The sequence below is a fragment of the Gadus chalcogrammus genome, chromosome 15 (assembly GCF_026213295.1).
Source record: "Gadus chalcogrammus isolate NIFS_2021 chromosome 15, NIFS_Gcha_1.0, whole genome shotgun sequence".
In the NCBI taxonomy this organism is placed as follows: Eukaryota; Metazoa; Chordata; class Actinopteri; order Gadiformes; family Gadidae; genus Gadus; species Gadus chalcogrammus.
In genome coordinates, this window is record NC_079426.1 from 16,938,501 (window position 1) to 17,080,227 (window position 141,727).

At 43.9% G+C, this 141,727-nt stretch overlaps 12 protein-coding genes and 1 pseudogene across 13 annotated transcripts in view; 6 read left to right on the forward strand and 7 right to left on the reverse strand.

Moving 5' to 3' along the window:
- Nucleotides 1-3,932: 3,932 nt before the first annotated feature.
- On the reverse strand, nt 3,933-6,442 carry hmx3a (H6 family homeobox 3a). The gene is made up of 2 exons (XM_056609702.1): nt 5,876-6,442; nt 3,933-5,495 (listed from the first exon to the last, which is right to left on the reverse strand). Exons 1-2 carry the CDS (start codon nt 6,165-6,167, stop codon nt 4,834-4,836), a joined length of 954 nt encoding a protein of 317 aa, XP_056465677.1. The 5' UTR covers nt 6,168-6,442; the 3' UTR covers nt 3,933-4,833.
- An 18,634-nt stretch (nt 6,443-25,076) lies between these two features.
- LOC130404767 (zinc finger protein 239-like) lies at nt 25,077-28,241 on the forward strand. The gene is made up of 4 exons (XM_056609661.1): nt 25,077-25,541; nt 26,399-26,679; nt 26,830-26,893; nt 27,285-28,241. The coding sequence occupies exons 1-4, from the start codon at nt 25,532-25,534 to the stop codon at nt 28,046-28,048; spliced, it is 1,119 nt and encodes a 372-aa protein (XP_056465636.1). The 5' UTR covers nt 25,077-25,531; the 3' UTR covers nt 28,049-28,241.
- A 731-nt stretch (nt 28,242-28,972) lies between these two features.
- Nucleotides 28,973-33,570, forward strand: ikzf5 (IKAROS family zinc finger 5). Of its 2 annotated transcripts, none has more exons than XM_056609920.1 (4): nt 28,973-29,354; nt 29,490-29,656; nt 30,314-30,487; nt 30,594-33,570. In XM_056609920.1, exons 2-4 carry the CDS (start codon nt 29,518-29,520, stop codon nt 31,589-31,591), a joined length of 1,311 nt encoding a protein of 436 aa, XP_056465895.1. In that variant the 5' UTR covers nt 28,973-29,354; nt 29,490-29,517; the 3' UTR covers nt 31,592-33,570. The 2 variants fall into 2 exon arrangements, with proteins under 2 accessions (XP_056465895.1, XP_056465896.1); XM_056609921.1 differs by having other exon boundaries at nt 29,490-29,650; nt 30,594-33,561.
- Nucleotides 33,571-33,637: 67 nt separating this feature from the next.
- cuzd1.2 (CUB and zona pellucida-like domains 1, tandem duplicate 2) lies at nt 33,638-42,040 on the reverse strand. Its single transcript, XM_056609759.1, has 20 exons — nt 41,961-42,040; nt 41,503-41,601; nt 40,702-40,743; nt 40,280-40,424; nt 39,945-40,138; nt 39,662-39,760; nt 38,866-38,907; nt 38,438-38,582; nt 38,102-38,295; nt 37,881-37,979; nt 37,529-37,573; nt 37,321-37,419; nt 36,454-36,489; nt 36,088-36,232; nt 35,683-35,888; nt 35,224-35,399; nt 34,869-35,099; nt 34,482-34,642; nt 33,941-34,185; nt 33,638-33,832 (listed from the first exon to the last, which is right to left on the reverse strand). Exons 1-20 carry the CDS (start codon nt 42,016-42,018, stop codon nt 33,765-33,767), a joined length of 2,529 nt encoding a protein of 842 aa, XP_056465734.1. The 5' UTR covers nt 42,019-42,040; the 3' UTR covers nt 33,638-33,764.
- Nucleotides 42,041-43,774: 1,734 nt separating this feature from the next.
- Nucleotides 43,775-47,814, forward strand: LOC130405039 (zinc finger protein Pegasus-like; annotated as a pseudogene).
- Nucleotides 47,815-47,988: 174 nt separating this feature from the next.
- On the reverse strand, nt 47,989-71,750 carry LOC130405211 (deleted in malignant brain tumors 1 protein-like). The gene is made up of 31 exons (XM_056610244.1): nt 71,655-71,750; nt 71,503-71,559; nt 71,295-71,393; nt 70,406-70,447; nt 70,198-70,296; nt 69,327-69,365; nt 68,785-68,929; nt 68,449-68,642; nt 68,227-68,325; nt 67,875-67,919; nt 67,667-67,765; nt 66,809-66,847; nt 55,255-55,399; nt 54,919-55,112; nt 54,698-54,796; nt 54,346-54,390; nt 54,138-54,236; nt 53,268-53,306; nt 52,840-52,984; nt 52,504-52,697; nt 52,283-52,381; nt 51,931-51,975; nt 51,723-51,821; nt 50,856-50,891; nt 50,490-50,634; nt 50,071-50,276; nt 49,601-49,776; nt 49,246-49,476; nt 48,839-48,999; nt 48,290-48,534; nt 47,989-48,181 (listed from the first exon to the last, which is right to left on the reverse strand). The coding sequence occupies exons 7-31, from the start codon at nt 68,847-68,849 to the stop codon at nt 48,114-48,116; spliced, it is 3,012 nt and encodes a 1,003-aa protein (XP_056466219.1). The 5' UTR covers nt 68,850-68,929; nt 69,327-69,365; nt 70,198-70,296; nt 70,406-70,447; nt 71,295-71,393; nt 71,503-71,559; nt 71,655-71,750; the 3' UTR covers nt 47,989-48,113.
- On the forward strand, nt 56,924-61,913 carry LOC130404863 (zinc finger protein Pegasus-like). The gene is made up of 2 exons (XM_056609800.1): nt 56,924-56,947; nt 60,898-61,913. The coding sequence occupies exons 1-2, from the start codon at nt 56,924-56,926 to the stop codon at nt 61,894-61,896; spliced, it is 1,023 nt and encodes a 340-aa protein (XP_056465775.1). The 3' UTR covers nt 61,897-61,913.
- A 26-nt stretch (nt 71,751-71,776) lies between the features above and the next one.
- On the reverse strand, nt 71,777-74,220 carry LOC130405040 (proteoglycan 4-like). The gene is made up of 8 exons (XM_056609994.1): nt 74,127-74,220; nt 73,957-73,971; nt 73,669-73,767; nt 73,332-73,373; nt 73,124-73,222; nt 72,983-73,027; nt 72,775-72,873; nt 71,777-71,904 (listed from the first exon to the last, which is right to left on the reverse strand). Exons 1-8 carry the CDS (start codon nt 74,218-74,220, stop codon nt 71,777-71,779), a joined length of 621 nt encoding a protein of 206 aa, XP_056465969.1.
- Nucleotides 74,221-77,071: 2,851 nt separating this feature from the next.
- Nucleotides 77,072-81,912, forward strand: agt (angiotensinogen). The gene is made up of 7 exons (XM_056609326.1): nt 77,072-77,173; nt 78,438-78,912; nt 79,175-79,544; nt 79,917-80,041; nt 80,179-80,327; nt 80,723-80,879; nt 81,286-81,912. Exons 2-7 carry the CDS (start codon nt 78,487-78,489, stop codon nt 81,460-81,462), a joined length of 1,404 nt encoding a protein of 467 aa, XP_056465301.1. The 5' UTR covers nt 77,072-77,173; nt 78,438-78,486; the 3' UTR covers nt 81,463-81,912.
- A 404-nt stretch (nt 81,913-82,316) lies between these two features.
- Nucleotides 82,317-94,190, reverse strand: cog2 (component of oligomeric golgi complex 2). Its single transcript, XM_056609325.1, has 18 exons — nt 94,003-94,190; nt 93,429-93,590; nt 93,267-93,332; nt 93,092-93,172; nt 92,589-92,692; nt 92,025-92,133; nt 91,501-91,680; nt 91,096-91,220; nt 90,450-90,576; nt 90,011-90,150; nt 88,791-88,852; nt 88,555-88,706; nt 87,972-88,157; nt 87,815-87,887; nt 87,286-87,428; nt 86,456-86,595; nt 84,705-84,888; nt 82,317-83,232 (listed from the first exon to the last, which is right to left on the reverse strand). Exons 1-18 carry the CDS (start codon nt 94,057-94,059, stop codon nt 83,134-83,136), a joined length of 2,190 nt encoding a protein of 729 aa, XP_056465300.1. The 5' UTR covers nt 94,060-94,190; the 3' UTR covers nt 82,317-83,133.
- A 637-nt stretch (nt 94,191-94,827) lies between these two features.
- Nucleotides 94,828-115,347, forward strand: pgbd5 (piggyBac transposable element derived 5). Its single transcript, XM_056609791.1, has 7 exons — nt 94,828-95,618; nt 102,600-103,030; nt 107,523-107,657; nt 111,873-112,053; nt 113,588-113,785; nt 114,144-114,249; nt 115,152-115,347. The coding sequence occupies exons 1-7, from the start codon at nt 95,255-95,257 to the stop codon at nt 115,345-115,347; spliced, it is 1,611 nt and encodes a 536-aa protein (XP_056465766.1). The 5' UTR covers nt 94,828-95,254.
- Nucleotides 115,348-132,043: 16,696 nt separating this feature from the next.
- klf5a (Kruppel like factor 5a) lies at nt 132,044-141,436 on the reverse strand. The gene is made up of 4 exons (XM_056610056.1): nt 140,577-141,436; nt 138,007-139,306; nt 136,710-136,769; nt 132,044-133,794 (listed from the first exon to the last, which is right to left on the reverse strand). The coding sequence occupies exons 1-4, from the start codon at nt 140,739-140,741 to the stop codon at nt 133,616-133,618; spliced, it is 1,704 nt and encodes a 567-aa protein (XP_056466031.1). The 5' UTR covers nt 140,742-141,436; the 3' UTR covers nt 132,044-133,615.
- A 76-nt stretch (nt 141,437-141,512) lies between these two features.
- pibf1 (progesterone immunomodulatory binding factor 1) overlaps nt 141,513-141,727 on the reverse strand; it is a 19,428-nt gene continuing 19,213 nt past the window's right edge. Inside the window, exon 18 of the mRNA XM_056610050.1 lies at nt 141,513-141,727. This exon is cut by the window's right edge and continues 806 nt beyond it. The gene's annotated coding sequence lies outside the window, so the exon portion shown is untranslated.

Genomic DNA, 141,727 nt, shown 5'->3' on the forward strand with positions numbered 1-141,727 from the left:
TACGTCTGTGCAGGACAGCTGTGGGGCCCGGCTTGGCGGTTCGACCGCATTATCCCAGTTTACAGCTTTCCAAGGGACCTGAGACACATTACAAATGGTCAACTTTAATCATCATGGTGTCAGTACCCTTCTCTGTCGCTGGGACGCAAGTGAGAACATTATTAGAGGATAATGACACCTATCCCCTTTTTTTTCTCCAATAGACCTGATATGAATGAAGAAGTTGACAACGGTGATCGACATGGCTTACGACGGTTACGCAATTGTTAATGATCACTGGGGCTATTTGGCGTTGAATGGCTGATACATTCGGGCAAGCAGCTGTAAAATAATCTATGCAACATGTGCCCATTGAGAGGCCATTTAAATGGGGGATATATGGGGCCAGCCCGCGACGCGTGCTGGATGGATGGTGCCATACATTTAAGGCGTGAAATCCAAAATGACAGTTAAATGGGGATATTTTATATTCCGCACTTTTTAAACAAAGGCTTTTGTCAATAGCCCCATCTCTATGCCTGCCTTCCTCTTCACAGTTATATTACTCACCATTCTGTTTTTAGCTGCAACACAACTGAGATATCGGACTATTATTGTACCTTGCACTGTGAGAACGAATGGAATGGTTTGTTTTTAGCCATACCTTTATGGCGTTTTGGGTCCAGCAAAATGTCCTATAGCCTATTACTATGGAAATGTTCTTTCTTGGTCCATGTTTCCCCATTTTTCTCTGGATCACTGGGAATGCATGCAGTGAGCGGCCAGGTATAGGACCTGGGATCGTGCTTCATCACGTTGATAGGCCTACCCGGTGTTTGGCAGATCTACCGCAATAACAGAACAAGATCTTTACCAGGGCGAAGGTCTCGGGGAAGACAGATGAAGTTATGTGGAGCTTTGATCCAGGACTCAAGCTTCGATAAATATCACACAAAGACCCTTTACACGCGTGTATTATGATATATGATGTGTCCAGCTCTAGAATAAGGAAATTACCAGAGAAAATTATATCAATAAATTTTCTAAGTATAAACGTTGATTATGTTTCGATTTTCATTCAAGAAAGCCGGGCCCACGCATTTCCACCGCGCCCTCCTTTGTGTGTGTGTGTGTGTGTGTGTGTGTGTGTGTGTGTGTGTGTGTGTGTGTGTGTGTGTGTGTGTGTGTGTGTGTGTGTGTGTGTGTGTGTGTGTGTGTGTGTGTGTGTGTGTGTGTGTGTGTGTGTGTGTGTGTGACTGTATGTTTGCCTGTCTGTGTTTGTGTGTCAGAGAGAGGCAGAGAGAACGAGAAAAAGAGAACGAGTCGGAGTTTTAAGCGCAAGCAGAGAGCGCAGACCCTGGAGGTGTACAATTTATGTAATCTGAGTGTGGAAATGAACTGGGTAATTTATTGGAAAACAGAAAGTCAAGAAGATTGGATCAGTATAGCCTTTCCAAGGGCTCCTATCCATCAAGTTCCAATTAACAACCTAACCATTGAGTTTTAATGGCTTTCCAATCTACTGCCCTGATAGACTCATCAATTCCTTTGGGAGAAATTAAGAAAATCGACCGCCCCTCGGCGTTTCACTGTCATTCCTCACAGCAACTATATGTCAAATTAAAAACACAATTAAAATTTAAACTGTTCCAATCAGACGGTGCCCCGCAACCTATGTTTCACTTAATAGAACTTTGATGAAAATCTGATGCTCTCATTCAATCAGCCGGCCAAATGAGTTGGGGTAAAGAAGATTTCCCTCTCAAGCAGTGTCACAAGAGTGTGTTGTTCAAAACCGTAAGTGTTTAAATGCATCAAATTTGAGGGGACGCGTGTTCTCACGAGAACGGTCCCATCGATACTTTTTGTTATACACCCTAATTTACGTTATGGGGTCAAAGTTGACCTGGGACGCCCTACCCTACAAAGTGGTACAAAGACAGGTGTGTGTGCCAGCTATCACCAAGTCTCAATGCACTCGGTTCACAGCATCGTTCAGCTGCACGGTATACGGTTATATAGCGTGGAGCAAGGCACTCACATGAGTTTGGCTCCAGATCCGGTCTAAACTTGAGTGGATTTATAATCACCCACTCAACTTGGGGATTTTATGTAATATGCTGCGGTTTTCGTGGCGGTCACTAGTGCAACATGTACCCCCTCCCGGTTTAATCAAATATGCTTTACACGAAGAACCAGCTACGCTAAAATGGAACCCTGATCGAGTGCAGGTCTGTTTGTTTTCTTTGGTTTTGCGCGCGCAAATGAAGGTCATAAGCTGGGTAAAAATGAGTGCTGAAAATGAACCCTTACTTGAAACCACGTGCTGCGGACGCTCCCGGATCGATGGGAGGCCAGAGGAATAACGCCATAATAATCATTAATGCGCCATAATGGGGCCGTGCTGCGTTTGCATGGATGCACGTCGATATGTGGGTCATTGGATGAAATTTGAATGAACCAGTTTGTCTCGTGTTGAGGTTATCTTGGAGTAGCCTAGGTAACTGATTCGTTATCAATGAATTTGCTAGGCTTTGGTGACACGCGGACTTTTAGGGCCTACTTTTTTCGTAAATTATTCAACGATGTATGTGAAGTAGGCTAATCGATAGGTCGTCATCGGCTGTTTTGGCGACTTTGTGTGTTTCTTTCGGGATGCCATTTCTAATTGAGGCCAATAGAATCAAATGTGATCAGATGTGTCTTGTAGGCCTACTGTAAATCTAGGAAGCCATTTTAGTTGTGAGGTCTTTCCTTGCTATTAACATTATTATTAGAAATTTTCTTTGTATTAGGGCCTACTTTAAGTTATTAAGAAGTTGCGATTGTTTATGAGGATTATTTGAGGCTATACCCTAATGAAGACAACTGTCATTTTACGATGAAGACGACAAAGACGAATAATTGTTCATTAGGAATCGGGGAGTTGTTTCTTGTTGTCTTATTTAGACAAACAAAAAACATATGGGTCTACTATTATTCATTTTTTTATATTCCATTGCTTTCTAGCATACTGTAGGCCTAGTAGAAGCTACTTTGAACGCCTATCTAAAATCACCAATCCAACTAATCCGCTTTATCCAATCTATATCTGCTTCGTCCCTGTGTCCGATAATTAAACGTACTTATTCTGTAAAACATTATCTTCTCATTTTTTGGATGGGGGTCCTGATGAATACAGGCTTATTGTGGAGCTGAAAATGCCAATAATTTAAGAAATCCCAAATGGTGACCACAACGTCACAACAACTTGTTGTGCATGGATCCTTAACAATTGATATAGGCCTACACCAAATAGAACATTTTAAAGGATAATGTTGGATAGTTACATCTAATTGCTATTTTGAATTAATATCGATTCTGAAGTGTATAGTCTACCTGCTGCACAAGTCGACGACAAAAAAGCCAGCTATGTTCAAATGTTGATTTTGCTTATGTGTGTGTGTGTGTGTGTGTGTGTGTGTGTGTGTGTGTGTGTGTGTGTGTGTGTGTGTGTGTGTGTGTGTGTGTGTGTGTGTGTGTGTGTGTGTGTGTGTGTGTGTGTGTGTGTGTGTGTGTGTGTGCGTGTGTTTGCCTGTTTGTATATGTGTGTGTGCGTGTGTGCGTGTGTGCGTGTGTGTGTGTGTGTGTGTGTGTGTGTGTGTGTGTGTGTGTGTGTGTGTGTGTGCGCGCGCGCGCGCGCGTGTATGTGACTGTTACTCGGTCTGTAGTGTGTATCTATTCTGTAATTGCTTATCCATCAAGCATCCTTAGAAATCGTATACAATAATTTCATAAATTGCTTCTCGTGAAGTCTGGGCTTATTGGTGCATTGTACAACAGTTAACTATTTTGAAGAAAAATTATGAAATTAATAATTTAAAATAATAATAATAATAAGAAGAAGAAGAATGATAATAATAATAATAATAATAATTTACAAAAGCAGAATTCTGTAAACCATACGGAATATTATCAATTTATTTCACAACAATTCAGCAATACAATATCAAAATGTTATTCTTACTGTACAAGGCAAATAGTAGCTCCCCTACCCAACTAATTAAATAAACATTTACATTTATACACCAATGGTTTTCTTAAAAACAAACAAAGAAAATAAAAGAAAACGAATAGAAAAATAAACATAAAAACACACAATATGGCCTGGGATCTCATTTGTGCTTTGAAGACGTCCCCATTCGCTGCACAAACACCTAGGAGATATAGCCTAATATTATTAGTGTCTTGATTGTCCCCGTCCAGCGCTCTTCTCGTGAGGAGTCCATCGTTACAAGCTCGGTCCAGAGTGTTCATCACATCAGATGAACCGCATCCCGCACGAGGCTCAGCTGAGGCGCTCTGTTTGGATATTGCACATTGTCCAATTCTCCGTTTGCAAATCTAAATAATGTAATAAAGGGAAGTCCAATAGGACATTTCTGTCAAAAAAAAGGCCCGAATGAATCAAATTATATTGATATGACTATTGGGTTTTGAATTGTTGTTGTTTTTTGTCCATTTGTAAAAACTGTTTTGAATTAATAAAACACTCAACAGGCAGGGCAAAACTGACTCCTGAGGTGAATATATCATTAACAATAATAATAATAATTATTATTAATTATTATAATTAATGACCAATATTTGTCTGAATGCTCTACTATTTTTGATTGCCATATAATAATAACCGTGCCCTATAAATTAAAACGGAAAACAGTTCTGAACAGGCCTATGTCCCCCGTCGCTTATTTATTTTCTCTTTCTTTCACATGATTTTATTTTACTCGTACAAAAATATTACGTCTTATTTTACACTTAGATGGTCTGATAACATCTGATCAAGATAATATTGTTTTTCTTTCTTTCTCCCTTTCAAACAGGTCTGAGCAGCGGCACTGACGTCACAATGGGGTGCGAGTAGTACACGGGGTGAGGGAAGGTGAGCAGCGGCTGGCTCACGGGCACGTTGCCCCCGCCGCCGCCACCGCCGCCGCCGCGGTCCGACGCCGAGCTCTCGTGGTACAGAATGGGCACGCGCACTATCCTCTGCGCCGCGGCGTGGCTCAGGTTCGCCGCCTCAAGCTCCGCGGCGAGCTGCCTCTTCCACTTGTTCCTGCGGTTCTGGAACCAGATCTTCACCTGTGTCTCCGTCAAGTGCAGCGAGGCGGCCAGGCCGGCGCGCTCCGAGCTGCTCAGGTAGCGCTTCATGTCGAAGGTGGACTCGAGCTGGAACACCTGGCTGCGGGAGAACACGGTGCGCGTCTTCTTCTTGCGGCACGGCTTCTTGTCCGCGCCACCTGCCCCCCCGTCGTCCTCGTCCCGCTTCGTCTTCCACTCGTCCGGCCGCTCGTCGTGGTCCTTCTTGGCCTCGTCCGAATCGCTCTCCTCCAGGATGATCTCGTCGCCGCTCTTGTTGTCATCGTCGTCGTCGTCGTCCCGCCGCGCGTCTGGGTCCGGTTTGAGCAGCAGGTCCGGGGAGTCCCGGTCGGTGCCCGAGGTCGGGGAGGACTCCCGCACGACCATCTTCTCGGAAACTTTAGGGTGGACAGAAGAAGAGATATATTATTAAACTTGTGTTTGGAGGTGTTGTATAATCTTCTTGAGTCATACAGGCCATGGGGTTTTCAAACAGCAGACATCTTCTATTCACGTGCTACACTTTATTGATCTTTCTATCAATAATTGATAACTGCTCATATAATATTCACAATAAAAGCGACATTAAAGTGCAAAAACAAAGTCGTATTATTCGGGTAGCCTCTATTTTAAATCTAAATGACACATTTAAAGCGGACGTGGTGCACTGCACTGCAAATACTTTACAAAACCACCGCGGTCCAATCAATAAACAACTGTCGTCAACCAAAAACCATTGCACCTAAATACATATAGATCTTCATAATAAGAAACGTACCATCATGTCGGTGCAGGTGAGCGGAGGTCCCGAGGGGGAAGGGGTACCACCAGGCTGAGGCGCGCTCCAGGTAGTGCGCGGGCAGCGCGAACCGCTGTGTCGGCAGCTCGAATCGCGGGAAGCTGAAGTCCCCGACATGGGAGGAGAAGGAGAAGCCCCCCTCCAGGGCCGCCCTTGCTGCCGCGAAGATGGGCCGGGGCTTGGACGGCTTGCTGTCACAGTTCAACAGGTTCTTGATGAAGAACGGAGAGTCCTTGGCCGGCGCGCGCGTCTCGGGCGTCGTCTCGGGCATGTCTCTCGCGGAAGCGGTCTGACCGCCGTTGACCACAGTGGGAAAAAAAACTATAAAAAGTAGAAGCCTGTAGCAGGAATGCTACCTGGTGGCAAAGGACCGGACTACAAAAAAACTTGCAGTGTTTTCTGCAATGTCTGAATGTTTGATTACGCCGCGGAGGTCGATACTTTTAAAAACAGATGCGGGCCAAAAATGTTAAACGTAAAAAAAATATTAGAAAAAATAGCTAAATATTCATCATCCCAGGCTCTTGCATGGCGTCTTGTTCGTAACGCAACCGTGTCCAGTGTGTCAGTCTTGTGTCTGATGCTAATGATGAAATAAAAATGTCATCCAAGTTAAATGCGGAAAGCATAGGCGATTGGGCATGTACAATGGCAAATGGGATTAAGGGAACGACGGCGAGTTGAGAGAGGGAGGGAGAGAGAGAGGAGAGAGAGAGAGGGGAGAGAGAGAGGCAGAGCGACTGGTGGAGAGAGGAGCCGGGAGAGTGAGTAAAAAAGATCCTACGCGGAAACAAACTTAAGTCCGCCCTCTCCTCACTTGGCGCGCTAGCTGAAGGCAATAAGCGCTCGTCGGTTATTGGTCTTATATAGTCCAATTAGGGAGCAAATGAGCACGCGCTCTGTTTTGCGAACGATGACCCAACAAGTCTTGTACACACACACGCGCACGCACGCACGCACGCACACGCACACACACTCACAACACACACACACACACACACACACACACACACACACACACACACACACACACACACACACACGCACACACACACACACACACACACACACTCTCACACACACTAACACCCCTAAGAAGAACAGAATATACAAATGAATTCATAAAAACACCTGGATTGAGTTCGTAAGTTTCCCATATAGCCTAAGACTATTGGAATATGAAATGCGATTTAAAAAAATGCGGGCAATCTTTAGGCATCATTCTTTAGGGTTCTTTTTAAAATTTAATTTTGGTGTTAGAAATTAAGGGAAATGACTGTGAATAAAGATGGGTGATAACACATACAGCATATATTGTGTTTCAAAATGATACTTCCTTGAATCAACAGCCACAAGCTCTTTTATAATAATAACATACCTTTTGAATTAATTTATTTCAGGAGTTTTTTCGACTACAAACGGCGACATATTCGTCGGTCTAATAACAACACATATTAAAATGAATACTACTTTCACGGTTATAACCATGAAAGACATTATCTATAGATGATGTCTTTATAGTGTACAAGTGTATGCCGATGTATTTGGACTTTCCTGGCCTTATTTGTTAATACGGGAGGATGAGGCCTTGTTAACCAAATGCGTGGCTCCGAATCGAGCCATGGATTTTACTAATATTCTAGGCTGAAAAATACGCTTTAAAAAGTGCAGAAATATCTGTTCCTAATCTCAACAATAGGATAATTACATGGGCATTTTTAATTCATTGATTTGCCACTTGTGAAGTTGAATCATTTATCCACCCAATTTGTTTGATTTATTTATCAGACTGCACTATTTTTAAATGCATTACATATGCTCACTCATTGGTATTAATTGACTCGTTACGCTAAAACATGTCTAAAATAGGAGGTGGAGTAATAACGAGAAGACAGCGCTCTCTATGGGCTATAAAGGGGTAAGACACCAGATTCCACACATAGTGTGTATGTGTGTGTCTGCGTCTGTGTGTTTCTTTGTGTGTGTGTGTGTGTGTGTGTGTGTGTGTGTGTGTGTGTGTGTGTGTGTGTGTGTGTGTGTGTGTGTGTGTGTGTGTGTGTGTGTGTGTGTGTGTGTGTGTGTGTGTTGTACTGTATACTTGATTCTGAGAAAATAGATGGAATGGATGGGAATAAAAATATATTTTAAAAATATAGTTAACATTATAGAGCCCATAAAATCCTTCAAAAAACATATTTTGGGTGTTTAAAACCCCTTAATCAGACACCCTTTTCTTTAAGAATTTCCACCTTAATGAAACAGTTAAATGTAGCAGTTTGTAACTCAGTCCCTTTGATGACCACACTCATGACAGCATATCTTTGGAAACAATAAAGGCCAATAATTAAAGGGGTCATTACAAATGAGAGAGGACGTATTGGATGTCGTGCATTAGAGGATTCTGTTGATTGTATGCTGGTCTTACCTGTTCAAGCATGTGTGGCTTATTAGCACGTGTTGGTTTATTTGGTGGCAGCCCCAGTGCAGAGCTCGTGTGACTCTGATGTAATTATTGTCTATGGTTTCCTGTTGATCGTCGCCCCAGGTGAACTGGAGGGCCATCACAAGATGCCTCCCTGGCTGTTTAAAGATGAGATGATTGGCTGGTGTTGGTGAGGCTGTAAAGGTCCAATATGTTACACATTTATTGTACTAAATCATAGAATGACGGCTATTTCATCAGAGAGGATCATTAAAGGATTACTAAATCGAAATACTGGCTACTCCGACCCCAATGCTACAGCCAGTTTTCAGTCCTTTGAAATATGGTTCCAATATCGTGTTATGATTCACTATTCTCAGAGTACCCCGGGTTGCCAGATATAAAACAAATTGGCACACAAACACAGTGGGATGCAGTCATGGAAGCAAGGCTGGATTTGTACCCCCAGGGGCACTGGGAACTGGAGCTTATATGGGCACCCTTCCCTTAGTCTTTAAATTAGAAAGATATTGGATACTCAACTGATATTAACGCTCTGAATCAGGGATGTAATGCAGGGAAATAAAGACGCCATCACCTGCATGAGTCCCGGGATCGCAAGCTTTTTGATACAAACTTGGCAAGCCGTTGGGCCGTGGCATATCTGTCTATAGCTATCGTTTGGTCAACAATTGCCCGAACTTGAATGCAATTCAGTTCGATACATCAAGTGTCCAAATTTCGACCATTGGATACAACATCAAACCTAGTGCTTCCACAACAGTAAAGAGCAGGTCAGAACTGCCTGAGCAGCCGAGCTCCAGCGTGGGAGTAAAGCACATGGACTGTATAAAACACTGATTAAAACAGATAATTATCCAACTAATTGGATAATAGAATGGGTCAAGCTTTGTGTCATATTTCCATGGAGCCATTTCTTTTTTTCTGTTTTTTCTTCGACGAGGGCCCTCTCCCGCCAAGGCGGCCCCTGGGCATAGGCCAATGTTGCCCATATGAGTCCGGATGCATTGAAGAAAGCAAATACAATGGATTAACTGAGATGACCTTAACTCTGACCGAAAGAGCGTTGTCTTTGAAAGATGGAGACACATTAGAGCCCGGAATGATTTCAAGACGGAGACCACATGAGCTGGTTTGTAATTCATAGTTTTCAAAGTACTAACAAAGTATAAATTAATTGAAAAGCTAAACATTAGCTGATCAACCAGTTTCAAAACAAAATGTTGCGATCAGCTTGTGTCTTGCTCAAGTGTTTTAATGTCTCAAACCTGGCAACCCACATGAGCTTTGAGTCTGGGAAGGAGGTCGGAGACCAATCTCTCCCATATTGTGGGTTTGGACTGCAGTACCCGTTTTAAACGCTCTGTATCAATGCTACATATTGTACCTTTAATCTAGAGGGAAATTATTTTATTTGTGTGATATTTCTAGTTCTGTCCGTGGATACATTACATGTGCATACATGTTGTTGCTGCTGCTGTTCTGCTGTTATTATTAATAACATATCATATTATATTACCAATTGGGTTATAACTAAATTGGGTTGATATTAATTGCAGCATTTAAAACATATAATTGATATGGCCTCAGCAACATTGAATGAAGTGTTCTCTGTGATTTATGGGATCAGGGATGACCTTATGATATTACAGGCTCCACTAAAGACTTGAAATCCCCCTCAAAGCATTGAATACAGATTAAGAATAAAGATTACATATGTTAATAAATCCACCCACCCACCCACATGTATCCATATTTTTTGATGCATTACTTAATCTATTCTTTATTTCAGCCCTTCATTCAACCACTAATAAATAAATCCACCTATATTTTCATTAAATATTTATTTAATTCCTTAATTCTTTAGTTAATCCAGTCAATTTGTCATGCCTTAATTTCCTTCCCCTGTATAGGGCTACAGCCTGTCTCAGTGTCTCAGTTCACGACTGAGTTAAGGGACTGTTAGACCCTTTATTGAATTTGATTCTATCAAGAACAGATAGTAGTCAATAATAATAGATTTGGAAGATCATGGTCTTTGTGCAAATGCATTCAGGAAAAAAAAGCATAATGATTTCATTATCTATGGAATTAACGATGAAACAAGTTACGGTGGATTTGCCTGAGAAGAAACAGAAGGCATAAAAATCTGATTGACCACATGTAATGGGAATTTAAAATCCAATATTGTACTCCATCGTCACATTCAGTACTTTAAACAGGTAAAAACAGAATACTTAACAGTACAGTAGCAAGTGTACATATTGACTCAAGACATACTTGATCCTCATGAATTGTACTACAGCCTGAAATAACTTGGGTTTCTTAGCATTCAGATTTAGGGTCATAAATATATGCTTCTCTAAACTATTTCAGAAATACAGTGATTTGTGTGCATTGATTACAAATGTGCAGTAGCTCTTCCCCTGGAGCTCTATTGGCTTTCTGAATGCTCTATGAGTCTATTTTTGTTGGCCCATTACATAGGTGACTCTGACTTTTATATTATTTATTTCAAAGCACCCCTATATTGATTATTTCAAAAGGAAAAATGACAAATGGCAGCGGCAAATGACACGGTCAGCAGGTTCTATTAGAGAAATGATAGTATTGCTCGTGGTTTGTTAAAAGGTCCAGTTTAGATACTTTATAGGTTTACATCCATCATTGTCTAATGACCTCTTTGATGAAAAATGTGCGCAGGTGACAATGGCTCTGTGCAGCCAACTTCGCTTTGTAATTGCTCCCATATTAAATATAGATTTTTGTTTTGATATCTTGTGAGAATTCCTTCTTTTTTTCGGGCCGGTCAAAATTGTGATAGAAGACATGGATGTGGTATTGGACAAAGCTTGGGGGAGAAACGCACTGAGGCAGAATACTAGAAGCACCTATAAAATGGTATTGGTTTGGGGATTTTTTTTTCTTTTTTCAAATTATGCCTCATATATCTTTCTACTGGTTTAGGAATTAGTGAAAGGCCACTTTAACTGCTATTTCTCCTCGCTGGTCCTAGCATGCAAACCCAACCGGGGCCTTTCTGTGTGGTGCCGGGATGTCCTCTTCATGGCATCTCCTCATGGGCCTTCCACCCATCTGACTGGCACCCTACACCTCCTCCTCAAAACACACACAGCCGGGGGGTTATCATGTGTGGCCATGCCAAGGGAACCTAACCCATGGTAAATAAAAACACTGCTGCTTGCATTATTGTTTTTTCTAGTTCCAAGTTACATTGCATAACAGAAATATAAAAACAGCAAGGTAACATGTACATAAAGTCCAAAAAATAAAAAGATTTTTCATCCCATCCTATACAATACTACTACAACACTACTATAATACTTGTTATTCGACTCTGGATTTGAATCAAAACAGCAGCAATGAGCCGGACAACACCCTGCAGTGAAACTAGGTGAGACCCTTTTAGTCCTTGTGTAAAGCGTGTCCACCTCTTGAACTTTCGCGCTTTTACTGGCTGGCCGCTCCTGTTGGCTGGAGGGACGCCACTAAACCAGTGAAGGTCACTGCAATTGTCTGAACTTAAACATTACATTTACCATGTAAAGAAATTGGTGGCCCTCCGTTGACCCAGAAAGCCTTAATTGGGATTGTGCAGGTATTGATTGGCGAATGGCTCGGGTAAGACTTGAATTACGGCCTGATTAGGAAAGAGGCTTTGGCGATTCCCCGATCCACCCCCTTGCATCAGCCAATAGAACAACGGCAATAATATCTAGGCTGAAACACTTTACTGTAGTTGTAAGGAATTGTATTAGCCTCTGTCTAAACAGGAAATCAATCAAGGTTTCAAACGAGTAAGACAGACAGAGGGTAGCTCTGGTGTGTCCTTCCATAATATACTCTAAAGGGAGTAGAATGGGCCATTTATTCCCTCAATGAGAAGCAATGCGCATGGAGGTAATGGCCACCAATTCATACATCTAAAAAGGCATCTAGAAGAGGAATTTAGAAACATGTCATTTAAATTGTGCTACAGTCCATAAGGGTTACATGTGGCCAAGTATACTTTATACTTCTACTTCATCCTTTATCTCTCCTGTGCTCATTTTATTCATCCATCTATCCCTTTATCACTCCTCCTGCTCCTTTGGCGAGCCTTCCCTGCAGAGGAGATTACCTCTTTGGGGGTTGAGATGGAAACAGTCATAGGGAGCGATGTAGTTTTACTTCTCCATTATGGCCTGTTTGGTCGCGGCCCTTCAAGCGCCAAGCCTCTGTATATACTTCCTGTACCATCCAACCAAAACTGCCCTGAATCGTCAAGCTACCAAGACTTTTACCTGCCCGTGCCAGGGCTCCTTGCATGTGTCATTACAACTGGCTTATCTAGAAGGAAGGGGGGAGGGGGGGGGGGGGGTTCTCATCAGTGTCAGCCTGAGATATAGATATGGGCCGTGTAACAAATGGCCAAATGCACAGGCAGCAGAGCAGACCATCAATAAAGCAATTTCTTGTGTCATAACAGCCACGCTTTTGCTAAAGCCAACCTTTCAAAAACTTTTTCCTCTGCAAATCGCTGCAGCCGCGCCATTAGAGTCCTGCCTTGTGAATTTAATGGATTTCGTACAAATAATATTCCACCATAATGGAAAAGGTTGAAGTCACTGAAGACAGATGAAGTCATAAACACATATAATTGAGAATCAAAGACCGATAAATTTTAAACTGCTATCCATTTTCTCTCTTTAGATGATGATATATGTCATCGCAGCGGCTGGGAAATGGAAGAGATTATGGGGGAAATTATAACAATAAATTTTCTAAACATACACCTTGATTATGCTTCGATTTTTTGGAACGCTGAGGGACAGGGAGGGCAAGAGAAAGAGAGAGAATGCGAGGGAGAGAGAGACAGAGAGAGAGAAGGGAGGAAGGCTGGGATTGCTGAAAGCTTGCTGGCTAAATGGCACCATAAAATAGGTTCCCTGCTCTTTTGCCTGCAGAGCACGGCTATGCCTGGAGGTGTGCTTTCCCCCCTACTAAATGGGGGAAATGAATTGTGTAATTTATTGCAAATGCGAGCACACTGAGATTAGATCAGCATATCCCATCAAAGGAACAACAATCAATCAGCCTCTAGTTAACAGCTTGAAACACATAAACCAGGCCACCTAATGGCTTTCCAATTTAACAGATTGATAGACTGATCCGGTCCTCAGGGATGAATTAAGAAAATCGGGTCCTTTCACACAACCCACTGCCACTTTTGACAGGACCTCCTTAGTTTACTTATGCCATCTCAGGGTTTTAGCTGGAGATTTAAGAGTAACCTGGAAACAAAAAGCATTTTAACCCCCCCCCCCCCCACCCACCCCCCCCACCGCTAGCCGTTTATTTGGAGAAACCTCTCTGCAGCTGATTTGTTGGTCGGGCGAGGAAAGTGTGTCAGATGGAGTGGAGAACGGTCCCATTCAAATGACCTAATTACCGCAGGTCGTTTGGAGGAGTTGAAAGCGGCGAGGAGCTATTCAGTGGCCCCTCGGCACTATCTAACAGTGACCGGGGCAGCTCGTTCAAATACACAGACAGATAGCTTTGAAGAAACTAAACGCATGCGGCTGATACCATGTCCGGTTGTAACAGTGATTCTGCAAAAAACAAACAACAACAACAACAAACAACAACAACAAACCCCTTCGCTTGAAGATCCACATGAAAGCACTGTACAGCAACACGGCAAACAAAGGTATAAGTCATATCCGGTCAGGTCAACATGTCCCTGCTGTATCTATAAATGTTCAATCAACACTACCGTTCGGCTTTCTGATTGACACCCCACTCTACCAGGGTACAGGTTTTTTAATCCACATTTAAACAGCAGTGCTTTGCTATTGGCAGCACTGTCCGCTGAATACGGGGGCCATGAAACCCGGGCCTTGACCTGGTGAAATGCACACTGCTCCTCACCGCAGCGTCTTGTCCACATCCTCCATGATCTGCGTTCGCTACATAATTGAAGGAAGCTGTTACCGTCGAGGACCTGATCCCAAAAGTGCGGTGGGAAAGTGTTACCCTAGACCCGGACAGGCAGAACAGAGGAGGAAATGAGTCGAGCAGGTGAGCAGAACCCTGACTCCCGCCCCCACCCCCACCCAAGCTGGGTCTAATGGACAGAGACAGCAGACAGACAGCGGGACCGGTCCGGTTCAATCCGGCAGACAGGGAGAGAGAGGGCGAAGGCAGAGAGACCTTGCAGGGCCCAGTGGGCCATGCCATGAGGGATGTCTGCTCACCATGGTAATGCGACTGAAAACATTAAAAAAGAAACCAGATCATCCTGTTCATGCTAAGCACGCCAAGGGGCCGGGGTTAATTTCTAAACTCAGACACTTGAGGAAATGGATTGTGATGCAGCTCATTGGCTGGAAATGAGCCTGCATTGATTACTAATACGTCAATACATTGGACAATGAATAAGCACCCATTACGAACCAATAAAACCAAATAGCATTTTAACTGCCGCCCCGGATTTTGCTTTACGTCGGCTGTCTCCTTGGTGTAACTGCAAAAATGCAACTATCAACAACATTGAGAGATAAACACAATATCCCAAAGACAAAATGTTAAATTAAGCACTGAACTAAATGTCATAAATTATTTAAATAAACCAAAAAATGAATAATAATGTGTCTAAAAGAGCAGCACTTGCTGCTCAGCACTCGCTAACTTTTCCTTTTTTGCGGATGTGTCAGGCAACAAATAAAACGCTGTTGGCCCACTTGACACCAATACTTGTATCTTTCCCCCACGGCCACGCCCCCCGGTGGCCCCATCCCCTGTGGGGCCCCTCTTGATCGGCAGAGAAGCCAAGGAACACCACTGCACTCTACCACTGCTGCCCCCCCCCCCCCCCTCTTTCCTCCTGCTGACAGACAGTAATTGATGTTTGTTTGCTCTCTTCTGTCCCTCTCCTGTGTCCTGGGGTGGTAAATAGTGCTATTACAATCAGCTGATTAGTATGACTCCTCAGCCTCTTCCAGCAGCTGCCAGCACTGCCTAATGAGAGGAAACATGAGCAGCAAGGCCGGCACTGAGAATCACTCACGCACACACACACACACACACACACACACACACACACACACACACACACACACACACACACACACTCTCACACACACACACACACACACACACACACACACACAGACACACAAACACACAAACACACACACACACATACACAGACACACCAACACGCATATACAAAGAGAGAGACACACGTATCCACATAAACAGATACTACATACACACATGCACACACGCACACGCACACGTACACACCCTCTGCATTACTGCATGGAAAGGGCTATGTCTAAAAGAACTAGCAATCACACCACTGCAACATATGTACACAACGGCCTCCATTTACACTCAACTGTTACCTCAATCTCCTGACACAGCGGCAGAATTCGCTCCACGAGCCCCCAGAATGCAACTCTTCCGTCGGCAACATTATGTATTTGGCTTTCTATTTCACTTTAATGGGGTAAAAATTGGCAACGTATTCTTTTTACAGCCCCCCAGTGCCATTAGAAGGCCCGTTGTCAGTTGGATTATTTATGAAAACTATTTCATGCTTACTTACATTTGCCGCTTATTTCCCCCCAGTGCGACCCGCGACTGATTTAGGCCCATTTTGAAAGCCTTAAAGCCAATTCTTTATGTCTTGCGGGTCACCCTCCTCGATTGAGATAAGATTGAAATGCCGGTGTGCAATGGGAAAGGCACAGCAAGCGGAAACCAATACTGTTTTATGATGCTGGCTGGGGGACAGGTGCAGCGGAGGATGTGGAGCCCAATGACAGAGCGTGGAGCAGGACACCCAGCAGGGGCCCCCAGCAGGGGCCCCCAGCCGGGGCCCCCAGCAGGGCGACCAGGGCAATGCTTCAGCAGGGCGCAGGATTTACGAAAGATGGAGAGAAGGTGCGGATATGGTTGAAGACATTTTTTATCCAAGAAATATTTTAATCACTATCACACATAAGAGACAACATTATTCCCAAACATCTTCACGTCATGTGAATGCTAAAACATTTCCGGGATGTCAAAAATAGCAACTTCCCCTATTTAATTAACTGATGTTGCAACACGGGAATTGTGTTTGTGATGTTTTGTTCCTTCCTTCTAAAGGGAATAATACTAAAATTGGCAATCTTTGTTTTCCGGCTCAATGAAATCTATCAAAATAAACTCCCTCAACAACGGCCCGGACAGGCCAAAGACAGAGCAGTGGACACCCTCCCCTTTAGAACAAGCATCTATACTCATAACATGCTTACACACACACCCCACATCTCAGACAATACTGTATGAAATGTGTGTGTGTGTGTGTTTTTGGGGGGGGGGGGGGGGGGTGCAATATAAACACACACAAACACACATAGGAACCGTGCGTGCACAAGCTTTTCTTTATTTATTTATGTCCTCCGCCTCTGCCTCATACAGTGACCCTAATAAAGTGTGGCGTGGCCAGGCAGGTTTGTCACTGTCACAGGTAAATGAAGTAAGTAATGAGCATGTAGCAGAGTGGATGTGGAGCCTTTTTAAACACCTCTCCAGCTCACTGGCTTTCAGGGGGGGCTGGGCCCAGCTGGATGCAGCGGGGAGGATCAATACCAGAGGGTCAGGGGTCAGTCAACCATCCCATTATTATCATCTCCTGGCTAACGATGCCTGCAGGAGCAGCAGCGCCCTGGCCTGCCTTGGGCCAGGGGAGAGGGAGACAGGCAAGCTACGTTGCGCAAGCCCAAGGAGGTCCTGCATGGGGTGGTGGTGGTGGTGGTGGTGATGGTGGGTGGAGGGGTGTTGGTATGGATGATGGGGTACTGGTTGTGTTGGGGGTTGGTGGTGGTGTTGGTGTTGCGGGGTTCGTTGAGTGGTGGTGGTGTTTGGGGTACGGTTAGGGTTGGTGGGTGATGGTGATTCCTGCTGGTGTTGGGGATTGTGGTGGTTCTGGTGTTGATGGTGGTAGTGCTGGGGGTGGTGGGGGTGTTATGGGGGCTGGTGGATGGTCGGGGTGATGGTTGTGGTTGTGGTGTTGCCGGCGGTGTTTTTGAGGGTGGTGGTTTTTGGTGGGGGGTGGTGGTGTTGGGGGTGGTGGTGTTCGGGCTGGTGGTGGTGGTGGTGGTTGTTCTTGGGGTAGGCGATGGCCAAATGGGACTGTGGTATCATCGTGAAATGAGGTTTATATGGTTTAATGTAGAGTGCTGCAAAGACAGTTGGGGAAAGAAATGCAACCCCTGAAGAGCATCCCTTTAGCACTGAGCAGTGGCTCCAGTGGAGATGTTATCAATCTACTTGGTCTTTAAAAGATATTGGAAAAGGCAATATTCCAATTTACTATTGGTGTCATTATTGCTATTTTTCTTCTTTTTTTTTTAAAAATGCATCGCCATTCAGAGGAGAACCTAAATGATACTAATATCTTGACAATGTCTAAAGGGTAAAGTCTTTGTCTGATGTCATGAGTCATTGGTTCGAATGGGGGACAATGGGGAGCAGCAGCAGGGAGCATGGAAATGGGGCCTGGCCAGATTGGGGTTTGATCAATAGTCACAAAGGGCAGAGCGTTCATTAATCTAAAGCTTCCTCTGCATTTAGAGAAGCGCCGCCTAATTCAAACCACAACGTCCTCTCTACCTCTAGATCAACACTAAACTGCTAACTTTCACTTGCCATAATGAGTTGATTCATATAAGGGTGTTTCCTTGATAAAGAGATAATAAGGTTGTATATTGCTGAATATCTATATATAGAGAGAATCATATTCTTTATCTATTACAGGAAGATTTGAATATGAGAAATAATAATAATATGATAATAATAATAATAATATTAACAATAATAAAGGTGCATCATGCATAAACTAAACTCATGCCTCTGCATTAAAATAAATCGCGACAACATACTAAATTCAGCTATTACTTTGTACTCAGATGAAATGCAGGTGCAATAGGATCACACCCAAGTGTGGCTTAAAGCCGTCCTCATTGTGAGCAGTGTGTCTTGCTGCGGGTTGATGCTTAAAGTATGACCAGAGCTCAGCAGAGCATTGGCGTTTAAAGATGTGCCAATGGATACACTTTATTATACCCCAATGGACAGGCTAATCCATTACGGGCCCTCGCACACTCAGACTGCAGTGCTCGCATTAGGGCAACTGTGCGTTCAGAGGCATCATTCAGGACAATGAGCTATAGCCGCAGACTGACAAGCTAGAAAAATGTCCCCACTTTTCAGGCTGTACAAATGACGTTTGGCCACAATAACTCACGACTGGACACTTCATTTCAAGGCGAGAGCGTTGCCGGCCAGTCTAAAGCTATTATACCATCTTCTTTATTTGTTGCCCGTGGTTTTTGTAGTCGGGGCCCAGCGAATAAATACCGGTGAAATGCCACTTCAGTCAAAAATATTGGCCAATTTCTTTCGTGCTGTCCTGATGGGGTCCGGACGGCAACCTGTTTCTGATGTTATAAAGCTTTAAGAGACAGGTGGTCAGGCGCCGGTCGTTCATCAGCCGACAAACAGCCCGGCCAGTTAGCCGAGTGACCGTCGTTGGCCCGGGCCCGTGGGCTACTCTCAAAGCTAGATAGTCAAATGAATTGATTACCAATTTATCACAGATGAACTGCCCGCTTTGAGGAATAATCACTCAGCGATAAAGAAGAAATGGCTTTGAATACATTTCAAGGATGACAGTCTTTGAGGAGTAATAGTATAATTTGTCACTGGTGACAGTCTATTTGATTGTTTCCAATATTTCAGCTGTGTGCAGTATTGGACAGAACCGCGTGGAGCTGGAGGACCAAGGAGGAGGGATTTATTTTTTCCCAATGCTGCTTTAATGTGGTAATAAGGCAGTCAGAGACACATTCCCACTTCTTAAGGTGACAGCAGCTTTATAGCGCGTCGCCTCATAAAGCCCCATGATATCTGTTCTCTACTATTATTAAATGGCTGTTTAGCGTGCCTATCTGTATGAATGTGTGTGTGTGTGTGTGTGTGTGTGTGTGTGTGTGTGTGTGTGTGTGTGTGTGTGTGTGTGTGTGTGTGTGTGTGTGTGTGTGTGTGTGTGTGAAAGTGCGTGTGTGTGTGTGTGTGTGTGTGTGTGTGTTCATGTTGCCGATGAGGTTCTAAGATCAGCACTTAATGTTGTTTGATCCTGGAAAAAAAATTACGTTTTGTTTCTGTATGACGTCTTGAATTGTCTGTATTCTATGTTCAGTCCTCACCTGCAGTTCCCTCAGCTCTGGTCAAGCTTGGGTCAATAAAATGTCCATCTCCAAATGTCCATCAGTTCGCGCCATCTATACAGAAAAAAAGGAAAAAGGATGAAAGTTTGCCTATAAAGAAGAGATAAAATTCAGCGGGGCGAGAGTGGCCCATTCTTTTAGGGCGTGGAGGAAATTAATCACGGAAATTGGTTTTTGGTGTGTCTATATCATATCTAATCTATCCTTTGTGCACATGTAGACAGTTCCAAGCATCGCCAATTGAGAGCGACACACTGGCTTTATGAAAAGCCACTTGTTCTCTGCATAATCGGGGGGAAGGTGGTTGTGGTGGATGGGGGGGGTTTTGTCGGGGTCCTCATTGCCAACTTAAATAGAAGGCTGGGAGGAGCGGGGGAGGGGCGGGATGGGGCCGGCTTGTTTGCCTGTGTAAAGTGTGATCCAGATAATAGCATTCTCATCAAAGGCGGCAATTACATTCATTACTGGGGCCGTGCGGCGCGCCGGCAAGGAAATTAAGTGGTGAGGAAAGAAAGCTTAATATATACCTCCTTTATCCTATTTCCCCAGCCTCTTGGTTCTTTGTCAAATGGTCCACGTGGAGCAGACGCCCCAAGAAAGAAACAGTCTCCGCAGGGGAGGAAGAATACACCTCTTCCAAGTCCTCCTTCACCTTTCTCCCTCTGTCTGCCGTAACTGTGGCTGCACTTGTCTGGGATTAAAAATACTTTTCTTTAAAGCTAATCTCCATGATGCAGCTTTTTTATATATGAGCCTGAAAACATGACACAACGTCATAAAGCATCGCTGAAGGCCTTCTCTAAATTAAATCTCAATTAATCTCCGGGAAGGAGGAGAAATGGAATTGCACAAAAACCTACAAACGGCCCAGATCAAGCAGTTGATTGTGGGATGGGAACCTTTTCATTGAGGTCTTTTAATGTGAATTAAGACAAGTGGAGGAGACTGCAACCCCCTTAAAGGCAGGTGTACTGTGAGGGGCCGTCTAACATGTGTATAATTGAAATCTACTTGTGTTATGGTGCCCAGCCCTTTATTTTTTTTGGATAAACCTCTATACAATGAGCACTTCTTGCTTTTCAAAGACTTTTTGTATTTTTCTTAAATGCACATGTATAGAGGAAGTTATTGTGAAATGCCTTACTCCTTAATAATACGGAACAACAGTGAAGGATTCTTGAAGCTTCTCAGTCCTCGTCATGTCATTTGTTGTATATGTTGCCAAGTGTCCAAAGCATTAGTCTCTGTCAACACCAGGCCCAGGTGTCACTCTACTAGAATCTCTCAGGGTTATTTATAAGTAAATAATTACGTTTTACTCTATATTTTAATCTCTCAATCGACATAATATGAGAAGAAAATGTAATGAATAAAAGTGATAGGCCATTATATATATATATTTATATATATATATATATATATATATATATATATATACATACATGTGTGTGTTATACTATATTTTTTAAGTATTTAATTGTTTCCTATATCGTCATATGTATTTGTCTATAGCTAGCAGTGTATAGACCTATATATTTCCCCGCTAACAAATCATTTTGGCCTTTAGTAAATTATTCAGACGTATCTGGCCCCACTGGAAACCTGAGCATAATTAAATTGCAATAAAATAACATTAGTGTCAACAAGCTATTCAACCCGGAAGATTAACTGCCAAGCCTTTATTCTTCGTTTTTTACTATAGTCCATGTCAGCTGACCCAAAAACACTGGATGTCTGCTCACTGAGCAGATCAAGTCGTGCACAACACCCAATACCTATTTAAAAAAGGTTATTTATGATCAGCGACTCTAACGTATTGCTTTTAGGGCCACAACAATGGAACAGGAACCGGTTTCATTAATGATACATGTGCGCCATCTTGTGGTACAATAAGTCATGTTTATCATAAGTAGGCCTATATAATTTACAAAACATTGCTCTGCCATAGCATGTGTAGCCCTCAAGCATTGCTTGAAAGATAATAATAATCAAAATTCTTGGAAAAGATGAATAAAATGAGTCGTGGAAATATCAATCATAACTATAAGATACAATTATATACGAATTATATTAACCTTGTTTAGTTAGTATTCACATTCAAAGTAATTGTATGCATTCTCCCTGAGAAACCTCCCTTCCTCTCTCTGACTGAGAGATATTAAAATTGTTGTCATTTGCATTCCCACTCGAGCCACGAAGTCAGATACTCAGGCCAATCGTCTTCCTTCTTTGTTGTGGAGATTCCTTTTACTGTTGCGGCCTTGCTTGCAGACTTGCAGACGTGTTGAATTCCCCCATTTCAGTTTAACTTGGCCCGCAAATCCTAAACTCTCCACGATGGTCACTCCCACTCACGTTTGTTACCTGTGTATACCCTGGCTACCCACATTGCAAACGTATCCCTAATCTTGTTCTTGTCTCACTGAATGTGTCCTTGGTAACTTGGCTGCCTGTACTTTACCATGATCATGCTCTAATATTAAATCAAATATTTCGCTGGCCGACGTGTCTTAAAATAAGTTTCTCTTCATCAAAATGCCCAAATGATTTACAATGCATTGAATTTTGGTGCTTCATAGGCTTAATGTTGGTTGTTTAATTAATCAAATAACTTAATGAATAGGCCTATGTTTAAATCTATACATTTTCTCCACTTTAACCTCCCCACTGTTAGTAAAAGTTTCAGTTTCCATCATAAAACTGTTGGAGATATATGAGAGGTTCCTTGTCTACCACATCATAGTTAAAAATAAGGTTGCGTTGTGTATTCGTTTACTATTTGCTGTTACAGAAGTAGCCTATATGATATTCCGTTTGCTTGCTACTTTTTGAGCAGGTTTTTGGTTGATAGGGCAGTTTTTAGTTTACAGTTTGGCTGGAAGTTGAAAATGCGATTTGGCCACACATACACAAACCGACAAACGATATGCCATATGAAAGCGGAGACTTAAGGGAGTCCAACGGTATAAGCCTCCTCATTTACCGAGCTTATCTCGATAGATGTGGAGGAATAAGGTCAATAACATAGCCTGTTATTGTCCATGTCCTACAGCCTGTAGGACATGGACATCTACATCTACGTCATAAATCCGTTTCAAGGCCCCTAGTACAGAGCGTTGTGATTGGCGAAGTTCGTGTTTGGGGATATAGATACCGGGGCCCTGTACCACGAAGCTCGCTTAGAGGGTTAGCGAGGTATGTTGAGCTCCAAGCCTGGGTTAGTTGTACCACGAAAGTCGATCTCTTTTAGCGTCGCTGTATCACCATGGTGACTTATGCTCGCAACCAAACCTGGTCGGGAGCAGTTTTTCGGCTTAGTCTAGCCGGAGATCGGCTACTTAAATCGGCGTGCGCAGCTTCCTAGACCCTCCTCTGACAATGGCGTCACCATTTATGGGTGTTCCCGTGGACCTCTGCGCACTTCTCGTACAGGCGTCTCTCCGGAGACAGAGGGTTTTACGGGACAGAACCGATTCCCTGGCATTGTCTGACGATATTCAGATTTCAGACTTTATTGTCATTGTGCAAACATCGAAATTGGGGTTCTTCATGAGAGATACAGATTCTCATAAGAGGGTGTTCGTTATTCGATCGTCCTTTTGGACCTTATGTAGACAATGCTTACTGTTGCGCATTTTGTCTCCGTGACAGAGTGCTAGAGTGGAGGTAGCGCGTCAGTCTTGAATATCTGCGCGGGGGGTTCGACTCCCAAGTGACGCGAATTTATGTGAAGCTTAAAAAGTCCCAATTATCATGCATATGGAATGCTTATTCACTAAAGCTTATGGAATTATATTTTTGTGCTTATTTCGAACTTGAACCCATATTTTAAAGGCCGTGCTGGCACCACATCTATGGGGGTAAAATGCATGATGATAGACCGGCGAATTTGAACCCCGGTCGCTGGCGTTCGGGTCTTATACTAATCCACTACGCTACAGCCGCTACCTCTCGGCGGTTGAAAACATGCGATACATTTCTTACATAGGGTGTATTTAAAGTGAATTCCCTAAATGATAGAATAAGGCAGGATGGACGTTGCTTATGCATTTTTAAATCATCATCATTCTATTTGGATTAATGGCGAACAATTCTGCATTTGGCATAGTTATTTTACAGACAATATGCAGAATATTTTCACTTATACGCATATAGACTGCTTGATCTATCGTAAAGGTGAGAAAAATGACGCAAAAAACGCCCCTTTCACGTGAACGCGCACTGAACCTAAAGCGGAAAACCTGGTTCAACTAATTGAATCTAAAGTGAGCTTCGTGGTACCATTTAACTCTGATTGCGAGTTGCGGCTCTGTCGAGCCAGGTTTTCCCAAGAAAGCCTGGGTATGTTCAGCGAGCTTCGTGGTATAGGGCACGGATGTTCTTCAGTGTTTGCATACCATCACAGGTTTTGTTGTTATTACCTTATGTATGTGCTCATAAAGCCTTAAAGGGGTAGTTCGGAATTTTGGACATAGGGCCTGATTCCGAAGTGAGCATTGGTATTCTATATCACTGGAGACAGTTTTCAACACATTTCATTCAGTCCTTCTAGTTGCAGAGTTCGCTCGTGCTAGGCTAGCGCAAGTCAACGGGCAATGCTAGCCTGCTATTAAAAACAGTCTTACCCACTCCACAGTACACCCGAGGTAAATCAATTATAACGACAGACTATACATCTAAATGTCTGTTTATAGAATAATGTTAGAAATAAAACCAACCTTGCATTGCATTGCATTTTGAGGGAATTGCGGGGTCTCAGCAGCAGTGTTTATATTCCTGTACGTAGGCTACGGCAGCGGCGGACTGATACCTAGGTTACCTGCCGCTGTCATTGCTACAAACGCAGAGTACAGTGAACGAAGGAATTCTACAAGCGTATTAAATTAACAAGATATGGCCACGTTTGGAGGAGTTAGCGATGCATCTGCTTTTGAAGACGATTATGAGGAATTTGTTGTATCCAACGACGAACCGTACATGTACGAGCCGGTGTTTTGATGTCAAAGCCAGCAGCAACAAGCCACAGTTGAGTCCTTTCTGGATCTCGCACTGGAAATTGGTGGAAACTTTGTGGTGCCCATCCGTACCGTTTATTTCTACAATTTCTAAAAGCACACTGAACCATCATGTTGCCTATTCGTTCAATTGCGCTTCTGTCCCACGCTTCTCTGTTTACGTTCTTCTGTCGTGATTCGGTTACAAACCTAACCAGCGCATAGTAGAATTCCGCTTCTGCTGAGAAAGTAGTCCCTCGATGATTCATGCGATGCATGGTTAGTTTTATTTCTAACATTATTCTATCAACACCGACATTTAAATCTATAGTCTGGCGTTATAATTGATTTACCTCGGGTGTACTGTGGAGTGGGTAAGACTGTTTTTAATAGCAGGCTAGCATTGCCCGTTGACTTGCGCTAGCCTAGCACGAGCGAACTCTGCAACTAGAAGGACTGAATGAAATGGGTTGAAAACTGTCTCCAGATAGAATACCAATGCTCACTTCGGAATCAGGCCCTATGTCCAAAATTCCGAACTACCCCTTTAATCTTTCAAACCTAGTCCTTCTCGACCTCTTATTTCTTAGAGTATTTGTGGGGTTTTATCCACAACAGAGTAAAATATGTTAATAAACATGAAACCGTGCGGCTCAACTTTGGGAGAACAGCTTTCGTCCATAATGGACGTACTTACGAAAGCAGCCGTATCTGAAATTAGCCAGCTGTTCTCGGAAGACTCGGCTACTCTTCACTTACAAATAACTCGGAGCCTGGAAGAAAACGAGACGCTGAGGACGAAGATGAAGGTGATGAGGAGTGAGCTGTTTACTTTGCGGCTTCAAACAAGACCAAATGCATCGCGTGCAAGTCGGCCCTGGCTCGAGCCAACATCTGCAAACCAGGGACTACATCAATGGGAAATGGTGAGTTGAGTCCCGGCTGTAATGGGTGGATAAAAGGACGGTCCAAGTGTTCAGGGGGTACTGTTAGTAGTTACAATTTTAGTAATTGGACAAAGTTATAATAATAATGATTCAAAATAAACATTGAATAACTATTTCTATCGGAGAAGCAGGCTACCTCACATGGCTAACACATGCCAAAGATAATTTGACGATATGCCAGTTTCCTTCACTTTGAATGGTCTTGGTGTATTCTTCATCATCATCATCATCATCATCATCAGGCCTAAAGCCCCTGAAAGACACAAGGTGGTTGGAAACCCCCCTCTTCTTACACCACCCTTAGATTCTAGGCAGCTTCGATTCGAGGATGACTGCTAGATTGTACCTGTGCTAAAAAGTCTGGTGCTCTTTTGTAAAGCATCGTGACCCGAGCCCTTGTAAAAAACGAGTCAAACTTGAGATTAGAATTTCAAATATTGAATCAGTCAAGCCCAGAAAGGTTTCAAGAAGGATACCACATGAGCTGGTTTTCATTCTCAAACATCAATAAACTCCAAATGTATACATGTTAACTAATCATCTTGCAGGGATTGAAACGTTGATGCTTGTTATTGTCAAATAGAATAATTGCGCTTGTCTCGCATGTAATGTTGTGCTCAGATCATTTTGCGCTGAGTTTCTTTTTAGTGTCCTGGTCAGCCGCTTGTGCTTTGAGTTTGGGGACCAAAACTCAATCTGTTTCTGCAGTACCCATATTTAACCCTATGTGTTACATACAGACATTTAAATAGTTTATTTCACGTGTACAAATACACACTGTCTCCTTTTGTGCAAATAATGTATCAAAACCATTACCTTGTCCCCTATCTCTGCAGAAGACTGCGATGACTTTGGAGACCGCAGCACACAGCACGTCACCCCGGAGAGTCTGCACGGGGACGCCCCTGGTTCCTCCCGCATGTCCAGTCACAGAGAGGAGCTGAGGATCCTGAACGTCTACGGAAATGGGGAGGGCCCACTGGCGGTAGACTGCCATGACACCCTCTTCACTGTGTCCGAAGTCGAGGCCCTGAGCTCACTGTCTGCGGATCACAGCGTGGCCAAGAGCCTGGAGTGCGGCGAGCGACTGGTCCGCCTTGAGGAGCTGACTGGGCAGGTTGGAAATCATCTTCTCATTCATGTAACGGATGCTTCCAACTCCAGCACACACCTTAATGATTCAGTGTGTCGTTAGTGGGGATTGACCACTATTCTGTGCAAATTAAAGAATGTCTAATGTGGGTTTCCTTCTTTATTTGGAAAGCAGCAGACCCCAGACCCCATTTTAATCAAGGAGGAAGAGGATATTGGTGGAGGCATGCCACCTGTAGGTTAGTAATACACATTGCATCTATGCAAGCAAGCAAGCCAGCAACGACCTGGATCAACTGAAAATGTACTTGATTCTACCAGCGCTAAAAAGCCTGGTCCTCTTTTGAAAGCGCATCATGACCAGAGCCCTGCTAGAACACAAAGAATATCCTTAAAAGGGGGAGACGTAGCAGTGCCTACTCAGCTGGAGCCTTTGACCCTTGACAACCTCAAGGGGGACAAGGAAAAGGCATATTCAACAAATAGAAGCTTTAAAGAAAGATTGTCAAAATCCATCGAATTTAAAAGTGTGTACAAAGGTATCCCTTTGTGCAAATAATGAATGAATATGAATATTATTAATTAATTACTTGAACAAATACAGTACTCTCTTTGTTTTCCTCTCTGCAGAAGCCTTTGACGTTGGAGACCGCAGCACACAGCGTGGCGGCACCTCGGATAGTCTGCATGTGGACGCCCCTGGCTCCTCCAACATGTCCAGTCACAACGGGCATACCCACACCGACGAGAAGCCGTACGGGTGTGGCCAATGCATGAGGAGCTTCAAACTGAAAGGCAACCTGAAGCTCCACATGATGACTCACTCCGGGGAGAAGCCCTACAGGTGTGACCAATGCGTGAAGCGCTTCAGTCAAAAGTTCAACCTGAAGCTCCACATGAGGACTCACTCCGGGGAAAAGCCCTACAGGTGTGACCAATGCGTGAAGTGCTTCAGTCAGAGCTGCAAGCTGAAGATCTACATGAGGACTCACTCGGGGGAGAAGCCTTACAGCTGTGACCAATGCCTGAAGCGCTTCACTCAGAGCTGCAAGCTGAAGATCCACATGAGGACTCACTCCGGGGAGAAGCCCTACAGCTGTGACCAATGCGCGAAGCGCTTTAGTCAGAGCTACAACCTGAAGATCCACATGAGGACTCACTCCGGGGAGAAGCACCACAGGTGTGACCAATGCGTGAAGCGCTTCGACCGGAGCTCCGACCTGAAGTTCCACATGAGGACTCACTCCAGGGAGAAGCCCTGCGTGTGTCTGCAGTGCAATGCCAACTTCAGCAACCAGAGCAAGTTGCGTTTGCACATGCGCAAGCACACGGCAATTGACACGGGGCAACGGGACACCTTGGGTGATACCGCAATCCTGTATTCATTGAAATGACTGCTGTAGGTTTTTTTTTCATCATGATTAAAGACGCTTCACATCACAACTTTTTATTGTCTTTTTAATTTTATTGTTGTAGTTTTCTGGCAATAAAGGTTCTGGTTGGGATTATCGTTGATTGGGCAGTTTTTCGTCTATAGTTGGGCTGAAAGTTGCCAATCCGATCTGGCAACAAATGCTATCTACACAAACAATATGCGGTATGAAAGCTGAGACTCATGAGTCCAAAGCTATAAGCGTCATCATTTTGTGAGCTTATGTCGATTAACTAGCAAGACCGTGCAATGCATAAATTGGTGACCAAAAGTACCAATGTAATCAATAAAAGCATTTAAAATCTACATTAAAATAACCAACGTGATACAAATACAAAGAAAATACATCTCTACGGGCGCAGCAATTTTTTTTCGGCCTCACTGAACCCGCTCTACTTTCAAAGCGACGAGGTACTACGACCAAAAGTGGGCGTGTCTCGGTGAAATTCCGCAAGAAAGCTGGGAGAGTTGCAATTTACAACTTGCACGTTCCGGCGTACCATCCAAAAGGATTACAGCAGGTTCAACATACTTTTCCAAGTTACTACCAAACAGACACACGCCAGCTTTTCTATATTTTATTTCGAAAGTATTCAAATGATTACATTTGCTATTTTATAGTGAGAGCTTCACTTTATTTGTTTCCAACCATTTGAAATTGTTTAATTGGTGTGCCTGTTTACATTGTTTACTCCATTTAGACTTTGCTCTAATCCCTTCACTATATTTAAGCCATTTAGCATTTCTTTACGTCTATGTGGCTTTACTGAAACATATATTCAACCTCACTTTGCACTAGAGCACTCACCGTATTTTCTGCAGGAAATTCAGTGTGTTTTGTCCTCGGAACTTTTCTTTGCGGCCGAATGATCCGGAGGGCGGTGGGGAAGGTTTAACCGGGGGACGTGGAGTGAACTCTGACACCGTGATGTGACTATTGTTTTGATATGGTTTTCGTTACCAAGTATCAGCCGTAACGTTAACTGAAATTATCAATAGCTTCACAAAACATATGTTAATCAATCGAGGAACATAGAGTTAAATCAACCATGAACTGTCATGTGCGAAATCCTTGTTTGTTGACTAACGTTATAAAGGATGCTGTTAGCTGAGTGGCTAACGTAGCGGTGTTGACAGTCTACTATGGAGATCAATGTGAAGTGAGGGACAGGGCAGCAGATCGTTGTTTGTCCGGGTTTTCGGTCTCCCTACCTGCGTAGTAAATATTACCACTTTCCAAAAAGTGTTATACTACACGTGCTAAAAGGGTAAGTGTCGATCACAGCGAAACAGTCGGTGTTGATTTGTAACGTTTACTTCTATTCCATAGTACTAATTGCAAGTGACGTGGCTTCTTTTGGTAACGTTACTGAAACAGTTGTACATGATTCACCTCCCTTTAGAACCATACCCGTACACCAAACCATCTCGATGGGTGAAGAAAAGCCGGACACGTTGGATTTTGTGAAAGATTTCCAAGAGTATCTCAGCCAGCAGACTCAACATGTGAACATGATCTCCGGGTCTGTGAGCGGCGTCAAGGAGGTGGACGACGTTCCAGCTGGTAACTGTAAGACCCTACTTTACATACAGGCTGGACTGTCACTCATCAATATATCACGTCATGGCAAAGAGATTGTGTTCGGGTTTTTTTGCACAAAAATCCGGCGTATTATTATTCCTTATTCATTATGTACCGTCATTATTTAACAATGTTCTATGGTTCACACGGTGTTCTTATCCGCTACGGGCTTTTGACGATATGGTTCCCTCTGTTGCGCGTCGGGGTAGTTGGCTTGCCCAGGTTGAAACAAAGTTTAAAATGTTTAAATGTTTAGGTAAACGTCTGACTTCAAATGTAGTAGTCTGGAGTCTCTGGACTCTTTGCTGCTTTTGCACCTGTTGCAAATAGTTTTTGGTATCAATGCCTGCCGGACCTGTACATTTTGTATCAGCGAAGACACAAGCCAAACATGTTTTGAAGTCAAGCGTTGACCAAACATTGACAAACGCAGACAGGATATTTTATAGAATAAAAAGTTAGATTCACCGCAACTAAATGGGCCGAGCTCATTTCATCACATAATGATCATCATTACACTTGCTTAATTCGCTTTCAAAATAACTTATGCATGTCATGATAAAATCACCCCACGGTCTAACCCTGCATATCCCATGGCATGGAAAATGGTCTCTTATTAGCCCACATTTTGTCCTTTGTGTGCAGACTGCGGTCAAAATGGCCTGGACCACCCCTCGACGGATATGTCGCTGGTCGACAGCTCAGGGATACTGGTGGACGGCTTTGAGAGGACGTACGACGGAAAGCTCAAGTGTCGCTACTGCAACTATGCCACTCGAGGAACGGCCCGACTCATCGAGCACATCCGCATTCATACAGGTGATACGCTTTTCGTGCGCAAACTAGATAATAATATGTTATTCGTTTTGTGTTTGTATGTAAACGGTTGAACTCAACCTTGCGGCTGTGCATCCTCTGTCTTCAGGGGAGAAGCCTCACCGCTGCCACCTGTGCCCGTTTGCCTCCGCCTACGAGCGCCACCTGGAGGCCCATATGCGCTCCCACACGGGGGAGAAGCCCTACAAGTGTGAGCTGTGCTCGTTCCGCTGCAGTGACCGCAGCAACCTGTCCCACCACCGCCGCCGCCGCCACAAGCTGCTGCCCATGAAGGGCGCCCGCTCGCTGGCCCACAAGAAGATGCTCAGTGTGCTGCAGAAGAAGAGCAGCGCGCTGGGCTACGGCCGGCGCCTGCTCATCAACTTCAGCCCCCCTTCCATGGCAGCGCACAAGGCGGACAGCATGAGCGACTTCCCCCACGGACTGCCCCACATACGGCAGGAGGCCTTCGACGACCAGGGCGGGGCGCCCGAGGACGGAAGCTCCAGGGACGACGAGCTCCACCACCACCACCTCCATCAACACCACCAGGATCTGGTCATGGACAACCCCCTGAACCAGCTATCGACGCTGGCCGGTCAGTTGGCCAGCCTTCCGGCGCACGTCCACTCCCAGACAGCCCAGCCCCCCGGGTCGCCCCGGGCCCGGTCTCCGGTGGACGAGAAGCCCTTCCTCGTACAGCAGCCCGACCCCGCCGACACGCCCCCTGCGACGGCCTTGGCCAACACGTCGCACGCCTCGTCTCCCACGGCCCCGGACCCCAGGCTCCCCCCTCTCCCTCCGAGCGAGGGCAGTCCCGTGGCGGGGCCGTGCAGCGAGGGCAGCGGCCGCACCAGCACCCCCAGCGTCGGCAACAGCCAGCCCAGCACCCCGGCCCCGGGCCTGCCCGCCGCGCCCCAGGAGCTCGGCGCGCAGCACCACTGCCAACACTGTGACATAGCCTTCCCCGACAACATCCTCTACACCATACACATGGGCTGCCACGGCTACGAGAACGCCTTCCAGTGCAACATCTGTGGCCACAGCTGCATCAACAAGTACGACTTTGCGTGCCACTTTGCCCGGGGGCAGCATAAGCAGCCGTGATGCTTATGAACACCACAAAAAACGAAGAAAAAAAAGATGTGTCATATTATTTCAATGATTTCACAGGGACAAATCCCGCCTTGATGTAGCCTAGCCTTTGTTGTGAAATTTGCCGGGTTCTGGAGAGGCTGAGACTGTCAGCTTTGGGTAAGGGTTATTTTATATACGCTCACATGGTATAAGCTTACAATGCGAGGGAATTGTGTGCTATATCCAAGTGACACAGGTTTTAATGATAAACATTCCTTGAGTAATGTCACTCGGTATCAACTATTTGTTAAATAGTGGTTTACCAGGCACCATGTTGGAATCAAGTGCTCAGTGCTATTCAATTCAATTTCTTTACAGTGCCTGATATATATTTACTTGCTTTTTTTACTTCTAGCTAAAGAGTATTTATTTATATTATTACTAATAGACCGTATTATATTATTTCCACTGCTCTGTGTATAAGTCCAGCACAGTTTAAGAATTTATCCATTTTTTTAATTGATTTCCTAATCAAGGGGAATTTTGGTGTGTTTGACAAAGAAGTCTCTGTGCACAACATGTGATAGTCATCGCACAAACTTTAATGTCCACAAATGGAAAAAATCCACAAATGTCTTCAGTGCCACGTTATGACCATAATGCAGGGCATGGTTCTGTCATTGTCCTGCTGGTGAATGTCCTTGTACGTCTGCGGAGACGGTGTAGCAAATGAGTAGGCAACGTGACCGGCAGACTACACACAATAGTAGGCGACGCACAAGATGGAATCAAAGATGCAAGTGTTGTGTGTATGTGATTGTTGGCAGGGTTGTAGCTGTTGAACATCAGGTGAGTGGAACAGGCTAAAAACTGGCATGGAGATCAGATTCAATTTGCCTTATAACTAACTCCAGTGGTGTCCTGTAACTGTCCGAATGTGGAGGAACCTCCAACCACTACCAAAATAAGTGGTGGATTAGGTGGACGGATATCTCGCTGCTGGTCATTATACTAAAGTATAAACATTGAATCACACGTGCTCACCCTAAACTATCTGACTGCTGTGATGGGGTTATTGTTTAAGTCGTCAGCCACTAAACTAGGAAACGAAACCAAAGCCTCGCCTATGTCGTCTGAGCATACGCTTGATACAGAATGCCCTCTGCATAATCCTGGATGTTTTCTGTATCTGTATTGGCAGGAGAGGCCTAATCCTATCTTATTTTACATCCAGGACCATGTTACTTAATTAAGCGTACACACATTACGAGTGAAGAGTTCCAAATGGTTGGCCTGCAATGGGGCATCTATGGTGCAACTACGTTTTCCTCAAATATTAAGGAGTTTCCTTCCCTGCGTACAGAACCCTTTGCATAAGGCGATTCATACGGCGGGTTGTGGAAAAGCTAATCCTAGACCCGTCCTTGTAACACACCATGACCGGACCACATCCTGACCTTTTTGATATTGTAATCGTTCACTCTGATGTTGGCCAGCACCCCTCATATGTAGTCTCCTTTGGACGATGCTTGGTTCAGAATTGCCACGTAGCACCAGAGATGCCGGGCTCTTATCCTTTTCGAGAACACATGCCTTGAGATGCTCATGTGGTGATGTGGGTCCCTGCTTTCCTCAATATTAACGGGGTATTGTATTCTGATTGTTTTGATGGATGTTAAGTGTCAAAAAAAGAATAAGGTGAAACTCTGTTACATCGAAGAATCCTGCTTAGCAAGGTTGTGCAATGTACTGAATGGTGTTGTCTGTTGCTTAGCAACACGTGTGGACAATTTAGTTACTGTTGCTAGGACCAACTGCTTGAGACTGCTGGTACTACAGGCATCCGATGATAATGGCCTTATGTTCTGTGTGTCCTTGGTCGATTGGTAGTTGTGAATGTGGAAGATTTTTGTAAACCCCCCCCCCCCTCTGAGGTAACAAATTATTTTATTGTGAAATGAAATTAACGCTAACAAATGAACGAATAAAGTGTTTTCTAACAATCTGTCCCTCCCTAGTCTCTTTTTTTTGTCTTTTTTTGTCACTATAATGAGTGCAAGGACATTTATTGTCGTTAGATATGCTTTTAATCGGAATGAAGATGAAAGGAGAGTCTTAACAGTGTTGGCCGTACAGCAGATAACACAACACAAAGAGCAGAAGTACAATTGATTAGAAACAATGGCTGAAAACCCATGATTAATCAAATATCAATGGTCTTCTCGGGCGCCACCTCCTCCTTCACACTCGCTTCACCCTGGCTCCCCAGGTCTAGTGGGAAGGGGGGAGAAAGTGGAGGAAAATTATTGATGAGAATAAAAAAAAGCACAACATTTCCATGGCCCTCCCCCATGCAGAAAGAGCCCAGCGGGCTGGTACCTTGCAGCGTGAGCGGCCCCAGGACCAGGGTGTGGCTGTCCTCGGAGGCCCTGAGCGCCCGGGCCTTACGCCTGCTGCATCCCCGGCGGCAGCGGGAGTTGGAGGCGGAGGCGGGGCAGACCACCACCTTGCACTGCAGGTACACCGACTCATGGGTCCGCAGGAACTGGAAGGCCCTGAAGGTGAAGCGGGCGTAGCTCTTGGTGCCCGAGTCGTAGGCCTGGTAGGTGCTGTCTACGACGCATCTAGTGGGAGGCAAAATAAAAGAGTTTGTATGTCTTGACAAAGTCAAGACCCATACCGGGCGTAGTTTTCTATGAGTTAAAGAGTTTATATACCGTTTATTCGTTATGTGTGGGATCAGGCCTGGTGAATATGTTTTTTTTTATCTTTACTACTAGAGAGGTAGATTGCAGATATTTGAGGATCGAACCCACAAAGTAGCCTGTAAACTATCATGCCCCCCCTTCTATTGAATGAGACGAGGATTGTGCGGTACTAATTCAAAGTTTAAACAATGATCTCCTGGGACAGTGCATACCCGTTGCGGACAAGGTCGTAAGTGTTGTTCTGAAAGTCGTGGGGCGAGGGCGAAGCCACACACGTGTCAAGGAAGAGAACCAGGCCTTTGTCGTCCCTCCTCAGGTTCACCTGGACGTACATGGACTGGTTCACGGTCACCATGTATGGAACCTGGGTCACCTGATCCAAGAAAGGACCCACATAAACATCAGAAAGAGGAAGATTTACACAACTAAAACAATATTTTACCTTTTGGAAATGATACTCGTATTGCATATGAGAATATGAATACATAGTGTGTAGGTACATAGATATGTATGGCGTGTTTTACTTTTGTCCCGTTTTTCTTTTGTTGTCTGGGCGGGGGGGGGCCCGAAAAACAAAGCTGCTGTCTTCATGACCCTACCATATATGTAAAACTTCTGGAGGTGTAGAAGGCCATGGTCCCGTTGAATCTGCCCATGCCCGTGATAGTGTCATTTACCCTGGCCCGGGCGATATACAGGTTCTGGACTGTGGTGTCCGGCTCCATGTGACAGTCCACGTTCAACTTGAGGGAGGGCTGCCGTGTGATCAGACCGTAGTCGGACTCAAAGGCGCGCACCGCATTCGTATATACGATTCTGCCACTCTCAAACTGTTTCAATAAAAGAACACATCGGAAATTAGGTAACATTTGTGAGCTGCTGGGATGTCAACAAATGCTGACAATGGAAAGATGTCACTCGGTGATTGCTCATAGAAAGCGATTAGATTCTTACCTTTTGTTCTGTGCCACAAGTATTCATCGGGAAACTGAAGATCACTTGGAATGCAGAGATTTGGGGTCTGCAGTACTGGTCATTCAAGTACAGACTGTGGCCATCGTAGCCCAGAGATTCGAGGTAGGACTTCTCAATCACAATGTTCATGTTGTCTGAAGAACACTCCACTCGACCTGGTGGAGACACAATACGTGAGTTTCTTTTTTGAAATTTCTAACCGATGTTCTCCACTTATCTTCAATGCTATAGTATAAAGGCTGAAATCTTCCTGACATTGGTATTGCATCTTAGTTTTCGAAAGGGGATTCTGAATGACAGCGATTGTCTGCATTGATTTTCAAGCGACACTGAGATGAAGGGCTGGATTGGGCCGACCCGGTGACTTTGTTGGGTCAGGTTTAGCCATGTGGAATAGCATAAAACGTCCATGCTGGTTGACTTGAAGTCTATACTGACCTGCGCCTGGTGGAAGAGAGCTTTTGAATTCGGCGTTGAACCCTCGGCCGGTCACTGAGCCGTCCGTCCGGAAGAGAACAGTGAGGTACGTGGAGGAGGACTGGAAGAAGTTCAACGTGTTGTTGCACAATTTCCCCAAAGGTCGCGAGTTCACGCTGGGTCCATCATAGACGGCTACGTAGTCACAGGAACAGCAGTCCTCCAACCTGGATGCACAACGGATCATCAAGTCAGCTGAAGAACAGCTTTGTTAATAACTCAAATGTTGTGTGTGTGTGTGTGTGTGTGTGTGTGTGTGTGTGTGTGTGTGTGTGTGTGTGTGTGTGTGTGTGTGTGTGTGTGTGTGTGTGTGTGTGTGTGTGTGTGTGTGTGTGTGTGTCTTCATGAGTGGCCGATTAGACTCACTGGAGGTCAGTGAATGACAGGTATATCTTATGGTCATTCGATGCTCTCAGCTGCCACACGCAGTGGCTGTTGTCGTGGTAGTTGCCAGGGTAGCCCGGGCTGGAGAACGACCCAGAGATGGATAGAGAGCCTCCGCAAGGTGGACCTGTAAGAGGTTAAGCATCAGAATTGGGTTGTTATGCTCTATTTTTCAATTGAGGGGATCCTAATGCAATATGTGTAGTATTATCCATACAACCTGTTAATTTGATTTTGATGTGGTGAATGGAGAGATATTGTCTCACTGGATGGTTTTCACTTCACTTAAAATGTGCATGTCATGTAATGTAGATGTTTCAGTAATTGATGCCAGAGATGGTTCATTACCTGTAACATCTGGTGATGCTCTATTGTAACACTGAGCTGCAAGACGGATGAAAAGGGGTTTCAGTTTTTAAAATCACTTTCATTTGTCATGCATTAGTTCTTACGCTGACTAGAATGAAATTGGGACCAACTTATTTTTTTTAAATGTCTTTCAACGCATACTCTGAAATAATATTTTCACCGTGACTGTTTACCTCAGAGAGCTACATGATATTTTCTGTAGAGCTTCAGTAGTAGACTTAACGTGTCATAGTTACTGTTAAACAGACACTTCTCTTCAAAGTCTTACGGTACATTCATGTACAAGTCATTAAAGCATTTAAGATGCTGTCTGTAGGATTTAAGAGCTATTATTTGAGTGTAATTTTTAAGAAATGGCCTCGCCATCGGTGAGTTATTACTGTGTCAAATGCTCTGTGAGATTAGCTGTTATGAGTTGACTGCATCTGCCACTGTATGAGCCCATTTCGATTGAAGACCGCCCCCAGCTCATTTCTGACCAATCAGGGAAGGTCTCCCCAGATTGGTTCCAGACTCCATATTGCCTATCAATAACAGGTATATGAATCTAGAACTCTTAAATTAATGGCTGAGAAACGTATGAAGGGAGGGAGCAGAGAGGAAGGGGGCTTTTGGGTGGTTATTTAGTTTTAAAAACTTGCTCTCTTCTGCTCTCACCCTTTGGAACTCTGAAATATTTACTAGAGCAGCTTTAATGCACAGATTTACATCTATATTTTCATATATATTTTTCATGCACACGTTTGGACTAGCCTGTCATTGTGACTAAACTTTCATGCATCTGCTATAAACAAAACAATGCAGCATTTTACGACGACTTTTGATTTTACAGGCCTTGTAACTTACAGTAGTAGTCATAGCAACAGTTGCCGTCGTATTGACAGGAGACGTCGCAAGAACAGCTTCCCAGGTGGTTCCCACAGTTGTAGAGACAGGATTCTTGAGCTGGGAAACAGGGAGATATTGTCTCACAGGATGGTTTTCACTTCACTGGAAATGTTCATGTCATAGAATGTAGATGTTTTAGTAATTGATATCAGAGATGGTTCATTACCTGTAGTAACATCTGGTGGGTATGCTGTAGTGCCTACACACTGAGCTGCAAGAGGGATGAAAATATGTTTCACTTTTTTAAATAGATATTTTTTCATTCATGCAAACATTTCAATAGAACCAATATTTTCATTTCATTTGTCATGCGTCAGTTCTTACGTTGAGTGGAATGTCATTATGAAAGACCTTACGCCTTAACATATCTTTAAACTGATACTTTAAAAATATATTTACACTTTTCTACACTGAGCTGCAATACAGTTGAAAATCGGTTTCAGTCTTTAAAGTAACCTTTTTTTCATTTATGGAAACATTTTACGGTAGATTTTGTGTTTACAGGCCTTATCACTTACATAAGTAGTCATAGCAACAGTTGCCATAGGATTCACAGGGGTATTCGCAGGAACAGTTTCCGACCAAGTAGCCACAGTTATATCTGCAGGAACCGTCCGCTAATAAAAGATAAAAATCAAATCACACAAATAGCATTTAACTGTTTGCCTTCATGTTTTCTTTAAGTAGACCGAAAAGACGTTCAAGTTGATGCATCGTCACTCTTGTTTCTGCGACTCACCCACAACTCTGTATTCGGCCCGAAATCCTTGGTATGTCTGGCTGAAGTCAGTGGTGAAGCGTACGGTCAGATTCTTACCAGTGGAGTGGAAAGTAGACCTCTGATTACCACACAATCTGCCAAGCTGCCTTTGGTTAATACTGGGGCCATCATAGACCTGGATGCCATCATATCTGCAGTCTGACCCCTCTAATCTGTGGATAGCATTTGTGTCGCAGAAAATGTAAAAATTGACCATGAGCCGAAGACAACTCTTCATCATGTTCAAATGCAGCAGGAAAATACGTTCCTCATTATCAAATGATGTCAGATTGGTGATTAAATGATGATGCTTACTCAACATGGAGGAACTCCAGTTCTATAACTTCAGAGCCTGGACTGATGACCCACACACAATCCATGTTGTTAGGATACTGTTGTGGGTAGTTGGGGCTGGTAATATACCCCTCAGTAGAGTACAGCCACCCACCACAGTTATTAACTGAAAGACGATCACAGAGAACGTTGGAGCAATGGTTTCCCATCACAATGCCTGGTAAGTACATGCTGACAAGTACAGTTTGCAATATTATTATAATAAATTTACATTGATGCAGCTATAGGCCTACGTAAAGCTTTATCAAGCACTTTTTGAACTGGAGTATGAATGGAATTGCTGGGAAACAGGGAGATATTGTCTCACTGGATCATTTTCACTTCACTGGAAATGTTCATGTCATAGAGTGTAGATGTTTTAGTAATTGATATCAGAGATGGTTCATTACCTGTAGTAACATCTGGTGCAATTGTAGTGTATGGACACTGAGCTGCAAGACAGATGAAAATAGGTTACCCTTTTTAAAACACTTTTTTTTTCATTTTTGCAAACATTTCAATACAAACCGATATTTTCATTTTATTTGTCATAATCAGTTCTTACGTTGACTAGAATGCAATTGTGACTAACATTTTTCTTAAATATGTCTTTCAACACATACTCCAAAATAATATTTTATTTTTTATATTAATAATATATTATATTTTTCTGTAGAGCTTCAGTAGTAGACTTAACACGTCATAGTTACTGTTAATCTGACACTTTTCTTCAAAGTGACTTACGGTGAATTCATGTAAAGTCATTAAAGCATTAAAGGTGCTAAAGGTAAGATTTAAGAGCTATTATTTGAGCGTAATTTGTTAAAAATGGTCTGATCAGCGATTATTGAGTGAAATGCTCTGTGAGAATATTATTTATGAGTTGACTGCGTCTGCCGCTGTATGAGCCGATTTAGATTGAAGAGCACCCCCAGCTAATTTCTGACTAATCAGGGAAGCTCTTCCCTGATTGGTTCTGGACTCCATATTGACTATCAATCACAGGTATATGAATCTAGAACTTCTTAATGGCTGAGAAACGTATGGAGGGAGGGAGCAGAGAGAAAATGGATTTTTGGGGGGTATCTCTTTGAACTCAGTAATCTTGTCTTCAGCATCTTTAATGCACACATTTATTAATATATTTTCATATTGTTTTCATTCATCAATTTTCATCAAATGCTTTTCAGAGGCCTGAATACTTACAGTAGTAGTCAAAGCAACAGTTGCCATTGTATTGACAGGTGTAGTCGCAGGAACAGCTTCCCAGGTGGTTTCCGCAGTTGTATCGACAGGAGTCTTGAGCTGGGAAACAGCGAGATATTGTCTCACTGGATGCTTTTCACTTCACTTTACAGGCATCCGTGCTAAATAACTAATTCATTCTAAAATGATGCTGGTATTATAACTGTTTGCTTTCATGTTTTCTTTAAGTAGACCGAAAAGACGTTCAAGTTGATGCATCGTCACTCTTGTTTGTGCCACTCACCCACAACTCTGTATTCGGCCCGAAATCCTTGGTATGTTTGGCTACCGTCAGTGGTGAAGCGTACGGTCAGATTCTTACCAGTGGAGTGGAAAGTAGACCTCTGATTACCACACAATCTGCCAAGCTGCCTTTGGTTAATACTGGGGCCATCATAGACCTGGATGCCATCATATCTGCAGTCTGACCCCTCTAATCTGTGGATAGCATTTGTGTCGCAGAAAATTTAATATTGACCATGAGCCGAAGACAACTCTTCATCATGTTCAAATGCAGCAGGAAAATACGTTCCTCATTATCAAATGATGTCAGATTGGTGATTAAATGATCACGCTTACTCAACATGGAGGAACTCCAGTTCTATAACTTCAGAGCCTGGACTGATGACCCACACACAATCCATGTTGTTAGGATACTGTTGTGGATAGTTGGGGCTGGTAATATACCCCTCAGTAGAGTACAGCCACCCACCACAGTTATTAACTGAAAGACGATCACAGAGAACGTTGGAGCAATGGTTTCCCATCACAATGCTTGGTAAGTACATGCTGACAAGTACAGTTTGCAATATTATTATAAGAAATTTACATTGATGCAGCTATACGTAAAGCTTTATCAAGCACTTTTTGAACTGGAGTATGAATGGAATTGCTGGGAAACAGGGAGATATTGTCTCACTGGATCATTTTCACTTCACTGGAAATGTTCATGTCATAGAGTGTAGATGTTTTAGTAATTGATATCAGAGATGGTTCATTACCTGTAGTAACATCTGGTGTAATTGTAGTGTATGGACACTGAGCTGCAAGACAGATGAAAATAGGTTACCCTTTTTAAAACACTTTTTTTTTCATTTTTGCAAACATTTCAATACAAACCGATATTTTCATTTTATTTGTCATAATCAGTTCTTACGTTGACTAGAATGCAATTGTGACTAACATTTTTCTTAAATATGTCTTTCAACACATACTCCAAAATAATATTTTATTTTTTATATTAATAATATATTATATTTTTCTGTAGAGCTTCAGTAGTAGACTTAACACGTCATAGTTACTGTTAATCTGACACTTTTCTTCAAAGTGACTTACGGTGAATTCATGTAAAGTCATTAAAGCATTAAAGGTGCTAAAGGTAAGATTTAAGAGCTATTATTTGAGCGTAATTTGTTAAAAATGGTCTGATCAGCGATTATTGAGTGAAATGCTCTGTGAGAATATTATTTATGAGTTGACTGCGTCTGCCGCTGTATGAGCCGATTTAGATTGAAGAGCACCCCCAGCTCATTTCTGACCAATCAGGGAAGCTCTTCCCTGATTGGTTCTGGACTCCATATTGACTATCAATCACAGGTATATGAATCTAGAACTTCTTAATGGCTGAGAAACGTATGGAGGGAGGGAGCAGATAGAAAGTGGATCTTTTGGGGGGTATCTCTTTGAACTCAGTAATTTTGTCTTCAGCATGCATCTTTAATGCAAACATTTATTAATATATTTTCATATTGTTTTCATTCATCAATTTTCATCAAATGCTTTTCAGAGGCCTGAATACTTACAGTAGTAGTCAAAGCAACAGTTGCCATTGTATTGACAGGAGTAGTCGCAGGAACATCTTCCCAGGTGGTTTCCGCAGTTGTATCGACAGGAGTCTTGAGCTGGGAAACAGCGAGATATTGTCTCACTGGATGCTTTTCACTTCACTTTACAGGCATCCGTGCTAAATAACTAATTAATTCTAAAATTATGCTGGTATTATAAATAATTTGGGACAGCCATAGAGAATATCACTATTGGTTTCAGGAAAAAACATTTAGAAACACTGTGTAAAAAGGGGTGTACAGTAACTGGTGTGGTAAAACCTAAAATTGTCATTATAAGAGACAAGGAGACAAACACCTTTGTTCGATTTTGCACACAAAGTGCAAGTTACAACTTGCATGTTTAATACAATGGAAGGTGAGATTCATACATTTCAGTCCACGACAATGACAAAATGTGTAACATGAATTCCTACCCTGAACACAATGTGAGAACATCACACTGCATAGCACCAGGAATCCCAATGCCTCCATCTTCTCGTTTTGCTTCTGAATGTTTTTCAGTGATGGCTTTATACCCATTGGTTCCCATGATGCCTTGCTTATAGCAGGAAGGCATCAAAAACATGCAAGCTGGCCAGTATGCAAATGAAATGATTAAAGGCCTACGTGCACGTTAAACGGAAGTTTTGGTTAATGGATACATAAAGCAATAAAACTATGTGTATCATTTATAAAATGTCTCCAAAATAGTGTTAAAGTCCAGTTTTTGGCTTTTTTGGCAGTAACGGGTGTTTTCTAACGCCATTCGGCGATGACGTCACGTTGGGTAGACGTGGTGGAAGGTAGCCTCAGCCTAGTACTAGAACTATGGCGTCTAAGGGGTGGCAAGAAACACAAATAACATGTATGATGGCCCACAGCAGTATAATTTCGAACCTGTCAGACGTGAGACGGCGAATGAGGAATTGCCGAGAACTGATCGCGGTCAAAGCTAATTAAATGCATGGTCAGAGGAGAATGAGTGGCTATCATTTAGCAACCAGCAACGAGCGCTGGAGCTAGTCAATGAACAGCAGTGCATACAATAAATTTTATTTATTTTTACTGTCAGTGAGCGGGTGTGCTCTCTCTCTCACTCTCGCACGCCCGTACAACACAATCACTCCAACATATCCAACTCCAAGGCTAGGCTGCTTCACTAAAAAGACCACAACTAACCACAAAGCCATGCAGCATTCCGAAGCCGGAAAGGACGCATGCACAGTCGCACATCTTGCAAAACAATCCGTTTTATCATCAACATTCAGTCACTGCAAAGATTTAAAGACTTAGCCTCAGCCTCTTACCATAAGTTAGAATGGACCCAAAGTATGTGATTTATACAGTCTGGTTCGGCTTTCGCTTGCCATCCGTTTTTAGTAAGACTTCTCAACATTACGTCTTTCTTGTGTTAGGCACACATGGCTAATTTGCATATGCGCACAGGGTTGGCTGGCTCCTGCAAGGCAAATAATAGAACATATTTAATCATCTTCAATCTGTCTATCTATCTATCTATCTATCTATCTATCTATCTATCTATCTATCTATCTATCTATCTATCTATCTATCTATCTATCTATCTATCTATCTATCTATCTATCCATCCATCCATCCATCCATCCATCCATCCATCCATCCATCCATCCATCCATCCATCCATCCATCCATCCATCCATCCATCCATCCATCCATCCATCCATCCATCCATCCATCCATCCATCCATCCATCCATCCATCCATCCATCCATCCATCCATCCATCCATCCATCCATCCATCCATCCATCCATCCATCCATCCATCCATCCATCCATCCATCCATCCATCCATCCATCCATCCATCCATCCATCCATCCATCCATCTATCAACGCATTGGTCTAGTTTGAATGTGATGTTTTTTGTGTATTTCCAGTCAGACATGTCTCCCCTGTGTGGTCTTGTAGGCTATAGGCTATTGTGAGCCGAATCACCTAAATTAATTCCCAACGTGTAGTTTGGTATTAAAGGCCGTGTTGCAGGGTTTATTTTCCAACGAATTTGTGCAATTTGCTTGTTGGTATTTAAGATTTAAACTTATTTATTGTATTTAATGTTGTTAGGTATCACAAAACGGAATTTTATACGAAAAAGTAGGTACTATTTTAGCGGTTTGCGGATTCTTTCTCATTTCCCCCAGAATGCATTGCATGACGTCACGTTGGGGAGACGGACCAAAACCGCATTGAGACCCTTGAGAGTAGAGACTAATGGCCGGTTCAGACCACACGATTCTCAGACAGTCCTCCACGATTTACCATGTCACACCATACGATCACAGAGTCAGGAAATCGGGCCTTGTCTCGTCGTAAGACTGGCCACACTACAAGATTCTCAGACATTCCTCCACGATTTAACATGTCACACTATATGATATTACGGTTATTTCTCGCCAGGCTGTATCCCTTTTCACCCTATCATGAAAGTCCTTCGAGGACACGTCGAAAATGCAGGGACGTTGCTGCCACATTTCCACCACAGTTGTCTCCATTATATTGCTCCATTTTCTATAGTTTTCTTTATTAGCATTCTTCTTGTTATTGATCGCATTCATATTTGCAGTAGTTACGTACTCCTACTCAGCGTAGTGCAGTGAAGTCAGTTGTTAAACACTGCCCGTGAGCTCCAGCTTCCCTCACGCAACTGGGGGCGTGGTTCCCTCATGTCAACAATGTATACGTCATGCGATTCCCTAAAAAAACTGACATGCCAAACATTTCGTCGTGGGGTTTTCGAACGTCGCAGACGAAAACATCGCAGATCGCAAGCATGTCACATTACAAGACCTCGTCTCGTCGCCGACCTGTCAAATCGTTTACGATTCGCAATTTTGTCTGTGACGAAAGAAGCGGGGCAAAATCGGGCTGAAATCATGTAGTATGAACGGGCCAGAAGAGAGTATTCAGCAGATCATACAGATACATAGATAAATACATTGATATTGTATATAGTTCCTCCTAAGATGGCGCAATTTGACTGGTTCGTTATCTTGGGATATTGGGCAATATCCCATGTTTGACATCTCAAAGTCGATATTGTTTTCATCGCAAAATGTCAGCTGATAACAACAAATCAACCTTCGGTCTCGGGGGCTATTCCCCACTATTCACTTCGCCTTCGGCGAATAATTGTTGACTAATAGCCTAGATAGATAAATAGCCTAGTCAAGTCTTTATTAAAGGCCTACGTGCAGGTTAACCGGAAGTTTTGGTTAATGGATACATAAAGCACTAAAAATATGTGTATCATTTATAAAATGTCTCCAAAATAGTGTTAAAGTCCAGTTTTTGGCGTTTTTGGCAGTAACGGGTGTTTTCTAAGGCCATTCGGCGATGACGTCACGTTGGGTAGACGTGGAGGAAGGTAGCCTCAGCCGCCTGTGCATCCTCTGTCTTCATGGGAGAAGCCTCACCGCTGCCACCTGTGCCCGTCTGCCTCCGCCTACGAGCGCCACCTGGAGGCCCATATGCGCTCCCACACGGGGGAGAAGCCCTACAAGTGTGAGCTGTGCTCGTTCCGCTGCAGCGACCGCAGCAACCTGTCCAACCACCGCCGCCACCGCCACAAGCTGCTGCCCATGAAGGGAGCCCGCTCGCTGGCCCACAAGAAGATGCTCAGTGTGCTGCAGAAGAAGAGCAGTGCGCTGGGCTACGGCCGGCGCCTGCTCATCAACTTCAGCCCCCCTTCCATGGCAGCGCACAAGGCGGACAGCATGAGCGACTTCCCCCACGGACTGACCCACATACGGCAGGAGGCCTTCGACGACCAGGGCGGGGCGCCCGAGGACGGAAGCTCCAGGGACGACGAGCTCCACCACCACCACCTCCATCAACACCACCAGGATCTGGTCATGGACAACCCCCTGAACCAGCCATCGACGCTGGCCGGTCAGTTGGCCAGCCTACCTGCGCACGTCCACTCCCAGACAGCCCAGCCCCCCGGGTCCACCGGGCCCGGTCTCAGGTGGACGAGAAGCCTTCGTCGTACAGCAGCCCGACCCCGCCGACACGCCCCCTGCGACGGCCTTGGCCAACACGTCGCACGCCTCGTCTCCCACGGCCCCGGACCCCAGGCTCCCCCCTCTCCCTCCGAGCGAGGGTAGTCCCGTGGCGGGGCCGTGCAGCAGCAGCACCCCCAGCGTCGGCAACAGCCAGCCCAGCACCCCGGCCCCGGGCCTGCCCGCCGCGCCCCAGGAGCTCGGCGCGCAGCACCACTGCCAACACTGTGACATATCCTTCCCCGACAACATCCTCTACACCATACACATGGGCTGCCACGGCTACGAGAACGCCTTCCAGTGCAACATCTGTGGCCACAGCTGCATCAACAAGTACGACTTTGCGTGCCACTTTGCCCGGGGGCAGCATAAGCAGCCGTGATGCTTATGAACACCACAAAAAACGAAGATGTGTCATATTATTTCAATGATTTCACAGGGACAAATCCCGCCTTGATGTAGCCTAGCCTTTGTTGTGAAATTTGCCGGGTTCTGGAGAGGCTGAGACTGTCAGCTTTGGGTAAGGGTTATTTTATATACGCTCACATGGTATAAGCTTACAATGCGAGGGAATTGTGTGCTATATCCAAGTGACACAGGTTTTAATGATAAACATTCCTTGAGTAATGTCATTCAGTATCAACTATTAGTTAAATAGTGGTTTACCAGGCACCATGTTGGAATCAAGTGCTCAGTGCTATTCAATTCAATTTCTTTACAGTGCCTGACATATATTTACTTGCTTTTTTTACTTCTAGCTAAAGAGTATTTATTTATATTATTACTAATAGACCGTATTATATTATTTCCACTGCTCTGTGTATAAGTCCAGCACAGTTTAAGAATTTATCCATTTTTTTAATTGATTTCCTAATCAAGGGGAATTTTGGTGTGTTTGACAAAGAAGTCTCTGTGCACAACATGTGATAGTCATCGCACAAACTTTAATGTCCACAAATGTGTAATGTCTTCAGTGCCACGTTATGACCATAATGCAGGGCATGGTTCTGTCATTGTCCTGCTGGTGAATGTCCTTGTACGTCTGCGGAGACGGTGTAGCAAATGAGTAGGCAACGTGACCGGCAGACTACACACAATAGTAGGCGACGCACAAGATGGAATCAAAGATGCAAGTGTTGTGTGTATGTGATTGTTGGCAGGGTTGTAGCTGTTGAACATCAGGTGAGTGGAACAGGCTAAAAACTGGCATGGAGATCAGATTCAATTTGCCTTATAACTAACTCCAGTGGTGTCCTGTAACTGTCCGAATGTGGAGGAACCTCCAACCACTACCAAAATAAGTGGTGGATTAGGTGGACGTATATCTCGCTGCTGGTCATTATACTAAAGTATAAACATTGAATCACACGTGCTCACCCTAAACTATCTGACTGCTGTGATGGGGTTATTGTTTAAGTCGTCAGCCACTAAACTAGGAAACGAAACCAAAGCCTCGCCTATGTCGTCTGAGCATACGCTTGATACAGAATGCCCTCTGCATAATCCTGGATGTTTTCTGTATCTGTATTGGCAGGAGAGGCCTAATCCTATCTTATTTTACATCCAGGACCATGTTACTTAATTAAGCGTACACACATTACGAGTGAAGAGTTCCAAATGGTTGGCCTGCAATGGGGCATCTATGGTGCAACTACGTTTTCCTCAAATATTAAGGAGTTTCCTTCCCTGCGTACAGAACCCTTTGCATAAGGCGATTCATACGGCGGGTTGTGGAAAAGCTAATCCTAGACCCGTCCTTGTAACACACCATGACCGGACCACATCCTGACCTTTTTGATATTGTAATCGTTCACTCTGATGTTGGCCAGCACCCCTCATATGTAGTCTCCTGTGGACGATGCTTGGTTCAGAATTGCCACGTAGCACCAGAGATGCCGGGCTCTTTTCCTTTTCGAGAACACATGCCTTGAGATGCTCACGTGGTGATGTGGGTCCCTGCTTTCCTCAATATTAACGGGGTATTGTATTCTGATTGTTTTGATGGATGTTAAGTGTCAAAAAAAGAATAAGGTGAAACTCTCTTACATCGAAGAATCCTGCTTAGCAAGGTTGTGCAATGTACTGAATGGTGTTGTCTGTTGCTTAGCAACACGTGTGGACAATTTAGTTACTGTTGCTAGGACCAACTGCTTGAGACTGCTGGTACTACAGGCATCCGATGATAATGGCCTTATGTTCTGTGTGTCCTTGGTCGATTGGTAGTTGTGAATGTGGAAGATTTTTGTAAACCCCCCCCCCCCCCCCCCCCCCCCCCCCTCTGAGGTAACAAATTATTTTATTGTGAAATGAAATTAACGCTAACAAATGAACGAATAAAGTGTTTTCTAACAATCTGTCCCTCCCTAGTCTCCTTTTTTTTTGTCTTTTTTTGTCACTATAATGAGTGCAAGGACATTTATTGTCGTTAGATATGCTTTTAATCGGAATGAAGACGAAAGGAGAGTCTTAACAGTGTTGGCCGTACAGCAGATAACACAACACAAAGAGCAGAAGTACAATTGATTAGAAACTGGCTGAAAACCCATGATTAATCAAATATCAATGGTCTTCTCGGGCGCCACCTCCTCCTTCACACTCGCTTCACCCTGGCTCCCCAGGTCTAGTGGGAAGGGGGGAGAAAGTGGAGGAAAATTAGTGATGAGAATAAAAAAAAGCACAACATTTCCATGGCCCTCCCCCATGCAGAAAGAGCCCAGCGGGCCGGTACCTTGCAGCGTGAGCGGCCCCAGGACCAGGGTGTGGCTGTCCTCGGAGGCCCTGAGCGCCCGGGCCTTACGCCTGCTGCATCCCCGGCGGCAGCGGGAGTTGGAGGAGGAGGCGGGGCAGACCACCACCTTGCACTGCAGGTACACCGACTCGTGGGTCCGCAGGAACTGGAAGGCCCTGAAGGTGAAGCGGGCGTAGCTCTTGGTGCCCGAGTCGTAGGCCTGGTAGGTGCTGTCTACGCCGCATCTAGTGGGAGGCAAAATAAAAGAGTTTGTATGACTCTTGACAAAGTCAAGTCCCGTACCGGCTACCGGGCGTAGTTTTCTAGGAGTTAAGAGTTTATTTACCGTTTATTCGTTATGTGTGGGATCAGGCCTAGTGAATATGTTTTTCTTTATCTTTACTACTAGAGACGTAGATTGCAGTTATTTGAGGATCGAACCCACAAAGTAGCCTGCAAACTATAATGCCCCCCCTTCTATTGAATGAGACGAGGATTGTGCGGTACTAATTCAAAGTTTAAACAATGATCTCCTGGGACAGTGCATACCCGTTGCGGACAAGGTCGTAAGTGTTGTTCTGAAAGTCGTGGGGCGAGGGCGAAGCCACACACGTGTCAAGGAAGAGAACCAGGCCTTTGTCGTCCCTCCTCAGGTTCACCTGGACGTACATGGCCTGGTTCAGGGTCACCATGTATGGAACCTGGGTCACCTGATCCAAGAAAGGACCAACATAAACATCAGAAAGAGGAAGATTTACACAACAAAAACAATATTTTACCTTTTGGAAATGATACTCGTATTGCATTTGAGTATATGAATACTTAGTGGGTAGTTACATAGATATGTATGACGTGTTTTACTTTTGTCCTGCTTTTCTTTTGTTGTCTGGGCAGGGGGGGGTGGGATAATCATTGCACAAATGTACAAACAAAGCTGCTGTCTTCATGACCCTTACCATATATGTAAAACTTCTGGAGGTGTAGAAGGCCATGGTCCCGTTGAATCTGCCCATGCCCGTGATACTGTCATTTACCCCGGCCCGGGCGATATACAGGTTCTGGACTGTGGTGTCTGGCTCCATGTGACAGTCCACGTTCAACTTGAGGGAGGACTGACGCGTGATCAGACCGTAGTCGGACTCAAAGGCGCGCACCGCATTCGTATATACGATTCTGCCACTCTCAAACTGTTTCAATCAAAGAACACATCGGAAATTAGGGGACATTTGTGGGCCGCTGGGATGTCAACAAACGCTGACAATGGAAAGATGTCACTCTGTGATTGCTCATAGAAAGCGATTTGATTCTTACCTTTTGTTCTGTGCCACAAGTATTCATCGGGAAACTGAAGATCACTTGGAATGCAGAGATTTGGGGTCTGCAGTACTGGTCATTCAAGTACAGACTGTGGCCATCGTAGCCCAGAGATTCGAGGTAGGACTTCTCAATCACAATGTTCATGTTGTCTGAAGAACACTCCACTCGACCTGGTGGAGACACAATAGCCCATTCTTACGTGAATTTCTTTTTTGAAATTTCTAACCGATGTTCTCCACTTATCTTCAATGCTATATTATAAAGGCTGAAATCGTACTGACATTGGTATTGCATCTTAGTTTTGGAAAGGGGATTCTGAATGACAGCGATTGTCTGCATTGGTTTTCAAGCGAGGCTGAGATGAAGGGCAGGATTGGGCCGACCCGATGACTTTGTTGGGTCAGGTTTAGCCATGTGGAATAATATAAAACGTCCATGCCGGTTGACTTGAAGTCTACACTGACCTGCGCCTGGTGGAAGAGAGCTTTTGAATTCGGCGTTGAACCCTCGGCCGGTCCCTGAGCCGTCCGTCCGGAAGAGAACAGTGAGGTACGTGGAGGAGGACTGGAAGAAGTTCAACGTGTTGTTGCACAATGTCCCCAAAGGTCGCGAGTTCACGCTGGGTCCATCATAGACGGCTACGTAGTCACAGGAACAGCAGTCCTCCAACCTGGATGCACAACGGATCATCAAGTCAGCTGAAGAACAGCTTTGTTAATAACTCAAATGTTGTGTGTGTGTGTGTGTGTGTGTGTGTGTGTGTGTGTGTGTGTGTGTGTGTGTGTGTGTGTGTGTGTGTGTGTGTGTGTGTGTGTGTGTGTGTGTGTGTGTGTGTGTGTGTGTGTGTGTGTGTGTGTCTTCATGAGTGGCCGATTAGACTCACTGGAGGTCAGTGAATGACAGGTATATCTTATGGTCATTCGATGCTCTCAGCTGCCACACGCAGTGGCTGTTGTCGTGGTAGTTGCCAGGGTAGCCCGGGCTGGAGAACGACCCAGAGATGGATAGAGAGCCTCCGCAAGGTGGACCTGTAAGAGGTTAAGCATCAGAATTGGGTTGTTATGCTCTATTTTTCAATTGAGGGGATCCTAATGCAATATGTGTAGTATTATCCATACAACCTGTTAATTTGATTTTGATGTGGTGAATGGAGAGATATTGTCTCACTGGATGGTTTTCACTTCACTTAAAATGTGCATGTCATGTAATGTAGATGTTTCAGTAATTGATGCCAGAGATGGTTCATTACCTGTAACATCTGGTGATGCTCTATTGTAACACTGAGCTGCAAGACGGATGAAAAGGGGTTTCAGTTTTTAAAATCACTTTCATTTGTCATGCATTAGTTCTTACGCTGACTAGAATGAAATTGGGACCAACTTATTTTTTTTAAATGTCTTTCAACGCATACTCTGAAATAATATTTTCACCGTGACTGTTTACCTCAGAGAGCTACATGATATTTTCTGTAGAGCTTCAGTAGTAGACTTAACGTGTCATAGTTACTGTTAAACAGACACTTCTCTTCAAAGTCTTACGGTACATTCATGTACAAGTCATTAAAGCATTTAAGATGCTGTCTGTAGGATTTAAGAGCTATTATTTGAGTGTAATTTTTAAGAAATGGCCTCGCCATCGGTGAGTTATTACTGTGTCAAATGCTCTGTGAGATTAGCTGTTATGAGTTGACTGCATCTGCCACTGTATGAGCCCATTTCGATTGAAGACCGCCCCCAGCTCATTTCTGACCAATCAGGGAAGGTCTCCCCAGATTGGTTCCAGACTCCATATTGCCTATCAATAACAGGTATATGAATCTAGAACTCTTAAATTAATGGCTGAGAAACGTATGAAGGGAGGGAGCAGAGAGGAAGGGGGCTTTTGGGTGGTTATTTAGTTTTAAAAACTTGCTCTCTTCTGCTCTCACCCTTTGGAACTCTGAAATCTTTACTAGAGCAGCTTTAATGCACAGATTTACATCTATATTTTCATATATATTTTTCATGCACACGTTTGGACTAGCCTGTCATTGTGACTAAACTTTCATGCATCTGCTATAAACAAAACAATGCAGCATTTTACGACGACTTTTGATTTTACAGGCCTTGTAACTTACAGTAGTAGTCATAGCAACAGTTGCCGTCGTATTGACAGGAGACGTCGCAAGAACAGCTTCCCAGGTGGTTCCCACAGTTGTAGAGACAGGATTCTTGAGCTGGGAAACAGGGAGATATTGTCTCACAGGATGGTTTTCACTTCACTGGAAATGTTCATGTCATAGAATGTAGATGTTTTAGTAATTGATATCAGAGATGGTTCATTACCTGTAGTAACCTCTGGTGGGTATGCTGTAGTGCCTACACACTGAGCTGCAAGAGGGATGAAAATATGTTTCACTTTTTTAAATAGATATTTTTTCATTCATGCAAACATTTCAATAGAACCAATATTTTCATTTCATTTGTCATGCGTCAGTTCTTACGTTGAGTGGAATGTCATTATGAAAGACCTTACGCCTTAACATATCTTTAAACTGATACTTTAAAAATATATTTACACTTTTCTACACTGAGCTGCAATACAGTTGAAAATCGGTTTCAGTCTTTAAAGTAACCTTTTTTTCATTTATGGAAACATTTTACGGTAGATTTTGTGTTTACAGGCCTTATCACTTACATAAGTAGTCATAGCAACAGTTGCCATAGGATTCACAGGGGTATTCGCAGGAACAGTTTCCGACCAAGTAGCCACAGTTATATCTGCAGGAACCGTCCGCTAATAAAAGATAAAAATCAAATCACACAAATGGCATTTAACTGTTTGCCTTCATGTTTTCTTTAAGTAGACCGAAAAGACGTTCAAGTTGATGCATCGTCACTCTTGTTTCTGCGACTCACCCACAACTCTGTATTCGGCCCGAAATCCTTGGTATGTCTGGCTGAAGTCAGTGGTGAAGCGTACGGTCAGATTCTTACCAGTGGAGTGGAAAGTAGACCTCTGATTACCACACAATCTGCCAAGCTGCCTTTGGTTAATACTGGGGCCATCATAGACCTGGATGCCATCATATCTGCAGTCTGACCCCTCTAATCTGTGGATAGCATTTGTGTCGCAGAAAATGTAAAAATTGACCATGAGCCGAAGACAACTCTTCATCATGTTCAAATGCAGCAGGAAAATACGTTCCTCATTATCAAATGATGTCAGATTGGTGATTAAATGATGATGCTTACTCAACATGGAGGAACTCCAGTTCTATAACTTCAGAGCCTGGACTGATGACCCACACACAATCCATGTTGTTAGGATACTGTTGTGGGTAGTTGGGGCTGGTAATATACCCCTCAGTAGAGTACAGCCACCCACCACAGTTATTAACTGAAAGACGATCACAGAGAACGTTGGAGCAAGGGTTTCCCATCACAATGCCTGGTAAGTACATGCTGACAAGTACAGTTTGCAATATTATTATAATAAATTTACATTGATGCAGCTATAGGCCTACGTAAAGCTTTATCAAGCACTTTTTGAACTGGAGTATGAATGGAATTGCTGGGAAACAGGGAGATATTGTCTCACTGGATAATTTTCACTTCACTGGAAATGTTCATGTCATAGAGTGTAGATGTTTCAGTAATTGATGCCAGAGATGGTTCATTACCTGTAGTAACATCTGGTGATGCTGTATTGTAACACTGAGCTGCAAGACGGATGAAAAGGGGTTTCAGTTTTTAAAATCACTTTCATTTGTCATGCATTAGTTCTTACGCTGACTAGAATGAAATTGGGACCAACTTATTTTTTTTAAATGTCTTTCAACGCATACTCTGAAATAATATTTTCACCGTGACTGTTTACCTCAGAGAGCTACATGATATTTTCTGTAGAGCTTCAGTAGTAGACTTAACGTGTCATAGTTACTGTTAAACAGACACTTCTCTTCAAAGTCTTACGGTACATTCATGTACAAGTCATTAAAGCATTTAAGGTGCTGTCTGTAGGATTTAAGAGCTATTATTTGAGTGTAATTTTTAAGAAATGGCCTCGCCATCGGTGAGTTATTACTGTGTCAAATGCTCTGTGAGATTAGCTGTTATGAGTTGACTGTATCTGCCACTGTATGAGCCCATTTCGATTGAAGACCTCCCCCAGCTCATTTCTGACCAATCAGGGAAGGTCTCCCCAGATTGGTTCCAGACTCCATATTGCCTATCAATAACAGGTATATGAATCTAGAACTCTTAAATTAATGGCTGAGAAACGTATGAAGGGAGGGAGCAGAGAGGAAGGGGGCTTTTGGGTGGTTATTTAGTTTTAAAAACTTGCTCTCTTCTGCTCTCACCCTTTGGAACTCTGAAATCTTTACTAGAGCAGCTTTAATGCACAGATTTACATCTATATTTTCATATATATTTTTCATGCACACTTTTGGACTAGCCTGTCATTGTGACCAAACTTTCATGCATCTGCTATAAACAAAACAATGCAGCATTTTACGACGACTTTTGATTTTACAGGCCTTGTAACTTACAGTAGTAGTCATAGCAACAGTTGCCGTCGTATTGACAGGAGACGTCGCAAGAACAGCTTCCCAGGTGGTTCCCACAGTTGTAGAGACAGGATTCTTGAGCTGGGAAACAGGGAGATATTGTCTCACAGGATGGTTTTCACTTCACTGGAAATGTTCATGTCATAGAATGTAGATGTTTTAGTAATTGATATCAGAGATGGTTCATTACCTGTAGTAACCTCTGGTGGGTATGCTGTAGTGCCTACACACTGAGCTGCAAGAGGGATGAAAATATGTTTCACTTTTTTGAATAGATATTTTTTCATTCATGCAAACATTTCAATAGAACCAATATTTTCATTTCATTTGTCATGCGTCAGTTCTTACGTTGAGTGGAATGTCATTATGAAAGACCTTACGCCTTAACATATCTTTAAACTGATACTTTAAAAATATATTTACACTTTTCTACACTGAGCTGCAATACAGTTGAAAATCGGTTTCAGTCTTTAAAGTAACCTTTTTTTCATTTATGGAAACATTTTACGGTAGATTTTGTGTTTACAGGCCTTATCACTTACATAAGTAGTCATAGCAACAGTTGCCATAGGATTCACAGGGGTATTCGCAGGAACAGTTTCCGACCAAGTAGCCACAGTTATATCTGCAGGAACCGTCCGCTAATAAAAGATAAAAATCAAATCACACAAATAGCATTTAACTGTTTGCCTTCATGTTTTCTTTAAGTAGACCGAAAAGACGTTCAAGTTGATGCATCGTCACTCTTGTTTCTGCGACTCACCCACAACTCTGTATTCGGCCCGAAATCCTTGGTATGTCTGGCTGAAGTCAGTGGTGAAGCGTACGGTCAGATTCTTACCAGTGGAGTGGAAAGTAGACCTCTGATTACCACACAATCTGCCAAGCTGCCTTTGGTTAATACTGGGGCCATCATAGACCTGGATGCCATCATATCTGCAGTCTGACCCCTCTAATCTGTGGATAGCATTTGTGTCGCAGAAAATGTAAAAATTGACCATGAGCCGAAGACAACTCTTCATCATGTTCAAATGCAGCAGGAAAATACGTTCCTCATTATCAAATGATGTCAGATTGGTGATTAAATGATGATGCTTACTCAACATGGAGGAACTCCAGTTCTATAACTTCAGAGCCTGGACTGATGACCCACACACAATCCATGTTGTTAGGATACTGTTGTGGGTAGTTGGGGCTGGTAATATACCCCTCAGTAGAGTACAGCCACCCACCACAGTTATTAACTGAAAGACGATCACAGAGAACGTTGGAGCAAGGGTTTCCCATCACAATGCCTGGTAAGTACATGCTGACAAGTACAGTTTGCAATATTATTATAAGAAATTTACATTGATGCAGCTATACGTAAAGCTTTATCAAGCACTTTTTGAACTGGAGTATGAATGGAATTGCTGGGAAACAGGGAGATATTGTCTCACTGGATAATTTTCACTTCACTGGAAATGTTCATGTCATAGAGTGTAGATGTTTTAGTAATTGATATCAGAGATGGTTCATTACCTGTAGTAACATCTGGTGTAATTGTAGTGTATGGACACTGAGCTGCAAGACAGATGAAAATAGGTTACCCTTTTTAAAACACTTTTTTTTTCATTTTTGCAAACATTTCAATACAAACCGATATTTTCATTTTATTTGTCATAATCAGTTCTTACGTTGACTAGAATGCAATTGTGACTAACATTTTTCTTAAATATGTCTTTCAACACATACTCCAAAATAATATTTTATTTTTTATATTAATAATATATTATATTTTTCTGTAGAGCTTCAGTAGTAGACTTAACACGTCATAGTTACTGTTAATCTGACACTTTTCTTCAAAGTGACTTACGGTGAATTCATGTAAAGTCATTAAAGCATTAAAGGTGCTAAAGGTAAGATTTAAGAGCTATTATTTGAGCGTAATTTGTTAAAAATGGTCTGATCAGCGATTATTGAGTGAAATGCTCTGTGAGAATATTATTTATGAGTTGACTGCGTCTGCCGCTGTATGAGCCGATTTAGATTGAAGAGCACCCCCAGCTCATTTCTGACCAATCAGGGAAGCTCTTCCCTGATTGGTTCTGGACTCCATATTGACTATCAATCACAGGTATATGAATCTAGAACTTCTTAATGGCTGAGAAACGTAAGGAGGGAGGGAGCAGAGAGAAAGTGGATTTTTTGGGGGGTATCTCTTTGAACTCAGTAATCTTGTCTTCAGCATGCATCTTTAATGCAAACATTTATTAATATATTTTCATATTGTTTTCATTCATCAATTTTCATCAAATGCTTTTCAGAGGCCTGAATACTTACAGTAGTAGTCAAAGCAACAGTTGCCATTGTATTGACAGGAGTAGTCGCAGGAACATCTTCCCAGGTGGTTTCCGCAGTTGTATCGACAGGAGTCTTGAGCTGGGAAACAGCAAGATATTGTCTCACTGGATGCTTTTCACTTCACTTTACAGGCATCCGTGCTAAATAACTAATTAATTCTAAAATGATGCTGGTATTATAAATTATTTGGGACAGCCATAGAGAATATCACTATTGGTTTCAGGAAAAAACATTTAGAAACACTGTGTAAAAAGGGGTGTACAGTACCTGGTGTGGTAAAACCTAAAATTGTCATTATAAGAGACAAGGAGACAAACACCTTTGTTCGATTTTGCACACAAAGTGCAAGTTACAACTTGCATGTTTAATACAATGGAAGGTGAGATTCATACATTTCAGTCCACGACAATGACAAAATGTGTAACATGAATTCCTACCCTGAACACAATGTGAGAACATCACACTGCATAGCACCAGGAATCCCAATGCCTCCATCTTCTCGTTTTGCTTCTGAATGTTCTTCAGTTGCATCCAGTGATGGCTTTATACCCATTGGTTCCCATGATGCCTTCCTCATAGCAGGAAGGCATCAAAAACATGCAAGCTGGCCAGTATGCAAATGAAATGATTAAAGGCCTACGTGCACGTTAAACGGAAGTTTTAGTTAATGGATACATAAAGCAATAAAACTATGTGTATCATTTATAAAATGTCTCCAAAATAGTGTTAAAGTCCAGTTTTTGGCTTTTTTGTCAGTAACGGGTGTTTTCTAACGCCATTCGGCGATGACGTCACGTTGGGTAGACGTGGTGGAAGGTAGCCTCAGCCTAGTACTAGAACTATGGCGTCTAAGGGGTGGCAAGAAACACAAATAACATGTATGATGGCCCACAGCAGTATAATTTCGAACCTGTCAGACGTGAGACGGCGAATGAGGAATTGCCGAGAACTGATGGCGGTCAAAGCTAATTAAATGCATGGTCAGAGGAGAATGAGTGGCTATCATTTAGCAACCAGCAACGAGCGCTGGAGCTAGTCAATGAACAGCAGTGCATACAATACATTTTATTTATTTTTACTGTCAGTGAGCGGGTGTGCTCTCTCTCTCACTCACTCTCGCACGCCCGTACAACACAATCACTCCAACATATCCAACTCCAAGGCTAGGCTGCTTCACTAAAAAGACCACAACTAACCACAAAGCCATGCAGCATTCCGAAGCCGGAAAGGACACATGCACAGTCGCACATCTTGCAAAACAATCCGTTTTATCATCAACATTCAGTCACTGCAAAGATTTAAAGACTTAGCCTCAGCCTCTTACCATAAGTTAGAATGGACCCAAAGTATATGATTTATACAGTCTGGTTCGGCTTTCGCTTGCCATCCGTTTTTAGTAAGACATTACGTCTTTCTTGTGTTAGGCGCACATGGCTAATTTGCATACGTGCATGGCTAATTTGCATACGCGCACAGGGTTGGCTGGCTCCTGCAAGGCAAATAATAGAACATATTTAATCATCTTCAATCTGTCAATCTATCTATCTATCTATCCATCCATCCATCCATCCATCCATCCATCCATCCATCCATCCATCCATCCATCCATCCATCCATCCATCCATCCATCCATCCATCCATCCATCCATCCATCCATCCATCCATCCATCCATCCATCCATCTATCCATCTATCTATCTATCAACGCATTGGTCTAGTTTGAATGTGATGTTTTTTGTGTATTTCCAGTCAGAGATGTCTCCCCTGTGTGTTCTTGTAGGCTATTGGCTATTGTGAGCCGAATCACCAAAATTAATTCCCAACGTGTAGTTTGGTATTAAAGGCCGTGTTGCAGGGTTTATTTTCCAACGAATTTGTGCAATTTGCTTGTTGGTATTTAAGATTTAAACTTATTTATTGTATTTAATGTTGTTAGGTATCACAAAACGGAATTTTATACGAAAAAGACTACATTAATATTGTATATAGTTAGTATATGCTACACGTGAACCTCCTAAGATGGCGCAATTTGACTGGTTCGTTATCTTGGGATATTGGGCAATATCCCATGATTGACATCTCAAAGTCGATATTGTTGTCATCGCAAAATGTCAGCTGATAGCAACAAATAAACCTTCGGTCTCGGGGGCTATTCCCCACTATTCACTTCGCCTTCGGCGAATAATTGTTGACTAATAGCCTAGATAGATAAATAGCCTAGTCAAGTCTTTATTAAAGGCCTACGTGCAGGTTAACCGGAAGTTTTGGTTAATGGATACATAAAGCACTCAAAATGTGTGTATCATTTATAAAATGTCTCCAAAATAGTGTTAAAGTCCAGTTTTGGTCGTTTTTGGCAGTAACGGGTGTTTTCTAACGCCATCCGGCGATGACGTCACGTTGGGTAGACATGGAGGAAGGTAGCCTCAGCCTAGTACTAGAACTATGGCGTCTAAAGGCCTGATTCCACCGGACGCGTTACGGCAACGTTACGGCTGCGGCACGTCTTGGCCGCGGTCACCGCAGCAGAGAGGTTCCACTCTAATCAATGAGACCATTTCCACCGGGCGCGGCTGCGGAAAGTCTCAGCAACGTCCCAGGAGCGGCTCGCCGTGCCGCAGCTCTATCATTCCGTAGCATTTCTATTTTTGCCGCAAGCCGTTGCTGAACCGCGTCAATTTCAACAGAGCAGATCGAGCAGGGCAGGAAGTGAAAAAGTAAAAGCCATAGAGCATCCGGTCAATTTTCAAAATAAAACACAATACTCAGCTCATGTAGCCTATCACAACGTCATTTATGTACCAAATCATCCTTTTTATAAGGGAAATGGCCGGAAGGACAAAGCGTGGCATTTAATTGTACAACCCGTACAACACAATCACTGTGTGTACTTGTAGGCTATAGGCTATTGTGAGCCGAATCACCTAAATTAATTCCCAAAGTGTAGTTTGGTATTAAAGGCCGTGTTGCAGGGTTTATTTTCCAACGAATTTGTGCAATTTGCTTGTTGGTATTTAAGATTTAAACTGTTATTTATTGTATTTAATGTTGTTAGGTATCACAAAACGGAATGTTATACGAAAAAGTAGGTACTATTTTAGCGGTTTACTGTTGTTTCTCATTTCCCCCAGAATGCATTGCATGACGTCACCTTGGGGAGACGGACCAAAGCCGCATTGAGACCCTTGAGAGTAGAGACTAATGGCCGGTTCAGATTACACGATTCTCAGACAGTCCTCCACGATTTACCATGTCACACTATACGATCAAAGAGTCAGGAAATCGGGCCTTGTCTCGTCGTAAGACTGGCCACACTACAAGATTCTCAGACATTCCTCCACGATTTAACATGTCACACTATACGATATTACGGTTATTTCTCGCCAGGCTGTATCCCTTTTCACCCTATCGTGAAAGTCCTTCGAGGACACGTCGAAAATGCAGGGACGTTGCTGCCACATTTCCACCACAGTTGTCTCCATTATATTGCTCCATTTTCTATAGTTTTCTTTATTAGCATTCTTCTTGTTATTGATCGCATTCATATTTGCAGTAGTTACGTACTCCTACTCAGCGTAGTGCAGTGAAGTCAGTTGGTAAACACTGCCCGTGAGCTCCAGCTTCCCTCACGCAACTGGGGGCGTGGTTCCCTCATGTCAACAATGTATACGTCATGCGATTCACTAAAAAAACTGACATGCCAAACATTTCGTCGTCGGGTTTTCGAACGTCGCAGACGAAAACATCGAAGATCGCAAGCATGTCACAATACTAGACCTCGTCTCGTCGCCGACCTGTCAAATCGTGTACGATTCGCAATTTTGTCTGTGACGAAAGAATCGGGGCAAAATCGGGCTGAAATCGTGTAGTCTGATACTGAACGGGCCATAAGAGAGTGTTCAGCAGTTCATACAGATACATAGATAAATACATGGATATTGTATATAGTTCCTCCTAAGATGGCGCAATTTGACTGGTTCGTTATCTTGGGATATTGGGCAATATCCCATGATTGACATCTCAAAGTCGATATTGTTTTCATCGCAAAATGTCAGCTGATAACAACAAATCAACCTTCGGTCTCGGGGGCTATCCCCCACTATCCACTTCGCCTTCGGCGAATAATTGTTGGCTAATAGCCTAGATAGATAAATAGCCTAGTCAAGTCTTCATTAAAGGCCTACGTGCAGGTTAACCGGAAGTTTTGGTTAATGGATGCATAAAGCACAAAAAATATGTGTATCATTTATAAAATGTCTCCAAAATAGTGTTAAAGTCCAGTTTTTGGCGTTTTTGGCAGTAACGGGTGTTTTCTAACGCCATTCGGCGATGACGACACGTTGGGTAGACGTGGAGGAAGGTAGCCTCAGCCGCCTGTGCATCCTCTGTCTTCATGGGAGAAGCCTCACCGCTGCCACCTGTGCCCGTTTGCCTCCGCCTACGAGCGCCACCTGGAGGCCCATATGCGCTCCCACACGGGGGAGAAGCCCTACAAGTGTGAGCTGTGCTCGTTCCGCTGCAGCGACCGCAGCAACCTGTCCCACCACCGCCGCCGCCGCCGCCGCCACAAGCTGCTGCCCATGAAGGGCGCCCGCTCGCTGGCCCACAAGAAGATGCTCAGTGTGCTGCAGAAGAAGAGCAGCGCGCTGGGCTACGGCCGGCGCCTGCTCATCAACTTCAGCCCCCCTTCCATGGCAGCGCACAAGGCGTACAGCATGAGCGACTTCCCCCACGGACTGCCCCACATACGGCAGGAGGCCTTCGACGACCAGGGCGGGGCGCCCGAGGACGGAAGCTGCAGGGACGACGAGCTCCACCACCACCACCTCCATCAACACCACCAGGATCTGGTCATGGACAACCCCCTGAACCAGCTATCGACGCTGGCCGGTCAGTTGGCCAGCCTTCCGGCGCACGTCCACTCCCAGACAGCCCAGCCCCCCGGGTCACCCCGGGCCCGGTCTCCGGTGGACGAGAAGCCCTTCCTCGTACAGCAGCCCGACCCCGCCGACACGCCCCCTGCGACGGCCTTGGCCAACACGTCGCACGCCTCGTCTCCCACGGCCCCGGACCCCAGGCTCCCCCCTCTCCCTCCGAGCGAGGGCAGTCCCGTGGCGGGGCCGTGCAGCGAGGGCAGCGGCCGCACCAGCACCCCCAGCGTCGGCAACAGCCAGCCCAGCACCCCGGCCCCGGGCCTGCCCGCCGCGCCCCAGGAGCTCGGCGCGCAGCACCACTGCCAACACTGTGACATAGCCTTCCCCGACAACATCCTCTACACCATACACATGGGCTGCCACGGCTACGAGAACGCCTTCCAGTGCAACATCTGTGGCCACAGCTGCATCAACAAGTACGACTTTGCGTGCCACTTTGCCCGGGGGCAGCATAAGCAGCCGTGATGCTTATGAACACCACAAAAAACGAAGATGCGTCATATTATTTCAATGATTTCACAGGGACAAATCCCGCCTTGATGTAGCCTAGCCTTTGTTGTGAAATTTGCCGGGTTCTGGAGAGGCTGAGACTGTCAGCTTTGGGTAAGGGTTATTTTATATACGCTCACATGGTATAAGCTTACAATGCGAGGGAATTGTGTGCTATATCCAAGTGACACAGGTTTTAATGATAAACATTCCTTGAGTAATGTCATTCAGTATCAACTATTAGTTAAATAGTGGTTTACCAGGCACCATGTTGGAATCAAGTGCTCAGTGCTATTCAATTCAATTTCTTTACAGTGCCTGATATATATTTACTTGCTTTTTTTACTTCTAGCTAAAGAGTATTTATTTATATTATTACTAATAGACCTTATTATATTATTTTCACTGCTCTGTGTATAAGTCCAGCACAGTTTAAGAATTTATCCATTTTTTAAATTGATTTCCCAATCAAGGGGAATTTTGGTGTGTTTGACAAAGAAGTCTCTGTGCACAACATGTGATAGTCATCGCACAAACTTTAATGTCCACAAATGTGTAATGTCTTCAGTGCCACGTTATGACCATAATGCAGGGCATGGTTCTGTCATTGTCCTGCTGGTGAATGTCCTTGTACGTCTGCGGAGACGGTGTAGCAAATGAGTAGGCAACGTGATCGGCAGACTACACACAATAGTAGGCGACGCACAAGATGGAATCAAAGATGCAAGTGTTGTGTGTATGTGATTGTTGGCAGGGTTGTAGCTGTTGAACATCAGGTGAGTGGAACAGGCTAAAAACTGGCATGGAGATCAGATTCAATTTGCCTTATAACTAACTCCAGTGGTGTCCTGTAACTGTCCGAATGTGGAGGAACCTCCCTCGTCGCGATACACGTGCTGACGTTGAATTCACTACCAGAATAAGTGGTGGATTAGGTGGACGGATATCTCGCTGCTGGTCATTATACTGAAGTATAAACATTGAATCACATGTGCTCACCCTAAACTATCTGACTGCTGTGATGGGGTTATTGTTTAAGTCGTCGGCCACTAAACTAGGAAACGAAACCAAAGCCTTGCCGATGTCGTCTGAGCATACGCTTGATACAGAATGGCCTCTGCATAATCCTGGATGTTTTCTGTATCTGTATTGGCAGGAGAGGCCTATTCCTATCTTATTTTACATCCAGGACCATGTTACTTAATTAAGCATACACACATTACGAGTGAAGAGTTCCAAATGGTTGGCCTGCAATGGGGCAACTATGGTGCAACTACGTTTTCCTCAGAGATTAAGGAGTTTCCTTCCCTTCGTAAAGAACCCTTTGCATAAGGCGATTCATACGGCGGGTTGTGGAAAAGCTAATCCTAGACCCGTCCTTTTAACACACCATGACCGGACCACATCCTGACCTTTTTGATATTGTAATCGTTCACTCTGATGTTGGCCAGCACCCCTCAAATGTAGTCTCCTGTGGACGATGCTTGGTTCAGAATTGCCACGTAGCACCAGAGATGCCGGGCTCTTTTCCTTTTCGAGAACACATGCCTTGAGATGCTCACGGGGTGATGTGGGTCCCTGTTTTCCTCAATATTAACTGGGTATTGTATTCTGATTGTTTTGATGGATGTTAAGTGTCAAAAAAAGAATAAGGTGAAACTCTGTTACATCGAATAATCCTGCTTAGCAAGGTTGTGCAATGTACTGAATGGTGTTGTCTGTTGCTTAGCAACACGTGTGGACAATTTAGTTACTGTTGCTAGGACCAACTGCTTGAGACTGCTGGTACTACAGGCATCCGATGATAATGGCCTTATGTTCTGTGTGTCCTTGGTCGATTGGTAGTTGTGAATGTGGAAGATTTTTGTAACCCCCCCCCCCCCCAAATTATTTTATTGTGAGGACGCTTTATTGTGAGGAACGCTAACAAATGAACGAATAAAGTGTTTTCTAACAATCTGTCCCTCCCTAGTCTCCTTTTTTTGGTCTTTTTTTGTCACAATAATGAGTGCAAGGACATTTATTGTCGTTAGATATGCTTTTAATCAGAATGAAGATGATAGGAGAGTCTTAACAGTGTTGGCCGTACAGCAGATAACACAACACAAAGAGCAGAAGTAAAATTGATTAGAAACAATGGCTGAAAACCCATGATTAATCAAATATCAATGGTCTTCTCGGGCGCCACCTCCTCCTTCACACTCGCTTCACCCTGGCTCCCCAGGTCTAGTGGGAAGAGGGGAGAAAGTGGAGGAAAATTTGTGATGAGAATAAAAAAAAGCACAACATTTCCATGGCCCTCCCCATGCAGAAAGAGCCCAGCGGGCCGGTACCTTGCAGCGTGAGCGGCCCCAGGACCAGGGTGTGGCTGTCCTCGGAGGCCCTGAGCGCCCGGGCCCTACGCCTGCTGCAGCCCCGGCGGCAGCGGGAGTTGGAGGCGGATGCGGGGCAGACCACCACCTTGCACTGCAGGTACACCGACTCGTGGGTCCGCAGGAACTGGAAGGCCCTGAAGGTGAAGCGGGCGTAGCTCTTGGTGCCCGAGTCGTAGGCCTGGTAGGTGCTGTCTACGCCGCATCTAGTGGGAGGCAAAATAAAAGAGTTTGTATGTCTTGACAAAGTCAAGTCCCGTACCGGGCGTAGTTTTCTATGAGTTAAGAGTTTATTTACCGTTTATTCGTTATGTGTGGGATCAGGCCTAGTGAATATGTTTTTCTTTATCTTTACTACTAGAGAGGTAGATTGCAGATATTTGAGGATCGAACCCACAAAGTAGCCTGCAAACTATCATGCCCCCCCTTCTATTGAATGAGACGAGGATTGTGCGGTACTAATTCAAAGTTTAAACAATGATCTCCTGGGACAGTGCATACCCGTTGCGGACAAGGTCGTAAGTGTTGTTCTGAAAGTCGTGGGGCGAGGGCGAAGCCACACACGTGTCAAGGAAGAGAACCAGGCCTTTGTCGTCCCTCCTCAGGTTCACCTGGACGTACATGGACTGGTTCACGGTCACCATGTATGGAACCTGGGTCACCTGATCCAAGAAAGGACCAACATAAACATCAGAAAGAGGAAGATTTACACAACGAAAACAATATTTTACCTTTTGGAAATGATACTCGTATTGCATTTGAGTATATGAATACTTAGTGGGTAGTTACATAGATATTTATGACGTGTTTTACTTTTGTCCTGCTTTTCTTTTGTTGTCTGGGCGGGGGGGGGGATAATCATTGCACAAATGTACAAACAAAGCTGCTGTCTTCATGACCCTTACCATATATGTAAAACTTCTGGAGGTGTAGAAGGCCATGGTCCCGTTGAATCTGCCCATGCCCGTGATAGTGTCATTTACCCCGGCCCGGGCGATATATAGGTTCTGGACTGTGGTGTCTGGCTCCATGTGACAGTCCACGTTCAACTTGAGGGAGGACTGACGCGTGATCAGACCGTAGTCGGACTCAAAGGCGCGCACCGCATTCGTATATACGATTCCGCCACTCTCAAACTGTTTCAATCAAAGAACACATCGGAAATTAGGGGACATTTGTGGGCCGCTGGGATGTCAACAAACGCTGACAATGGAAAGATGTCACTCTGTGATTGCTCATAGAATGCGATTTGATTCTTACCTTTTGTTCTGTGCCACAAGTATTCATCGGGAAACTGAAGATCACTTGGAATGCAGAGATTTGGGGTCTGCAGTTCTGGTCATTCAAGTACAGACTGTGGCCATCGTAGCCCAGAGATTCGAGGTAGGACTTCTCAATCACAATGTTCATGTTGTCTGAAGAACACTCCACTCGACCTGGTGGAGACACAATAGCCCATTCTTACGTGAGTTATTTTTTGAAATTTCTAACCGATGTTCTCCATTTATCTTCAATGCTATATTATAAAGGCTGAAATCTTACTGACATTGGTATTGCATCTTAGTTTTCGAAAGGGGATTCTGAATGACAGCGATTGTCTGCATTGGTTTTCAAGCGAGGCTGAGATGAAGGGCTGGATTGGGCCGACCAGATGACTTTGTTGGGTCAGATTTAGACATGTGTAATAATATAAAACGTCCATGCCGGTTGACTTGAAGTCTACACTGACCTGCGCCTGGTGGAAGAGAGCTTTTGAATTCGGCGTTGAACCCTCGGCCGGTCCCTAAGCCGTCCGTCCGGAAGAGAACAGTGAGGTACGTGGAGGAGGACTGGAAGAAGTTCAACGTGTTGTTGCACAATGTCCCCAAAGGTCGCGAGTTCACGCTGGGTCCATCATAGACGGCTACGTAGTCACAGGAACAGCAGTTTTCCAACCTGGATGCACAACGGATCATCAAGTCAGCTGAAGAACAGCTTTGTTAATAACTCAAATGTTTTGTGTGTGTGTGTGTGTGTGTGTGTGTGTGTGTGTGTGTGTGTGTGTGTGTGTGTGTGTGTGTGTGTGTGTGTGTGTGTGTGTGTGTGTGTGTGTGTGTGTGTGTGTGTGTGTGTGTGTGTGTGTGTCTTCATGAGTGGCCGATTAGACTCACTGGAGGTCAGTGAATGACAGGTATATCCTATGGTCATTCGATGCTCTCAGCTGCCACACGCAGTGGCTGTTGCCGTGGTAGTTGCCAGGGTAGCCCGGGCTGGAGAACGACCCAGAGATGGATAGAGAGCCTCCGCAAGGTGGACCTGTAAGAGGTTAAGCATCAGAATTGGGTTGTTATGCTCTATTTTTCAATTGAGGGGATCCTAATGCAATATGTGTAGTATTATCCATTCAACCTGTTAATATGGTTTTGATGCGGTGAATGGAGAGATATTGTCTCACTGGATGGTTTTCACTTCACTTAAAATGTGCATGTCATAGAATGTGGATGTTTCAGTAATTGATGCCAGAGATGGTTCATTACCTGTAGTAACATCTGGTGATGCTGTATTGTAACACTGAGCTGCAAGACGGATGAAAAGGGGTTTCAGTTTTTAAAATCACTTTCATTTGTCATGCATTAGTTCTTACGCTGACTAGAATGAAATTGTGACCAACTTATTTTTTTTAAATATCTTTCAACGCATACTCTGAAATAATATTTTCACCGTGACTGTTTACCTCAGAGAGCTACATGATATTTTCTGTAGAGCTTCAGTAGTAGACTTAACGTGTCATAGTTACTGTTAAACAGACAATTCTCTTCAAAGTCTTACGGTACATTCTTGTACAAGTCATTAAAGCATTTAAGGTGCTGTCTGTAGGATTTAAGAGCTATTATTTGAGTGTAATTTTTAAGAAATGGCCTCGCCATCGGTGAGTTATTACTGTGTCAAATGCTCTGTGAGATTAGCTGTTATGAGTTCACTGCATCTGCCACTGTATGAGCCGATTTCGATTGAAGACCGCCCCCAGCTCATTTCTGACCAATCAGGGAAGGTCTCCCCAAATTGGTTCCAGACTCCATATTGCCTATCAATAACAGGTATATGAATCTAGAACTCTTAATGGCTGAGAAACGTATGAAGGGAGGGAGCAGAGAGGAAGGGGGCTTTTGGGTGGTTATTTAGTTTTAAAAACGTGCTCTCTTCTGCTCTCACCCTTTGCAACTCTTTCCTAGAGCAGCTTTAATGCACAGATTTACATCTATATTTTCATATATATTTTTCATGCACACGTTAGGACTAGCCTGTCATTGTGACTAAACTTTCATGCATCTGCTATAAACAAAACAATGCAGCATTTTACGACGACTTTTGATTTTACAGGCCTTGTAACTTACAGTAGTAGTCATAGCAACAGTTGTCGTCGTATTGACAGGAGTAGTCGCAAGAACAGCTTCCCAGGTGGTACCCACAGTTGTAGCGACAGGATTCTTGAGCTGGGAAACAGGGAGATATTGTCTCACAGGATGGTTTTCACTTCACTGGAAATGTTTATATCATAGAATGTAGATGTTTTTGTAATTGATAACAGAGATGGTTCATTACCTGTAGTAGCCTCTGGTGGGTATGCTGTAGTGCCTACACACTGAGCTGCAAGAGGGATGAAAATATGTTTCACTTTTTTAAATAGATATTTTTTCATTCATGCAAACATTTCAATAAAACCAATATTTTCATTTCATTTGTCATGCGTCAGTTCTTACGTTGAGTGGAATGTCATTATGAATGACCTTACTCCTTAACATATCTTTATACTGATACTTTAAAAATATATTTACACTTTTCTACACTGAGATGCAAAACAGATGAAAATCGGTTTCAGTCTTTAAAGTAACCTTTTTTTCATTTATGGAAACATTTTACGGTAGATTTTGTTTTTACAGGCATTATCACTTACATAAGAAGTCATAGCAACAGTTGCCATAGGATTCACAGGAGTAGTCGCAGGAACAGTTTCCGACCAAATAGCCACAGTTATATCTGCAGGAACCGTCCGCTAGTAAAAGATAAAAAGTCAAATCACACAAATAGCATTTAACTGTTTGCCTTCATGTTTTCTTTAAGTAGACCGAAAAGACGTTCAAGTTGATTTATCGTCACTCTTGTTTCTGCGACTCACCCGCAACTCTGTATTCGGCCCGAAATCCTTGGTATGTCTGGCTACTGTCAGTGGTGAAGCGTACGGTCAGAGTCTTACCAGTGGAGTGGAAAGTAGACCTCTGATTACCACACAATCTGCCAAGCTGCCTTTGGTTAATACTGGGGCCATCATAGACCTGGATGCCATCATATCTGCAGTCTGACCCCTCTAATCTGTGGATAGCATTTGTGTCGCAGAAAATGTAAAAATTGACCATGAGCCGAAGACAACTCTTCATCATGTTCAAATGAAGCAGGAAAATACGTTCCTCATTATCAAATGATGTCAGATTGGTGATTAAATGATGATGCTTACTCAACATGGAGGAACTCCAGTTCTATAACTTCAGAGCCTGGACTGATGACCCACACACAATCCATGTTGTTAGGATACTGTTGTGGGTAGTTGGGGCTGGTAATATTCCCCTCAGTAGAGTACAGCCACCAACCACAGTTATTAACTGAAAGACGATCACAGAGAACGTTGGAGCAAGGGTTTCCCATCACAATGCCTGGTAAGTACATGCTGACAAGTACAGTTTGCAATATTATTATAAGAAATATACATTGATGCAGCTTTACGCACAGCTTTATCAAGCACTTGTAAATATTGAACTGGAGTGTGCATGGAATCATCTGTTAGTTTCTGGATTTGTGTCCGACGCAGAGTATACAACAAATGCTTGTAGGGCACAAAACAAAAAAACACAGTGCTTAAAGGGGTGACCAGTGCATGGTGTCATGGGAAACCCTAAAATTTACATTATTTCAAGAAGAGACAAACACGTTAGTTTGATTTTGTACAGAAAGTATTGAAGTGCAAGTTACAAGATGCATGATAAACACAATGTTCATTACCTGTAGGAACATCTGTTGCACTTGTATCGTAACACTGAGCTGCAAGACGGATGAGAAGGGGTTTCAGTTTTTAAAATCACTTTTTCTTTTAATTTTTGCAAACATTTCAACACATACCAATATTTGCATTAAATTATTCATGCATTAGTTCTTACGTTGACTAGAATGCAATTGTGATACTCTGGTACTTTCAACGAATACTCTGAAATATACTTTTCACAGTGACTGTTTACCTCAGAGAGGTTAACAGTATTTCTGTAGAGCTTCAGTAGCAGACTTAACACGTCATTACTGTTAAACAGACCCTTTTCTTACAGTCTTACGGCACATTCATGTACAATACATTAAAGTGTTAAAGGTTCTGTAGGTAAGATTAAAGAGGTATTAATTGCGTGTAATTTGTTAAAAATGGCCTGGTCAGCTATTACTGAGTCAAATGCTCTGTAAGATTCGCTGTATTAGCCGATTTCGATTGCAGACCGCCCCCAGCTCATTTCTGACCAATCACGGAAGGTCTCCCCTGATTGGTTCCAGACTCCATATGGCCTATCAATCACAGGTACATGAATCTAGAACTGTTAATGGCTGAGAAACGTACGAAGGGGGGGAGCAGAGAGAAAGGGGACTTTTGGGGGGTTATTTAATTTGAAAAACTTGCTCTCTTCTGCTCTCACCCTTTACAACTCTGAAATCTTTACTAGAACAGCTTTAATGCATAGATTTACACCTATAGTTTCATATATATTTTTCATGCATCCATACTCACGTTTGGACTGGCCTGTCATTGTGACTAAACGTTCATGCGTCTGCCATAAACAAAATAATGCAGCATTTTACGACGGCTTTTGATTTTAAAGCCCTTGTAACTTACAGTAGTAGTCATAGCAACAGTTGCCGTAGTATTGACAGGAGTAGTCACAAGAACAGCTTCCCAGGTGGTTCCCACAGTTGTAGCGACAGGATTCTTGAGCTGGGAAACAGGGAGATATTGTCTCACTGGATGGTATTCAATTCACTGGAAATGTTCATGTCATAGAATGTTGATGTTTTAGCAATTGATATCAGAGATGGTTCATTACCTGTAATAACCTCTTCTGTAATTGCAGTGTATGGACACTGAGCTGCAAGACAGATGAACTTTTTTTTTAATTTCTGCAAACATTTCAATACAAACCGATATTTACATTTTATTTGTCATAATAATTTCTTACGTTGACTAGAATGCAATTGTGACTAACTTTTTTCGTTAAAATGTCTTTCAACGCATTCTCTGAAATAATATTTTCATCGTAACTGTTTACCTCAGAGAGGTTCATGTTATTTTCTGTAGAGCTTCAGTAGTAGACTTGACACATCATAGTTACTGTTAAACAGAAACTTTTCTTCAAAGTGTCTTACGGTTAATTCATGCAAAGTCATTAAAGCATTAAAGGTGCTAAAGGTAAGATTTAAGAGCTATTATTTGAGCGTAATTTGTTAAAAATGGTCTGATCAGCGATTATTGAGTGAAATGCTCTGTGAGAATATCTGTTATGAATTGACTGCGTCTGCCGCTGTATGAGCTGATTTAGATTGAAGAGCGCCCCATCTCATTTCTGACCAATCAGGGAAGCTCTTCTCTGATTGGTTCCGGACTCCATAATGACTATCAATCACAGGTATTTGACTCTAGAACTCCTAATAGCTGAGAAAGATATGGAGAGAGGGAGCAGAGAGAAAGGGGGATTTTTGGGGGTTATTTCGTTAAAAAAATGTGCTGTCTTCTGCTCTCACCCATTGCAACTTGTAAATCTTTACGACAGCAGTTTTAATGCACAGATTTATACCTATATTTTCATATTTTTTTCAGGCATCCATGCTCACATTTGGTCCAGCCTGTCATTGTGATGAAACTTTCATGCGTCTGCCATAAACAAAGTAATGCAGCATTTTACGACTGCTTTTGATTTTACAGGCCAGGTTACTTACAGTTGTAGTCATAGCAACAGTTGCCATATGACTGACAGTAATACTCGCAGGAACAGCTTCCCAGGTTGTAGCCACAGTTGTGGCGACAGGATTCTTGAGCTGGGAAACAGGGAGATATTCTCTCACTGTATCATTTTCACTTCACTGGAAATGTTCATGCCATAGAATGTAGATGTTTGAGTAATTAGTACCAGAGATGGTTCATTACCTGTAGTAACATCTGGTGTATGAAAGGGTGGGTCTGCTGTAGGGGATATACATTGATCTGCAAGACAGATGAAAATGGGTTGCAGTCTTTAAAGTAGCCTTTTTCCATTAATGGGAACTGCAGCTTTTGATTTTACAGGCCTGGTAACTTACAGTAGTAGTCATCGCAACAGTTGCCATAGGATTCACAGGAGTAGTCACAGGAACATCTTCCTAGGTGGTTCCCACAGTTGTAGCGACAGGAGTCTTGAGCTGGGAAACAGGGAGATATTGTCTTACTGGATGGTTTTCAATTCACTGGAAATGTTCATGTCATATAATGTAGATGTTTTAGTAATTGATATCAGAGATGGTTCATTACCTGTAGTAACATCTGGTGTAATTGTAGTGTATGGACACTGAGCTGCAAGACAGATGATAATAGGTTACCCTTTTTAAAACACTTTTTTTTTCATTTCTGCAAACATTTCAATACAAACCGATATTTACATTTCATTTGTCATAATCATTTCTTACGTTGACTAGAATGCAATTGTGACTCACTTTTTTCGTTAAAATGTCTTTCAACGCATACTCTGAAATAATATTTTCATCGTAACTGTTTACCTCAGAGAGGTTCATGTTATTTTCTGTAGAGCTTCAGTAGTAGACTTGACACATCATAGTTACTGTTAAACAGAAACTTTTCTTCAAAGTGTCTTACGGTTAATTCATGTAAAGTCATTAAAGCATTAAAGGTGCTAAAGGTAAGATTTAAGAGCTATTATTTGAGCGTAATTTGTTAAAAATGGTCTGATCAGCGATTATTGAGTGAAATGCTCTGTGAGAATATCTGTTATGAATTGACTGCGTCTGCCGCTGTATGAGCTGATTTAGATTGAAGAGCGCCCCATCTCATTTCTGACCAATCAGGGAAGCTCTTCTCTGATTGGTTCCGGACTCCATAATGACTATCAATCACAGGTATATGAATCTAGAACTCCTCATAGCTGAGAAAGATATGGAGAGAGGGAGCAGAGAGAAAGGGGGATTTTTGGGGGTTATTTCGTTAAAAAAATGTGCTGTCTTCTGCTCTCACCCATTGCAACTTGTAAATCTTTAAGACAGCAGCTTTAATGCACAGATTTACATCTATATTTTCATATTTTTTTCAGGCATCCATGCTCACATTTGGTCCAGCCTGTCATTGTGATGAAACTTTCATGCGTCTGCCATAAACAAAGTAATGCAGCATTTTACGACTGCTTTTGATTTTACAGGCCAGGTTACTTACAGTTGTAGTCATAGCAACAGTTGCCGTATGATTGACAGTAGTACTCGCAGGAACAGCTTCCCAGGTTGTAGCCACAGTTGTGGCGACAGGATTCTTGAGCTGGGAAATAGGGAGTTATTGTCTCACTGGATCATTTTCACTTCACTGGAAATGTTCATGTCATAGAATGTAGATGTTTGAGTAATTAGTACCAGAGATGGTTCATTACCTGTAGTATCAAAGGGTGGGTCTGCTGTAGGGGATATACATTGATCTGCAAGACAGATGAAAATGGGTTGCAGTCTTTAAAGTAGCCTTTTTTCCATTAATGGGAACTGCAGCTTTTGATTTTACAGGCCTGGTAACTTACAGTAGTAGTCATCGCAACAGTTGCCATAGGATTCACAGGAGTAGTCACAGGAACATCTTCCTAGGTGGTTCCCACAGTTGTAGCGACAGGAGTCTTGAGCTGGGAAACAGGGAGATATTGTCTTACTGGATGGTTTTCAATTCACTGGAAATGTTCATTTCATAGAATGTAGATGTTTTAGTAATTGATATCAGAGATGGTTCATTACCTGTAGTAACATCTGGTGTAATTGGAGTGTATGAACACTGAGCTGCAAGACAGATGATAATAGGTTACCCTTTTTAAAACACTTTTTTTTTAATTTCTGCAAACATTTCAATGCAAACCGATGTTTTAATTATATTTGTCATAATCAGTTCTTACGTTGACTAGAATGCAATTGTGACTAACTTTTTCTTTAAAATGTCTTTCAACGCATACTCCGAAATAATATTTTCTCTAATCTTGTCTTCAGCATCTTTAATGCACACATTTATTAATATATTTTCATATTGTTTTCATTCATCAATTTTCATCAATTGCTTTTCAGAGGCCTGAATACTTACAGTAGTAGTCAAAGCAACAGTTGCCATTGTATTGACAGGAGTAGTCGCAGGAACAGCTTCCCAGGTAGTATCCGCAGTTGTATCGACAGGAGTCTTGAGCTGGGAAACAGCGAGATATTGTCTCACTTGATGCTTTTCACTTCACTTTAAAGGCATCCGTGCTAAATAACTAGATAATTCTAAAATTATGCTGGTATTATAAATAATTTGGGACAGCCACAGAGAATTTAACTATTGGTTTCAGGAAAAAACATTTGGAAACACTGTGTAAAAAGGGGTGTACAGTACCTGGTGTGGTAAAACCTAAAATTGTCATTATAAGAGACAAGGAGACAAACACCTTTGTTAGATTTTGCACACAAAGGGCAAGTTACAACTTGCATGTTTAATACAATGGAGGGTGAGATTCATACATTTCAGTCCATGACAATGACAAAATGTGTATCATGAATTCCTACCTTGAACACAATGTGAGAACATCACACTGTATAGCACCAGGAATCCCAATGCCTCCATCTTCTCGTTTTGCTTCTGAATGTTCTTCAGTTGCATCCAGTGATGGCTTTATACCCATTGGTTCCCATGATGCCTTCCTTATAGCAGTCATAAATCTGTCTACAAACAATATACCATATTGTAACCAATGGTTCTGAGAAACATGCAACCTGGCCAGTGTGCAAATGCAATGATTAACATTTGCACAAGGATTTGCTTAGGAATATAATAAGGACGATGTACATTTCTAAGTTCTATTAAAAGATCCATAAAACACAGAGTAGCAGTTCTACAGCCAGGTGATGGGGGAGTTCTTATCGTTAAATTATAGAAAACTATGCCTCAAGTGCCCTGAACTACCTCATCTAGCACACCCAGCCAGTTGAAAATGCTTTTTGTAACATTGAGTTGAGTTTATGTCAACGGTTGAAAAAAGGCCTATTATAGCCATTTCTACCAATGATAGCGGCCGATACTTGACTGCTTTTATTCTTACTGCAATTAAGTGACATTTTAAGATTCTTCAATACATTTATCAATGATTAAATAGAAGATGTAGAAGTACTTTAATGCTATAAGATGTATTTTCTTGGAGCTGCTATTGGTTGTATAAATACTGATCCTTCAATTGTTCTCTGCATCAGTTATCCTCTGGAATTGTCCCCTTTCCCCTTGAGGAGCTAAATGAGGAGCTAAATATTGCAATCCTTACAAACCCTGATCCGAGGAATCCCTCCATTGTTTTCCTTCTGAAGGTCTCGTTCCTTTTAGAGGGCTTAGGGTTAGGAGGAGTTGTATGAATTTGAATCTGTGACTGTGATTATGATTATAATTGTATGCATACATACATTCACATATAAATAGGTGGCTGACTTAACATCACCTTTTTGTTGATCCAGCCCCAAGTACATCTAAAAAATGATCACATTTGTCAAGAGGCTTTGTTATATTGTTAGGAACATGTTCATATCAAAAACATAATAAGAAAGAAAGAAAATAAGACCAATTAGTTCAACTCTCCAGCACAAAGTATATTGTGAGAACACAGATGTTTTGTAAGTCTATCATTCTCAAAGTTCAGGCATACAATGAATATTCTTCTCAAAGTTTCGGCATACAATTTGGAGGTAGCAATGATCAGATACATTTTGCCCAACAAAAAGATATGGTAGGCTGTGACACTGGGATATTTACATGGTCATTTATTGTACATCCTTGTAGAGGAATGGTCCTTTGCTCGGAGAGGAAGTACAAGGGCTGTCTCAAAATGCCTTAACAGGGTGACAAGGGAATTCTCTCTGGTCTAGGTTTTAGAAAAATCCATTCATTTTTGGCACTCAAACCTTGGTACCCATTCCCGTCACCCTTAAGTCATGACGAACATGCAGTCTGGGCATCAAAAACACTTATGAGGTATACAATTGAATGAAAAACTATGCAAATTACACCTTCCATGTCCTGGACCCAAAAACCGCAATAAAGCCAGCTGCTTCCTCATTGGCAGTAGACTATTCTCTATACATGGGGATCACACTGCCTCCTCTTGAGCAGGAGACTATTCTCTATACATGTGGATTCAAACGTTTGTCTCATGAGCACTAGACCATTCTCTATACATGTAGATTCAAACATTTGCCTTATGAGCAGTAGACTATTCCCTGTACATGGGAATATAAACTCCCGAATGAGCATTATTCCATATTTATGGGGATTCAAAATGACATAGAGGGATTCTATGCCATATGAAAGGACACCATATGTATTAACTCTCACGAGGGAATGGTGGATTTCAATGGTAGAGTATTGATAAGGTATTGTTATAAAGTGAGTAATTTTGGGAAAGTATAGCCCCTATTCATATACAATAGTTGTCACGTCACACCATATGATATATGATAAAGAAAATATGTTTCATGTCAACTACATTAAGAGTTAGGAGTAAACAACTAAACTGATCGATTTATTATTTAAGAGTCATCTCTTTACTACCTTAACAAAACTGGGGAAAGAGCAAAGACAGATGACAAAGTACACAGCATAATAAAGCATCTCATTGGGATGGGAAAATCTAGATTAGCGAGCCTTGTTTGTTCAGCTTGCAGTGAAGGATGTTCCTTATTATGTTTGAGGTGAGGGTCACATCCGGAACCATTGGAATAGTGATACATCCTCTGAATGCTCAACAAGAACAATATTTTAGACTCTTTTGATAACATGGAACGCTATTATGTTTCAGCACAAAAAAATAAGTATGAAACGCATTGTGTGTGTGTGTGTGTGCGTGTGCGTTGTGCGCACACACTTTGAGTGTGTTCAGGTTTTCCAATGTGACCCTTGTGCGTACTGTGTAGTCGAGTTCCCGAGAAAAACACACGCAAAAACAAAACGTTCGACCCAAACAAAAACAGAATTACATGTTCTCTTTATGACGACATTTTTGAATTACTCACAAACAAATAAGCCCACTTGTTTGAATCCCTCCCCAGCCTGGGCAAACACTAGCCCCCACCCCTCCACCCCTCCACCCCCCTACCCACCAACACCACCATCCGGGATGGACTTGGGTAATGCTCTTAGATCTAGTTTGTGTGTGTGTGTGTGTGTGTGTGTGTGTGTGTGTGTGTGTGTGTGTGTGTGTGTGTGTGTGTGTGTGTGTGTGTGTGTGTGTGTGTGTGTGTGTGTGTGTGTGTGTGTGTGTGTGTGTGTGTGTGTGTTGGGGGGGGGGGGGGGGGGGGGTGCCTGCTTCCCTCACTCACCCAATTCATCTTGACACGGGTTGGGGTGGGGGGGGGGGGGGGGGGGGGGGGGGTGGGTGGGGGTTGGGGGGCTAGAGCAGGACAAAGCGCCCCTGTGAGCCCCTGTGAGTCACGTCGGCCCCTCACTCAATTCTGTGCGGGTTAATCAGTAACCGGGAGGGGGAGTGTGGGCTTATCTGGCTGTGTTTAAAAGCAAGGGGCAAGGAGCAGAGGAGCACTCATTCTCCACATCCACAGCAGCAGCCACTGACACGGTAAGAGAGCGCGAGTGGGAGACACACACACACACACAAACACACACACACACACACACACACACACACACACACTCACACACACACACACACACACACACACACACACACACACACACACACACACACACACACACACACACACACACACACACACACAGAAAACATACACACTGAGACACACAGAGCCATATAACCTATGCCTCAGCTTAGTGTCATGGTGGTTGTTTGTTTGGATGGGATACGTCTATTGGTTCATCAATAAGGGTTAATGCTGTGCGGTTCTTTGTAGTTTTACAGCAAAGTAATGGCATTAATGTTGGGATGCGCTGGAATTTTATTCTCTAACTTTCCCCAAATAGTCAGTGATACAAACAAAGGTGGTTTTTAAAAGAGAGCGGTTGCATAGTCCTGGGGATCCTAGTGATTCTGAACGGACTTGTGTTGTGATCTTTGCTTGGCCGGTATGGCTGATCGTGAACCCAGAAGGTTTTTGACCCTATGGTCGGGAATCGGTATACGCAGGCCGATCAGCCGTTATTGATCGCTGGAAGCATGGCAATGTCCAGAAGTTTGTGTGCAGACAGCAGAGCCGCCCCTATTTGTTTGTACCCTGCAGGAGTCCATCAGTTCACTTTCCTCCGTGGCTGGAGTCCAACTCAAACACTAAAGTCCTGCAGGGTTTTATGCAGAAGCTAACCCAGAACCCAGTAGTAGGTGCTAGGAAAGCTTACTGCCTTCGCCGCTGAAAAAATAAAGTGTTTTTTGATGTTTTTATTTAAGTTGAAGGCTGAATGCAAATGAAGGCAAAACCGCCCACACAAACAAACACACACACACACACACACACACACACACACACACACACACACACACACACACACACACACACACACACACACACACACACACACACACACACACACACACACACACACACACACACACACACACACACACAGTTCTTCCATTTATTCTACGTTCCCCACGGCTGTCACCCTGCCTTCATTCATTGTCCAGCAGGAGCGACCACACACAAAAGAGAATGAATCAATCACTGACATGCTACCCTTTTCTTAATGTTCGGCTAATCCTGTCAGCGATGGAAAACCAGATCGAACCAGATTTGTCCAGCGCAGCGAACAACAGTGATGCTCCATTCATTAAAAAAAAAAAAAACAGCCATCCCATTGTCTGGCTCCGCTCAAAAGGGCTTGTGGTTCTACCAATAACACGACGGGCCTGCACGTCTTCTCCTCCACAGATTAAACTCACAGTTAAATCCCGCCGGACCACCAGAAAGTGTCTCTAAAATGCAGCGCCGGTCGCTCATGTCCGTCCCCCTGTCGCTGGTGCTCCTCCTGAGCTGTTGCCTAGCAACGGAGGCCAACCGCGTCTACATCCACCCCTTCTACCTCTTTGCCGCCGACAACGTGAGCTGCGAGACCCTGCAGACGGAGGCCTCCCAGCCCCTGCGGACCCTGACCCTGGCGCCGCTGGACGCCGCTGTGCTGACGCCCGATGCCCGGGACCCCACCGTGAGGGACGCCCCCCCGCAGAACGTCACTCAGAGGACGGCCGTGCTGGCCGAGCTGCTGAACACGCTGGGGGTCCGCCTGTACCAGGCGCTCAGCACCAAGCGGGGGCCCGCCAACACCCTGATGTCCCCCGTCAACACCTACGGCTCGCTGGTCACCTTCTACCTGGGGGCGTCCGTGAAGACGGCCAGCTCGTACCAGGTGGGACATCGGTTTTGGACATGGGACAAATCTGCATGCTTTTTTTTTTGCCACCATGGGGGCAGGTGTACCTTGGGCAGTGTGTGTGATGGCATTACGCAGAAAGTTTTTGATTATTATCTGATCAAAGGTTAATTATTTGAATGACAAATCAACTCATCAAACCGATCAATGACAGTTACGATTGAAATCGATTGATGATGAGGAAGATGATGTTGGACCTAAAACAAACCCGGTTCCTCTTCTTCCTCCCCTCCTCCAGGAGCTGTTGGGCTTGAACCGAGTCACGGACCCCAAGGACTGCGTGTCCCTGGTGGACGGACACAAGGTGCTGAAGACCCTGCAGGGCATCACCTCCCTGGTGGACGACGGCCCCGAGGACGAGATCGTCACCCAGGTCTGGGCCTTCGCAGGGCCCCCGGGGGCCCAGCTCTCCGAGGACTTTGTCCAGGGCACGCAGGACTTCTCCGACGCGTCGTTCACCCGGGAGGTGGACTTCTCCCAGAGCCAGGAGGCGGAGGCGCTGGTGAGCGGGTTTGTGGAGAAGACCTCCGAGGGGAAGGTGAAGGACGTCTTCAAAGACCTCAGCCCGAGCGCCAACCTGCTGTTCATGAGCTCCTTTGTGTTTAAAGGTTGGTTTGCTCTCTTTTTAGATGGTGTATGGTAACATGAGCCTTAGGCCCAATCCCATTTCTACCCCTTACCGCTTCCCCTTCCCCCTTCCCCTTACCCCTTCAAAACAAGGGGGAGGGGTAAGGGGAAGGGGTAAGGGGAAGAAATGGGATTGGGCCTTAACATTGCACCGTGTAAAACTATTGTTCATGGTTGCAAACCGGCAATGGAAAATCCTCTTTGGTAACCAATGGAATAAAGGCCCATGTGAACTGTTTGACCTGCACATGTGCAGTTTACAGAGGCTCTTTGAGGAAACATCACAGCCACCATCAAATATAGCACTGAACACAATTCCTGGATATTCTCAAACCACCACTTGGTCTCTTAAGGAAACTGGAAGACAGCCTTCCAACCAGAAAGGACCTCACCACAGGAGTTTCACGTAGACGACAACACCACAGTGACGGTCCCGCTGATGACCCACACTGGGCCGTACTACTACTTCAACGACAAGGTAAGGACCAGTTGCTATGGTGACATGGCTGGGCAACGGGATGTCCATTTGTTTCCTCAAAAGATGGTGCTCTCAATATAGGTTTAGATTTGTGGTTGGGTTACTGTGTGAAATATTGGTTTCTATTCCCCATCAAGGTGAGGCAATGCACAGTGGTGAAGCTGGCTCTGAGCAAGCGCTCCTATATGCTGCTGGTCCTGCCCAATGCGGGGATCAAGCTCAAGGACATCGAAGGAAAGCTTCGCTCCGACGTCATCACCGATTGGCACCGGGACCTACAGGAAGGGTGAGTCTTCCTATAAATCCCTCATTCGATCTCTTCGAGTTTATCAAGTAAACCGGCAGCAATTAGCCTGTGTTTACGATGAACTGCCTTAGATGAAGATCCATCTCCAAAACGTCATATTTTGAGTGGAAAATATCCTTAGATACAAATCCTGGCTCTGAAAATGTCCATTGGATTTCACAGTGTTCATGTTTCCACTTTGGAAACCGTTTCGCACGTGAATTTCTTCATGAGGGTCAGAAAAGGCGATTATCCCTTAAGTCCATATCCTCAACGTTGGACCGTATCATATCGATCAATATCCATTGTTGTGGGTTTGGTCTTTTAAGCGTTGTTACCTTTCAGCATAAATCTTTCAACTGCCTTGTTGTGTTGGTTTGTTATTGTCTGAGCAGTCAGCTGGAGCTGTCCCTGCCCAAGTTCTCCCTGTCGTCAGTGACGGACCTCCGCCAGCTGCTCGGCAACACGGCGGCCGAGTTGGAGGACAGCCTGCTGGGCTCCGAGGCGGAGTTCGACCGACTCAGCAGCAGCAAACCCTTCATAATAGATAAGGTAAGCTGGAGCATGCTGGTTTTATCTTAGCAGTATAACTTTTATTACTCGACAACACAAATGGGCAAACATTTTTTTTTTTTTGCCCATAATTTTTTGTTAACAAAGTGTCTTTCATCTAGAATAATACAATAACTATAATAACAATTTTTTTTTCCAATGCTTATGTTTGCTTTATTGGTCGCATGTTGTTTTAAAATGTATTTTCTGCTGTCAACTGGATGGACAAAAAAAAAATCTGAATCTGAATACGATTACTATTGCGCAATATATCCTATAATAAACTGCTGAAATGGGTGACCAGTTATTATTCATACATTGACTCACACAATAACCATACACAATAGAGATTTACAACCAAATATGTGTGACTGACAGTTGTCTGTCTTCCCTTGCCCTCTACCAGGTTCTCAACAAGGTGCAGTTTGAGATGTCAGAAGAAGGAGCAGAAAGCGAGGACAGGAACCCGGAAGGGGGCGTGCCCCTGAAGCTGACCATCAATCGGCCCTTCTTCTTCTCCGTAACAGAAGGACATTCTAATGCCATCCTCATGCTGGGGAAGATCACCAATCCTACGCTCTAGGGAGTTTTGTAGGAGCTTACGAAATATTACTAAGTATTATCCAAAGTAATATAACGGCCAGTTGCCCTAAGAATACGTTACCATCCACTGAAGATAAAATCCATTGACAAGCAGTACTTCCTTATTTTTTCTCTCTGTCACATCCTCTGCATATTAGTCTTGTGAGATAGCACACGAGGAGATGAAGCACAATTGAATGACCTATGACCAATGAGCTTTTAACCATTAATCAGTATTCACACTGAAGTCATGCTTAGAGCTAAGGAGCAAAACATTTCCTCTGTAAAGTTATATATTGCAGTGTTCTGTACAGTATGTGATTTAAAGTAGGTCCAGTAGAATCTGTTTCTGTGATGAATGACTGATGTCTTTGTATATCATGTAATAGAGTATATTTTTGTTTGTATACAATGATTTTTGAAATAAAGATTTTTTATCTCAATGTAGTAACATTGGTGCTCTGTGTTTCACCCAAGATGTGACGCACTGAGGTGACCTTTTAAGGGCATGGACAACCTCTTTCCTCTTAGATCAGATGTGAATGCCTGGGCTGTTTAAAATACACTGATGTAGCATCAATATCATGGCTGCTGACCTCAGAGACAGAGAAAGACAACACACATGTGGCGCTCGCATGGTCATAGCTCATTGGCGGGCCAAATTATCTGGGCTGGCAAGGCAGAGAAAGGGGAGATGGCATCTCCCATTATGACGTCATACAGGGAAAATTCCAAAATGGCCTGTCTGAGCTTTGTTTCTTCAAAAGCGGAGCAGAATGCCTAGTGCTCGTTTTAAACCCAACGAAATTTGTAGCTACTGGGGGAGCATAGGTAGGCTAGGGGAACTTATATTAATGTTAGAAAACCTCAGAAAGTAAAATTTTCATGCCATGGGATCTTTAATAGTTCAAATGTGGTTGGACATGGAGAACATTGACAGTACCCCATTGTTGCATTTCTGCAGGTTGACTAATTGTTATTAGTTCAAATATGGTTGGACATGGAGAACATTGACAGTACACTATTGTTACATTTCTGCAAGTTGACTAATTGTTAATAGTTTAAATGTGATTGGACATGGAGAACACTGAAAGTACACCATTGTTGCTTTTCTGCAGGTTGACCAATTGCCACCATTTCTTTGCAAATTAATTTGACATACACAACATATCCATACATTGTGATCTTTTATTTATTATCAATGTAAATAGCATTAATTAAAACATTTACATAATTTGCAACAGATTGTTGCTATAATCATAATATAGGTTTTGGCATTCTTTTTTAAAACATACTATATCCAATGGGCAACATTACAAGACAGAGGAATCATTAGTGCCTGCATAAAAAGATCTAACATGTCGGCCATTTTATTGTTATGAACCCAGTAGAGGTTGAATGTCTTATATATATATATATATATATGAGTGTGAGTGTGAGTGTGAGTGTGTATGTGTGTGTGTGTGTGTCTGTGTCTGTGTCGTCCAGCCAAATCAGTTGAGCAACTCAATGTGCAATCGTCCTCAGTTAGCATGGACAGGATAAGGTTGAGCAGATCTTGTTTACCCACCCAAGTGTGACGTGAATGGTTGCGCTGTGGTTGTTGTACTGCTGATTTCCGGAAGTCCATTGTGTGAGTGTGAGAATGTGAGAGATAGAGTCCTGTAGGTCTCTATTGGTTCTGTTCAGCCAGGTCCCGGGCCTCCTGCACCAGCTCCGTCAGTGTGGAGAACATGGAGATCTGAGACGGCTGCAGACCCATCTTCTCGATCTGCGGGACAAGAGGCATCCATCAAAACAGACCGCAGTCCACTGCAACGTAAACCTTGACTCACATTCGTTTATAGCCGCTAAACGGCACCAAACTAGTCATGGTGATAGGCAGTGGGTGGAACTATGAACTGTTTCTGATGTATTGAACTGACCTTAAGATTACTTTATAAATCAAACACAATGTCCGGCTCTTGGAGCTGCCGGACCACACATGTAAATTGTTGAGCGCCATTTTGCTGACACACTAAATACAGTCTTCTGGTCCACAGCGGAGTTGTTGTGTCCTTACCCGCCCCTCGATAACAGAATGTATTGCTGAATCCCGCACTCAAAAGGTTTCCAAATTGCCCTGCTAGTTTGATTGTCCCGGATTTGTTGATTTGATGAGTGCATTCCTATTGTTATTTTGTATGTATTCATCGATATGAAGCACCAACTAAGTGGAAAGCTTTGGAATGGGAATACGCAACTACAATTATATAGCAGTTGTTTTTATATTAATGCATTCTTATTAGGGCCCGACCGATTCATCGGCCTGCCGATTTAATCGGCCGATTATAGCATTTTTGAAAATAATCAACATCTGCCAAAAAGACGCTGATTACAACCGATTATTATTATTATTATTATTATAATTTTTTAATGTTATTGCGCTTAGTATCCTGCAGATTGCGCTCCTACTCGCCTTGCTAACTAACAACTTTAGCTGGAGTAAAAAAGAGGAGATTGAATTTTACCGGACAACATGAAAGCACGCTCGCTCAGGCAGCTGCGAGCTCACCTCACCAATGTACACAAGACGTGTTGTTTGAGCATGTTGTGCCTGTTTTTCTTTAGGTCCCAGGCCATGTTAATTTGTTATACTGTATACTCTAACAGTGAGACCATACTGCTCAGCACGCACCTGTTAGTCACTGCTCACGAGCGCAGAACATTGGGAGTTAGTTATTTATTTTACATTTACACACACAATTACACTCATTTTTGACTTTAAATGTATTCTAAAACACTCAAAGGTTCTGCATTCAATTCACATATTCGTCAAAAGTGTTTAAAGTATATTTAAGGTATAAAAAACTACGTTTTATATGCTTTTTTTTGTTTTGCTTTTAATCGGCCGATTAAATCGTATTGGTAATTTTTCTCTGAAAATAATTGCCATCGGCACTCAAAAATCTATATCGGTCGGGCCCTAATTCTTATGTTGCCGTATTTTTTTTTTAATTCATCTTTTGTTCAAAAACGATGACATACTTTGAATTGCACCGATTTGTGTTGTTAATTGATTTTGTAAATGCGTACTTGAAGAAGCACAATCACAACGAGTGTTCTTGTGCCTCACTAAACGTTGACCGCTTTGTAACTGCGCTTTTTTAAAGGTGCTCTATCCTCAGTCTTTGAAAAGGCACTTCAAATAGAGTTGTAATTCCAGTCCGTAGTCGTCAACAGTATTATGTGCACGCCCCCTACCTGCTCTCCCAGGTACTGTACATCCAGGGTCAGCTGCAGGCGGATTTTGCCATCGTCCGTCAGCCCCCCGTTGGTCCCCGTCGTGGTTACCGTGGCGGCGCCTTTCCGTGCCTGCTTCAGCCTCTTCAGGCTCTCCTCCATCTTCCTCACCGAGCTCAGCACCTCCGAGATGGTTTCATAGTACCTTTAGGCCCCGGTGAAATACGTGTTCAGCATAGGAACTAGGGGTGTGCACGGGTATACGTGTAACCGGTTAGTAAATCATAACCGTTCAGGAAAAATCAGTAAACGAAAACCGTAAAAAAATTAAATAAAATCACCGTGCCATTGTAATGGGAATCCTGACGGCCCATACTTTCAACATAAAGTTTGCATATTTATAATTCGAAATTCGTCCCAGCCTTTATACCAGATACTCTAGGGTCTATATCATATAACTGCGTTGTCTGATTACAGTTTAATTCATTTTTTACAATTTAACAGCTCTCGTTTTGAAGAATAATCACCGCGCCATTCGTTTCAATGGGAATAGCGACGGCCTATACTTCCAACATAAAGTGTACGTATAATTCGAAATTCGTCCCCGCCTTTATACCACAGATACTAAGGTCTATAGCATATAACCGCGTTTTCTGATTTCAGTTTAATGAAACAGTAAGCTGACAACATCCTAATTATGACCGCAACTGCAAATTAACCACACGGAGATGACCATGGCAACCGGTCAAACACATTTTCTTTTTGCGATCATTCTGCTCGCACACCCGCCGTGTTGATAAACAAATAAACCCCCTATAGCGCGACTGCGGTCCACTTAATTTCTTTTTTTTTAAATCAATTAAAAAAAAAAACGGTTAACAGTGTACACGAAAAAAAAGGGCTTGTGTAACCCATTTTTTGTAACCGTTCACACCCCTAATAGGGACACAACATCCTTGGTAGTGATTGCCATGCCAACCGTTACCTTTTGTTGTCACTACGACTACAACCCTTAAAGTCGATCACATGGGAGCCAGTTAATAGCCTTAAAAAATAGACCGTAAACTGGACATCCTCCGGATTATACCCGGTATGTGTGAACGCAAATGTCCGAACCAGTTTACCCGGGTAGGCCTGTCTAGAGTGAAGCCTGGAGATTCGGTGAGCTGGAGAACTCACAACGAGCGAGTGTTGCTGTTGTATTGATGACGTTTTATCATGTGACATGAAACCAGGAGCACAGAGTGTAGCTGTTTCATACTTCTCCCTTCTTGCCTGTATTTTGCGTTCTACATTCCACTTCTCCTCTGATATTGCTATTGGATACGTCTAATTAAATGCCTTATTGATATCTCTGCAAAAAGCTTTACCGAGTCGGAAGCCTCACCCTTGATCTTCAATGTGTTGCAAGCAAAACACTGTGACTTCGGCTGCATGCCTTCTGCGTGACTTCCCGCCTCTTACAGGCTCTGCCCAGGTGCCACCCCTCTTCCTAGGTATCCGGAGTATCACCGATATGTGCAAACGTGTCTGATGCGGCTTATCTCCGGATGTATGTTGCATGCGCGAATGTGCAACTCTGGATCATCTCCGGACCTGATTCTCCGGAGATGATCCGCAGTTCATGTGTGAAAGGCAACATTCAAAAATCAAAGATCTGACCACTCTCTGGGAACTACACCAACCAACGCATATTCTCTCTCTGTGGACTAAAGCCCAAGCAGAATTATTAACTGTGTGTGCACGTTGCCTGCATGTTGCGTTGTGCCTACCGTTGTGTGCAGTCACACAGGGTGACACGTAGCCAGTCTTGCGCCGTAGCGGGGTCGACCAGACCCTTGGAGTCAGTCAGCAACTGATGCAGCGGACGGAGGGCGTTGTCCATGTACGCTGAGGCGCGCACCGGCACTTCCTGTGCACAAGGAAGTAGCAGCAACGTAAGCAAAGGCGACAGTGTATTCATTCATTAATTTGTTTGTTTATTCATTCATTTATGTACTGGTAGCCTGGGATTCCCACAATAATTGTCTGGTGATGGTTTGGACTTCACTAAAAAGTGCTAGCCATGTTGAAGACCAAACGCGAACATGAGTGTCCGAATGGTGTCCTGACCCCTAGCTGCTCGTTTATGCAGCATTTGAATGAAAAGTTAAGCAAGAAATATAAAAGCTCTGACCCCGTTTTATTTATTTTTTATTTTTTATTTAGGTCTTTATTGAACATGGTTAAAAAATTATAATACAACAAAAACAATTGAGCAGTAAAAAAGGAAATAAATAAATTAAAAACAAACAAATGGGATCCTCAGGATCCTAAGCAACAAATACATAACTCAAATAACATAGTTCATGTTCAAAAGGGATAGGAAGAAGTTAAGAAAAACTTTTCTGGTCCTACCCCCTCTTAAAAAATAAAAAAAATAAAAAAATAAATCTTCAGTATGAATCAGTCAGTGTCTATGATGTTTGATGGTTAGAACGTGACAGATGTTTATGATACAAAGCAACTTCCAACCGAAACCACCAAAAACGGCACTCTACCTGTAGGCATCCTTGATCAACCCCTACATTTCCCTAGATGACTCTACAGGAAGCGGACGTACCTTGTTGGTCCGGCGGTAGAGGCGGGGCACCTCCGAGGCGCTCTTCAGGTAGCGGCTGCAGCGCTCGCTCAGATGCTGGGTCATGCGGGCGTTCAGCGTGGGGGTGCTTCCAGACAGAGAGGCCTTGGAGTCCCCCAGGGCCGCTGGCAGGAGAGAGACATGCTGTCAGGCCCGTCTATCTAAGCTCATTCTAGAACACACCATCGGCTATTAAAGAGTGAGATGCTCTGTGAGAATGTCTTGTTTTCTTTAGCCCGCCCCCAGCTTGTTTCTGACCTATCAGGGCATCTCTTACCTGAGTGGTTGGGGGAATCTATATTGCCTGTGAACACTTTTGGGGGATAATTTTTGGGTTGTTTAAATTCTCCTGCTCTGTTCTTTATGGTTTAGGACAGCTTTCAGTTCTGAGTGGTGAAGTTAAAAATGAATAGAATAATTCAAGGAAAAATAAGTATTGTAGGGCTCAAGAGGGTCAAGACCTAAATATTCTGAAAGATAAAAGATATTGGTAGGATTGTGCGCAAAATACCTTCTATCACAGTGAAGTTTTTGAAGCCGACCGCCTCGAGCCTCTGTCTGACTATCTCCATCAAGTCTGGAATCTGAGGAAGACCCACAGGAAAACATTACACCCAAATGAAACTTTTAGAAAAAATGAAAATTGATAAGGTAGTTGCGATCTTCACCTGCTCTTGTAGCTTTTGTATGTCTGCCGCGATGTAGACCAGCTTTTTGGTGGAGAGAGAGGCAGGAATTCCACCTTCGCTTCCCCCCTCATCCAATGAGGCACGACTAGAGGTGGAGGAGGCGGAGCTAGGCAGGGGCCTGGCGGGCTCCTTGGTGGCCTCAGGGCAGGGAGTCTTGGTGAGAACCTGTGAAGGCAGCAGTCAGCATCGTGAAGTCAGGCTGGATGTCAACAAAAAAACATCAATATTTAACACCCAATCACGTCCAGGCTACCATGTTTGAAGTCAATATATAAACCTGCATGATGTCACTTTTATAGTGCAGCTGTTTACTCCATTAAGAAATACCTGAACTACAACATTTCTCAAGTCTAAAACGCTCAAATCAACAAATCAATCATCCAGGGGATTTTTCTTTCTGAATAATGGTATTCTAGTACAGTTCCCCCACCATGGGCAGACATGAAATCCAGGAGATGATATAGCTAAAACTGTAGCTATCACTCAGGCCACTAGAGGCTGCTATGGGACATGGTACAGGGTGCAGGTTTAAGTCAAGACACGCAGCGTGGGTGTAGGTCACCTCATGGAGGAACTTGGAGTATCTGGAGTAGAGCTGCAGGGTGATCTTCCAGAAGCGATGGACCAGGGGCGCCATGTAGATCCCGTCTGACCAGCACCTCTTCAGGCACGACCACAGCACCTCAGACACCTTAAGGTGGTACGCACTGCCCGCTGCTCCACACACACACTGAGTCAATTACAAGTTTTACAAATGACGCAAATTGATTTATTTTTTCACACAGAGTGAGTGTTTACCTGGAGCGGCCTCTAGCCCATCACTTATAGCGTTCTCTAAACTTCCAGCTATCTCCTTGTATCTGGGATAGAGATACACAAGTGACACAGAGAGGGGGGAGATGGAAAAACACTAGGTGTTAGGGTGGGAAAAACACAAGCACACAGAAATCACGTGAAATGGAAAGTCCCTACAGCAGGCGCACAAAGTCCACGAAACCGGCATGTCATGTACGAGTCGAAGCTGCTGCCAAACGCAAACAGTACAACATGACGGTGATAAACACTGTCCCCACACTGTGAGCTGCTGTACTCTGCACAATACAAACACAACACTTGTTTGTTTGTTGTGCCACGTACGTAAAAAATGTCATGGGTGTTCTCCAGAACACAGAACACAGTTCATTACATTGTCCTCAATCCGCAAATATTTGGAGGTCTTGTATTTAAATATCCTCCGTTGATGCAACGTGTGTAGTAAGAAAGTAACTAATACAATCACTAAGGCATGTGTACAGTCAATAAGTGTCTCCTTGCACCGAGAGATAGCTCCTTTCCTCTCTCCTTTTGAAAGGTGTTATGTTAGTTAGGATTAACCCTGGAGACAAGAAGTCTGAAACTGGGGCCATGTCATACCCTGACTTCTTATGGTGTAGATCCCATTAATGGTCTTGCATTCATGAAAACATGTCGTCCAAGCTCATTTGATTGGCTGCAAAGTCCGGTTGAACGACAACGGCCCTCAACAAACACCGCCGGTGGCAGACCTTCCAGACCTAAGCACCTAAGTGCATGTGTTCCGGCTGTACACTTCCTCCATAGTGTGGTGCAAATTAACTTGGCCCCTCCCCCCATGGCTTGCTTCAGCCATGACCAATCCACAACATTCTCCACGTGGTTACTCTACTCACCTTTGTTTTTCTGAACAAAAGCCCCAAAATCTGATATTTAACTACAAGAATCACGTGCACCTATTGTCTCTTAGGAAGATGTTTGGTATGCTTTGCGTGTGTCTTCCCATGATCATGCTGCATTCAATTCAATAAGTGTCTATAATGAATCGTTTTTCATCAGTGAGCCCTCATTGACCAGGGGCCATAGCATATAGCAGAGCTGAAATCAATAGCCATTTAATTATTACAGAAACGGGTCGACTGCATTAAGCATCAATAATCAGTAATGTTCAATCACTTGATTAGCAACAAGAAGATCATGGGCCGGCATTAACAGTCCCTACCCACCGTAGCTGGAAGTAGACGGGCAAGTTCCACTTGTTGTGGAAGCTGGTGTAGGTGGGGTGGACCCGCAGCCGCTTCACGCTGGCCTGGGAGCTGCACTGACGCTCGAACCGTCGCACAAACTCCATGCTCACCGTGTACCGCTGGTCAGGGACAGCGAGGGAGGAGAAGAGCAGGGATCACACCAGACACAAAACGCCACGAGAATAGCCAAGAGGCATTCTCACCTTTGCATCACTATCCAGGCAGAATTACAATTCAAACAATATAGTCGTGTGTTTTGTGATTGTTGTGCTGCACACAAATGCACACAACGCACACACACACACACACACACACACACACACACACACACACACACACACACACACACACACACACACACACACACACACACACACACACACACACACACACACACACACACACACACGCTAGCTACCTCATAGAATACGTCTGGGTTGCCCGGGTTGAAGAGGTAGGCCATCCTCTCCTCTATGCCGCGTATTATCTCGGGCCACACAGAGTTGACCAGGAAATCGTAGCCTGGCACCATGTCAGCTTTGTCACTGAGGAGTGAAAGAAACAGCTTTTATTTAAAAACGATGCGCTAGCAATCTGAAAACCCTACAAATGTGATTTCTGTGACTACAGTCGAGGCTACAACAGTATGAGAACAAGATCTTGGGAGTTTAACAAAAAACCAAGAGAAACAAGGTCCAAATGAAAGAGGTCCAAATCAGATCAAAACACATGCACACGCGTTGGCATGGCAGTTACCACTATTGGTATGCACCAAGCCCTAAGGAAAGGTAATTTGAAAGGATAAGTAGCTCTAATACAATGTTTACCAAAGAATAAGGTGATTTTAGGTGTGTTTTTTCTAACATTGTTATTATTTAAATTGTTTAAGCATTTCCCAAGGACCACCAGCTTTGCCCTGTGCTGGTCCACAAACAACCGCTGCTGGACTAAACACTACTACTGCACCTCCACGGATCACCGCTGGACCAAACACTACTACTGCACGTCCACGGATCACCGCTGCCGACCACAGGCTTGGAAGACTTGTGCTTCAGCATCGGTACCTGGAGACGGCCCCTCCGGTCACCTCCCGGAGCAGTCTACAGTGGTGAGGGACAAACTCCAGCAGTCTGGAGTACATCAGCTGCAGACCGTTTGGGTTTGCCTTCACCAGGTCTTCAACGATCACCTGGAGGGCAGGAGAGCAATGGGGTGGACAGAGCAGGGGGTCAGGGAAGGATTTTGCAGCATTTGTAGAAAATATTATTGTCTTGTTGCCAGGACTGGCAATGAAAATCATAAGCAAAATACATTTAACTTGACGTAGGAATGAAGTGTTGTGATGTCACAGTAAATAATTAAAAAAGTAATGCATTCTGTTGGGGGAGACATCCTTCAATGCCTTGGGTTGTCATCAAAAGTTAAGTGTAGTGTGAATGCTCCAGTGTGTTTGAGAGTGCTTGACTCACCTGGTCCATGTAGGGTTTCACCAGCACCTGTCCCACCAAGGCCTCGGCGTCTCGCGTCTTGTCTATGGTGGCGTAGGTCCGCAGGCAGTGACGCACCATCTCAAGGTTGGCCGTCTGCAGCCCCTGGATCAGCACGTCCTCCAGGGACTGCTGCAGCATCGAGGTGATGCCCGCGATGCGCTGGCACGGGCAAGGAGAGATCGGTATCACGTTTTAATAACCAGTCATCGGTCTGGGACAATCAGCCCCTGAACCACTAAATCAATTCATAATGTAAAGGGGAAGGGGGTTAAATGGTTCAATGGGATTTGCAATATTTGCACAGCAGGAGGCAAGACACCACCTATGTTTTAATGTTTAACAGAATTTGGATGTATGGAATATGCTAATGTTGCACAACAGGATGTACAACACTGATTCCAAAGGGAGGAGAATGAAAATAATATCTTTGTCAAATGACAAAATGGATGGTTGGTGGAATGCAAGGCTATTTGGGGGATCACTCATGCCTTCAGATCACTTACAGGTCTTATTTTGTCCAACAGGGGCAAGCCTTTGCTCTGTATTGCATGGAACTGGAGCTGGTTAAACTCTGTAGCGATTCTTTCAAGGATCTGACCTGCGAGTAGAGGACTTTGGAGAGACACACACACACACACACACACACACACACACACACACACACACACACACACACACACACACACACACACACACACACACACACACACACACACACACACACACACACAGTAATGTATGTACACCAATGATCACACCAAAGAATGTATGATATGCATTATTGGTAATTATCCAAGCACCAATTTCCTTGTTCAGTACAGCTAGCGTACTGAATGAGGATGTTATTGATAATGTACAAAAGAAAAAAACAAAATGTTTTTTTCCAAAGCAACAACATTATAAGTGAGTATGGGTTAGGTATTTTGCTCAAGAACCCCTACAATGTGGACATTTGTGGTTCTGAACCTAGAACCATTTGGCAGGGACACACAGTAACAGTATGCCTGCCCCTGTGTGTGCATGTGTTTGCATGTGTGTGCATGTGTGTGTATCTTGGTCGGCCCTACCTGCTGCTCTCCAGGGAGCTGGACTCCTTGGTGTTCTGTGTGTGCAGAATCTTCTCAATCTTCTCCACTGAGCGCACCACCTGGATCAGCCTCAGCACGCACACCTGGTGGACACATGAAACATACTTAATGGCAATGACAAAGATATCCCCATGTTAAATATAATGGGAGTCATCTGTTATATACAAGCAATACGAGTGATTGATGCATTTATACACTTATAGACTCCAGTTATAGGGGCTCTTGTCGATTTGTGCTCGATCAATGTTGTTATTTTAGGGTAAGACGGCATCACACTACACTGGCTACACGGCCATCAAATTACTCTCAAGATTTCAATATTTTCTTTAACAAACTTAAAATCAACCTGTACATCTCAACTGATGGGGGAAAAAACTGAGTCGAGAGAGCAGGTTAAGCAAGGTTATCAAACAATATTTATTTTCTAATCTCAGACATACTAAAAGTGTTTGATTAATGATAGCTGTTTATTGCTGTTTTACCTTTTTTTTCTGCAGGTCCTCTTGTTTTGCCAGATGGCCGTCAATGTCCTCAATCACCCCACTCACACAGGAACGAAGGCTCTACAATAACCACATCGACCAGCATTAGTGGACACGCCTCCACGAACACACATGCATACACACAGTGAGATGTGTACACAAGCACAATACGCACCATCACTTCTTCTCGTAACTGGCCCAGGGGGACGGAGAGCTGATTCAAGGCTTTGTCCATTCCGACCTTTCAAAAGATTAGACACACAGATAGTGAGACGTGACTGAGAGAGATGTGATAACAGAAAGGTGTCAGAAAGGAGGGAAGGGCGTTACCACTCACCAGGTTGGTGGAAAGGTTGACAAAGTCTGCATAGTCTTTGTTGATGAGCTCCACCATAGCGGTCTTCAGTAACTTGTAGTACATCTCCAGATCCTCTCGCATCTCTTCCAGCTGAACCTGCTTGCGACAATCAGCCACAAACTGATCCACGTCAAAGTCATCCTGAGAGCAGAATGAGTGAGAGAGAGAGGGCGCGTCAGGGAGCGAAATTGTACACATTCGTCAAGGGAAGACAGGTAGGTTGAAGAGCGAAGACAGCCTCTTCAGTACGAGCATGCACCCTGAGAGTCATCAACACAATATGAAAACATTCCCAACGTTAACCATTTGATGGCTAGGGGTTTTACTGGTCGAGGGTCGTCGTTGCACAGACTCGACAGGTCTTTGACGTTAGTCAAATATCGACATACATATTCAGCTCTGATTTCAATGAACTAGAACAGTATTTACTTCATCCAGGAGACATAAATGTTGACAATGACCAGATAACCCAGGAACACTTGAATGACAGGTTTGCCTCTATACCCAGCCGAATACAACACGTATCTACAGCATTGCTTTACAGGTGACTTACTTTCATAAAAACGTCCTTGTCGAAGCACAGAGAATCGGGGGCCTTCGGTAAATTCATGTTAGGGTTTGTAACGTCTTACATAAAAGGAAAAAATGACTTTGGCTAGCTAGATGTGAGAATATTACGACGCTTCCGCAAACATGGCAAGTGTACCACCGAGGAAGAGACGAGGACGACGTCAGAGGAACGGTGACGCTCTGCGCCCTCTATTGGTCACACGGGGTATGGGGGCAGTGTTGCCAGATTGGGCGGTAAATCTGTCCCGATCTGGCAACACTGTATGGGGGGGGGGGGGGGGGGGGGGGGGGCGGCTTACTTTACAAGTAAGCCTCCCTTACATCTTAATACTAATTCTGCATTAAGATAGAAATAACCCCTCAGTAAGCAGGAATACCTGTTAGTATACCTTAATCGCCTAAGAAAATAAAATGTAGTGAAGGTGGATCATGGAGACTGTATCTCAGTTGTAACCAAGAAGCCCATCCACGGATGGATAAAACGATGAGGAAACTAATAAAGGGGGGAAGCAGGGAGGTGGAAGGGCATCACCCTTCATGGTAAAATTATTAACAATAATAATTAACCCCAAGCTCATTTTATAATCCCAGATCAATAGTAATTTGATGTATAGTGACTAGAGTACAGCCAATAATGCTCATCAAGGACTTTGATTTGATTCTCGGGGGCAGCTTTATAACCTGACATCTGTTTGGAAACCCCACCTTATTGGACCTTACAACAGGGCGTTCAAAGTCAGCTGATCCGTCCGCAGCCAGTCGCCTTCTGATCACCAGGACGCTCTCAGTACTGCTCGGTAGACCCAGATCCCTGGTGGTCTCCCAACCCGGATGCTGCTGCGGACTCCGGGAGGCTATAACTAACAATAATTGCATCACTGCGCGGCGGTGTAGCGTACCGTCAGTCACGACAGGGGCTGATACCATTTCAGTACCCTTCAGGAGAGGACAGCTCCCCCACGTTCACGAGCCGTTACCGGGCTAGAGAGGATGCTGTGGTGGAGGACCGGAGGAGGATCATTCATTCGCAGTGGGAGCGTGAGGTTGTATTGTGTGAGTGTGTACTAGGTAGGGGTGTAGTCTTTCTATAGACAACACACCAAATAAATGAATTGCGATCGCGAGCAGTACTCGTATGCAGTTTAACACGAAAGAAAATTGTGGGTGAGTAAAATAAATCTACCAAGAGAGGTAAAGAGAGACAGAGGCAGGCGAGCATCATAAGAGAGAGAGAGATGGCGGAGTGCGGGCGGAAGGCGCTGTCTCTCCTGGAAGCGGCCCGCTCGCGGTACGAGAGCCTGCAAATCTCCGACGACGTGTTCGGGGAGTCGGGGGATGACAGCAGCGACAACCCCTTCTACAGCACCTCTGGAGACTCCAACTCGGACTCCAACTACATCTCCGAGGCGGGAGAGGAGCACCACAACCACCGGGCGCCGCACGGCGACAATGACAGCGGCCACGGCGTGCATGGCAGCGGGGGGGGACGCGGCGGGGGGGCCGGTCCCCCCGGCTCGGTGTCCCGGAGCCAGGCGGAACAGGACGGGTGGACGGAGACCCTCCAGGATGTCACGATGCCGCCGTACAAAGACACACATGGTGAGCCACGGTGCCCGGCATGCTACATTTCGCATGGCTTATGTGTAGTGTGCAGGGGGACATGGTTGTTAGGTGTGAGGCGAGGGGGGATGTAGGGGTTTCTAGTCGTGGCTGTATTCAGGTCATTCACTGTGGTTCTGATTTGGGTACCAAACCATCCGGCCAACATACAAAAGGCTATTGCTCTGCTACAACAGAACCCCTGTTCTCTTTTTCTCTCTCATTCACTCTCATTCTCTCTCTCTCTCTCTCTCTCTCTCTCTCTCTCTCTCTCTCTCTCTCTCTCTCTCTCTCTCTCTCTTTCTCTCTCTCCTTTCTCTCTCTCTCTCTCTCTCTCTCTCTCTCTCTCTCTCTCTCTCTCTCTCTCTCTCTCTCTCTCTCTCTCTCTCTCTCTCTCTCTCTCTCTCTCTCTCTCTCTCTCTCTCTCTCTCTCTCTCTCTCTCCCTCCCTCTGCTACATCTCTCCCCCTGTGCTACATTTTTAATGGCAGTGATTCAAAGGCAATACTAAATGTCTTTCCTTTGATTTCCAGCCCCTTGACTGCTCAGGGACGAGTGTGTTCACGAGTGTGTTCACGAGTGTGTTCACGCGTGTGCGTGCGTCGCATGGCTCCTACGGGGCGCATGCAGGTTGACCTGCTGTTTCATTTCGACAAACAGCAGGGTGTCTGTCTCCATCACTCCCCAACACACAGACCCATGACCCGTAGCACACATACATGCACACGTTCACACACTCGCTCACAAACGGTCTTACACTTACGCCTAAAGCACTCACTCATTATCACAAGTGCTGTAAGTGTTCACAAGTGTTCTGTGCTTGTACCTCGCCATGATAGCTTGAGACATTTGCAAATGCGTCCAGATATTGCTACGCCCTGTGGGCACGTGCGGTGTACGGTGCAGTCATTCATCGTGTCGCGCAGTCAATCATCAGCCTGAAGGAGGTTGGGCGGCTGGTGATGTGTCTATTAGCTAATCGCTATCATTCCATATTCCCTCAGGTGTCAGGATGTCCACCTATCATCCTCCTGTTGGATCCCTGTCACTACTCCACTCTCATATGCTGTCTCTCTCTCTCTCTCTCTCTCTCTCTCTCTCTCTCTCTCTCTCTCTCTCTCTCTCTCTCTACCTCCTCCCCTACCTCTCTCACGTTCTCTTTCTCTCTCTCCCTTTCTCTCTCTCTACCTCTCTCTCTATGTCCTGACTGGCTTTGTTTGGTATGGGTTTGTGTCGTTATAAAAGCCAGATAGTATTTCAAAGGCTGTGCTGGGACGGGATTTACTCCCTCAGTATGGGACAGATGTGATTGTGGAAGAGAGGGTGGGGGTAGGGGAGGGGGGGGGGGGGGTTGGGGGGTGGGAGGGAGGTTACTGCTTTGACCAATCACATGGGACTGATGCCCTGGTGCACTCTGGGAGGTGAGCCTGCCATCTGGTAGCAGAGACGCACACACATACACACATGTACACATGCATGTACTAGTCATTATTTGACGTATCAGCTGTAGCCAGTTAATTGGAAGATACATCTGCAAGAGAATTATTTGAAAATGCAATTAACCATTGCACTGCTTATTCTCATTGCTTCATGTCCAGTTACCATATTATATTATAATCATCTTTCCCCGGAACAGAGCGACTTTCAGTACTATATTAGCTGTTCTTTTAGCACACCATGTATTGACCTACAAATTATATTGCATCTGTGTGTCTGCTGGGGGAACAACATGTTGAGTGGGATGGGCTGATGCACCTGCTGCAGTCTTTATGCAAACAGGAGCTACAGAAGCCTTCGGAAGACACATTGGTGCTGATGGAATAGAAGAGAAAAGAAGAGAACAGAATAGTGGTCCATCAAGATGAAAATTGTGATAAGAGACACTAGTACAGGATGTTCTCTATGTCGGAACACCACCTTTATACTATTATTATTGTATTTTAAGATTCGCTCTGTTCCCTTGGTGTGTGTGTTTGTGTGTGTACGTTTGTGTGTTAGTGTGTAGAGGGTATCTATGAAAGGCGTGTTTGTTCAGCAGGTTTGTCTGGCCCAGGTGGGTGGTGCTCAGCAATGCGACAGGGTGGAGATAGAGCTGGAGGGTGTGTGTGTGTGTGTGTGTGTGTGTGTGTGTGTGTGTGTGTGTGTGTGTGTGTGTGTGTGTGTGTGTGTGTGTGTGTGTGTGTGTGTGTGTGTGTGTGTGTGTGTGTGTGTGTGTGTGTGTGGTAAATCATGCTTCATAGCTAAGTGGACATATATTCTGGTCATAAGTGGAAGAGAGAGAGAGGGGCAGAGCTGCAACCTGCCACGAATATTTCCTGAGCCGGTCACAGGATGAAAACTGGTTTGAACCAGACAAGGTTCCACTTAGTTAGTGCACCCACTTGCCCTGTTCATTGCATGTCTGTGTGTCATTTTGGGTCTTTTGGTCTACCTGTCTGGTCCTATGCCTGTCTGTAGATGGCTGTGCTTGTCTATTCCGCCTGCTTGTCTCTCTGTCTCCTGGTGGTGAGGCTGACGGACTGGATTTGCAGAATGGATAGGACAGAGCAGTCTTTGGGGGATTGCGTTTGTCTCTGCACGTATAACATCAGGCCTCGTCTGAATGGAACACAGCCCTTCTCCTTCTCAGCGTCCCGCCATACAATACAAAAACAAGGATACAGACTTCTAACCTAGGGCTGTCTCTGGGCTCCTTCAAATAAAGAAACAACATAGAAGTTGTGCTAATGCAATAGTTTTATTTTGCATTATAGGTTTGACACAGATGTCGAGATCTTACTCAGTGTCATTTCTCACAATGCCATGCTAGGGCCTGGTAGAAGTCAAGGCTTCCGGAGCATATTCCCATATCCAAGTCTGATCATATACCGTTCATATGATGATGAAAAGGCCTCATGCCCGGTTTATAGATTTTACTGAGTGGTTACTGAGTGTGTTTTCACTGATACTTTCCATCAGTCTGTCAGTCTGTCTCTGATACTCACCTCTGGTCGGCCTCTGTTAGTTGGACAGTCAATCTGTCTGGGGTATTCGGTTCTCTACCAATATGTCAGTGGGGAAAGACAATTCCCAGTAGACCAAATGTGCACACAGACATAGACACACACACACACACACACACACACACACACACACACACACACACACACACACACACACACACACACACACACACACACACCACACACACACACACACACACACACACACACACACACACACACACACACACACCAAACACACATACATACACACACACACACACACACAGAAATGTCTGCTTATCAGTTACAATAACAGTAAGGGGGCATTAGCGCACACTTTCAATATCACAAGAAAAATATGTTACCGTAATACTTCCCAAAATCACGTGTTCTAACACAGGGATGGTTGTGTATGGACCAGGTGCTGACCTGACAAAAATATGACCTCACACAAAGACCTTGTTACTGCACATCAAAACGTTCTGTACCATATAGTCTTTAACAGGCCTTGGTTTTGCTCAGGTAGAAAAATTAACTCAAAATCGAATTTGATGTCACCAAAGTGCATGTGTGGTCTGTGTTGAGAGGTAATCCACTCTAAATACAAATAATCTCTGATTGCTGAATCCTGACTGTCAAAATCCCACTAAAAGGCTGCGGTAGACGGAACACAAATACACCAAAACCAGCCAGTCTTCGAGATTACACTCTGCTAATAGATTTGGCCCATGAATTAACATTTGTTGACGTCACTAGGTTGAAGAGCAGACAATTAATTTGCCTGTTGAAACATAGCCATGATTCTGCACCCGGTGAATCTCTGTTTGTCATTCGACCCCTCTCGTCTGAGTTCAGGCGTTTCTAAATAGGATCTGGAAAATAACATAGAAGCTGTATATTCATTGAAATCATTTTGGAAGAAGAAATAACAATGTAATTAATGTTACTTAAAGTTGCGATTCAGGGAATGATTGGACGAGTTGGGTAGAGATCCAGTTTTCCGGGGCCTTGGTTTATTCATTTGTATTTCTATCTACGGAGAGCTAGCTTCGTCTATGTAAGTCATGCTGCGTTTTCTATGGAGCTGCCAGGTCTAATGGAATGCAAATGAATGGATTTTGAGTCGTGACATGGGGCTATTTCTGCCGCCTGGGCTACAGGGACGCTCTGCTCTGCCAACATCTCTGCCAGCTTTCTTTCTTCTCATTGTTCCTTTTCTCTTATTCTAGATATATGGATTGATAGATAAGAGAGAGCTGGAGAGAGCTGGAGAGAGCTGGAGAGAGCTGGAGAGAGCTGGAGAGAGCTGGAGAGAGAGAGAGAGAGAGAGAGAGAGAGAGAGAGAGAGAGAGAGAGAGAGAGAGAGAGAGAGAGAGAGAGAGAGAGAGAGAGAGAGAGAGAGAGAGAGAGAGAGAGAGAGAGAGAGAGAGAGAGAGAGAGAGAGAGAGAGAGCTATGGCATATGTATTTATCAATATGTGATTATCTATTGATATAAGACAGATATGGATAGATGGATGAATGGATGGATGGATGGGTGGATGATGGATGGATAGATAGATAGATGTACACAGGGAGTAAATCCATCCAACTCCAGCCCTTTGAAATACGACTCTGTTTTTATAGAGCGACACAAACCCACACCAAACAAAAAGCCAGAAGGACATATAGAGCGAGGGAGAGGGAGAGAGAGAGAGAGAGAAGAGAGAGAGATAGAGAGAGAGAGAGAGAGAGAGAGAGAGAGAGAGAGAGAGAGAGAGAGAGAGAGAGAGAGAGAGAGAGAGAGATGAGAGAGAGAGAGAGAGAGAGAGAGAGAGAGAGAGAGAGAGAGAGAGAGAAGAGAGAGGAGAGAGAGAAATAGAAGAGAGAGAGGAGAGAGAGAGAGAGAGAGAGAGAGAGAGAGAGAGAGAGAGAGAGAGAGCGAGCTATGGCATATGTATTTATCAATATGTGATTATCTATTGATATAAGACAGATATGGATAGATGGATGAATGGATGGATGGATGGGTGGATGGATGGATGGATAGATAGATAGATGTACACAGGGAGTAAATCCCATCCAACTCCAGCCTTTGAAATACTATCTGTTTTTTATAGACGACACAAACCCACACCAAACAAAAGCCCAGAAGGACATAGAGAGAGAGGGAGAGGGAGAGAGAGAGAGAGAGAGAGAGAGAGAGAGAGAGAGAGAGAGAGAGAGAGAGAGAGAGAGAGAGAGAGAGAGAGAGAGTGCTAGACATGGATGAAAGGACAGAGATAGAAAGGGTTTAAGTGAGCGAGAGCTACCTAGTTCTGCACTTGCTGCACAAATTCTGTTCATGAGCAAATGAGATCATGGATGAGTGTCATGGTTAATTAAGCAGAGCTGTTTCGCTCTTAAGTGAAGCTGTTTCTCAATTGAAAACTACAAAATAATTGTGTAATTTTGCTTCAATGGGTGTGTGGGTTTCAGAATAAGACCTAGAAAAGAATGTAGTAGCAGCATTTTTTTAATTTTTTTCCATGGAAGAAGAAATAAAAAGATTAACTTGATTATTAATGATTATTATTAAGACATGATTCGGGGAATGAAGAAATTAGTGTGAGGTTGGAGAGGCCCAGGGAGGTGGACGAAAGGGCTCCTTTATTCCTGCTACTACCGAAGAATTATAATGCTTTTCATTTCTCAACGTCAGAAGTATCGAGTGCCTCTGTCTGTGCTGAATGACAGGCTCCAGTGTTGAGCTAGCCTTCTGCATGTGTTGTGGCTCACCCAGACCAAAAGGGAGTTTTCTGGCAGCCAAAATGCCTAAGCAGCAGGCTATGATAGGTTCCCCCAGCCTGGAGATGATGAAGTTCTGTGGTGACTTGGATGTCACTGTGGTGGATGTCACTCTGTATAATGTTTGTGACCACTGCCACAGGCTCTGGAGGCAGACACACCACAACATAGCCTTTGACAGGATGTTTGTAAAAAAAATATATATATGTGGTATCTCTTATATGAAGACGTGTGTATGTCTAAGGTATTATCTTAGATATTACCTTGCATCCGTACCAACCTTTCGTTACACAATCTAGTTTTAGCATTGGAACTTGCGATCATGGCAACAGCTTTTGTAATCCTATCAAAGATCAGCTGTCCTTCAGCCCACGCAGCCTTCTGTCAAACACACAAACACACATTTCACAGTGACTAATGTCTGTCAGAAAGGGACATCTGAAGAGTGTGAGGAGAAATGGATAGAGAAACTGATGCCAAAACCAAACCCAATAAAAAAAGTCTGTAAGATTTAGCATATATTTGCCTCTCTTATGTTACATCCTGACTTTGCTTCTCATTCATTATTCTCTCTCTCTCTCCGTCCCTCTGTCTCTCTCTCTCTCTCTCTCTCTCTCTCCCTCTCCCTCTCCCTCTCCCTCTCCCTCTCCATCCCCATCTCCATCTCCCTCTCCCTCTCCCTCTCTCTCTCTCCCTCTCCCTCTCCCTCTCCCTCTCCCTCTCCTTCCCCCTCTCCTCCTCCTCTCTCTCTCTCTCCTCTCTCTCTCTCTCTCTCTCTCTATCTCTCTCTCTCTCTTCTCTCTCTCTCTCTCTCTATCTCTCTCTCTCTCTCTCTCTCTCTCTCTCCCTCTCCCTCTCCCTCTCCGTCCTCCTCTCCCTCTCCCTCTCCCTCTCTCTCTCTCTCTCTCTCTCTCTCTCTCTCTCTCTCTCTCTCTCTCTCTCTCTCTCTCCCTCTCCCTCTCCATCTCCCTCTCCCTCTCCATTCCCCTCTCCCTCTCCCTCTCCCTCTCTCTCTCTCTCTCTCTCTCTCTCTCCCTCTCCCTCTCCGTCCCCTTCTCTCTCTCCCTCTCCCTCTCCCTCTCCATCTCCCTCTCCCTCTCCGTCCCCCTCTCCCTCTCCCTCTCCCTCTGTCTCTCTCTCTCTCTCTCTCTCTCTCTCTCTCTCTCTCTCTCTCTCTCTCTCTCTCTCTCTCTCTCTCTCTCTCTCTCTCTCTCTCCCTCTCTCTCTCTCCAGGTCCGGCCCAGAAGATGTCCGTCGACTCCACGGCCCTGGACTTCTTCCAGCTCTTTGTCCCCGACAACTGCATCCAGAACATGGTCACCCAGACCAACATGTACGCCAAGAAGTTCCAGGAGCGCTTTGGCTCCGAGGAGGGCTGGCGCCCGGTCACGGCCCAGGAGATGAAGGCCTTCCTAGGCTTCGTGGTGTCCACCAGTGTGCACCGCTGCGAGTCGGTGCTCAGCATCTGGAGCGCCGGCTTCTTCAGCAACCGCAGCATCGCCCTCAAGATGAGCCAGGCGCGCTTCGAGAAGATCCTCAAGTACTTCCACATCGTGGCGTTCCGCCCGTCCCAGGGCTGCAACCAGGGCCTCTACAAGATCCAGCCCTTCCTGGATTCCCTGCAGCAATCCTTCAGCCACACCTTCAGACCCTCACAGACACAGGTGAGTGAAGGTCCGTCAAAGTCACAGCCAATTGGCTGTCCACTATGTCGTCATTCTGCGGAGGCTTTTATCGAGTCCCAATGAAGTCACATGCGTGCAATAAAGGAGCAAGTATAGGGGGTTAGGGCTCGTGGATGCATACAGAACATGTGGACTCGTCATATTTTTTTCGAACAGCCAAACCACTACACTATGCTAGCCAGAAACGAATTTACATATTTATCCTAGTACTAACTATGCTTTCTACAACCCACAGATTACATTTTAATAATGGGGTTTGCTTTCAAGTTATTGTTTTCTTGACATTGAGTTTCATAATGGTCGCTGGGTTGGTTAGGTTTGTTGTTGTTCAACCGTGGCAGAGAGGCAAGTAAGTGCATTCGCTGTACAAACAAGTATGGCCGACGGGTTTTCACAGTTATCAAGCAGTGTTGGGTAATTATGAAGAATGTGTGTGGTGCTGTTTTGACTAACTCGATTTATGGCTACAGACTCAGAGACCATCGGTGTTGTCTCAATAAATAATCCAAACGAGTTTCCTTGCTAAATGCTACTGGCTGGTAACACAACATAATTATATATACAGTATGTATATATATAAATATATATATATATATATATATATAATTTATATATTATTTGCACTGTGCAGGAATGAGGGCATCCAAGTGATATTAGATGTGTGTGTGTGTGTGTGTGTGTGTGTGTGTGTGTGTGTGTGTGTGTGTGTGTGTGTGTGTGTGTGTGTGTGTGTGTGTGTGTGTGTGTGTGTGTGTGTGTGTGTGTCTGTTTCATTGACAGTATGTGAGTATCTAGGCCAGTCTGTCTCTGGTGCTGGGTTTGGGGGCCAGGGACAGAGAGCAGGTCCAGAATGCCAAAGACCCCCCAGTGAGAACACACAGAACACGCTGATGAATGACATATGTTTTAGTACATATATATAGATTAACCTTTTTTTTTACTTACTTTTTACATATTTAATCATCCATCAATGATTTTATCGCACTCATATCCGATGCATTCAATCCATTTTTTGTGATTTGAAAAATCACAGATACTAAAACTCCAATATTTGATAACGGATACGTGTAAAAATCTATTCATCACGTTAATATCTATTTCGTCATATTCTTCTTTCCACTACGGTTTTTATTGGCCAACAACGCAGCCATGGTAAAGCAAGCGCTACAGCGGAGTGAAACAAGTCTGGACTAAAGCTTGTTTTCCAGTTGGTTAGCTATCATTGGGTTTAATTGTCCAGCAGATGTCAACCCAGGTCCTGTTAGGATGCATAAAAGGTTCACGGTAATATAACTCTTCATTATATCCCTAACGCGATCCAATCATGTATTATCCTGGCCTCACTACCATACGTCAATAAAATGTGCCTGAGCATTCAACAAACGGAACAAACTGAGCCCCTGCTGAAGATGGGGAGTTAATGGAGGAGGCAGGATGGAGGTAGTTAGTGTGTAAAGAGTATGCAATGATGAATGGGATGTATGCTCTCCAACATCTGCTCGCCTGACAGGGCAAGTATGTATCTGATATATGGTTGTGTTTGCACATGTATCCGATGGTACTTCCATATTAATATTATGGTTTTGTTTGCACCCAGGGTAGTGATGTTTGGAAAGGGAAATGAGAGGAAGGGGTGGGGGCGGCAGAGGGGTGCAGACATTGATCTGAAACCCAGACTACGCATGTGTCTGTGGGTTTGGGTATTATTTTGTGGCATAGGGGTGCGGTCAGGGTGAGGGCAGATTTGGGTTTTTTTAGCGTGTCTATGCGTTGCTTTATGCACGTCTATGTGTTAGTCTGTGTGTGGGTCTTCATGTATGGTTGTATTTGTATCTGTATGTCTGTCTATGTGTGTGCGTCTACATGTGCCTCTATCTGCTTGTCTTTACATGTCTCTGTGTGTGTCTCTATGTCTTTCTATATTTCAGTCTGTGCGTGTGTCTTTACAAATGTGTGTGTTTATGCAGGCAAGTAAGAAAAACAGTGAGTGTCTTGGTAGATGTGAATGTCACATATTTAATGCATGCATGTTGAGTAATATATATAGTATAAAATATAGGTAAAGTACAGGTCCTCTGCAAACCATGGTATTGGTCTGAATTCTTAAGACATATAAACCTACATAAAGATAAGCAGAGGTCACAGCAACGGTATATTGTGGAGTGTGTGTGGCTGGTTCATGCAGCCTCACCTGGCCTGAGTCAGTCTGATTGGAGTCTGATTGGGGAGGCGGCACACCTGTTGCACATTGAGTAATCAGTCTGCACAGGTTAAACCAGCCATCAGCACACACACTCAGGGGCTGTTTCCAAAAATGAAGGCTGCAGCCTTGCTAGAACACTTCCTTGCTAGTCGCATCCTATGGAGATGAGGCTAAAGTGCTGCCTAGTGTTTGTAGCGTTCAGAGTTTGGAACGACTTGCTAGTGTGGAAGCGCTTCCGCTTTTTATTATTGCTCAAGTGTTAAATATTTAAATATTTTAATTGTTGAAATTGTTATTGGCGACAGTAGTTTGTTTAAACACCACCTACTTACATATTAAAACAAATCAATCCATGCAAAATATAGCCTATTATTACGTTGCAAAAACGTTTGAAAGAAATCGCACAGGTAATTTTTTTGCATTTACCTGACTACGGTAATCTATAAAAAGCAATACGGCACAAAATATTTCTGAAATGTTAAAATAACTTCACTTGCGTAAAGCAAGGTGTATTGCTTTCTATGCGCAATTTTTGAATATCCTGCGAAGCATGTGAACGCAAAGGTTTGTGGGTATTTTGGCTTGTTGAGGATCCATCAATGCATCCTTTAAAAAATCTCAGATTTCTCAAAAATAAAGGACGCAAAAAGGGCGTGTTTTCAACATTGGAACAGTGCTTGTCGGCATTCTATGACGTAGTGTCCTTAAAATGGCAGCCGTTGATCATGCTTCAGTCACATTGGGAAACAGCCAGGGATATCTTCTGCATTTTCTGCATGTATCATACTCTGAGTCTGCAACCTTACGATAAACCTGCTTTCAACAGCACAAGCCTTCGTCTGGAGGAGCCCAGTTAAATACGCCAAGGTGGCGTGTAGCATGGACCTTGTTACAGGGTGTAAAGACCCTCTAGTCTTGGGGATAGAGGAGGTATATATAGCCAACCCAAATAGTACAGACACAGGGTTTCACAAGAAAACAAAGGGATTATTGCAACCAAATACATATCAGGCCTGAAATAGTTCAGGGCAGCTATATATCATCAAAGCCTGGGCCAAAATAATAAAACTTATTTTGAAATCAAAATGGTCTCTTCTAGCTCCAAAGAAATGCAATGGGTAAGCCTAGCTCCCTAACTCATCAGAAACAGAAGAAATGGGGCACCAAATGAAAGGCCACTCACCCCTACCAGCTTCCTACAGACTGGGCCAATGCTGGAACAAACCTTTCACACATAAGGCCAAAATATGGCAACCAGTTGAAATATCTAATGAATCAGAACAATTGACCAATGGCCACAGTGGCAATAAACCACACAAAAACAGCCAACAGGCAGGGACACAAGAGCCCCTGTGTAATCGTGCACGAGATTGATGGAGCATCAGCGAGGCCGCAGGCAGAACAGACGAGGCCTTTTAGCAGACGACTTGGCCCGCGTTCATTAGTTAAAATCAAACCAGCCGGACTCCAGAACAGCCATATTTGTACACCTAGCATAAAGGACAGGGAGAGGAAAACCAGAAACAGTGGAAACCAAACCACACAGGGATACAGCATAGGGATTATCAAGTGATGAATGATATTTCATGTGTTTTACAGGCGGGGTATAGTAATTCAAATAAATTAAATTATATTGAATTTGCATAGCCCTTAAAGACTCAAAGCGGTAAACAGTTATGAAAGTATAATTGCAGTTTGACATCTGTGCTGAGCAGCATTGTGCATGTACATACACACTCAGACACACACACACACACATTCAAACCCAATATTATTAATAATATAGACAGACTCGACAATAACTCCCTTTCTCTTGCCCTCTCTCTCTCTCTCTCTCTCTCTCTCTCTCTCTCTCTCTCTCTCTCTCTCTCTCTCTCTCTCTCTCTCTCTCTCTCTCTCTCTCTCTCTTTCTCATTATTATATGAGTCTTTAATCCCTGCCATGCTTTATATATCTTTCTATCTCTTTTCCCTCAGTCTCAATCCTTCTCTCTCTGTCTCTTCCTTTTATCATTCTCACTCTATTAGAGTCTCTTCCGCACTAAGTCGCTCCCTTTCCCTCTCTCTCACTTTCTTTCATTCACTCTCTGAAACACAGGCAGAAAAACATTGCCAATATATGTGATGATATTAACAGTTTTTGTGTGTGTGTTTGCGTGTGTGTGTGTGTGTGTGTGTGTGTGTGTGTGTGTGTGTGTGTGTGTGTGTGTGTGTGTGTGTGTGTGTGTGTGTGTGTGTGTGTGTGTGTGTGTGTGTGTGTGTGTGGTAGGTGCTGCATGAGCCCTTGATAGACGAGGACCCGGTCTTCATCAACACGTGTACAGAGAGAGAGCTGAGGAAGAGGAAGAAGAGGAAGTTCAGTCTCTGGGTCCGACAGTGCACGTCAACTGGATTCATCTGCCAGGTAACAAACACACACACACACACACACACACACACACACACACACACACACACACACACACACACACACACACACACACACACACACACACACACACACACACACACACACACACACAGAAACGCACACGAGAACAAAATAAAAACTGAGACGGGGAGAATATTCGCACTGTTTATTTGAATATTTAATGACTAAATGTTATAATATAACTAATGTGAAGTCAAATTTATTATTCCAAATTATATTCTTAGCCGGTGGTCAACAAAGGGAAACATTTATATCTAGTGGACTGCATTATTCAGGGTATTACAAATGTTACTTTTTCTTTTTTTTTACAAATCTTCTATGTATACAGTGAATGAAGTTGTCGTGGTAGAAATTAAGAATACTATTCAAAGTGAATGAAAACACTTCTTGTGATATTAACAGAAACACGCATTGTTTCTACAGCGTTCAGATTTGTGTGAATAATATCACACACAGAGTCCCTCGGCCAAATGTTCCATCATGTGACTGGAAGTGTTATTTGTGTCCCTCTCACCTCGACTTCCACGCCCACACCAACCACCACTTACATAATACACCTTATTTTCCAGCCACAGCACTGCAGTGCTACAGGGCCAGAAGGGACCAACTGTTACCCGCTAATATACACACATACCTCATCCTTTAAATATCACTTGATGCGGCACTTTATTTATTCATCCCTTACTTTATTTTCAACAGGATCTTTGTTTCCCAAAAGTTATATTAAAAATGGAAACAGATACAGATAAAAATAAATAATAGAGTTTATTCCGGTAGGGCGAGTACTATAACTCACACAGTACAGCCTGTCAATGCCATTGAACAATGAATAATTCATCGTTTTGGATTGATTGATGGATTGGTTGATGGATTGATGGATTGATAGATTGATTGATGGTTTGACACAGCCACCTTTTAGAGCTCACGATCGAGTAGACACAGTGTCAGTAATGGACTGTCAGTAAACAGTACAGTACTTTCAAACGCGTCACCGTCACGCAGGAGTCACTTTTCTTTCTGTACTAGAAACGGATTGATTCTATTTACATTTCTCAAAAGCAGATACAACTCCCACGCCGGTATCTGTTCCCTGCAGGAAAACCTCAGTTGATAAATGTGTAGTAAAGCTTGGGAAGGTTAACGGTGGAGGTGTTGGAGATGTGTTCGACGAGGATGAATCTCAGCTCTTAGTTTGTGTTTTGCCTTTAGCTGGTTTTTAAGGATTGATTTTTGGTTAAGGAGTGAAGCTCTTCCCTCTCAATGTGAGGCTGTTTTTTTGTATCAGAGTAAAAGCCCCACATAAGTGTATAACAGAGCCCCGGGGCAGACAGCAAGGAGCCGTCCTGCTGCCAAGGGCCCATTAATAAGTAGATATCATGGCAGGCAAACAAGTCCCTTTAGGGCCGGCTGTAGCGATGAATTGTAATGTTGTCATTGAAGAAAGCCGCGGGGTTGGTGCGCAGAATACTAAACCTCTGATGAGAATTGATTTTGGAAACAAAAATATGCGGAAATGCTTAAATGAGTGCCGTCCATCACTAAGCACTTCCTCAAGCAAGCTATGCAGCTAACTCAGATGCATTTTAACTCTTGAATCATGTTGGATCTTGGATCATGTTTATGCCATACTTACAGTTTGCTTGTCTCAAATTGCTAAGTTATTCGTGTACTGTGTTAAAAAGCACTACAGAACAAATCCACTCAGTCAGACTCAGCCACTCCCATTTTACAACCTTCATTACTGCATGGAGAGAGCCCATCAAAATTGTGCCAAAAAAGAGAGAAAATGTTAGAAATAAACAGCGGCTTAATAATGGATTCCATTTGCCAGAACCAAACACACACACACACACACACACACACACATACACACACACACACACACACACACACACACACACACACACACCAATCCATTCACTTAGTCCAATATCTGAGTGCCAAAGGAGACCAGTAGCTGATCAGACTAATGTCTTTTCATCTTGTAAAAACTAAAATATGTCTGCAATATGGGCAATGAGCTGCTTGTGTGTGTGTGTGTGTGTGTGTGTGTGTGTGTGTGTGTGTGTGTGTGTGTGTGTGTGTGTGTGTGTGTGTGTGTGTGTGTGTGTGTGTGTGTGTGTGTGTGTGTGTGTGTGTGTGTGTGTGTGAGCTTGAGCCTGAGATATGTAGATGTTCTTCTTCATCTGTTAGTCTATTAATACGGGCAAGCTTGTCAATGTCTTCATTTATAAAGTTGTCACTTAATCGTTTCAAGGTTAAAAAATATTTGTTTGTATCCAGGCAGGGAGTTTCAATAAAATGCAGATTAAAGGTGTCATGGCATGATAATTTCACTTTACAAGGTTTTCTAACATTAATATGAGTTCCCCTAGCCTGCCTATGGTCCCCAAGTACCTAGTTATGGCGTTTGTTGTAAAACGAGCACTAGGTATCCTGCTCCGTCTTTGAAAAATGAAAGCTCAAATGCACCGATTTCGAATTTGGCCCCATATGTCATCATAAGGGGCCAGGTTACCTCCCCTACTCTGCTTTGCCCGCCCAGAGTATTTGGCCTGCCAATGAGACAATGAGCTACGACTGTTGTACACTTCTTTGTTATTTCGTTAATCTTTCTGCTGTTGGTGCTATGGCGCATAACACGTTGGGTTCTCTGACGTCTCTGGTATTTCCACAGTGAGACTCGTAGTAGGGGTTATCTCAGCCATGGTTGAGAAAGAATTTGGAGAAAGGAACTTTGGCTTAGACTCCCTGAAGTACATGAACCGCAACATGGAGGAGAAAGGGATCGTTAACCGCTATAGATACCGCTGGGCGGTGTTTACATTTACATTTAGGGCATTTAGCAGATGCTTTTATCCAAAGCAACTTACAATTACATTTGTCATAAGAAGTGCATCAATATATCACTGTTGGTACAGAAAGTATGTTCATAGAACCAAGTGCAAGTACAACAATCGCTAGGCTAACCAATTCCCCGTGTTACAGCCATGATAGCAGCTACTGCAGTTGCTACACAGTTAAGTACTATAATACAATACAATACAACACAATACAATACAGTGTACAATGATGGCCAGAAGGGGGAGGGTGGCTATGCAGTGTCGAGGTGGACTCTGAACAGGTGAGTCTAGAGTCTTTTTCGGAAGATAGTGAGCGACTCTGCGGTCCTGAAAGCGGCAGGGAGCTCGTTCCACCACTGAGGTCGTACCAGACGGCGGTACCAGACGTCCAGCTGAGGTAGTTGAGCAGCAGGATCGAGCTGGTAGTTTAGAAGGAATTGGGGGAAAGGAACTTTGGCTTTGCCTCCCTAAAGTATATGAACCGCAACATGAAGGACAGAGCCAGAGGGATTGTTGCCCGCGATTGTCTCCCACCGGAGCCCCGCTGCCTGCTGCCTGCTACCCGCTGCCGCGAGGCACCAGCACTGCAAGGCACGCTGCCCGCGTCCGAGGCGGTGGTGCCTCAGCAGCGGGGCTCCGGGGGGAGACAATCGAGGGGTAACAATCCCTTTCTCCTCCATGTCGTGGTTCTGTCTACTTCAGATTGATCTGGAAGTGGAATAACCAGAGACGTCGGAGAACCCAACACAATCGTTTGAGATTCATAATATCGTCTGGAGGCGCACACAGCTTTTGGCTGTGATAATATATATTATATGATATAGATATCTATGTATAATATGATATTATTTAGATATAAAGCTCCAGGACTCCTGCCGGAGCACCCAAAGTGTTTTAGAATATTTACAGAACACGGCCAAAGGCTGTGTGGGCCTCGCCTTTGCGATACATCCACTGTAAACAGAGCGCATTGTGCCGTGGCCGCAAGCTGCTCAGGGCCACACCCCCACCCTCCTCCTGGACCCGCCTCTCTCCTCCTCATTTGCATTAAAGCTACAGACACCGAAACGGCGCGTTTGGGGAAAGCTCAAAGTGCGACATAGTGGCTGTAATTCTGCACCACAGCTGAATTTCGGGAACGTCTTCAAATACTGTGTTAGGGGCCAACTAATACCTATATTAAAGCATCCATAAAGTAGCATGCCATGGGACCTTTAACATTTTATTAACATGTTATCTTTTAGTTCATAGCACTTTCAGGTAATCCAATCTCAACAGCTCAGGCGAGGGAGAAAGACCGATCCTCATCCAGTAGGGTGATTCATCCCCTCTTCCCCTTCCGCAGATCTCGGTTCACCTGAAGGACGGCCAGGGGGCTGACGGCCTCTCCACCCTGAAGAACAAGCCCCTGCTCCACAGCCTGGTGGCCAAGCAGCTCTGTCAGAACCTGTCCGGGAAGAACACCATCATCTTCACAGGGCCCTCCATCACCAGCCTCAGCCTCTTCACTGAGTTCAGCAAGCAGAGTACGTAGCGAGACGCACCCTCATGTGACGGAGGGACGGATGCATGGATGGCTGTGGTGGACCAAATATGATTTTCGTAGACTGTAATTCAACCTATTCGATTGGTCGATGGGGGGCGGGAAACTGATATCAGCACCTTTTTCTCTCAATTACCTTAATGGGCCACAGTGCACAGAGTGCAGGTGGAGTTCACTCTACCTGCCAGCCCTAACACCACGTAAGTGTTGTGTGCAGGAGGTCATTTGGGTTTCCGGTTCACTCTCTGGAGAACGACTGGGTTACAGCGGAGCTTCAATGTTAACCGGGTCGCACGGCAGACGAGCCACGGAGCGCAGGGTCGGGGAAAAGATTTGTAGAAAGGTTAACACCCGGAGAGTAGATTTTATACTGTTTAATATAATGGATAGTAGTGGTTGGCACTGCGATGCGTGCCAAAGTGCAGACTCTGATATGATCACACTCAAAGCACATCAAGCAAAAAACAAGAATGTTGACAGAGTATCCTAGAGCAGACAACCTGAAAGAAAAATAACTCATGTTATAAGATGATATGCCCTTGTACAATGTGGTCCTATTTACCTTCTTAACTCTCCCCCACGACCGTCCAATATGAATTTGGTCGGACAAAAGCAGATTGACCAACTGACCTTAAGGTGTCAGCCCATAATGGATGGATGATTGAGTAATTCAATTTGTCTATAGATATGTGTGTTTAGCATCCATTCTCTACATCCTCTCACTGTCTCACTTTTCCCCCACCAAGTTTGGGCTACCTTTCTAGATCCAATCAATATCCGTCCAATTTGTTTCCTCGCCTTACCTTCTGACACGTTTCCTTTGTCTTGGACTCCTTCTGTCGGTCTCTCCCTGTCTCCATCTTCTGCTGTTTGCGCATCTTGGAATCTCTCTGTTCATCTTCCACCTAATTACAGCAGCCAGATAACGTCCCAAGGCTAAGGAAAGAAGAACCACAGGAGTCTATGAGGACTCACCTTGGAATTCAACTGATTAGACAAACCTTTCAGAAAGTTTAGCAATGCACTTTCGAATAGACTCTGCTGTAGAGATCTCTATAATGTTCTCTGCATCCGACATCTCTGCATCTTTCACTTTGAATGTGCTTTGATGGTGAAACACGTGTTGTTTTGATGTACTGATGAGACAACAGGGGCCTGATGAGTACGTTTTCTAGTCCTAAGAGCATCGAACAGAATGGTTCCTTTCAGTGTCAGGTTTTGAATGGCTTTGATTGAGCAGAGATAGTCTATCAGAGAGACATTGCAGCATATTGCATTTAATGGCTATGGACTATTCCGATCTGAAACCAATGCTTTCTAATTAGACATTTTCTCTAGAAAAATTTGTTTCTGTCAGAATGGTTGTATGTACCTTTAGGGTCACTAAAACATTCTTTCATACTGATATGATAATATCCTTTTCTGCAACATAGCAGTTGCAAGAGCAAGAGAGAAACAAAGCTACAAAGCTCTCTGTTTAATTATGTGTATGTGCATGTGCAAACCTCTTTCTCCAGATATCTACTGCTGCGGTCTTCTAAGCACCAGGAAGAGTGACTGCACGGGCTTGCCACAGTGCATGCTGGTCTGCGGGTCCACGCCAGTGCAGCGCGGCCAATCACAGGTGATGATGAAGGACAGCATGTCGCTGATCAGCTGGTACAACAAGGGACACTTCCGGTTCCTCACCAACGCCTACTCCCCCACCAAACAAGGTGAGCATCATGGATGCAGGCCCATTCCAATCAGAGACACACATTTTTTTTTAGTGTTTATTCACGTTTTTTCCCCTCAAACTCTTACAGACTTTTTTCGATTTATTCAACAGCTAGTTTTTTTTTTTGTTTAGCGAATGTAATAATCCAAAGAAATATACATTTGTGTGTGTCTGTGTTTTTGTGTGTGTGTGTGTGTGTGTGTGTGTGTGTGTGTGTGTGTGTGTGTGTGTGTGTGTGTGTGTGTGTGTGTGTGTGTGTGTGTGTGTGTGTGTGTGTGTGTGTGTGTGTGTGTGTGTGTGTGTGTGCGTGCGTGCGTGCGTGCGTGCGTGCGTGCGTGCGTGCGTGCGTGTGTCAGGTATGATAATCAAGAGGAAAAGCGGGGAGATCCCCTGTCCCCTGGCTGTGGAGGCCTTCGCAGCCCATCTCAGCTACATCTGCAAATATGATGACAAGTACAGCAAGTATGTTTGTCAATATGAATTATCCATCTCCCTATGTTATAAGACTAGTTTAGCTGTAGCTGACAGTATCTCTAGATGCCTTTGTACAGTAAATGCTATCAATCACCCGGTTAGAGTGTGTATCTAGTGTTTTAGGTGCAACACTAGATTCATACTCTAAAACAGGGGTCTTCAACGTTTTCCCGGCCAAGGACCCCCAAACTGACGGAGAGATGGAGCGGGGACCCCCTACTTATATATTGTATAAAATTGTGTTTCATATTAAACTATCCTTCTTCTTAATTGAAGGAGCAGGCAGAGAAAAGCTCTCTCCATCGGATCAAAAGTGTCCATGTAAACGCGGCTAATGTGTTGGATTCATGTTAATGTGTAGTTAAAGACATTTCGATGTGTGGAAACAATTGCGGGGGGGAATATAAAAAAAATGTCTAATCAACAAAATAATTCGCGACCCCCCTGCAGTACCTCCACGGACCCCCTAGGGGTCGCGGACCCCCTGTTGAAGAGCTCTGCTCTAAAAGAGTGAATAATAGCTTCACTGTATTCCATCACCAACCATAGTGGTTATTTCTATCCTAATTTCGTTTTTACTGCCAATATACATAACCACAGGTACCTTCAAATGAAACATGTTTAGTGCTTATGTCAGGCCCCAAAAGGTTAAGAGATTCATAAAATGTGCTTTATCTCTTGATGGTAAATCCGTTTAAAGAAAGTGCAGAGGTGTGCACATACAAAATGTATGTATATATATATATATACATTTTGTCTATGCACACCTCTGCACTTTATGAGGTGCATTATGCATATATATATATACATATATATATACCTGGGACTCACCTTCACATTATAAGACAAACTATTTCCGTTATTGAACCTCCCTCCCCCCGTTCTCCCAGGTATTTTATTTTCCATAAGCCCAACAAAACGTGGCAGCAGGTGTTCTGGCTGGCCATCAGCATCGCCATCAACAACGCCTACATCCTGTACAAGATGTCCGACGCCTACGCCCTGAAGCGCTACAGCCGCGCCCAGTTCGGAGAGCTGTTGGTCAAGGAGCTCCTGGAGCTTGACGACTCCTCCCCTACCCAGTGAGGAGGAGCTGGGTGAGAGGAGGAGGAAGAGAGGAGGAGGAGGAGGAGGAGGAGGAGGAGGAGGAGGAGGAGGAGGAGGAGGAGGAGGAGATGATAAGTAGGATGTGGAGGAGGAGGAGGAGGAGGAGAGGAGGAGGAGAATAGGAGGAGGAGGGAAAGATGAGGAGGAGAAGGAGGAGGAGGAGAAGAACAAGGAGAAGGAGGAGGAGGAGAAGAACAAGGAGAAGGAGGAGGAGAAGAGGTGGAGCCTCCACTTTGCCATAAAGACACGATTATGTTTACACACAAACACACACACAAACACAGATGGACACACACAAACTGTATATACAATGGCTGTATCACTTTGCGAATGCAAACGCCGGAGTGAACTCGCCACACGAAGCGGTCACGCAACACAAACCCCGAGTCGATGTTGACAACCACACGCAACAAGACACAAACAACAATATTACATACTGCACGTGGGCGGAGCATACTTACTCACGCCCCCATTCCCTCCCTCCCCACACACACCCCTGATATTCTTGGACTCACATAGAGCGCCTGTGTTAGCGTCCAGCGCACGATACGAAGCGTCCCGGAGCGCGTCGGTGCCATCGGAGCATGACTGAGCGCTGTGACTGGGACAGGGACTATTCGGACTGTGGGAGTCTTCCCTTGTCCCCCCCGTTCCAACACACTCCCAGCCCACCTATCCCTGCTGTCCCCAACTATACTAAATCTGTGTCTGTAACAATGTATATACTCCTGAATACACATAAAAAAAAAAGGAGGCCAGCTTAGCTAACAAACCGACAGCACTCACTTGGTGAGATTAATGCTTTGAGCCATGGTTGAAGACATCTCACCCGCGATTAACCTCCCACAGCTTTACTACACGTTTGTCAACGGTGTTTTCCCAAGCAAAGCGGTCATAGAATATTTATATTGGGAAATGGAATATGTAATAATACAGTTCTGCTACAGAGAGAGAAATTAGCCCTAAATGATGTCAGTTTTCATATTAAAGTAGCTTGTGTTGTTCTGTGAACGAATTAATGGGTGCCAGGCCCTGAAAAGGCTTCTGCTAAATGGAGATAAAGTGAGGTCACCCCGTATCCGTATGTAAAGTTTAGGGGGAGGGATTAGGGTGTGAAACCGACACACACAACTGCATGAACACAAAAGTAAGTCAAGTAAGTGGATAGTGATGTCCTCTTGGTCCACAGTCTTTTTGTTTTCAAGGTGGTTTTAGTATTTTTTCCGTTGTGTGTAAATGTTTGTGAAGAGTAATCTGAGCTTCCATTTTTGCTTGTGATGATAAAAAAAAAGGATGATACAGTATCTATGTATGGCTATCGTGACCCAGATATGTTGTTGTGTTATTGTGTCCTTGCTTAAGGAAGGCTGATATGCTGACTCTTTCAGACGGCAGTAGATTAACTCTCCCCCCCCCGGCCTCCCTCTAAACGCTGTTGAAACAACTCTTAAGGTTTGTGGCCTCACGTCGAAAACAAAGAGAAGAAACTATCGAAGGACGTGTGAAACTCTACAGTCATGCTTTTAAATGATAATTAACAAACAAAAAACATTTGACGATACTATATAAAACAAGGCCAGATTTGAAGTTATGTTGTTAAAGTGAGCGGTTATAATTTCGTATTGTTAGAATTGTTTTTTTTTTGCATTTTATTACTAAAGTTTATTTATTACTATATAAATAAAGTTGCCTAAAGATGCTGTAGGTAAGATTAGGGAGCTGTAAAGAGAGAGAGAGAGAGAGAGAGAGAGAGAGAGAGAGAGAGAGAGAGAGAGAGAGAGAGAGAGAGAGAGAGAGAGAGAGAGAGAGAGAGAGAGAGAGAGAGAGAGAGAGAGAGAGAGAGAGAGAGCGTGGAAGAGAGAAAGATCTGGAAAATAAACTAAGTCCCCTCTCCTCCCTCTCTGCCCCTACACTGCGTTTCCTCACCATTGAGGAGTGTTCGCAAAATCGAAGAGAAAATCTTATAGCACCTTTGACTGTTCTGTTCTGGTCAATCCAGGTTCTTTAAAACCCTCTGTTTCTCTCATTCGGTTTTTGGGTCCAATCCTACAACCTATCAGGAATGTCACAAGTAGAGATTGGCATAGGCCCGCATATTTTATCTTTAGTACATGTTTCTGTGTATCTTGAGAAATCCTTTGAAAATAATTACAACAAATCAATGAGTACAGTATCCCTCACTGTCACCTCTTCTCATGATAAGTAAGTCCTGAGGAATAAAACACAATGCAAGCCTAATGCAGTGTGTCGGCACTACAGGTGTCAGCTCTGTTTGGGCTGACTAAGAACAGCAGTGCAGTTTTCTCAAAATCGATCATAAGATGGAACCAGCTGCATTGCTTGAAAAATCTCCAATACTCATATTTTAGTGCTTTTATCAGGTCAGCATTGAAATCCCTTGAGCCAGAGGCTAGTTTCCCTCAAGAGGTCTGGTCCTTAGTTTGACTTGTGTAAAGAGATATAGATGTTTGTTTGGTCACCCAGTGCCGGGACCCCATGCACCTTTGTGATTATAGTTGTGCACTTTTGACCGGATTAGAAAAACACTGTAGTGATATACAAGGAGAAATATTCCTAGATAAAATGCTAGAGGCAAAATTTGCTCCCCAAAGATGTCATCAAATTGTCTTGGTCGAAAAAAAACAAAGAAAATATATGTATGTGACTGTACATTTAACAAAAGAGAGCTTGTTTCTAATTAAATGGATTATATGAATATACCAATGACTATATGATATGATGACATGATAAGAGTGAATAATCATTATAATTATGACAAAAACAGATTTATTTAATAGACTTCACTGTACCAACATTCTTTCATTTGTACAAATCACAGAGTATACTTCATTGATATTCAACACTAAAGATTGTGTTTAATTAGACATTTTTTATTGTTGTGTTTACTTCAAAGTGTTATTTCTGTTGTCGTTCTTTGAAGCACTTTGTTCTGTTGTGCACCTACCCATCATCCATCTCCAACAAGTGACACTGTTGACAAAACATGTTCAATCGAATGCAATATTTTATATCAAATAATCAGACAAATTAATCAACACGAAATGTGTGTGTTATTAGGCCTATTCATAACATCATAGGACCAACCTAAAAATCAAATAAAGGAAGAGAAAGGCTTAAGGGAAGTGGTACTTTTCCAAGCAGTATTCCCATTAGAAGAGGGTCTATTTATTTATCCGAGGCTCACGGTGAACTGGCTCACATGCTCCTACACTTGAGGAGGGAGATTGTGGGCAAACAGGAACGGATGGCTGAGAGCGACACTTGGGCCCAATCCCATTTCTACCCCTTACCCTTTCCCTTTACCCCTCCCCCTTGTTTTGAAGGGGGAAGGGGAAGGGGTAAGGGGTAGATATTAGGCCCAAACCCATTTCTACCCCTTACCTCTTCCCCTTACCCCTTCAAAAAAAGGAGGAGGGGGAAGGGGTAAGGGGTAGAAATGCGATTGGGCCTTGAAGAGGCTGAGTGGGGCTGTTATCTCTGTCCACGCATACGGTAAATGACTTGAAGAGGCTGAGTGGGGTTGTTATCTCTGTCCACGCAGACGGAAAATTTCGAAAAATTTGTGCTGGGGGGGAGTGACAGGACAGGAGGATTGCATGGCTGCTGTTACTTAGCAACAAATTGTGTGACTTGTGTATATGTGTATGTGTTTATGTGTGTGTGTGCTTGTTTGTGTACTTCCATGTGTCTGTGTGTTGTGTTAAATAGTAAGGGGAAATGTTAGAGCCCATGCTGTTAACATCCGAGTCATAGACGGGATCAGAGCCTGCCCTACTCTACGTCTAGTCGCAGGAAGGAACCCAAATGTCCCCCCACATACACGCATATGCACACACACACACACACACACACACACACACACACACACACACACACACACACACACACACACACACACACACACACACACACACACACACACACACACACACACACACACACACACACACACACACACACACACACACACACACACACACACACACCCCCCCCCCCACCACCAGTCTTGTGTCCTTGTCCATCAGTTGGTTCCATGGGTTGGTGCCAGGAAGATATTCACGACATTTAGCCACATTTAGCTTAGCATCATTCTCATGTCAATTGCTCAGGTCAAACACTGCACGATTAAAAAGAGCCCTTAAAAAAGAAATAGAATTGAATCTTTGCTAAAGATTGTGTTCAGCTGTCGCTATTTAATGAGGCCTATATTTATTAGTGCCTTGTCTTTGTGGATGATGCTACATAGAATATTTGAGTTTTAGTCAATCCGTGTGGTACAGGAATGTGTACTGTTCAATGCTGCTTTGTTTAATCTTTATTTAACCATGGTTGCTCCTCATTGAGCTGAAACCACTCTTTCACAAGAGAGAACTAGACAGAAATCTGAGTAAGAACACTTAATACTGCATAGCACTTGTTACATTCTGACGTATTTATTCTAGCGCAGTAGCCTACATTCTATCTTCTATCTATTTCGCTACGCAATTCTTCGATACATAAAGTGTCTTATAAAAACGGTTGACTCAAATGCAAGCCCCTCACTGAATGTTATCGTTTTGTTCTGCATCGGTCTACACAAAATGCAGAAATAAAAATCAAAGGTTGTATCAAATTATATTCCATTTCACGCAATAGTCATACGTTTGCAGATGCAGTGTGGGTTGTTGACAGGGAAATTAATGTCTGAATAGATCAAGCTTTGGATCTCCAGACTCTGGCTTCAACACAGCTCAGAGATGTATGAAAGGGTACAATTTGTTAATTTCATTGGTGTCTGAGATGCAGAGTATCAATCACATTTTGAACAAGAAGATAAATGCTATGACTAAGATTGAAAAACAATTCTCTTGGAGAAATCTGGACACACTAGTGTTACTAGTGTTATTAGTGATACTACGACTGATAATTCCAATGATCTGATTAAGTGAAAAAAAACGGATTTATGGTGAAATGAGAGAAAGATAAGAAATGTATTGCATTTTTTAATTTAGTATGTTTTCTTCTCTACTCAATGAAGTCATATATCTGTCGGCCCATCTCTGTCGATTTCTGTATGCATTTGTCAGTTGAAATTGGGAGTTAAACAAAACAACTTAATAACAGTAAAATAAAAAAAGTTATACCTGTGAAATCAACAGAAGTTGACCTCTACCTAAAATGTTCTTGTTGACAGATAGCAACAGACAATTTAAGGAAGTAAGGAGGATTGATTTTTTTTTTATGTTGCAAAATATGCAGCATTCAAACAATGGATTATACAACAATGTCGGGCGGCCTAAAGTCCATTTTAGTATAATTATACTCTTGTACTGTACTTTTCCACTTTCCTTCTATATTCAAATGGGCAGGATGATCCATTTCTATAGATCTTAAACACACTCTTTTGCAGAGATCTGACTGACGCTCATGAAATGTAAATTCACATGTTTAAAGGTGCAAAAATAAGACAAAACATTGTTGTGTATGGATACCGTAATGTCCTCTTCTGTAGTGGTTATGCAAATATTGTTATGCTGTGTGTGTGTGTGTGTGTGTGTGTGTGTGTGTGTGTGTGTGTGTGTGTGTGTGTGTGTGTGTGTGTGTGTGTGTGTGTGTGTGTGTGTGTGTGTGTGTGTGTGTGTGTGTGTGTGTGTGTGTGTCTTCCTTCCTCTGTGTATTTGCCTGGAGAATAGAGTTATACCATGACCTAGCGAAGTCTGTATCGGTGCTGTTTAACTTATTCTGCTCGTGTGTGTGTTTGTGCGTGTGTGTTTCTTGCCAGTCTAAAACGGAGCTGGTCTCCTAGCCAAGTGTGCTAGAAGTTTATGTGTGTGTGTCTGTGTGTGTGTGTGCGTGTCTGTGTGTGTGTGTGTGTGTGTGTGTGTGTGTGTGTGTGTGTGTGTGTGTGTGTGTGTGTGTGTGTGTGTGTGTGTGTGTGTGTGTGTGTGTGTGTGTGTGTGTGTGTGTGTGTGTGTGACTCCCATGTTTTACCTATGCAGCCTCCCCTCCCCCCCCACACACTTCTTTCCCAGGCTGGCTCCTCTGGTATAAGTTCTGATATTGAGTGTATATGTGTGTATGTACTTCTTTTACATCTTCCCCATATCCATATCCCCTCCCCGTCCTGCTCTGTGAAATCATCACTACTTCGACACATATTAAATAAATGTTCCTGGTTCGTTACAAATGCTTGTGTGTCTGTGGATGCACTTTTTTGTTTCCAGATTTAGATTTGACACATTTTAATACATCTGCCATTGCCCAATTTTTTGAACACCAAATTATTTATTGCACTTTGGTTCTCTAAGAGAAATATGATCAGTCCAAAAACGAAATTATTTTGTGTGTGTGTGTGTGTGTGTGTGTGTGTGTGTGTGTGTGTGTGTGTGTGTGTGTGTGTGTGTGTGTGTGTGTGTGTGTGTGTGTGTGTGTGTGTGTGTGTGTGTGTGTGTGTGTGTGTGTGTGTGTGTGTGTGTGTGTGTGTGTGTGTTTTTGTGTCTTAAAAGAGCAATATATGCTTTGAATTTACATGCTAGAGGAGGATATAATCTATAAAAATACTTAAGTAGCTTTACAGCCATTTCGACTTATACCACTTGCAAGGAATTGACAGAGGTATGGTGACACAATATACTAACACCAGGGGGAGGCCAAGCATTGTATTGGCTGATGAAAGCATGGCGGATGCGCAATGGTTACGCTGACCACAAGGGGGAGCCCTCTCCAATGTACCTTCGAATTATTTTAGCATTAATAATTATTCACCTAGCTGGTTAAATAAATAATTGACACAATTGACAACTTAAACAACAGTTTGTACTTATAAGCACGTTTTAGTTCACGTTGAAGATTTGCTTGGAAGATAGAAAGACAGCCTGAATTGAAGACCGTGGACTGAAATTAAATAGGGGGAAAGATATAAGAAAGAAAGAGAGGAAACTAAATACTTAGTAAGAACATATCTATTAGATAGATAATGTGTTAATTAAGAAACTACACTAAAAGTTCATCCCTGAATTAGAAACCTCAAAATTTAGGAAGGAAACAATATAATGCACAATTATTCATCCCACTCAGAATGACTGAGTGGGCTAAAGAAGTACAAATGTGTCAATGATTAGTGGAGTCAGTGAACAGTTGATTGGACCAAATAAAATGTATGAATAAAAAACTATCCAAACATGATACCATGGCATGTTTTCTGAGAGTTTACAAGCTCTGTCTCCACAAAGTCTGCCTCCACACCCCTCCTGTGTGTTTAAAGCAATCACATCCTCAACCCACACACACTTATTGAAACTCTTAACCTCTGAACCCATACATGCACATGTACACAAGCACAAAATTGTACACACACACACACACGCGCCCACATATGCACACAAATGTACCCACACACATACACACACACACACACACACATGTAATCGTACACAAAAACATACGCACGCACAAACAAATGCACCACACAAGATATACACACACACACAAAATCGTACACACGCACACATACACACACACAAACATACACACAAACACATGTACACATACACGCACACAGGCGTCACACATGCACACATACACACACACAAACAAATGCACCACACAACACTCACACACATAATTACTAGAGCTGTCAAGCGATTAAAATATTTAATCGTGATTAATCACATCAATGTCATAGTTAACTCACGATTAATCGCGTTTAATCGCAAATTATTTTTCTATGCTAAATATCCCTTGATTTTATTGTCCCATAATTCTTCTCATTTTAATTATCTTATCAACATGGTGAAGTGCATCGGCTTGCCTTGTGCAAATGATTTTTTATTGATAACAACATTGGCATATACTGATCAAAACAGGACGATACAAAAAAGAGCCTATAGTGCAATTAAACGACTGCTTTGAACAAATGTCATTTGAACATAGCAGTCAGGCTACTGCTTCTATGTTTTGAGCCAAAGAAAAAAAAAAAAAAAAAAAAAAAGGTTTTTTTTTTTTTAAATACATGTGCACATGTACACATGTGCAAACATGTACCAAACAATCCCGCGCCCACAAAACAAACTTGACTTCATTAGGTTGAAACTTGTGGTTGAAATTACAAACATACACATTCTATTTATGATGATCTCTTGATATCTGTGCACAAACTGACAATTAAATGCCTCAGGGCGTTACCTGCGCGGGAGACATCAATTATTCACCTTTATCTGCCAACAAAATGACTCCAACAGAACAATCAAATATTTAACATCTGTCTGCACAGCCCGTCTTGCTGTTGCGTCCAGGTATGTTTGTTTGATCCAAATCCATGAAATGGACAATGTTTAACCACCATTCTATGGTTTTATAGGCTTGGAGATCTGGTAAAGTTTCCTGTGGCAATGCATACGTTAATCTGAACAGAGTGTGCGATAAAGGTAGCATAACGGATAACCATTACAGTCAGAATGTAACTCATCGTTAAAATAAGCACTTGTTTTGTACTAGCTGTCATGTTGACATGATGTCACCTCTAGAGCCTTCTTCTATGCCCTTGCAGGGTTCTTGATAAGGGCCCTATATTATTATTATTATTATTATAATAGTGATGAGGTCACCTTCACACAGTGGTGTAGAGAGAGTCTGGAGGCTAACCGCCTTTCTTTTCCAGTCAGCTGGTTGTGTGTGTGTGTGTGTGTGTGTGTGTGTGTGTGTGTGTGTGTGTGTGTGTGTGTGTGTGTGTGTGTGTGCGTGTGTGCGTGCGTGCGTGCGTGCGTGCGTGCGTGCGTGCGTGCGTGCGTGCGTGCGTGCGTGCGTGCGTGCGTGCGTGCGTGCGTGCGTGCGTGCGTGCGTGTGTTTAAGCAAAAGAGAGGGAGGGGGTCTTGCACCTCACTGTCATGTTTCCTGGTGGTTGTTCATGACTCATCGTGTTTTCACTGTGTGTCTGAGGTGTAGAAAGGCAGACAGATAGACAGAGAGGTAGAGCAACAGAAGGAGAGGCCGACAGGTAGACAGACATGCAGTCAGGCAGGCCGAGAGCTGAGGCAGGCCTTGGGAAAGAGAAACACATTTGAATTAATGAGTAATAAATGAAGCCCCGACGATAGACAGAGATGCAGATAGAAAGGCAGAAAAGCACACACACACACACACACACACACACACACACACACACACACACACACACACACACACACACACACACACACACACACACACACACACACACACACACACACACACACACACACAAAGGAACCACATCAAAACTCAAGAAACACAGCAAATACATAAATAAATTATTTCACTGCCAATGACCAAAGGCTTGCTTCTTTTGTACAAATATATTTGATTTCGTATTTTAGAAGAGGTCATATCGACCATTACTTTCTCATGGAGGCTTTTGTAACGTGTGCGGCAATTGTGTAGGTGTTTGTGTGTGCACATGCGTGCCTGCCTGTGTGCCTGTGTGTATGTGCATGCCTGTGCATGTGTTAGTGCTTGTGAGTGTGTGTGTGTGTGTGTGTGTGTGTGTGTGTGTGTGTGTGTGTGTGTGTGTGTGTGTGTGTGTGTGTGTGTGCGCACATGTGCGAGGAACAGCCGGCCGCCCACTCGGGTCAGAGCTAAACAACAGCACGGGGTCAAGACCAGAGTGATTAAACTATTATGGTTATGATGTTGCGGGGACTCTGGGGTGGAATCGGAGCAAGCAGTTATGAATACCAGGTTTCATAGAAAATACTAGTAATGACTCACAGCTGCCAAAGAGACAGGGAGAGGGCTGGGGAGGGAATAGCTGTGTGGAGGAGGAGAAGATGTGGGCTTTATGATCCACTCAATATGTGTGTGTGTGTGTGTGTGTGTGTGTGTGTGTGTGTGTGTGTGTGTGTGTGTGTGTGTGTGTGTGTGTGTGTGTGTGTGTGTGTGTGTGTGTGTGTGTGTGTGTGTGTGTGTGTGTGTTGTATCCTATGTTTGTGATTGTGTTTGTCTCTATGCGTGTTTTGGTGTGTGTGCACGTGTGTTTCCATGCATGTGTAAGCATGTTTCTCTGTGTATCGGTGTTTCCGTTTGTTTCTACGGGTGGTTTTATGCATGTGTCACCACTGCCTGTGTGTGGGCGTGGGGGGATGTTTGGTGGGTACCAGGGGGATTCTGGCACCAGAGAGCCCCTCATCATGTAAAAGGTATCATGTCATGTCTCATCGGAAGGCCAAGGAAGAAGGAAATCGGTTATTTTTGTGAAGGATATCAGCCATTAGCTATGGCTGTCCACCCACTTAAACTTCCTTTCATTCTCTCTCCTCTCTGTCTCTCTCTCTCTCTCTCTCTCTCTCTCTCTCTCTCTCTCTCTCTCTCTCTCTCTCTCTCTCTCTCTCTCTCTCTCTCTCTCTCTCTCTATCTATCGTTCTTTGCTGACCCTCTCACACACATGTAAACATGTGTGACAGTGCATACAGCTCACATATATAGATATGTGTGTATACCAAAAACATACACACACACACACACACACTCACGCACACACACGCACGCACGCATGCACACACACACCACATCACCCCATTTAGTAGGTAATCCAACAGGTTAGGGCAAGTAAAAGCTGCTACTTATGTAACCTCTTTTCTAAACACATATCATTAAGTGACACGTGACATGTGTGCTTATTTAGTTTAACATTTCCGGCGGGAAAGAATAAGCATTCATTTATTGTTCTTATTTGTTACCTACATTGAAAGTAATGCATTAAAATGTCACATAATTTTGTCTTAAACCAAACTTGCCATTATAAAAACTCAAATACAAAATACACATGATTGCTCAAAATTAAAACAAATTTCTACTTTGAGTGCCAATTGGCCATCTGAAATGACAACCATTCAAGCACTACGGTCAATAGAGCACAGCACTTGAATGTTGAAGACACCTGTCAGCCATGAGATAATGTAAACTTCATACAACCCGTGGCCCCTGCCACAGGCTACTGCTGCATTCCTGCAAAAAGCCAACAATTTTCTAGTTTTTTTCTCCTCAGTAGCTCTGTGTTTCTGTGCCTCACAGAAACACAGATTCAGGCTAATCTTAAATGACATCACGTCTATGAGTATTTACTTAGAATTGAATTCTATTTTCTCAACCATAAGTGTTTCATCCACCATTAAGAATGCCAAGGAGGTGGACAGATAGTCCGGCAATCAACCAAGATCTACCCAGCTCTCCTACATGTCAAAAACTGAAACTGTGCTCTGGTTTCTAGACTGTGCTTATAAGAAAGGAATATTGATGTGGTTGGGGTTGGTTTTGGGTGGGTTACAATCTAACTGAGCCCCTAAACTGACCCCCCTCAGGATTGTATTTTCCTAAGTCCTTAAGAATTCTCCTTCACATCTATCCTTGATCTCATTACGTTTTCCATTTTGGTCGAGGAAAAAATGTGAGGAAAGGAGATAGGACCGACTGTCTGACCGCAACCCAGGTTCTGAGAGTACTGCAATCGTAGTAGCCTAGGCTCACAGTAGCACTTCTACTCTTGCTTGCCTTTTTGTTGCTATTGAATAATTTGTCATGTCAAATAAAAGTAGGGTGAAATAAACCGGCCCATAAATCCAATTCTTTATAATACTACAACATAGCCGATTATGCATTTAAATATTAAATCCATAAATGAATGCTGGATGGTGTGCCTGCTCTTTGGCTTCGGTGACCCATCATGAGTGGGTAGCGCAGTTTCTCAGAGCACAGGCCCAGTAAAATCATAATCAGCCCCAGAAAATCATAAGGATGCCAAGCAAAATCATATTCAGGCCCAGCAAAATCATAATCAGGCCCAGCAAAATCATAATCCGACCCAGCAAAATCATAATCAGGCCCAGCAAAATCATAATCAGACACAGCAAAATCATAATCAGGCCCAGCAAAATCATAATCAGACACAAGCAAAATCAAAATCAGGCCCAGCAAAATCACAATCAGACCCAGCAAAATCTGAATTAGATAAATCACAATCAGGCCAAGCAAAATCATTAACAGGCCCAGCAAAATCATAATTTTGACAGGGTTTTACTTCACTGGATGTGAGTTCAAGTGGGCTAAATGCATAAACACTTCCAACCACGTGTAACGGTATTTAACGACGCGTACACGTCCAATCAACGAAGCCATAAAACATGCGGACATACAAGGGGAAACGTCTGAGTGTTTAGTCAAGGAGGCGTTGGAATCGTACCCGCCCCGACTTCAGAGTCTAGCGGCTCGGCTTTGAGCCAACAGCTTATTCACACAATTCTATGCAATATGTACAGACCCACTTCTTACTTTGTGGCCGATAACACCTCAAATGAAATCTGCCCAGATTTCTGTGTTTAGCAGTGAAAGCAAAAGGAGTTTGTTTTGTAATCTGAGGGCCACTGGGAACCCACCCGTAGTGTCATAGTTTCACCAGCCTTTCTGTGCGGGTGAACAATATTTACATGATAGGCCAGAAAGCCTAATGAGTTTGTCCTTTGAACCTGTTTTCCAGTGCGGTGGATACCACCCATGATAACGAGTAATGGCCCCTTTGGCCTGAAGCTATCACTTTGTTGTTTCTGAAAGGCCTTTTACGGTGAAAGGGTCGGTTATTGCGAGACTATTAGACTTGTACAGATGGCACTTGATTGATTTAATATTTGTACAATTGTGTTTTTCTTTACCATATTCATGACTCATTGAATAATATTTCATGATAACATCATGTTGGCCAATCCAATTTATTGGTATGTCAGCTCTTATGTCTTTGAAAACAGTTAAACACTCTATTTTTAAATTGTTGATGAACACGTTTTCCAAGCGATACTAGAGTTGATGATTTAGTGTAGTGTAGAAGGCCTATTTTTCATCAAGCTGCCATAGGCGAATATGTCATTAACTGCCGTAATTTAAGTATCCAGGTATCTATCCCTTTTCACAGGTGAATAGCTTGCCAGTCGATTTTTTGAGCTAATATAAATACCTGTCTTTCTCCTCAATAAACATATTAGAATCTGAGAAAACATGTTCTATTCTCAGAAAACAGGGTTGACTTTGGAGTAAGTTGCGTGTGGATCTTGTGCGTGTGCGTGTGTGTATGTTTGAGTGAGTGTGTGTGCATTATTGTGTGTGTGTGTGTGTGTGTGTGTGTGTGTGTGTGTGTGTGTGTGTGTGTGTGTGTGTGTGTGTGTGTGTGTGTGTGTGTGTGTGTGTGTGTGTGTGTGTGTGTGTGTGTGTGTGTGTGTGTGTGTGTCTATTTCTATCTATCCTGGCTCCCTTGGATCATTGTATTGGTTTACTGAGTGGGTGGTCTGCACCAAGAGAGCTGTGCTGGAAACACACATGCACACACACACACACAAAAACACACACACACACACACACACACACACACACACACACACACACACACACACACACACACACGCACGCACGCATGCGGAGGGGAACTTGGGATCACACCAACGCAGCGCAGTGGAGGGTGGAGCAGGAGCCTTCTTCCAGATGTGTGACATTAATTTACTCTAAAACATGAACCGGTAGCTCCCACTCACTGCCGTGTGTGTGTGTGTGTGTGTGTGTGTGTGTGTGTGTGTGTGTGTGTGTGTGTGTGTGTGTGTGTGTGTGTGTGTGTGTGTGTGTGTGTGTGTGTGTGTGTGTGTGTGTGTGTGTGTGGGTGTGCATGAGTGTCAGTGATACGTGAGTGTACGCATGTGCGCATATGCGTGCATTAGTGTGGGTGTGTCTGTGTGTGAGTGCATCTGTGTGGTGGTGTGTGTGTGTGTGTGCATGACTGTGTCTGAGAGATTATATGCCCCCGCATGCAAATGAATGACAGACTACCCTTTTATATCTCTGCATTAGACGGCATTACTTAATAATAAGTAAGCTGCATACTGGTGTGGTATACAGAGATGTTGAAAGAACTGAGTAATAGACGTGAGAAAGGCCACATAAAAGAGAGAGAGGAGGGAGAGAGACAGAGGAACATAGAGAGAGAACGGTGAGGAGAAGCAGGTTGTGAGAACAGAGTCTCCACTCTGACCTTCAGCACAGCGTCTGTGGACGCTCATGCAATACTTTACTCCGGGGGAGGACGGGGACGGAAAAAAAGAAAGAAGGAATAGAATTGACGGTTATAAAAAGACGAAGGAGGCGAATCTGAGGAGCTGTAGGAGGACGGAAGTGGTTGATTGAATAACCCCAGAGATTCTTTTGTTTAGATTGTCCTGCTGCGCGCGCTCTCTCTCTCTCTCTCTCTCTCTCTCTCTCTCTCTCTCTCTCTCTCTCTCTCTCTCTCTCTCTCTCTCTATCTCACTCTATCTCCCCCCCCCCCATCCTCCCTCCCTCCTGACATCTGAGGTAGATTACAATAGAGACCCCAGGTCACATTTATGACTTAAACCAAGAACATATGGTGTGTGTGTGTGTGTGTGTGTGCGTGCATGCGTGCCGTGCATGCATATATGTGTGTGTGTATGTTTGTGGTGGGATTCCCCGCCAGTCCCTGGTGATGGTCAGATTTATTTTCTTGTTCATTGTGTCCTGCTATGATATCAAAGGCCTATTGTTTGTTGATCAGCAAGGGTCCTGCAGGTTTGCCGGCGGGTCCCCTGACTGGCCTACAGCTCTGATCTCCCCCCCCCCCCCCGAATCAGACCCTCTTCTTCCATATTTTCTCACATGGTCTGAAACAAAGATCTTATCCCCCTGTTGCTGCCTGTTTTCCCCTTATTCCTTTATTCAGTTCCCCCCTGCTTGAACGCTTTCTGGCTCTTTATCTTACTTTTGATCTTGATGTATATTTATAATATATATATACTCGCCGACCTTATCTCCATCCTGATGAAGATTTATATTCGCTACACGCTTATCATCTTGACCGATATATAGGCCTGTTTCTATATTTGCGTTGCAGCATAGCTGCAACACATATATATTCATTTAGAATGGAAAGTATAATGAGTGTGAAGCCATAGCTGTATCAGAACGTCCACGCCCTTCATCACAGAGCTCCACACACCCGGCCTGCCGATCGCCTGCACCTCTCCCTCATTACTTCATTAATCACCTTCATCCCGACCTAAATATCCCTGGTTTTAGTTCACTTCCAGGCAGCATTGTGTTCACGTTAAAAGCAAGCAATTACACACCCACCGTATGTCTTTTTAATGGTTTGGGAGGCACATTACCACACTGCTTTAAAGTCATATGTGTTTAAAACAGGGATATAAGGGACTTGGACGGGTTTCAAGTACACAGGGAGTTGGAGCCTTGATATCGGCCCAACTCTACATCGATTATATTTATATAGAAGGCCCTATCATCTATGTTCTATATCACTGTTGTTTTTGTATGGTGCATTGCTGGTCAAAGTTAAGAAAGAGGATCTCATCTCAGTGCACTCCTACGTTAATCTGCAGTAGGCACTATGACTGGTTCCTACATCTGAAGGCTGATTCTGCAAGGATAAACTTGAGTAAATAAAGATAGGTTTTAAAAGATGATTCACTGCCCTTGAAAATAAACATATATAACCGTAAATACTCACAAAAAATTAAAGTCTCACAACCCTAAAAACAAGAGATCATTTGTAAAAGAGTCAGTTGACTTTATTAGAATTTGCTACAGTTGAAGAAAAACAACTTTTGTCTTTGGAAGGTATTTCTCTAAAAAGAAAAATTTAACTACGAACTAGGTTGTTTAAAGGACAATATAAAAAAATGATATTAAAATATCTGTTAAGAAAAAAGTAAGGGCTCGAATAGTTTTTGGGATGCGGGGCATTTTTTCGCTGGCCCTTTTGTTCAAAATAAAAAAGGAAAGAAAGTCATTTAGATATTTACAGTGCATATATTTACATTAAGGCGTTTTAGTTGGGCAGAATTGGTTGACCTTGTTTATCCCCCACTTCTACTCATTCAATAAATAGTCAGATTTACCATGATACTTTACAGTGCTGCATTAGTTCTAAGCTGTCCTTTGTAAAGAAACAATCACAGAGGCAGCCTTAATTAAACAATGAACCCAAGCTTTGGTGTAGAGTACAATTGCCATTAGATTTGCTCATATCATAAAGCAACACAAAGATGTTTGGTGTTTATAAATATTTCAGAGGGTGAACTCTTCCTAACCACAAGGCCAGTTAAATCATTATTCATATGGTACCAAATGGATTACAAAAACAGAACAACACATTATCCCGATATTATAAATATCGATAAATTAAGCACCGTGAAAACTTTCAATTCATCAGCCATTGTTGAGGGTATTTTCTAATGCAGAAAACGAGGGACTTAACATAAAACACGTTATTGACGTAGAAGAATGTTAACAATGAAGAATGTTCTCGTAAAAAAAACAAAAGGAAAACATTTTCCGTGGACATATCGTGCCCCGCCCTCTATCTTTCTTTTTAAATACTCCATGGCTACCTGGTGCTTGTGCAACAAATAAGGACATGTTTGTTTAACTCTGTGTCTATTGTGAGAGTATCTATAAAGTACGGCTATGGGTTCCGCTGACATTTTCTTCAACGCACGTCCGGAGGACAAAAGCTAAATAATTCACCACGTAATTGCACCCCATTAGCAACTAAACGCCTCCACTTTGTCTTTCAACGTCCCTCGGCTCCACCTCTCACTCTTGCTCTCTCTCTCCCCCCCCCCCCCCTTTCCCTCTTTAATGCTTAACTATACTCTCCCTCTTAAAATTCCTCCTCGCCTTCATTGCTCTCACTCTATTCCCTTTACTTTTCTTTGTCCCTTGTCGTCTCGTTATTATAAATGCCTCATATTCTGAAGAATGTAAAGAGGGATGGTCTGTTTAGTGTCCAGTGAATTGCATCTTCAGAGGAATCTAAGTCATTAGAAATGTGTTTCGTGTTTTCCAGTGGTAACTGAGTTCTGTAGTCTAATGAGCTTTGACAAGTCAACCATTTCAAGTGCAAATTAAAAATTTAAAACAAAACAAAAAGAGGTTCTGGATTTTTCCAGTTACAAAAAACAAACAAAAGCACAAAAAAAAAAAAAGGTAAACAAACTTTTGGCTGTCCTAGCAAAAAGAAACACACACTTCCCTTTAATACAAAATAACAAACACAAAGCTAAGTCTGAAGACAGCATAAGCTTCCAGTCGTATTCCAGTTCTAAATGTAACTACAAATAATAGCTTGTTTAACTTTTGTTTTGGTTTAATTTCTCCCCCCCCCTTCTCTCATAAAACCTTACTAATTCATCGGTTGGTATGGGTGACCACGCTCTGACAGGTTATTTTCCCAGACCATTTCTTAAGAAAACAACCAACTATTTGGAGAACATGAGAATAAAACATGTGGGGCCACTAAAAGCTTTTATCACGTGTTTGACAGTGGGAGGTTTATCATTTCCTGATTTATACATTTGGATGGCATATTTTCTGATAGTGCTTGTGTATGTGTACAGTGTATGTGTGAACATCATGTGTGTACAGTGTGTGTATGTGTGTACTAGCCTGACATCACCAGACCAATTCCCAAATGCATAATAGTCTAGAACCTTTCAGTTCATTATTCGATTTCCAAGAGTCATTATCAACAGGGGCAGACCGAAATGGGTCTGGACGAAATTGGAAAGACCTAAAACCAATCAGAACAACGAAACATGGCGCACATCAGCGGCAGCCATCTTGGTTGCTCCTCTGTACGTCCTCCAATTAAACCTCACCCAATATTAGTGAGCGGTTGTGATTGGCCTGACCCGGGCCAGGTCTCCTGGAAATCTGTCTGAACAGGTGGGGGGCCAGACGCATATGTCAGAGCAAGTAAAACCTGAGCTTGCAGATTCATCTGGTTCCCAGGCTGTACACGAGTATGCTTTATCCTGCGCTTGAGTGTGTGTGTACATGTCCCTGTCCTTCTCAATGTGTATGCATTGGTAGGTTTGCACGTGTGTGTATGCATTGGTAGGTTTGCACGTGTGTGTGTGTGTGTGTGTGTATGCACTGGTAGGTTTGCACGTGTGTGTGTGTGTGTGCATGCATTGGTAGGTTTGCACGTGTGTGTGTATGCATTGGTAGGTTTGCACGTGTGTGTGTATGCATTGGTAGGTTTGCACGTGTGTGTGTGTGTATGCATTGGTAGGTTTGCACGTGTGTGTGTGTGTGTATGCATTGGTAGGTTTGCACGTGTGTGTGTGTGTATGCATTGGTAGGTTTGCACGTGTGTGTGTGTGTATGCATTGGTAGGTTTGCGCGCGCGTGCGCGTGCGTGTGTGTGTTAGTTCTGGTGTCTCTTCATGTGCAGCGCCAGGTGGTCGGAGCGTGAGAAGGAGCGGGAGCACACGCCGCACTGGAAGGGTTTGGCACCCGTGTGCTTGCGGTAGTGACGGGTAAGCTCGTCCGAGCGGGCGAACCGCCAGTCACAGCCGTCCCACGTGCAGCGGTAAGGCTTCTCACCTGGTGGGGGGATAAAGAAGAGAATGAGAACTCCATCTGGATCCAAACCACAAAATCATAGAGCCAATCAATTAAGTTACGATAGTGTGTGTGTGTGTGTGTGTGTGTCTGTGTCTGTGTGTGTGTGTGTGTGTGTGTGTGTGTGTGTTGATGCTGATATTTAGATGCATATCTCATGGATCATAATGATAAATACAAGTATAATATAAAAAAAAGTATAATAAATCGGACTGCATGCGGCCGGGCTGAAAGACCCCATGCTAGCTGCCGAGACGGAGCAGTGGAGGCCCTACGCAGCCAGGCCGAGGGATGAACTGGGCCAACTGGAAGATCTGGTTGTATAACTACATACTACGCACTTGGACATTAACACGGCTGTCACTTGGACATTCATCAAAACCGGCTGCAAACTGCCGTTTGGTTACAGGTAAGAAGGGCCACATTTTCAAACTGCCTTGCTTTCGAACTTTGAAGGAACAAAGCAAAACAGTTTCCGTTTATACACTAGATTTGAGTTAGTGCGAGGCATGAATCACACCACTTCAAATCAAATCTACTTTTTTTTTTTTGACCAGGTGCGATATGAATGCAACTTTATTAGGTATTCGCATAGTATCTATGGTTTTTATTGCGTCTGGACACCTTTTTTTTATTTATTTTTTTAAAGATTTATTTTCGGATTTTAATGCTTTTATATTAGAGAGTGAGATCGAGAGGAAGGTATGGGAGATAGAGGGGAGGACATGCAGCAAATGACCACGGGCAGGACTCAAACCCGGGTCGCTGCGATTTAGGAATGAGCCTATATGGTACTCGCTCCACCCGGTGAACCACGTGCACCCCCTGGACACCTTTTCAAACTAAAATTAGCCATTAAGCAGTCCGAGGAGCATTACCTCAGTCGTTTTTGATTCATTGTTTGCGTGGCAATTTACAAGGTTTTTGCATCACTGCCTCTCTAGTTGCGGCCTCTCTAGTTGCTGCTTGAGTTTACAACGTCGCTGATGGCGAACCAGTAGTTCAACTGAATGCGCCTCAGCAGTCTGGTGCATAAAACAAAGTAATAGCTCTGCTGCTGGAACGGTAAGTGGTCCTGATATTCTAATTATGCATCGTTGGATTTGGCGAACGTCTTGGTGTTGCCATGAGGTCGAGGTTGGTGCAGCAGTTCAAAACTCGTCAGCCACGTAAAAGAAGAAATTTGCAGTGCATCCTGGGACTTATAGGGCCCATCCCATGAGATCGAGATTCTGGCCAAAATGTATTAAAAACTCAAATGACGCGCATCCCAGATAGAATTTGGCTGAGGGCCTGAATTGGCCCCCGGGCTTTTTGTTTGACACGTCTTCTACAGGGTGTTCACTTTGGTCGGCTGATTCACACACCACCGAAACTCCCTCGGCTGAGACATAATGAAACCAGGGTTCCTATTCCACCAAAAAACAATCTCGGGCAACAAGCATTGATTTAACTAAAATAAAAATGTAAATGTCAGAAGGGAAAAAGAAAGCGATCAGATAGAAAGTGGAAAAGAGAGGGAGTGCTGTTCGGTTCTTCTACACAAACATGTTTGTGGACACACAAGCGCACGCACACAAGCAAACACACAGAAAGAAATCAGAGTAATGGATGTTGATGGGGATTAGAGCTGGGATCCCAGTGGGCTGGAAAAAGAGAAAGGCATTAGGAATCATCTCACGCCGCTGATGCTGACAGGTGCATGTGCATGTCTCCGGGCGTAAGTGCATGGGATGCACAGAGGATGGGTGGGGGGGGAGAGAAAACAAATCAAGACAAAGGGAGCTGCACATTAAGAGTAGTGAACACACACACACACACACACACACACACACACACACACACACACACACACACACACACACACACACACACACACACACACACACACACACACACACACACACACACACACACACACACACACACGAGAAGAAGAAGAACGAGAGAGAGAGACAGAAAACACTGCACTATAAAAACACCTTCAACCTTGTCTGTCTGTTTTCCTCTCATCTTGTCAGCCTGCTATGTGAACCATACCATGCCTATTTGTCATGTAATGAACACGTTGTAAACCCACATACCACCAAACCGCTGTGGCATAGTTCGCTAAACAAACATTTGCAAATCAAATTAAAAAACACGCTCATATCATCCACATTAAAAAAACAAAACAGGTTTTGCTGTGTGTGTGTGTGTGTGTGTGTGTGTGTGTGTGTGTGTGTGTGTGTGTGTGTGTGTGTGTGTGTGTGTGTGTGTGTGTGTGTGTGTGTGTGTGTGTGTGTGTGTGTGTGTGTGTGTGTGTGTGTGTGTGTGTGTGTGTGTGTGTGTGTCCGGATGAGAGAGGAATTTGTGTGCATCAACAGAAGCCCTGTTTTGTTAGCTGGCTTTAGGTGGGACCAAACACCTAACCACTGGTTTGTAGAAAGAAAAGAAAGAAAGATACAGCACATCAAGGAGCGATTTGTATCCGCTATGACAGCTATGAAGATAATTCAAGATTATTCTATATACAAAACTAATCTAGTTTATTTTTAGTGGCTGATAACATTACCGATCTGCACAGGAGCATTTCAAGACTCACAAACAGGGCTGTTTAAACAGAAACAGTGATAGCAGGCATATGGCAAACAGTCTTACTGAGTGTGAGCACGATAGAGTCATCCAGTGGCAGAAGTGTTTCACTTCCACCTGTTTTAATGGAATAGTATATTGGGCAGAGGATGGGAATGGGCTAGGATAGGTTTACACACACATGCCAAGATCACAACATGCCTGCCTAGCAACATGGTTCCAGCGGCCTCTGAAATACGAGTCACACGGCCAGTGTACTTTTTTTGACATGTCCTCAAAAAAACTAAACACCCCAAAAAAGGGTTGTGGGGTAAGGGCCTTACCCGTGTGGGTCCGGAGATGAGCCTTCAGATGAGATGATTTGGTGTAGACCTTTTTACAGCCTGAAACCCATGGAAAAAAACACAAGAGTGAGTTGACTTTACAACATCTGGTGCAAAATGATACAAATTTGACAACAGAATGACAGAGGAAAATTCTGAATTTTTGAATGCATTTTCAACAGCCTTAAATGTTTTTGGCTTCCATTCAAGCGGAGAAATGCGGCTTAATTACAAAAACTGAGCAAAACGCTAAACAAGAGGATATTAAGGTCATTGAAGATTACATTTCCATTAGTACAATACAAATGCCTAAATGGGTAAAAAGCATGTCTGGTCGAGTTAGTGGGTGTATAGTGTTTAATGCACAATTAAAAAGATAAGAGTAACAGCTGTAGCCAGCCAGAATCTGAGCACTTCTAAAAGTCCAATCAAGCAACATGTATTCAGGGACTGCATGTGCTAACTTGCTGGTGCCGGTGTTGGAGGAAAAGGCTTTTCAGAGCCAATTTTACACACTGCCTCGGGCTGGTTGACATTACATGTCCAACAAGTAGCTGCACATCATATAGCTCAGATGTGTTTACATTAAGGTGAGCTTAGCGAGGTCCGGTGTTAGATCGCTGCCCTCCGTGTGGGAAATCCCTTCTCCAGCCAAAACAAGTCAGTTTGCCGTTCTTAAAAGCAAAGCCAGGCCCTTCTTTTCACCATTATCTAATATGCAAGTTTGGCATGAGTTAAAAGAAAATGACTTTTGTTTTGAAACGTATTATTATTCAATGATAATGACGCATGATGCTTAATGTTCAAATAAACAACCAAAGGCACGAATTAGCGCGATAGAGATCGACTCGGGGCTCTCTGTGCGGCCCATTAAGGCATCACAATAAGAGCTAAGTAGTTTCTGTACCAGCCAGTTGATTAAAGTAGGGAGGGTCATAAGAGACTCAAAACGATGAAAACAACCAGCAGAAAACATACCTAGGTGCTGCTCTGTGCATTTCATTTTGCTTCAGTGCAGGTGATTTCGATAACATGTCAAATATAATTTTATGGATGACATCATCCATCTCATCTTTTCAAGCGACGCTTTATTATATCTGACTGTACCGTGACAGTATGGAGTTTCCGGTTCAGTATGAATCCTAAATTTCAACACACACACACACACACACACACACACACACACACACACACACACACACACACACACACACACACACACACACACACACACACACACACACACACACACACACACACACACACACACACACACACACACACACACAGCTCTGACCTGGGTAGTCACAGTGGTGGATGCGTCTCTTCTCCAGGTCAGGGTTGTTCCTCCGGTTGTAGCGGATGGGCATGGTGGAGGAGGAGCCAGAGCTGGGGGAGGTGCTGGTCTCGGCCGTACCCAGACCCAGAGCGGTGTCTGGGCCGGAGCTCGTCAGGCCTGCGGCCGGGCCTGGGACTTGGGTGGGGCCAGCCCCCAGGGGCAGGGCCATGGTCCCCGGGCTTGTGCAGAGGATGGGGGGGCTCCCACTCGCCATCTTGGACGCGATGGTGGCCGCGTAGGAGGGCGGGGGGGACATGGTGTGGAGCAGCTCCTTCTGTCTGTCGGGACTGCCTGGCTCGGAGCTGGGAGGGGAGGGGGGCAGGTAGGGCACCTGCTGCTGCGGTTGGAACTGTGGGTGTGCGGCGGGGGCGTGGACATAGCCCCCACCGGTTAGGCCGCAGTAGTTTGGCTTGGCTGTGGATGCCTGCTGCTGCTGCTGCTGCTGCTGCTGCGACGTGGAGGAAGGCACGGACATATCATGGAACGACGTGTGGACCGACAGGGGACCCGCGCTCTGTGTCTGATGAAGGCGATGATGATGCTGCTGCTGCTGCTGCTGCTGCTGCTGTGTCTGGACGTCCACCCCGTTGCCATGGTGATGGTCCAAATCAGAGTTGAGGAGTTGAAACAACGAGCCGCTGTTGTCATGGTGATTATTGTGGTGGTGGTGATGATGGTGATGGTGGTGGTGCTGCTGCTCAAACGGTGACGGGACCTCCTGCTTCACAAAGACGCCCGACATGGCATCGTCACCGCCCACTTCCGATTGGCTAAAAGCACTGGTGAACTCCAGTAACCCTGGCAATGTCATGGCGATGGCGGACGCTTCCATGGGCATTGGCCCAGTGCCGCTGCTCGCGGTCGGGGAGGTTTCAGTACAGTGGGGCTGGAGAGCGGAAGAGAAGGACTCCGTTTTGACCTGGGCCAGACCTGCGTGGGCCTGCTGCTGCTGCTGCTGCTGGGGGTGAGGGTGAGGTTGCTGGGGGTGAGGTTGCTGGGGGTGAGGTTGCTGGGGGTGAGGTTGCTGGGGGAGAGGTTGAGGGAGGCGTGTCGGCCGACACAAGCCCATGCGCAGGTAGGCCACGTCGGGCAGGTAAAGGTTCATGTTGAGGGTGTATGGAGCGAAGGCCTGGTCGTCGCTGAAGAACTGGTCCATGTTGGACACACTGTCCCGCCGCGACTTCTGCTGCTGCTGCAGGCCGTCGGACAGGGGGGGCAGAGGCACCTGGGACAGATACCTGTCGAGCTCACACTTGGTCTACGGAAACAAAAAGAACATGGAAGACAGAGATTATCCCCGATCCTATTCGCTCATCTAACAACAATAAGCCTGGGTGAGTTTAAAGATACAGGGTGCCTTTTTTTTGTGCAAAAATATAAATAAACATAGATCATAACAGGCAAAATCCTTGCTGTCCACTCTTAGCAATCCAGGCTGAAGCAAATGCTCCTCGACCACCAACGTCACCGCGTTCTGACACACTATTCTGAGAAGACATATGTTTGATAGGACAGCCATGCCCAAAGTATTTGTCATGTAGTCATCAATGCGTGGTTGCTACATTCCCCCTCTGCTTGTAAGGCTGAACTCATAAAGACCGGCCAATGGGATCCGGCTATATTAAGGGTTGAAAGGGGAAATGATTGCTCGGTTTAAAAGACAGATTTGTGTTGTATTTCTACTCATGAATGGCGTGTTAATATGTGACAGACAAGAAGAGATGTTAAGCCTCCACCACTGCAAGTCAACCAACTGAATGGGCGGATGACAGAACAGGTTTAGGTACAACTTTTGTGTCACAACACTAAAAACCTAGAAATCAAGGTGAGGCGATATGATGACTATCGAGAAGAGCGGCGGGGGGAAACACCCGGGCCTCTGCAGATCACTGGGCGGCTGCGATGCACCGGGATGACCGGCTGTGGCGCGGGGGAGGATGCTATTTCTAGTGTCTGCCTACTAGTGTGGCTCTGGTCCTGTACCAGCTGTTCTAGCCTCGATCCATCCCCTGACGAGTTCTTTTTTTCTTTACTCACTAGCTAGGGGGAGTAAGGGGAGTAGTTTCTGCTGCTGAGCTGGGAGTGAGCGAGGCTGGAGTCAGTTGTTGCCGTGGTGTGGTATGGCGCTGGTGTGGCTTGTAAGCCAGAGCGGACCAACTGTGACCAACTGGCATTCGCTCCATTAAAAGCATGCACTGAGGAATGCGTTTGCAGTCGGAATAGCTCGGCTTCACGTTGCCGTCCAGTTGGCTTATTACACACATCTTCCTCCTCCTCCTCCTGACTGGTATAGTGTATTGCTCGTGTAGGGGGGGGGGGGGGCGCGCACGGTACCACGGGCGAGGACGCGGACGAGTCGTGCAAATGTGGTGGATCACAAAGTAAGCCCACAAACGCTGAAGCACTACCAGCATGCCACGCCCATTCAATGGGATATTAACAGCGGCTCCCATCCCTTATTAAGCATGCATTATGCGCTTCGTATCGGAGCGTCAAAGTTAAAAACAGGAATCTCAAGACTTATTTACCTGGGTGTATTCATTGTGGCCATTCCGCTCAGCATCCGTGATCTTGGAGTCCAAGCCGAAAAGGGCGGACTCCTCCAAGGAGAAGTCGTCCGGGATGGTGGATTTCAGTAGCGGGTAGAAGGGCTCGTCCTGGCCGCCACCGCTCATCGCTAGCGTCGCGGCCATTGAGCTCCTGTGCAGACACCTTTACTTACACCAGAGCAGCTTCCGATTTGCAAAATTGGAAGCTTAAAAAATCCCAAAAATCTCAGCGCAATCTGGGCGACGGAGAAAGCAACAACACAACCACAGCAACGCCAGAGCGCTTATTTGGGTTTCTCACGAATGTATGTCTGCTACTGCTACATCCCCTCCACTTGTTTCATCTCGCTGTGGGCCAGACGGTTTTGTATCTGTGACAGGCAGGGGCGGGCCGCTGGAAACACAAGGGAAGCCCCGCCCACCCTTACTCAAGCTTCCAAGGCTTTGATCATCTCTCACTGGCCACCGCCCTATAATCAATCTCGACACATTGGCGGAACGCAATCTTATGTTATCGAAATCACCTGCACTGAAACAAGTTGATTAAATCTGAACGCAATAAAAAGCTCAACAATGCCAAACGCATCAATATACAAAATTAATACATTGCATTGATTGTACAGACATTTCAACCATGTGCAAGATTACAGTAATCTCTCGTTTATTGACATTTGAAATAAAAATATCTAATATTAGCATGCTTTTCTTGAGATATATATGTAGATCCTTGACATAAAATTGTTATGCCCCAGTCCTGCATAATAGTCTCAACCTACGGTTTAAAGTTCAAGTGTGGACTAATTTGACATTATCTTCTGAGGCTTTACAGGTAGATGAGGTTAAACATGCAAATAATTACAGTAAATACCATTAGATGTATTATAATGTATTATAGAGAACCTTTTGAACCATTTTCCATCCCAAAGTAGTTGGGATGGAAAATGGTTCAAAAGGTCATGGTTTAAAATAAGAAAATAAATTAAATAGAAATTAAAACAACTCAACACAACATTCATTCAAGCAGCCGCCTGCGTTTAATATGACACCAATAAGATCTTGGTTCTGAAATGATAATGGTATGTCCAGTATGTCTATATTTAAAACCAAATGACTCTTGACTCATACAAATC

Bases quoted from the DNA above. Each gene is read 5' to 3' on its own strand.
- klf5a (XM_056610056.1), bottom strand. From the start codon at position 140,741: ATGGCCGCGACGCTAGCGATGAGCGGTGGCGGCCAGGACGAGCCCTTC. The intron at 139,307-140,576 runs GTAAATAAGTCT...TTGTTTCCGTAG, and splicing joins GCCACAATGAATACACCCAG to ACCAAGTGTGAGCTCGACAG. The intron at 133,795-136,709 runs GTAAGGCCCTTA...TCCCCCCACCAG, and splicing joins TCATCTCCGGACCCACACGG to GTGAGAAGCCTTACCGCTGC.
- agt (XM_056609326.1), top strand. From the start codon at position 78,487: ATGCAGCGCCGGTCGCTCATGTCCGTCCCCCTGTCGCTGGTGCTCCTC. The intron at 80,042-80,178 runs GTAAGGACCAGT...TTCCCCATCAAG, and splicing joins ACTACTACTTCAACGACAAG to GTGAGGCAATGCACAGTGGT. The intron at 80,880-81,285 runs GTAAGCTGGAGC...GCCCTCTACCAG, and splicing joins AACCCTTCATAATAGATAAG to GTTCTCAACAAGGTGCAGTT.
- LOC130405040 (XM_056609994.1), bottom strand. From the start codon at position 74,220: ATGCAACTGAAGAACATTCAGAAGCAAAACGAGAAGATGGAGGCATTG. The intron at 73,374-73,668 runs GTAAGTATTCAG...TCTGTCTTGCAG, and splicing joins CTGTTGCTTTGACTACTACT to CTCAGTGTTCATACACTCCA. The intron at 71,905-72,774 runs GTAAGTAACCTG...TCTGTCTTGCAG, and splicing joins CTGTTGCTATGACTACAACT to CTCAGTGTCCATACACTACA.
- ikzf5 (XM_056609920.1), top strand. From the start codon at position 29,518: ATGGGTGAAGAAAAGCCGGACACGTTGGATTTTGTGAAAGATTTCCAA. The intron at 29,657-30,313 runs GTAAGACCCTAC...CTTTGTGTGCAG, and splicing joins CGACGTTCCAGCTGGTAACT to ACTGCGGTCAAAATGGCCTG. The intron at 30,488-30,593 runs GTGATACGCTTT...CTCTGTCTTCAG, and splicing joins GCACATCCGCATTCATACAG to GGGAGAAGCCTCACCGCTGC.
- pgbd5 (XM_056609791.1), top strand. From the start codon at position 95,255: ATGGCGGAGTGCGGGCGGAAGGCGCTGTCTCTCCTGGAAGCGGCCCGC. The intron at 103,031-107,522 runs GTGAGTGAAGGT...TGTGTGTGGTAG, and splicing joins TCAGACCCTCACAGACACAG to GTGCTGCATGAGCCCTTGAT. The intron at 112,054-113,587 runs GTACGTAGCGAG...CTCTTTCTCCAG, and splicing joins CACTGAGTTCAGCAAGCAGA to ATATCTACTGCTGCGGTCTT.
- LOC130404863 (XM_056609800.1), top strand. From the start codon at position 56,924: ATGAATTCCTACCCTGAACACAAT. The intron at 56,948-60,897 runs GTGAGAACATCA...TCTTCATGGGAG, and splicing joins ATTCCTACCCTGAACACAAT to AAGCCTCACCGCTGCCACCT.
- LOC130405211 (XM_056610244.1), bottom strand. From the start codon at position 68,849: ATGGATTGTGTGTGGGTCATCAGTCCAGGCTCTGAAGTTATAGAACTG. The intron at 55,400-66,808 runs GTAATGAACCAT...ATCGTCTTTCAG, and splicing joins ATCACCAGATGTTACTACAG to TTAATAACTGTGGTGGGTGG. The intron at 53,307-54,137 runs GTAAGTTACAAG...TCCGTCTTGCAG, and splicing joins CTGTTGCTATGACTACTACT to CTCAGTGTTACAATACAGCA.
- cog2 (XM_056609325.1), bottom strand. From the start codon at position 94,059: ATGAATTTACCGAAGGCCCCCGATTCTCTGTGCTTCGACAAGGACGTT. The intron at 93,591-94,002 runs GTAAGTCACCTG...TTCTGCTCTCAG, and splicing joins ACAAGGACGTTTTTATGAAA to GATGACTTTGACGTGGATCA. The intron at 83,233-84,704 runs GTAGGGGGCGTG...CTTGTCCCGCAG, and splicing joins TACAGTACCTGGGAGAGCAG to ATCGAGAAGATGGGTCTGCA.
- cuzd1.2 (XM_056609759.1), bottom strand. From the start codon at position 42,018: ATGGAGGCATTGGGATTCCTGGTGCTATGCAGTGTGATGTTCTCACAT. The intron at 39,761-39,944 runs GTGAGTGGCACA...GCTGTTTCCCAG, and splicing joins GGCCGAATACAGAGTTGTGG to CTCAAGACTCCTGTCGATAC. The intron at 35,889-36,087 runs GTGAGTCTAATC...TTGTGCATCCAG, and splicing joins CTGTCATTCACTGACCTCCA to GTTGGAGGACTGCTGTTCCT.
- hmx3a (XM_056609702.1), bottom strand. From the start codon at position 6,167: ATGCCCGAGACGACGCCCGAGACGCGCGCGCCGGCCAAGGACTCTCCG. The intron at 5,496-5,875 runs GTACGTTTCTTA...TCCACCCTAAAG, and splicing joins TCACCTGCACCGACATGATG to TTTCCGAGAAGATGGTCGTG.
- LOC130404767 (XM_056609661.1), top strand. The intron at 26,680-26,829 runs GTTGGAAATCAT...TTTGGAAAGCAG, and splicing joins TTGAGGAGCTGACTGGGCAG to CAGACCCCAGACCCCATTTT. The intron at 26,894-27,284 runs GTTAGTAATACA...TCCTCTCTGCAG, and splicing joins TGGAGGCATGCCACCTGTAG to AAGCCTTTGACGTTGGAGAC.